This window comes from Ursus americanus, chromosome 10 (assembly GCF_024610735.1).
Source record: "Ursus americanus isolate L20-20 chromosome 10, mUrsAme1.1.p, whole genome shotgun sequence".
Lineage (NCBI taxonomy): Eukaryota > Metazoa > Chordata > Mammalia > Carnivora > Ursidae > Ursus > Ursus americanus.
The window spans coordinates 19,497,591-19,641,769 of NC_142136.1; the positions used below are offsets into that span (position 1 = coordinate 19,497,591).

Sequence of the window (144,179 nt, forward strand, 5' to 3'; positions counted from 1 at the left end):
ATGAACCAGAACTTCAGGCTGCCATCCAGACCATCCTTACTCTTCCAGCCAATCTTGTGTTTGGGGGATGACGGGCCATTTAAAACACGCAGTGCGTTCTTACCACAGAGCGTCAGCTTCTTTCTTCAAGTCATCCCCTGCCCGTTGCAAGTTTTGAATAGATTCCGGTGTTCTGAAAGTCAATTCTAACACTTTTTGCCAGCTCATTAATTACTGCTGGGGAGGAACAGAGCTCTAGAATTAGCATGCTTAACCCCTTACTCTTCTTCTCTACCTGAAAATATACTAAGTATGTGTTGATCTGTTTATTTATCGCATGCCTTAGCATCCAAAAATGAAGCACAAATGTAGTGATTTTATTTTGCTCATCATCTGGCCGTGGTAGTATAAATCATGCAGGCCCAGAAAAGAATAAAGCAGGACAGTAAACAACAGAAGATGACCATTAAAAATCTAACACTAAACTTGGAGTAGTAGTCCAGGGAGAGTATTCTTGTTAGGTTGTCACTCTCCTCTTTACTGCAGCCAAGTTTCCAAGCAGTTCTGCAATTCCCTGGGGACTTACTATTACGTCAGTTCAGGGAGAGGGGAAAAACAAGAGCCGTGGGAGGTAGACTACTACTTAAAGTCTTGTTCCCAGAGAAGTACACATCACTTGTGCCCCAACCTCATTTGGTTACATGTCTGCGAAATACAGTTCAAAAGCAGAGAGAACAGATTTTGGTGAGTTACAAGCAATTTATTCCGTGGAATAGTTAGAATTGGTTTCCTTCCTGGTCATTACTAAAGAATGGTGGTTAGTTTTCTTGGGAAGAGTAATTCACTTCTTAGGAAGTGAAATCCAGGAAGAGAAGGTGCATATGGTAAGGTCTGGAGACAGGTAAGAGTTTGGAATGTTTCATATCTGAAATATGGCATGCCCTAAAGGGAGAGTAGTGAACATGTTGGATAAGTATGCAAGGACTAGACCAAACAGGATATTTGTGCAATATTTTATATTATAATTATATATTTATATTGTATATCATATGTACAAAATTTTTAAAATTGTATTTGTGTTGCAATGTGAAGCTTCTTAATAGATATTAACCAAATGGAAAGTGAATTGATTTTACATATTTTAGGGATCACTAACTCTGTAAATGCAGAATTAGCATGAAGCTTAATATATTCATGATCAGTGAGGAAGCTTTGACTAACAGAATGGCAGTGAAGATAAAAATAAATATATTATGTTTAGAAGTAAAATCAATAGAAAATACTGATTTTAGAAATATTGACACAGACTTGCAATTTTTAGCCTGAAAAAAAAAATTGTTTCCAAATAATTGAAAAGGTATCATGTAGTAATGTTCTGTGTTACTATTTGAGGTCATTCTTTATACAGTACCTTCCATAGAATACATTCTTGATACGTACATTTTAAAGTAATGAGTGCTTTTTTAAAAAATATTTTATTTATTTGAGAGACAGAATGAGCAAGAGAGAGCACGAGTAGAGGGAGAGGCAGGGAGAGAGGGAGAAGCAGACCCTGTGCTGAGCAGGGAGCCAAATATGGTGCTAGATCCAAGGACCCTGAGATCATGACCTGAGCCGAAGGCAGACGCTTAACCAACTGAGCCACTCAGGCACTCCACGAGTGCTTTCAAAGACAGAAAAAGTACAACACTAGGGGCAGAAAAGAGAAGAATAGATGGTGCATATGGAAGACATTCAGCTCAATATAAAAAAGAATGGTCTGAAAATAAGAAAACGTTTTAATATGAAACCAGATGTTTTAAAGCCAATGGCCTTTTCATAAAAGGTGTTAGATTATCTGAGGTTAGACACGGAATCACAGAGAAATAACTACCCACTTAGTGGAAGACTGAAAAGCTCTGTTCAAACTTAATGGACAAGGAAACTTTGTGCTTAAATAAGTATTTGAAAACAATGTAGACAAAAAACAAAGTCCAAAAGGGAGACAAATCCTGGCGAGTCATCTTAGTACTAGCTAAAAAGATTGCATATGTCCTAGCAGGTAATGTGCCTGTGGCAAAGATAAAGAGCATTCAAACTTGCGTTCTATACATGTCATTCATAATTTTCCCTAATACTATAATAAATATGCATATTTTATTTAAAAGAGGCAGTGTTTAGATTCCTCTAATATGACTTAATTGATGAGCCAATGCATTTTATACTTTAAAATCATACTTTTTTGTGGTTAAATCAACCTGAAAATTGATACTTGGTATAAAAATGTATTTGTATTTTAATATTTTTTGAAAGAATTATTAGAGCCTTGATTGAACCTATTACCTACTGTGAAAATGAGAAGGATTTTTAATTAGTTTTATTGAAGCTGTGCAGATAGTGATAAATGATGAAAATCTTTTTTTATTATTGCTTGTTTTTGTTATTAATAATTGTATAATGGAATTCAGTATATAACCAGTTCACCTCAATTGTTTAATTTTCAAAGTACATTTTACTGAAATACGCTTCATTAGAAAAATTCAACTTTGGAAATGGAAAATCCCTTCAAATCCGAATGGCAGTTAAATAAAATAGTTCAGGTTGATCCTCTCCTCAAGGGAAAGAAAGAGTGGGTCTAAGTCAAAATACAATGGGAAAAGAGGGGATTTGACATAAAATGTTGCAGAATAATGTGACATGTGTTCATAGAAGTTTCATTAAAAACTCAAAAGAAAATTTCTTTAAATTGGCACTCAGATATGAGCATTTGTTCAAACAGCAGAATTCACATTGTAGTAGTTGCATAATCAGCAAAAATGTCAAACATTTTCTATGTTATTCCTTTTTCCCCTCTCTGTTGCAGTGACAGAAGTAAATTGAGTTTTTATGGACATCCTCTGTTGGGATCAATAGTGTATTTGACAACTATCAAATGGTAGAGTCCAGGGGTCTAATGTTTTACTAAAGAGAAGGATTGGCCAGCAAACTGTGACAAGGACCCTCAGAAATAGTGTTTTTGTATCTGCTGATACTGGATTTTAAGGAAAACTATTTTATTTTATTTACTTTTTTATAATAATTTTTATTATGTTATGTTAGTCACCATACAGTATATCCTTAGCTTTTGATGCAATGTTCCATGACTCATTATTTGCGTATAACACCCAGTGCACCATGCAATACGTGCCCTTCTTAATACCCATCACCAGCCTATCCCAATCCCCCACCCCCCTCCCCTCTAAAGCCCTCAGTTTGTTTCCCAGAGTCCACAGTCTCTCATGGTTCATTCCCCCTTCTGTTTGCCCCCCCTTCATTCTTCCCTTCCTTCTCCTACTGATCTTAAGGAAAACTATTTTAATCTAAGTCTGTAACTACAGTCAGCCACCACCATCATCTCCCTCCCAGTATGCTTTCCCTTATGTACAGGGAATTACAGACTTGCAAGGATTCTTCTCTCTGTAGAACATTTAGAGAAAAGGGATTTTGACTCACAGTGGTTTTTTGAGTCAGCCCATTGTAACAGTTAGTTCTTTATTTTCTGATTCTGGTCAATCTGCTTGGTCCACTTTTAACATTGTTGCCTAATGTGATCTGTATGTTATAGTTACTTTCCTCCATAGTTCTGATGCTTCCACCCATCTACCAGCCATGTGTTCTAGCTTCCCTAGAACACCACCACCTTTGGTCCACTCCAGGTAGTAGGCTTCCACAGAAAGGTTGAGCACAACAGATGATAATTTCAGCATCATCCAGAATGTGGTGCTCTCCTTTCCTAGTTTTTTGAATATGTCTAGCTCTGCCATCCTAGACTCTTGGCCTTCAATTGCATATCTCCAAAATGTTCCATTAACTTACTGAAACCTGAACAAGAAAATATGGAAATTTTGAATTACAGCTTTTCTGAGCTGCCAATGTCATCAACCTATTTGGTATACCCACTTTAACTCATAACCAGAGAAATTATATATTTTTATGTAATTAACTGTTCAAGCTTTGAGAATAATGGCTGTGGATTTTCCTGTTACTAGGATTACTATGCTTGGCCTTCATTCCCATTAATTCATTGAAATATATACCCTTTTCCTTCCTCTCAACCTTTGGGTGCCATTTTATTTTTAGGTGAATTTCTTGTAAATAGTAAAAATATACATTCAGCTTCACTCAATTTGATTCCCCAGCAAGGGTAATGAAGGCATTCATGTTTAAGGTGTTGACTAATATTTTCATTTTTATTACTGCTATCTCAAAAAATGGTTTATTCCTGCTAGCCATTTTATTTATTATTATATTTTATTTTTATAGTAATTACATCATATTATAATTATATTCTATTTTTAGATACCCTAAAGTTGTATATGGAGATATTTAAAATATACTTTTATCAATATCAAGACACAACCTTTTGATAGCCCAACTTTTGTCCTGGGGATCTGTTATAGTAACTTAATGAGTTAAAGATCCTCATTAGATAGTGAATCTCTTAGAACTAGAACTTTGCACTATTTCTATCTCATTTCCCAGTGTCAGAACAATTTATGAGATAGGAATCCATCAAAATCCTAGAGGAGAACACAGGCAGTGAACTCTTTGACCTCAGCTGCAGCAACTTCTTGCTAGACACGTCTCCAAAGGCAAAGGAAATAAAGGAAAAAATGAACTATTGGGACTTCATCAAGATAAAAAGTTTTTGCACAGCAAAGTAAACAATCAACAAAACCAAATGATGCCCGACAGAATGGGAGAAGATATTTGCAAATGTCTTATCAGATAAAGGGCTAGTATCCAAAATCTATAAAGAACTTATCAAACTCAACACCAAAAAACCAAATAATCCAGTCAAGAAACGGGGAAAAGATATGAACAGACATTTCTCCAAAGAAGACATACAAATGGCCAACAGACACATGAAAAAATGCTCCACATCACTTGGCATCAGGGAAATACAAATCAAAACAACAATGAGATACCACCTCACACCAGTCAGAATGGCTAAAATTAAGAAGTCAGTAAATGACAGATGTTGGTGGGGATGTAGAGAAAGGGGAACCCTCTTATGCTGTTGGTGGGAATGCAGGCTGGTGCAGCCACTATGGAAAACAATAAGGAGCTTCCTCAAAAAGTTGAAATAGAGCCACACTATGACCCAGCAATTGCACTAGTAGGTATTTACCCCAAAAATACAAATGTAGTGATCCAAAGGGGCACCTGCACCCCAATGTTTATAACAGCAATGTCCACAATAGCCAAACCATGGAATGAGCCCAGATGTCCATGGACAGATGAATGGATAAAGAAGAGGTGATACACACACACACACACACACACACACACACACACACACACACTAGAATACTACTCAGCCATCAAGAAAATGAAATCTTGCCATTTGCAATGACATGAATGGAACTAGAGGGTATTATGCTAAGCAAAATAAGTCAGTCAGAGAGACAATTATATGATGTCACTCATATGCGAAATTTAAGAAACAAAGCAGAATAATAGGGGAAGGGAAGGAAAAATAAAACAAGACAAAATCAGAGAGGGAGACAAACCACAAGAGACTCAATCATAGGAAACAAACTGAGGGTTGCTGGAGGGGAAGGGGGTAGAAGGGTGGGGTAACTGGGTGATGGATATTAAGGTAGACATTTAATGTAATGAGCACTGGGTATTATATAAGACTGATAAATCACTGAACTCTACTTTTGAAACTAATAATACACTATATGTTAATTAATTAAATTTAAAAAAATTAAAAAAGTAAAAACGTACTTATGGACAAAGTGCCAAAAAAAAAACCCCCCAAAAAAAAAAAAAACCTTCATGCCATACAGACTGAACTCAAGGAAATAAGAATAAAAAGATTATCCCCTAGATCCTATTGCAATGATCTTCAACTCTCCTTAACGGTCATATCTTCTTCAGTACCCATCTTTTATTCAGCAATGCAAGCCTCTCCATTTTAGTTGATCATGCTAGGAAATAAATCTACACAATTGTTCATTTCTTCCTCAAGTTGTCTTCATTGTTTCTATAATATTTCCCTATTCCAGCATATATTTGAATTACACTCTGCCTTTCATTTAGTTTGTGGCTGGATTCTGTTTACCCATGGTCTAACTACTACCTTCCTTTTTCAAATCTCTCTCAGTCCATGTCTCTTCAGAATTTAATTAATGGTTAATTTTCTATTCCATGCATATGCATATGTTCAAAATGAACATTTTAAAACTACATTCAGTAATTATCAATACTTGCTACTAAGTAATAAGAATACAGAAAGTATGAACAATGGTTTTATTTGCAAAGAACATTCAAAGTTTAGAATTACCTGTATTGAAACTAAACATATTCTTGGGCTATTATAAAAATGTATTTTCACATTGAACAAAGTTAATTAAAATATAATATCCATTCAAAGGATATAAGGTCTCACCTGACCCAGGATTAAATTGTATAGCTTCAGTTGTTTGTTTATTTATGAGAACTGAATCCTAGAGGATCATTGATAAATTCAAGCATCCAGAGGCATGTGTTCTCAGAAATAATTGAAGAAACTGGTAATGTTTAATCTGGAAAAAAGAAATATTGTAGGGCCTGTAATAATTATACTCAAGTGTTTGAATAAATTTCCTTGAAAAATTAGACCACCTTACCTCAATGAGAGGAACTCATAACATAATTGAAGGAGATAGAAATTAATTCATTATGTGAAAGGACTATTAGATGTCAATAAGTGAAATTGGCCAGCTTGGAAATTTTTATATCTCCAGTGAGTGGAAACATTCAGAGGCTGGATAGCCATTTATTGAGATACTTCAAGAAAAAAGGGGTGGTGAGTGACTATGTGATTGATTGATCACCTCAGATCTGTTCCAATCCTAAATTATTGAGTCTGTGAAATAGCTTTAGTCTCCTCCTCTTGTTCCTAGCATCCTCATTTTTACTTTTAAAATGTTTATAGATTTATAATAGTATTATAGCAGTCTAATGGGATTATTTCCTCAGAAAACAAATGAGTAAACTGAAGGCAGCAATACAAAGTGATTTCTATAAAGACCCATAAGGAGTTCCAAAAATGGAAAATATGGTAGGTTGGAAACTTAAACCTACCCTAGAATGATTAAATTTATTGCAGGTACAAACCTAAATATAAATATGATATAGTTATTTATTTCACTGAATAAGTAGAAATTTCAATTTATGGAAAAGAAGATAATTACTGCAGGAGAGAATATTTGCTATTATTTAAGGAGCTAACTAAGGGACCACCATTCCTTGGCACATTGTGAGATTCTATTTATAGATTAGTTTGTTGCTGTTTTTAAAAAAAGTAGGGTTAAGGTTAGGTTTAGAGTTATTTGTAAATTGATAAGTCAAATAATTAAGTGGATAACCAGTTTTTGATATCCCATTCTAAGTATGACATTGGTAACATGGTCCATTGTTTATTTTAATAATGCACTGAGGAAAGAATTATTATCCTTCTGATATAGGTAAAACTTTTATCCATCAAGAATGGTCCATGATGGGGCGCCTGGGTGGCACAGCGGTTAAGCGTCTGCCTTCAGCTCAGGGCGTGATCCCGGAGTTATGGGATCGGGCCCCACATCAGGCTCCTCCGCTGTGAGCCTGCTTCTTCCTCTCCCACTCCCCCTGCTTGTGGTCCCTCTCTCGCTGGCTGTCTCTATCTCTGTCGAATAAAAATAATAAAATCTTTAAAAAAAAAAAAAAAAGAAAGAAATGGTCCATGAATGTTTTTATGAGGAAAACAATACATGAAAGAACATATGATACATATGATACAGGAAAATAGGACGATAGGAGAAAAATTGCCTTCGAGTCACTTAGATCAGACAGCAAGTAGGGAAGAACTTAATCTCAATATTTGGACAGTCATATGAAATGGGAAGCTAAAGGAAGTGGTAAAGGAGAGAGAGACATAACTGAAAGCAGCACATGGATAGGAGAGATCAGAGCATGATGAATACTTTCAAAATTGTAGAATTTGGGAAGGAGATAAAGTCTGGAGAGGAATTCTAAGAAGCTTTCTGAGTAATGAGCTCAGAACACCCATGAAGGTCTTTTTAGGGAAGATTCAATTAAAAAAATATATTCTTTGGGGCACCTGGGTGGCTCAGTCAGTTGAGCGTCTGACTCTTGGTTTCAGCTCAGTTCATGAACTCAGGATCATGAGATCCAGGCCTGCGTCTGGCTCCACACTCAGTGGGAGTCTGCTTGAGATTCTGTCTCTGCCCCCCCAACCATGCTTTTGCTCTCTCTCTCTCTAATAAATAAATAACTCTTTAAAAAATAAAAAAAATAAATATCATTCTTTATTGTTTCTGGAGTCAGATTTGTGTTTGTATTAAATTATATTAAGTGTAAATAAATTTGTGTAATATAACAACATGTAGAAACTGAGCCAAAGAGGAATCTAATGTTTTATAAATTATTTTCTTCATATATAATTCTAATTTCAAAATCCAAGTTATTACCAAAGACTTTATTTTATAATTTATTTTCACCTGGATGTTTCCATACAAAATTGTTCCAAATAATTATCTTCAGAAATTGATTGGGCATTTTGTACCTTTGGGCCAGCTTAAGCATAGGTTGTACTCTATAACACAAGAGAAATGCATAATGATTAATTATACTTGGTCACCAGATAAAATAATTAAAAATCCATTATAATAAGCACTAAAATGTAACTAAGTTAAGAATCATGACCTATTATTTAAACTTAAAAAGCAACATAACTTGAAGCAATTACAGGTAATCAAACTCTATTTGAGAATTGTCCCCTTCCTCACACAAAAAATTTGTTCAGAGTTGAAAATAGCATCTTTGTTTTTTGGTAGTTTACTGACTCCCCGCTGTATATCTTCACCTAAAGTAGCATTTTAGAACAATTAGTGACTGTAGAGATGATTATAATGTCACAAATGTGGGATTATGACTTTAGCTAAAGAATAAACAGCAGGAGGAGAAAGTCTATTAAGGAGTAAATATCCTCTTTCCAGAGAAGTATGGTTTGCAATTAGAAAGAAATGGGAACAAGAGAGAACAAAAAGACTCAGTTATAAGCACTTATAAATTTTATATTGTTGTTAGTTTTTATCAGGAAAATATTCCTATTAAGTAAACAATCCACTGATAATAAAAAAATTAGAACATTATAATTTTGAGATGTTATTCTTTCTCTAGGGAAAGAGAATGAAATGTTTTTAGAATGGCAAAAATGATGGAGTAAAACATAACTAAAAAGTTTGAAAAATACCAAGTATATATGTAACTATTAACTTTAAATGGCTAAACAGGGGCTCCTGGGTGGCACAGTCGTTAAGCTTCTGCTTTCAGCTCAGGGCGTGATCCTGACGTTAGGGGATCGAGCCCCACATCAGGCTGCTCCGCTGGGAGCCTGCTTCTCCCTCTCTCACTGGCTGTCTCTCCCTCTGTAAAATAAATAAATAAAATCTTAAAAAAATAAAATAAATGGCTAAACATACTTAATTTAATAAGTTGAATGAAAAGCTCTGCTAAAGTACAAGGAAAGCAAGTAGACATCAACAATTTGAAATAGTCACCTCATCCATATCATAATATAAACCAGATTAAACAAAAAATGGATAGATTCAAGGTCCAGTCTGTGCAAATATTTATTTCTTAACTTAGATCAGTATTATTTTTCAAATAATGTTGAAAAAAAAGAGAATATAGAATGATAGATACGTAGATAGATAAATAGACGATAGACACAAAACGATGGTGGGAGTCAATTGAGGTCATAGATCATGTTTTTGAGGAAACTTCTTCCAAATGTAATTTCCTTCTAAAATCTTTTATCTTCAATTCCCTAAGTAAAATATATATTTACAGTGATTGAAAGAAAAATATTAATATATCTGAAGGACAGGTAGAATTTTTAATTAAAAAAAAGCAAAAGGAAATCTTAAACTCCTAACTTCATGTTGTAATAAGTAAATTCCACATGAAATAAGATTTTTGGCTGACAGTTTTTAGGAAAAAAAATTGGAATTCTAAAAGAGATAGAGAAACATGATACAATAATGACCAAATAAGGAACCTGAATACTAGAGGGAAAAAAAGCAATGAGTTCTCATTCAAGAATGTTAAATCCAAGTTAGTTGTCCCTACAGTAGACTGGGTAATGGAGAGAGTAGTAGGAAATGAGGTTGGAGAGAGGACACAGCTAGATCATTTTATTAGGGTTCTCCAGAGAAATAGAACCAATAGGATATGCATGTATGTGTATATGCATATACTTACAGATACACGTACAAACACACACGTACACACACAAAGAGACTGATTTTAACGAACTGGCTCATGCAGTTGTGGAAGCTGGCAGGGTTAAATCTGTATGGCAGGTCAGCAGGCTAGAAATTCAGGAGTTGATGCTATAAATGTGAGGCAGACTTTCTTCTCCAGGAAATCTCAGTTTTTGCTTCTATGGATTTTTAACTAATTGGATGAGGTCCATCTACATAAATGATGGTAATACCTTTACTTAATGCCAACTTATTGTAGATGTTAACCATCTAGGTTAACCACAATACCTACATTAGTGTTTGGTTAAATAACTAGGTACTATATCATAGGTAAGTTGACATAAAACTAACCATCACAATTAAGTAGAGACTTTGGGACTGTGTCAAAAGATTGGCATTTAGTCTAAATGCCGTGAGAGGCTTTGATGGGTAGTGGGCAGATGGAAGGAAATGTCCAGACTGTAAACCTGGGGCCTAACAGCAAGATATTTATATTATCTGCTTATTTATAACAGTGGTTTGGAACAGTAATAGACATATTTCAAGGATGGTGATCAAGTGGATTGATTATGAACTCATTTACTTAAGAAAACTTCCCAAGCATCTCAAGAAAATTCTCCCAAGCAAGGCTTGGAGCAAGGCTCCCAAGAAAGATAAAGAGTTCATTTCTACAAGTGTTTATAGAGATAATTTATCAAAATACTCAAGGAAAACTACAAAGATATTTCCTTAGACTGAATTTTTGCTTTGTTTGCTTTTCAAATTTCCAAATGTTCTTTTAAAAAAAAAAAAAGAAATTCAGATAAATACAGTATATTCCAATTAAAAAAAGATAAATTTGCATTGATTTTTTTCAGTATAAACAGATTTATTTTACTATCTAATCAGTGAGAAGATGCTGCATATATATTTTTAATAGCTAAAACAAAAATTGAAGATGGATCATCGACAGTGGGAAATTGGACTTAACAATTATGGAACACAGGGATAGAATAACAATGTAGGTGCATTAAAACATATTATGCTTTTATGACTTTCCTATCCTATATTGTTTTTCTTAGCCTAAAAATATTATCTCCAAGTCTTTTCTAATAAGCATAATTAATTTTTTTCTCCATTTCCTAGGTATGCTAAAATTATGTACTATCACCACTATTTTAAAACTCATAAACTATTATTTAATTCATAGAAATTGTTTTCTTAATATGAGTTATCTAGCTTATAAAAATTATAACTCTGCATTCATATTGAACTCTTTCTTTAAGGACTCAAATAACTTTAGTCATTAGCTAATTGAACCACCAAATAATTACATCCTTGTAATTTATAAAGCATTTAATGGTTTCCTTCCTTTCCTTCTTGGATATTAATCTTTATTTGGATTAAAAATATGATACTTTGATAACATCTATTATCATTCCATTATTTGGAATGGCTTAGGTGAAAGTAACTCAATTCTTAACAATTGTAAAAATAGCAAAAAATTTTTATAAAGAAAATATAGGGCTTGTTTCTATATTTAGGCAGTCTATTCAATACTAGAATTTCATTTTATTCACAATCATGATTCAATGGTAGGCAAGTTCATAGACTGGAAAGACACATGGAAATGTACAGTACAGAGTATATAGAAGGTAAAGTGTATGTTGTAAGTTCATCATAACTAGCATACTGTCTTTTGGAATAGATTGGTAACTATAGAAATGGACTTAATCATTTTGAGGAACTCATACTTGACTACTTTAACAAGAACATACATCACTGCTGAAGTTGCAGGGGAACTTGGTTTGTATGGATAGTTGTTTGACATTAACACTGTACTCCAACCTGACCCAGAGAGTCTATCTTCAAACACGACTCCCGTGGTACATTTCAACTCATCCTGTGTGGTTGGTTCCCTATTGAGTTCATCTATAGCTTCTATCTTTGCTTTTGGAGACCTTTGACTTCAGAAGTTATTCTGAAGAAAAAATCACAAAGGTTCTAAGAGTTATAGATGCCTCATAACCTCTACTTAAAAAAAAAAGTTCTTGTGATAGTATTACTAAGGTAGGACTCATTAGTAGTATAGACTAAAGTAAGAAAAGTCTACCCAGAATGTCACAATAAATAATAATGCAATCGATAAAATTCTGTTATTTTTATATAAATTTTATATTTATATTCTGTTATATTCTGTTTTTATATTTATATTCTGTTATATTTTATATTTTTCAAAATATAATTTTAGATCAAGTTGTAAAAATGTGTAAGAGTAACCTAACTTACAAATTATTCTTGCACTTAGTATAATATTAAAGGATTATTTAGAAGCCACAATATTGTAAATATTGCTCACAAAATCCATAGTAAACTATTTTAATCTTTTTATTTTCATTTTTTTGGGACAATGCCATTTTTTCAATGTTATAGAAATGATACCTTCCTAATTAATAAAGAGATTTACAATAAGAAGTTAAGGAAACTTTGTAGATTTTTTGTTTTCATAAAATAGCAGAGGCAGACTTATCTACTCACTCATGCATTTAACAAATACTATGAGATATCCTACTGTGTGCCAGGAATACTGCTAGATACTGGGAATGAAACTGTTGAACCAAAAGAAATACAGTCCCCACTGCTATGGAACTTTGGTCTAATGGATGCACCAGCCTTGGGGAAAACAATAAATACACTGCTACAGATTGAGATATGTTCTAAAGGGAGGCAAAGGAGTTCTGTGAAAAATAAGTTAGAAAAATATCGTGATTTTGAATGGGGTGTGGGGGTGAGGAAAAGCATCTGAGGGAAATTTATAGCTGCCTTAAATTCTGATGTTTGAGTGAAGTTAGAAAGCATAATGTTAGGTATCAAAGATTTGGCTTAAAGGAAGGACTAGTGCAGAAAGGAGGGAAACAATTTAAAGAACCTGTGGTTCAAGAAAACATGGAATGTTGGTGGAATTGATGCAGGGTCAGTGTGACCTGAGCAGATGCAACCAAGAGCAGATTCAGATTCATAATCAATCAGGATAGAGAGGTAGGCGGTTATCACATCACTGAGCCTTTAAACCTTTTGAAGGAATGATTTCTTTATCCAAATAGCAATGGAAAGCTGATGGAAATGCTAAAAAAAAGTGAGTTAAATCATCAGTTTAAAAATGTTTTTGGCTTTCATGTGTAAGACCAGAGTATATGTACAGAGACCAGCATGAGGAACACAAAAGGTCAGCCATTGAGATGGCAAAGAAAATCTGACTTTGGACTTTGTACATTGACTATCGTTTGTGAGAAAGAGGAAGAGGAATGGATGAAGGACTTCACATTGTCTGGCTTGTACTTCACTTATTTCCAGTATTTTGGGGGAGCTGGTACTTTCATAGGATAATTGGAATTTAGTTTTAGAAATCATTTGAGATGTCGAGACATTCAAATGGATGTGTATCTGGTAGCTAGTCAGGTGTACGAGTTGGTAGCCTAGGAAGAGGTATTGGCAAGTATATAAATGTGGATATTATCCACTGATAAGAACCACGGAAGCTCTAGGGATAAGTGATTTTCCTAAAAGGAAAGCAGAAGACAATTTGATAAGAGAGCCTGAGATGATACCATTAAAAAAAGGGATAGGCTCATTAATTCCACTTTTAGGGTTTAATATTAATAGAAAAATATTTTTCTCAACACGCTCATTCTTGGAACCCCTCCCATGTTCTTACTCAGTTTTATTTTACTCTTAGTATTCTTCGCCCTTTAACATACAGTATAATTTGCTTATTTATAATAATCAACTTTCTATTTTCTCTGACAGCAATGCAAACTCCAAAAAGGAAAATTTATCTTTACTGTTTTTTCTTTGACAATACCTTGCACACAGTTGGTGCTCCATGAATATCTACTGAGTGAATGAATAAGTGAATGAATACTCATTCAATTGTAGAACAGTGATATGTTTGAAATCATTGAGGGTACATGATAGTGGAATTCTTTGTTGGAAAAGAGGCTGGAAATGATGTCTGTGTTCAGGTTATCATAGGACCTTGAAGACTCTGTATTTCAGAACTTTATCATTTAGGTGATTTTAACCTACTAAAAAATTTTATAAAAGAAATGACACAATAAGACTGGTATTCTAGAATGGTATTTCTTGTGACAATATGAAAACTATTGGATTATACTAAAACATTTATAAATATGACTTAGAGATCTGTCCAATTCCACAGAAACTTGGAAACGTTAATAGCAGTTTTGGCAAGAATGTGTGTAAGTTTTATCATTGCAATCTTGATAAAGCAAGTGATGAATGAACAGCAAACCTAGAATTAGGAAGCAATTTAGTACAATGGACAACCTAGGGTGCGGTGTGTTTGTGTGTGTATGTGTTAAAATGTGTCACAGAGAGGAGACTTAGGATTTACAATCTGTTGTTCATTTTTTTTTTTTTTGGTATGGATTTTGTGTGCAAAATTCTAGCCATTCCTAACTAGCCTAGGTCTCAACTGTCTCTCAAAACTTAGCTGGTTGAGTGCGGGACATCCTTGTTTCATGCCCTTATGTATTGTATGGGTATATAACCAATTACTGTCAACTTCTGTCCCCTGCTCAGTCTGGGTATTTCCAGCCTGTAAGCTGACACTCAGAACATCTGGATCCTTGTGTTATGTTGAGTCCACTTTCCATTTTCGTATTGAGAAGTCAGGAAAGAGAGGAAAGAAATTGTGCTCCCTTTCTTTAACCACTAACCACTTTAATCACTATAATAGTGATTTGGGCATTTACCTGTTTTCATAGGAAAGCATAACCACATTCACTGGGGAATAGTTCTTATAATCATTTAAAATTTTCTTCCTGAGTTCTGAATTATAATGTGTCCCCACCCACTACCCTGACAGAGATAGTATGGCTGATTCATCAGTGTATTGAGCTCTGAGTATGTAATAGGAGAAGGGAAAGAACAATATAAATTTCTATCCACAGTTAACTAGGGGATTAGTGATAAAATAATGCTAATAAACCAGGCACTGAAAATTGGAAAACAGCTATTGTATGAATAATACACTTTCTTATGTCAAGGACAAATAAAACCTCTGAGATACCCTAGGTGAAACTGAGTGATGATGTTTCCACGCTACCACTCTAGTCCCCTCCCCACCCTTTCACCAGCTCTGGAATCCAAGTTAGCAAGTAACACGCAAAAGTAAATTTGATTGCTGTAATTTGGCATATCTACTGTTCATGTGTCTCATCATATATTTATTTGATAATTTCTAGAGCACTAAACGAACACCAATGATTGTGTAGGATTTTTTTTTTTTAAGTTAGCAAGGCCATTCCCTTCTGTCACAATCCCCATGCACATTTTCCGTATGTTGCACCTTAACTTATGGCAATGTTGCAGACCTCTATGTAGATACACGGTGAGGGTTTGGAGTTACAATGAGTGTATTTCAACCCTATCCCAATCACTTTTTATACACCTCAGTTTTCTCACTGAAAATAAAGATATCATCTATTGAGTAGAGTGCTTTTGAGGAGTCAGTGACATAATCCACGTAGGGCACATAAACATGATGCCTAATTTGGAGAAAGCCTTCAAAATGACATATTACTGTGGCCATTAGCATAGCCAGTGATCATTATCAAGAGTACTACATCACAAATGTATCACTAAACAGGAGTAAATGTGTAATCAACAAGTGTGATTCAGTCAGAGAAGCGTTCAGATGACATTTTTTGTTGTTGTTTATTTTTGGAAAATCTGTGCTGTCACATGTGGCATGTATCTATGTATATTTATGTCTTGCCATAATATATATTCTGCATTTGCTTTTCCATGTTTTCTGACATTCTTACCACTCTTTAGGTATATACATTTTCTCCAGGAACTTCTTTTTTTTTTTTTTTTAAAGATTTTATTTATTTATTTGACAGAGATAGAGACAGCCAGCAAGAGAGGGAACACAAGCAGGGGGAGTGGGAGAGGAAGAAGCAGGCTCATAGTGGAGAAGCCTGATGTGGGGTTCGATCCCATAACGCCGGGATCACGCCCTGAGCCGAAGGCAGACGCTTAACCGCTGTGCCACCCAGGCGCCCCACTCTCCAGGAACTTCTGAAAGTACAATTGCAATACATTCTATGTAATAGAAACAAGATATGAAAAATAATTTTGTTAATTGATTTCTTAGCAAAAATTAGGGAACTAAGGGAGTGAGGGACAGGAATAATCAGCTTTACTGTAAGGAAGGGAGCAATAAGAGGAAGATGACCTTGAGCAGTGACTTGTAGGAAAATACGGTAATTGGAACCATAGTCATAGAGCACAAAGACGCTACAAATAAAAGTATGAAGAACAAACTCAGAGCCCCACAGATTAGCCCTAGACCAGAACATCCATCTGTCTGTCTATAGTGCCAGATTCATTGACAGTAAATAAAAACAAATAGCATTTAGAGTAGAAATACAGACTATATCTTTATTAATATTTCATAACTCATTTTAACTATAAATGAGGGTTTTAATAATTCTTGAATGATTGCGAAATGGTTTCTGTTATGAAATATTGGCAGATTATCATGCATGCAACAAAGGTTTATTTTGATAATTATTTATATTATTACATGTAGAATTATTGACAAAAAAATCTGTTTGAATCGCTTCATTTAAGGAAGTGTTTATAAGTAAGGAATACATAGTTTTATCTCTAGGGAGGACAAAATTTAATGAAGAGTAAATTCATTGTATATCCAAGTATGAGAATTATAATATTTTTTCTCTATTTACTTGGGTAAAAGAAAGACAGACTTTATAACATGTATATTATTAATCTGTTGCCAGTCAAAAATAGTTCATTATAAAAAAAACAACATTAAGAAGACAGAGAATCTGAAGAGTACTGAATGCAAACTTTTGTTTTACATATAAACAACGTGAAGTACAAATATGTGTGTCATGTGGTTCAGATCATCCAGAAATAGATATGTTCATATTTACATTTTAATTTGTTTATATCTGTATTTGTATTCATATTATTAGTACTATTAATATTAATTTATGATATTAACTTCTAAACATTGCTTCACACATTTTAATGCATAGTAGTCAGTATAATATTGTTTTATTTTTAAAATATTCTTTTTTTAAAGATTTTGTTTATTTGAGAGAGAAAGAGAGCACTAGATAGAGCAAACACGAGTTGAGGGCAGAGGGAAAGGAAGAAGCAGGCTCCCCACTGAGCAGGAGCCCAAGGAAATCCTCAATCCCAGGACCCTAAGATCAAGACCTGAGCTAAAGGCAGATGCTTAACCAACTGAGCCACCCAGGCACCCCTCAAAATATCCTTCAAAAGATTCTAATTCTTTTGCTTTCTTTTTATTCCATGTTATCACTTTTTTCTCAACAGCTTTTATATCATATTGCTTCTTTCTATATTTTCTATATTTCTATATTCACTTTTCCTAAAAAATGTTTTACTCTCTGCCTCATGATTAATTTCTTCAACTATAGATTAAAAGAGGAATGTAACACTAGTATTAAAGGTGCAGAACTATTCATCCAAGTGACTGTAACATCAGTTCTTCTGGAAAAATCTCCACTAACTACTTATATTATTTTGGGTTAGTTCATTAATTTACATAATACTAATACTTACAAACTAGGTGAATTGCTTTAGTCTCTTTTTTACTACAAGATATTTATATTTTGCTTATCAGCTTGAAAAGCTATCAGCTGCAAGTAACAATAATCTAATTAAGAGAGGCTTAAACTATACAGAGCTTTATTATCCCACTTAACAAGACTGCTAGATGGAGGTGGTTGCTGGCATCAATTTTTCTGCTCAACAAAATCATCCAGGATCTGCTCTTTTCCTTTTATATTCCTCTATAATCCCAGCCTTTGGGTTTTTTTTTTTCTTTTTCTTTTTCCCTTCCTTTTATCGCCTCATGGTTACAGTAGGACTGCCACAATCTTTTGCATCAAATCTATACTTCAGGTCGGATGAAATAAATGGTAAAGGTAGCAACATAAAGCTCCTGTCTTGCACTTTCACAAGAAAGTAAAAGTTTTGCCAGAAGTTTCCCAGCCAACTTGCCTTTTTGTTTCACTAGCTGAAGTTGGGCATATTGTCTCTTTGAACAAAGTGGAGAAAGGGGAGTTGTAAACCTGTGTTGGCCAAATAATGGACTGTGCCTGCCATGGTATCTTCTATGGATACTTTGCTATTTCTAGCTCCTGGACTCTGTGAGGACGTTAGCACTGTAACCAACTTATCTTTATGTGATTGTGCCTAGTACTATTGAATTGTTTATAAATTGGAACATTTTTTTCTGTTCTTTATCTTAAAAATCACCCTCCTGTTCTGGTCTCAGGCATTAACAATGATTGATTTAAAACAAAGGAAGAGGGAGACCCATGTCATCAGTCCTTCTTAGCAGTGGTTCTGAATCGTTTATTGAGTTAAACGATATCTAACAATCTGCTCTCTATTTGTCAGGTTTCTCTTCCAAATGTAGACACTGATAGCAAAGTTCTTTTTTTTTTTTCATTTTTACCAGTGAATTCATAAAAGTTTTTAATATTGACAAAGACCCTAAATAAAGCTCCAAATTTTTGCCATTGTTAAAAAAGGTGTTAAAAGTGATGAAGTGCATTAAACCAACTTCTTTTACAAATACAATAATTATAGCACATCTGGCATCATTTCTGCTGGCCCTGCCCTGCTGTTTTTCCTCAGTGGGGACGTGGGCTGCAGATGTTGCCGATGCAGCTGGATAGTCACCCACATTCTATCACCCTAAGGCACAAGAGCCAGAGCCAAAACCAACTCAAAATTCCTGCTGCCAAAAACCTTCAGAACAGCAGAAGTGCCTTGAAAACAAATAGGTCCTGAATCATCAAAACTCAGCTTCATAGAAATTATTTTATTTATAAAAATAGGCCAAGAAGTATAAATTGTTTCATTTTTCCTATAAAATATTTATAAAATTTTGTTATGAAATTCTCTAATCATTATAAACCACATTATAAATATTATCTATTTTATCCTCTGGATCCAACAGAAAATGATTTTATTTAGAAGAGGATTTAGTGTCTATTCTCCTGATGCATGTGTATATCTAGAAAGTAAGAGTGCTTAAGATATTGTGAAAAAGATGTTTTCCTCTGAATTGAGAGTTATATTTTAAGAAATAAAATACGTGTAAAAGTATTAATATATATGTTATATATTAATATATGTGATGGGAATGAAGCTACTTTCACTGTATTGTGCTCCCTCTTCTCTGACAGCTAAAGAAAATTTAATAAATAATTTCTTCTAGAAAAGCCAAGGTTTAGGTTTGCTAGTAGTCCTTTCTTTGTCTCATCAAAACATCATTATAAGATACTTCCCCATTTTCTTTTGGTAAAATCAGATCTTGAAGTACTATACTTCCCTTTCACTCACTTTCTTCTAGATTTTTAAACTTTCCTGCTAATTAGTTTCCATAGTATTAGTGATAAAAATAAATTAATGCAATGATTAATTCAATTACTTACTTGCCATAATGAAAGGGTATGATTAAAAGTGAAACAATTTTCTAACATGTTTATGTATAATAATTAATTTCATATTTAATCCACTCACAACTTCTGTATTATTTTCCCATTGCTGCTGTGACAAATTACCACAAACGTAGTGACTCAAACTAACACAAGTTTATTATTTCACTGTTCTGCAGGTCAGAAGTCTTAAAATCAGTTAGTCAACAACATAGCTGTGTTTCTTTTGGAGGCTCTGGGGGAGAATCTAATTCCTTGACTTTTCCAGCTTCTGGATGTTTCCTCCTTTCCTTGGTTCATGGCCCTTCCTTCATCTTCAAAGCCAGCAATATCTTCAGCCTTCTCTCCTTCTCTTCCTCTTATACTTCCATCATCATATCTTCTCTGACTCTAACCTCTTGCCTGTTTCCCTTTTTTAAGGACCGTTGTGACTACATCGGACTCACTCAGACAATCCATAATCTCCCCACTTCAAGATTATTAACTCAGTTACATTTGGATTCCTTTATTAAGAAAAGGTGCATATTTACTGATTTGGGGAATTAGCATGTAGACATCCTTTGGCTTCCATTATTCTACCTACCCAACCTTCCCTTGCAATTATCACATAAAATTTTACATAAAAAGGGCTGCCTCACATAACTACCTATCACTAGTTCACTATCTAGATGGGAATGATCTAGAAGTGAGCTGAAAACAAACGTAGAGGAAAAAATAAAGTACATGTCATTAATTTTACATTCTTTATTCATGGAAGAATGTATTGATCCTACTTTGTTAATAATTTGTCATGGCTTGATTTCCTTAACCACAGAGATTTAGATGGAGAACATTATTTGGAGAAGAAAGTGCTGATGTAAAAGCAGTTGTAAGTAGAGACCAAGAGCCTGATAGTCTTCCTTGGGCCAAGGATCAAATTCCAAAGAGTCAGTAAACTCAGGTTGTATATAAAATTCGAGTATGCATGTAGAAACGCTAAAGTATTTTACCATATTCATGAAGATATGGATTCCCCAAACAAACAGTACTACTGTGAAAGAAAGAAAGAAAGAAAGAAAGATAAAGTTATGATAACAGTTCAAAATTATCCCATCTAAGAAACTCAGCAGGATGATTTACATTTGGGAAATATTTCTAAAGAAGATTCTTCAAGTAATTAAAATTATTTTGTTTGGAACAGGAAGCACTTGCTATCTGAAATATTTACTTACAGAAAATATAGTACTAGTGATACAAAATGCTTGCTGTTTTTCTTACCAAACAGACAACTTTCTTTTGGAGTCATTGATCATTTCGCTAATAATTTCATAATGTTATTCCTAAAAGAACAATTATATAGACTATAAGCATTATGGAAAAACACATTCAAAATATGTTCATATGGTGAATCTTCAACTTTGAAGCCTGAATGGGGTTTCTGGTTATACATTAGGCTGAAGTGAATCCTTTATTTGGGCACACATTTGACTAATGCACACATTTGACTAAGACAATACAGAAATTCTATTGTGCTAATCAACGAGTTATCTTTCTTGTCTCAAAATATGTGAATATGCTTTAATTAAGCCTCTAATTGCATGCTGATTTTAATGTGTGTAGAAACAAATTAAGAATAATGAGATATTAAATAAAATGGTAAGTTTTCTTCAGCTCTAGAATTTGTAGAACTTCCTTCTCTTGATAAATCTAGAGATAGTTGTGAACATTACTTTAACCCTTGACTTCATTTTATGTTTGTACAGCACCAAGTATAATTTTTCTATTTGCTCTTTCATGGATCTCTAGTTATCTTTATTTACTTTTGTTATGAAAAATTTAATTTGACCACATGTTTTTCTTTCTTAGAAATTTGGGATATAAGCAATCAATCTTTACACTCCATCGTATTACCATGAATTAAATTAGTTGTCAAGTGAAAGGACTATCAGTTCAAATGCTTCATTATGCAATATGCACATTATAATAGAAGAATTACCTTACTTGCTATCTATCATTTTCAAGCAGTCTTTAAAAAAGACATAAGCAGATGTCAGACATCTGAAAGTTTCTGGTGACAGGTCATTTTGAAAGAAATAATTTAAACTTTGAAGATAAAAATGGAAATATGTAGTTGCCTTATGCTGTCATGGAATTCTAAAAAAAATATAAAATAATCTCCCTTCTTAAGGTTTTTGTATGTTTTGAATATACAGCTCTATGTTTTATAGGTTTTACATCCATGACAGGGAGAGGGAATGAATGAGAGAGAAAAGGAGGGCGAACTATATGAGTTTTACCATGTATAATATCCTCAATGATTTAAAAAAATATTTTAAAGTGTTTACTTAAATTCCAGTTAGTTAGCATACAGTGTACTGTTAGTTTCAGGTGTACAATATAGTGATTCAACACTTCCATACAACATTCGGTGCTCATCACAACAAGTGCACTCCTTAATCCTCATAATCTAAAATTCCCCGAGACTAGATTAATAGATCAGAATGCATTGATTTTGTTTGGAAGGAAAAAATCGCACATAAGAAATTGGGATATTTCTCTTTTAAATGCTAAGTGAGGATAACAAGCATGTTTGGAGTAAGAGGTCACAAAGATAGGATAAAGTAATATGAGCTAACATTTATTAACTAAACCAAATGCTTTATATAAACTGAGTTGAGTGGTTTATCTTTAAAATCTTTTTTCCAGCCCTCTGATACTAAGCTTTAGAATTAACTAAATTTCAGACATAACAGTGACTAGGCCTATACATGTTAAATACCATGTAAACAGTAATATAGCTAGTAAGTTCTTAAGATTTGGGATTTGAATACATTCATTCACTCAACAAATGAGTTAAGCGGGTGCCAGAACACTGAGGATGCAAAGTCCTACCCTCATTGATTCTACATTCTACATTCTACAGGAAGAATCATACAGTAAATGGGTAAAAATTTAGTAGATCAAGTGATGATAGATAACAAGAAGAAAAAAGTAAACAGGAGATAAGAAATTAAGTGAACAAACCTTACAAATATGTGGGGGAAGAACATTCCCTGCAGAGAACTAGCAAGTATAAGGCATGTGGGTCAAGAAAATAAAAATGCAAGAAGCCAGTATTAAGACTCTGCGGTGACTTATTAGGTGGGACACCAGATAATGTGTGGCCTAGTTTTACAGATCATAGTAGGGACTTGAAGTGTAGTCTGATATAGGAAGACATTAGACAATTTTGATCAGAGAAAGGACATGCCATAGCTTACATTTTAAAAGGATCACTACTGGCTATTGGTGGGATTGGGTTGGAAGAAGGAGTGAGATAAGTACAGAGGCCAGACAGGGGCTAACTAATTGTCTGGGAGACAAAATATATTTGCATGTACAAAAATAGTAGTGATGAAAGTGTTTAAAACTTTGCAACCATTTAAAAAATAATCTCTATAAATTTTAGACATTGATGAGAGATACCAAATAAGTTTATGTCGAAGTCTGGAGGACTGCAACATAAAAATTTTGATAAAGGTAGAGATTTTAATTGGAAAGACCTCAGCCCTGGGTTTGGATGAGAAGGCCTGGGGAAAGATCATAGTTATAGAATAGAGCCAATGACAAAACTTTATAGAATTGTTAGAGAATGATTTAGTATCAAGCTGAAAAGGAGGACATTGGAAAAGGAAGTTAAGGTTAAGTGGGCAGTGAGTTCAAATGGAAGCAAGTAGAAAGTGTTAACCTAAAATGAAAGAAATATGATTTCTTCTTAATTGGCTAGGAGTAGGAAGTAGTAGGAAGTGCTATCTTTAAAAATCAAAGAAAGTCGATTTCCTCTTAATTGGCTAAGTAATTTGACATGTTAGTTTATGTTAGTTGAGTATCATGAAATAAATGGTGGATTTTGTTGACCGTAACAGTAAGAGTATCAACAGAAAAGTGGGGGACATAAGCCAGTTTGAGGTGAGTTAAAGAGTGGAAATTAAAAACCGTCTTTAAATAAAAATTACATCAACAAGACTGACGCAACAGTAAACTACCAGTTTTCATACCAAATGGCTGGCATTTAATAAAATAATCACTAAACCTCCAGGAAGACCAAATGACAAGAAAGAAAGAAAGAAAGAAAGAAAGAAAGAAAGAAAGAAAGAAAGAAAGAAAGAAAGAGTGAATGCAAATATATTACAGAGGCAGTAACTGATGTGGGGTATGTGAGTGAGTTTATTTGTTGATGTTGGCTTTCTGTGGGGGGATGGTTATTTTTATACAGAATATTGTGAGTGGGGAACTAATTCTCAGTAAAATAGTGATTGGTGTTATAAGGAAAGTGAGAGTAATTTAAGGAGTAATGCTCTTCTGAAACTTGAAGGAAATGGAGATTCAAAGAACAGAACACAAGTAGAGTGGATTTTTTTTTTTTTTTTGATAAATGAAGGGACTTTTTTTTTTCTATTGTAATAGAAGAGAAGAAAGAGAATGGGTGAACATGTAGGTAGGATTATATGTATGGTAGGATGAATGATGTCCCCACTAAATTTCTATGTGCCAATATCTGAAACCTGTAAATATGTTATCTGCCGTATCAAAAGGAATTTTGAAGACGTGATTAAGTTAAAATTCTTGAGATGAGGTGATTAACCTGGATGATCCTGGTGGGCCAAAATGTCATCAAGGGTCTTTGGAGGCAGAAGGGTCAGGATAAAGAGGGAAATACGAAGATGTAAGCAGAGATCAGAGTAATGCCATTGTTGGAAGAGGCCCATGAACCAGGGAATGCAAGCAACCTCTAGAAGCTTAAAACCAATTCTCTCCCAGCGCCTCCAGAAAGAATGTAGAGCTGCTGGCACTTTAATTTCAGTCCCTTAAGACACACTTTTGGAATGCTGACCTTGAGAACTGTAAGAGAGTAAACTTGTGTTCTTTCAATCCACCTACCAGGAATTTGTTAGCAATAGGAAACTATTACATTAGGTTTGATTGTGGAAAGATAAGGAGATTGCAACTAAGCATTTCTTTCTTATAGAAGAATGTACCTCCTGAGATGCACATAGAGCATTCGAGAGTAGGAGGTAATAGGACAGAAGAGCATGCATAAAAATTTTGTACAGAAGATGAAAAATTTAGCCAAAAAAGGAGAAGCAATGGAGTTTCTCAGGAAATGAAAGAGAAAACAGTCTCATCATGTGTATAGGTTTTACTAACCAATATTCATGGTCTTGGATGCAGAATAGAGACATTTCTTATGACTAATCTAGAATTGTTTTCAATGTGGTAAAATGGAGTGAGGGATGCACAAGTGATTTGAGAACATTGGCTGGAGAGTGAGTTTTAGGATGAGCAATGAATCACGACAAGAAGTTCTGAAGCCAGAAAAGGGTTGATGAATAGTGCTCCAAAAGGTAAAGTCAAATGGTTTAGAACTGAATAGGTTGATGGTTTGTACCAGGTGTGGGGGGGAATTGGATGCATAATTATAGAATACAGTAATCAGAGTGGGTAGCAGTGAGAGACAGAGTCCAGGATTTTGGATGATTTATCATGTTCACTTTACTTAGTGTAAAATCACTAATAAAGGTACAGAATAATAATTTAAAAAAAGAAACAGGTTTAAGTTAAGAACAAAAGTCTTCATTCAAGGAGAGCAAATCACCAAGAAGACAAGTGGCAGCAAGAAAGAGGTAGTGGAGAAGATGGTGCAAATGGCATTTTCTAGATGGAGATGACATTTTTCTACAGGAGTAATTTTTCAGAAAGGAGGAATTAATATTTGGAAATTCACAATGAGAAACAAGGATGATATTATTGCAATCTATGTAGTTGAGAATACACGTGTAGATTTGAGAAATGTGTACAAAACCAGTTGTTAAAAATAATCATTCGTGAGGTAATGAATGATTTTAAAAACCTCTTTTCATAAACAGGACATACCACAACAATAACGCACAACAATGTATCATCACTGAGATTTCCTTACTTCACCAATAATTTATTTTTACTAGAAATTTCTAAAGAGAGATATAATAAGAAAATTATTCTTCCTAATAATCTGACAAGGATCTGCTTTAACCTATTATAAATATGTAAAAATTTCTTAAGGTATGACTGCAAATAGATGCCATCGGTTGATCATCTGTTTTGATCTATATAATATCTCACAAGGGACCTCTGCGTGCTTCTACTAATCGCAGCACAGAAATTGATACTAGAGTAATAAAAACACTGTGGGAAACCAATCCAAGCCTGCAGTGGAGTTGTATTTTTGTTTTTTCATCATACCCTTAGGTACAGCAGCTTTGGACAGATATGGACCCCAAAGAATTAAAGGAATCTTCAGACAGCAGGGCCACCAACAAAGAAATTCATTTCTATTAAATTTTGGCAACCCAGGATTTGAAACTTGGGGATTTTTAGTAGACCATAAAACTCTCAATTAATCACATTAATTAAAGCATTTTAATTAAAGCAATCATTAATCCTTGATTAAACATAAATCAATACCTCATTTCTAAACTCGGCTTATTTACAATAAGAAAGGGGATAAAGTTCATCAAGTAAAAATGAGACAAATTTTAACATTAGCTCTGATTTTGTTCTATAGCTGAAATGGAGCTGCTGGAAGTGCTGCGACTTCTGTAATCGTGTCAGTAGGCGTTGTTTCATGATTCATATAACTAAGCATTTTTTTTCCTACCATGTTGTCACTTTAGTCTCCACGGGAAATTAGTTATGTTATAATCATTCTGTTTAAATTGCATATTTATTTCTGAAAATATATAGTGGATTACCTTGATGCCATGTCAGGAAAGACAATTTCCAAAGTAATTTTCAAAATGACATATTAAAATGGATTTCTTCCAATTTAAGAGGTAGTTGTTAAGTTGGTTACAAATTTTATTTAATACTTTTATGGAAAAAATGGCTCAAGGACAATTTATTCTTCTGAGGGGCATATGTTTATTTAGCAGAAATACTATCGTCTTTATTTGGAGTTTGGTTAAGCAGAGACATTATTGTGAAATTATAAATAAAAATGCAAAATCTATAAGAAATTCAAAACAAAATTAACCGGATAATAGATTTGCAAGACTAGTTGAAGAGAACAAAATGGCAGCAAGACTCAAGTGTATCCACTTAAGTGTTACTTTATTCACTTCTCTAATCAGATTAGTCTCTCTGCAATTTCCCTGAAGCCTTTTAACATCACTTTACATATGAGTTAATTCCAAAGCTGTATAAGGATAAAATGAAGGTCAGTGTGAGGCTCTGTATGACTCATCACCTGATCTCTCCGAACTTTATGTATAAAATTCTAAGATTAAAAAGTCACATTTTTCTTGGTTTGGCTACCGGCATTCCACACGTCTCTGAATCATTCTTCTTACAGAATATTGACAAAGGAACCAAGGGTTGGGTTTTTTGTTTGATTGTTTTTTACATTGGCTGCCTTTCAACAATCAAGGGGATGACTGCATACTCCAGCAACTGGCAGAAAGACATCAAAGGAGGGCTTATTCATGACATTTCTATGCGTTTGGGGACAGGATCCCATTGGTTGCTATTTTACCTGTTTTGATTTTGAAATTTTTACTTTTTTAACTGAAGAACTGTGATTTTTGGTTGGTATGACATTATGTTACCTGTAAATTTCCCTTTCTCTTCACAATCTTATCTTGACTTAAAGCAGTTTTTTTGCTGCAGTCAACTCAAAAAGAGACTCCCCAAATCCCTAGCTCTAAAGCTCCTGCAGCTGTGGAGGGTACGGCCTCCAGGGCCTCCTCTCTCCTATAAACATGTCATCTTCTCTAAGGCCCGTACCACTGGCTGTGCAGTCTTCTCGGGGTCACTATTGAGATTCTGGCTCCTCACCCCCTACTTTCTTGTATGGACAATTTCAGCTGCTCTATTCAAAATCCTTCTGTGGCTTCCTATTATATCTTGAACAATACCTGAACTCCAGTGCTGGTATATCAACCCTCTGCCTACCTTTGCAAGCTTATTCTGAACTTCCTCTTGATCACCAAGCATTCAACATACAGGTTGTTTTCCAGAATCTCAAATAAGCCCATTTCATCCCACTTCTGGTTTGTAATGCACACTTTTTCTTCTCATCAGAGGCAAGATGCTTCTCTTTCTTTAGAACTCAATCTAAATGTCTTTCTCTCAGAATCAAGGTGTAAAGGAGTCCATTTGTTCACTACAATAAGACTACCCTCTCCGTAATACTAAAATAATTTCACTAACACTGAGAAGTTAGGGGATCTTCACTTCTCGCAGGAAAGCTGAGCTTCTGTTATGAAGGAAGTCCAGTACAAAATGCACCAGTATCCAATTACTTATAGCCAATCTACTTAAACCATACTATATTCAAAAGAATTTTATGTGTTGTTTGTTGCAAAATATATCTAATCTCAACATATGTGTTTTCTCCTAAGTGTTGGTTCATAGTCAAAAAATTGACTGAAGCCTTACCACAGTAGAAAAGATCCATTTGATTTTTAAGAGACAGTCTACCAGGACTCTAAGCCATTGGCAACTTTGAAACAACATTTAAGTACTATTGTCAGGCCCAGAAACTGTTCATCAATCTCTTTCTTCTATTTGCCTTCAGGAGTGAGAGTCCTCTACGGCTGTATGTTGAACCACATTTTAAGCTCTCCTCCCCTTCCCTGACACTGCACTTTCCAAGAATGTTGCTAGTTTCTGATGTATTATAGATAGCCTCTAGAGGAGAAGCAGTGCTGGTACAATCACAAATCACACAGTGGGAATCCAAGAACCAGGTGATTTTTACCTTCGAAGCTAAGCATATTTGATATACACCTCATTTTTACCTCAATACAATGTCGAAAATGTATATTTAGACACATACTTGAATCGTAAATATTATTCAAATTCATCCTATATTAGGCACTTTTGGCTTTTGTCCAAAACAAAGCCTCGAACAGTGCTAGTCATACACAGGTACTAGTGCAGGGGTATAGAAACACTTACCCACCACCAAGACAATTAAACTGATCTAAAAGAAGGCTTTAAAAATTTCTTCAGATCTAGCAGGTTTAAAGCGTGGTCCAGATCAAGTTAGCATTAATCTCTGCTTCCATGAAGAATTCTAGGGTTTTGATTTAATTTGACATGTAGCCAGTAACCACACCTTAGTTCAAGTGAACCATGATGAGCTAAGGGAATTTATAACCCGATATAAACCGGGCCCAGAAATACAAAGTAAAATTAAATTGAATACCATACAATTTCACAGTGTCTGAGAGTCCAGAGTTTGGGAGAATTCTTAAGGATCATCTCTATTTTCCCTGGCCTTAAGCACATCTTTCCATTGTGCTGTCTGATATCCTTACCATTCTTCAGAATTTCAAAAGTGTCTGTCTTTCCCCATGCCTGGTAGTTCTATACATATCCAACCTTTCGAAGTTTCATCTTGTATCCCAAGTAATTTAATAATTATTTTCCCCCAATCAGAACTATTTTACTCCCTAAAGAGCAATTTAGTATCACCTTTTTACATAATAAAATGTCTCCTGCTTATCTTTTAATATAATGAGCTATATTTAAAATCACAGACCATTTATTAGTTTATTATTGTGACAGGACTAGATCTTTTGAGTAAGTCATATGTTATCAGATTTGACTAATCACTCAATTTGTTACCATGTTTAATTTAGTAGCATCTTATTTAGGATATTAACATATTTATTTGTGAGATAGGTTCATGACTGTAAGATTGTGTTTAAATGTGCTTTCCATTCCTGCTTTTTATAAGCACATGGCCCCTTATCAGAGCAAGAAGCAAGAAAGGAAACATGTTTTCTCCCTTTCTCTTTCAGTCTCCACAAATGTCTCCCATAGCAGACCTTAACTAGAAACTAACTGTAGAATATGGAAAGATGAATGTGAATCCGAGCAAGGGAGAAATATGGATAGCTAATACTGCCCTTGTTTCTTTATCTTGTCACTAGACTGTAGTTAAAATGAGCTAAAACCTTCCTCCATTACTCTTTACACATTTATTTTTTCAGTTCTTATATTCCTTTTGTCCTCAGCTATTCTGGTTAATTACCTCAATGCAGCTTGGGTGGTCAGTGTTTTATCATTTGTAGCATGGCTCAAATCTTCATTCTGCGGTACTTTTAGACTTCAGCAGCCTTGCTTGTGTGAGGTTGCTATAGTTTTTCATTAACATTGTGACTGGAATGGTAGTTCTATGAGGCAGAGCGGAATACACCACAGGTTCCTGGCAAAATCTTCCTCATATGAATAATGTAGCAAATTTGAATAAGAAAAATAACCATACTTCTCTTTTTTGCCTATTAGTCTTATGGTCTGATAAGAGTATCACGGCAAACAGCCAATCTAGGCTTCTATATCAGTGGAAGCATTGTTGAATATCCTGTCAAAGCAAAAATTGTACTCAACAAAGTTAAAAAGCAAGGGAGACTTTATTCGAAACTATTGCAATAGGGGAGAGAAACAGAATTCAGCCTGAGCTTAACTCCACTAAACTAAAAATAAGATAAAATTAAATTAAATTAAAAAGGTCAAAGAGATTTTAAGAGCTGGAGTAGGAGAAATCATAAGCCATTTGCATTTGCTAACTGGCTTTACTCAAAGGTAATGTAAATTCTCTGCTACTTTCATGACAGGAGAGAGTATTACAACTTGGCCTGTCATAGTTAGGCCTCTACATTCCCACAGAAACTGGGATACAAGGGGCCCTATCTCCCTTGATAACTGCATTTCAAAGAGATTGTTCCCAGGGCCTTGAGAAAGACATTCCTGGATTATAAATCTGGCAAGAGTCTTTAAAAAGTCTTTATATTGCAGAGAGACAGTTTAAGAATGCACAATTACAAATTTTCTTTTTTTTTTTTTAAAGATTTTATTTATTTATTTGACAGAGAGAGACAGCCAGCGAGAGAGGGAACTCAAGCAGGGGGAGTGGGAGAGGAAGAAGCAGGCTCATAGCGGAGGAGCCTGATGTGGGGCTCGATCCCATAACGCCGGGATCACGCCCTGAGCCGAAGGCAGACGCTTAACCGCTGTACCACCCAGGCGCCCCAATTACAAATTTTCTAAAGTAAATGCTCTAAAAAAATTAAAAAAGGAAAAATTACAAATTTTCTAAAGTAAATGCTCTAAAAAAATAAAAATAAAAAGGGAGTTTAGAGCCTAGAGTCAGGAAAAAGCCTGTGTAAAGTTCTGTCTATCTAAGAGTAAGTTAAGGCCAAATAATTGGTCAGTCCTGATGGAATTATTTCTACATTGCATACTAACACCTATAAATAGGAAACAAAATTTTTGTGCCTCTCCTACATCTACTCTTTGATACCTGAACTAAATAAACATCACTGGTATGGAAGAAACAGAATTATTTGTCTGTGACTGGTTTAGAACAAATGCTGCATTCTAGACCACGACCCACGTTCAGTGACTCTCACTGCACCTTGCTGTCTGTTCCAGTACCGGTGACAACTGGCCGATAATGTGTAAAAGCTGGACTTTATCATTCCCACTGAGGACTCAGGGCGACTTCAGTGGCCTCAACTGCTCACCTGAACTAAGGGATTCCAAAGTACATCCTTTTGTGCTCTTTTCAGGGATGTTGGCCCTCTCCTTACAAATAAATTGCCCAGTATTGGCACACACCCCTGGGCCCTGTCGGGGGTCTTATTAATAGTTGGTTCATCAGACATACATGACAAAATGACTTCGACACCACCACCTCACTAACTCTTTTGAGTCTTTCTTCTAGAAATATAATATCAATTATATATTTAGTGTTAACCACATATATAATTTTAAATTTTGTAGTAGCCATATTAAAATAAACATTTAAAATATTTTAATAATGTATTTTATTTAATTCACTATAGTCAAACAATTATTACTTCAACATGTAACCAATAGAACATCTATTAATGATATTTTACTTCTGTTTTGCACTAAATCCTCAAAATCTGATGTGTATTTTAAACTTAAGCCACATCTTGATTTGGACGAGACACCGTTGCTTGATAAACACATTTAGGTAGTAGATACTGTAACGGATACAACATTATTTGACTGTACCCAGAAATTCCTGATAATTTAATCTCATGTTGAGTATACTACCCCTAAATCTGTTTCAGAGATCTAGCTGAAAGAGAGAGAGAGAGGGAGACATTGCTACATAACACATTTTTCCTCCCCTCTTAGTTTAGCAAACTTTTTCACAAATTACCCATGGTTTGATGATATGAAATTGAAAACCATGAACACTTTTGACATCTCAGGTTCAACTTCTTAACTGGCACCCTGGGATAGGCTGGCATCTGAATATAATTATAGATCAAGACTCATTGCTGAGTAGTGGGAATGAAGAAAATTGACAGGCACTCCAAAAGATAAGTATCTAAATTAAGGTCTTAATGGACTTCCAATTAATACAAGACAGATTTCATCAGACAGTGGAAGGGGAACTATCTTTGCTGACTAGAAAGGTTCAGTGAAATGTGGAGTTTGTGGTCCTTGGAATTACTTAAGTGTCATCATTCCAACTTTCAGGGGCCTTTGTTTGCTTGGTTGGTTTGTTTCGTTTTATTTTTTTCAATGAGTAACTTTACCAAAGAACTCTGGGAAGTCTGTGAATTCAATCTGCATAACAATTTATCATGCACTGATAACAAATTCATTGTATGGTTTTTGGCAATCTGATATATTTTTATGAGAGTCATAGAAACTTACTGATTTTCTTTCTGTACCTTGAGCATTGAATTAAAAAAAGCCTGTTGTCTTCTTTTTTGGTTTTTCAGTACTGTGAGAAGCAAGGGCTTCAGAACCCTTGTCTTTTGCATGCCCAGTACAAGTGTTCTGTTAGCCAGTGCTTGGTCTTCTATAGCTGTTCCTTCCCTTCTGTAGGCATTTTATTCTAGGCAAACCACAGGTAATGATTTAAGTGACAGTTTCGACATTATGTGCCCGAGGTTACTACATTCCCATTCTCTGATGTCAGTCTCATCCTCATTGCCTTCAAGCCTACAGTAGGTCAGAGAACCCTCAACCTGAAATCTTATCCTTGAGGGTTAGCTGTCTGCCACGATGTTTGGTACTGATTACGGAGTCACTCATGTTTCAGCTGCAATTCAGTGCATTTTTCATGAAAAAGAAATTTAATACAATGCAATGTTCAAAACAACAACACAGAAACCCCAAAGAAATTGGAACCTAATCTATTTGAGCTACTCAAGAGAGAACATACAGCATAGTACAATTGTGAGAAAAGTAGATTTCCACTGATATTTAATGTTTTTCTTATTTTATTATAAGTGATACATTTTTATTGTAAATTAATGTAATGATATTTATTGGGCATTTTCAGTGTGCCATGAATCTTGAAATTGATTATTGCATTGATCATAGAGGAACCATACAAGATTAGTACTGGTACAATAACTTCTTTTCCAATAAAAACGTGAGGCATATGGTAGTAAAGCAACCCAGCCAAGGTCACACAACTGTTAGGGCCAGAACCAGGTCTTGAAGTTGAGTCTCCCTTTCCAACTGAAAACCCCATATTTTCAACTATTATGTAATACAGCATCTCAAAATTTAAAATTATCAGCAGTATCCCAGAGGTCACTAAATTTTGATAGAATAGCTGGCACTTGCCAAGTTGATATAAATAGATATTTAATGTTTGTCTCTTCTGGTGACATACATAGGTTAATCTAGGAAGAAAAATGAAGTTCAGAACACTGTATGAGTATTTTAGAGCCTACTCATTATTTCACTGTTACCATTGCAGATAACATTTAAAGGAAATTTCTAATGTCTGTTCCTTTACTTGCAGGGTACACAACAGCCATAGAATATGATTTTCTTGGTTGTATTCTTTCTTGTAAGGAGAGAAATGAACAAAGTGACCATATGTGTTCTTTCTGGATGCTTTGAATTTATTTCTGATTAATATTTTAAAATCTTGAAACCCACATACAGAAAAGTGCAGGTAGCATAAGCATACCTTTCAATGCATTTTTGTAAATCGACCCTTCATAAACTTCATCCAGATCCTGAATCTGAATATTACCTGCACCTCAGAAACCTCCCTCAGGTCACCTCCCAACACCACTTCCATTTTTTCCAAGGTAACCTTTCACTGACTTCTAATTCCATAATGCATTTTGCGTGATTTAAAACTGCATATAAAGGAATTGTAAAATGTGTGTTCTTTTGATTTTGGCTTCATTGATTAAGCATTATCTTATTTATGTTGTTTACATCTGTAGTTAGCTGATTTACTTTGATATGGAGTATTCTACAGGACAAATACCACTATTTACCCATTCTACCATTGGTGAAAATTTGGGTTATTTTACATTTCTGGTAATTATTAATAATGTTTTAATTAGAATTCTCATTCATAATTTTGATGAATGTTTACATACATTCCCATTGATTGGAAACATGTTCAACTTAACCATAATATTCCTAAGAGATTTACCAACTGGGAGATTTTGACTCCCATCGACAGCGTTTGAGTGTTCCTGTAGATCCCTATCTTCACGAATACTTGGCTTTGCCAGTCTTTTCCTTATAACTACTTAAGTGAGTGTGTAGCTGTGTCTCAGTGCTCTTTTTGAACATGTGTTTGCACGACTGTTAATATAGTTGAGCACCTTTTTACATACATTTTTGGCTAAGTATCTCTTGAAGTCTCCTGTCCATTTTTCATTTAGGTTGTCTTTCTTGATTTACACAATCGTCATATATATTTTGGATATTAGCCTTTTATCGGTTATGTTTTTCAAATATTATCTCACATTTAGTGGCTTGCATTTCCATTCTTGTAATTGTGTATTTCGAAGAAAGAAATTCTAATAACATTTGGAGTTATATTATCCTAGTGAGAGTGTAAATGTGGTTTCTAAAGAGTAGTTTTCATGAATGACTTGCCTAATAAGTATTCTGAATTTGACATTTCTGTTTCATATAAGAAAATTATCTACTAACTGCCCAAAGTGGTTCAGTTTCCTGACTGTAATTGATAAGTCTCAAGGCTTTAAGTTGCAACACTTATAAAATCCAAACTGAAAAGAAATTCCTTCAAATGAATACCTATATCTACTAATTCTCCTTCCCTTTGAAAATTATAGTTGTTCATGTATTAGTAGTTCAAGTTGAATTTTTGTTAAAAAAAAAAAAGTCTCTCACACCCAAGAGGAATTTGTTCCCATAGCAATAGCATAATATATTTTGTTTATTCTTCTAGGCTGATAGCACTGCAGACTTTAGGTTTTGACTGATATTGATCTATTTTATTCTTCTTTGTAAGCTGAGGAATATGCTTGCTCAATTTCACAGGAGACTAGACCCTATCAATTTTCACTATTTTCAAAATTTCTAACACTTCCATGTGATATTTTGAAAAGTGTGTCCCATTTCAGACTACTTCTGAGGAGTTGAGACTTTCTATTTTCTTATAGACTGAACATCTTTGTGGTCGTGGTCTTGTGAAATATATTTCATTTAATTCTTTCCTCTGCAGAAAACAAGTGAAAAGCAACTTCTTGGTCTCTTAATCCACTCTAGTGCAGGTCCTACTAATATGGATTTTATGCTTTTCCTGAGCACAGTATTTTATCTTTTTAAATTTAATGTTGTAAGGAGATGTGTGTGTATGTGTGTGTGTGTGTGCATGTGTGAATAAGAAGCTACTTCTAAGGCTATTCAGTGACACCAGAAGTGAAAAGACATTTCACAGTTTTTTAGGGTGACATCAGATAATCTGAACACATTACAGAATTTCCTCATAGGAAGGATTTCCTTTCAATTCAGTCACTTGAAACAGACAATATTATAACAATAATTAACCAGAATCATAATAGGGGAGACAGAAACACAATACAAAGCAAGTATCAATCATGGCATAGTTACTTCATTCCCTGCCAGAGATCTCGGTTTCTGAAATGGTAAATCAATCATAGATGTTTGAAGTGAATTATGAAGGAGGAAGAAGATTATTGAAGTGTATTGCATGTTTTGACAGCAATTCCACTGTTAATCCTTAATTTTACAAATAAGCCTCACTTCAATGAGATCGTTGTACAGTGTTACACAATACATAAGATGAGGATTTAGAATTCAGACACAGTCTTGTAAGACAACAGATCCCACACATGCTGTCATCAGTCCCCCATAGGCCTTTGGAGGTGATCTTGAAAATGGTGGTATTTGACCAGTTTCCAAGGTTCCAAGCTCTCACCTCTCAAATCCACAGGTAGGATGCAGGCAGTATATGTTCTTATTCCTACTGCAACAACTTACCACAAGCTTAGTGGCTTAAAACAACACTTTTTTTTTTTTTAACCTTACACTTGGGGGTATCAGAAACTCTAAAGTCAAGGTGTGGTGTAGGAGCAAGATGGAGTCACTCATGTTAAGCAGTGACTTAAGCAGCCAATGGCATTGCAGCTAAGACCAGATATCCCCAAAACCAGCAAAGACTGGCAGTACTAAGGGTTGATAACAGGTAAGACCACAGGAACCTGGAAGAACCAGGAGCTGCTAATCATTAGAACCAGAAGAGGCCTGAGAGACCCAAGACTGACTAAACTCCTTTAAAAAGGGAGGACTTCTGTAGCCAACTATCAGACTCTCCAGACGCCCACTCTTTCGAATCTGACTGCATTAGAGAGGCAACTGCCATCGAAAGTTCTGCCTGACTGATCTCCAAACATAATAGAAATCCTCTACTGTGTGAACATAATAAGCAGTAAGTGCGACAGCTGGCCTAGACTGGACCGAATCCTTATCTGAACTGTAGACTCAGAGACTAACTTTAAATTTGGTTTGTTAACTGCTTACCCTTTGTTGTATCTTGTTTGTTGTGTGACTTTGTATTGGACTTTGTTTTGTGTTATGTGTATGAAGCCAAGTTAAATGTGTAGTGAAATATTGAGTTTGGAATCCCGAACATGCTTTACAAGTGTGGCAACCTTGCTTTATGATTGAAAAAGCTGACCATGTGGAAAGACACAGCTCGTATACATGCGTTCATAGGGTGCTCGTGACAGGTAGATAAGGCTATTCTTTTCTTTCTTTTTCTTTTTTTTTTTTAATTCTTATTTTGTTATATTAGTCACCGTACAGTACATCCCCAGTTTTTGATGCAATGTTCCATGATTCATTATTTGCGCATAACACCCAGCGCACCATGCAATATGTGCCCTCCTTAATACCCATCACCGGCCTATCCCAATCCCCCACCCCCCTCCCCTCTGAAGCCCTCAGTTTGTTTCCCAGACTCCACAGTCTCTCATGGTTCATGAAAGGCTATTCTTTTTCTGAAGGCTCTAAGGGTTAATCCGATCCCCCAAATTTTCAGTCTAGAAACCACCTACACTCCTTAGCCTGGGGCTCCTTCCTCTCTCTTCAAAGTCAGCAGTGCAACATCCTCAAATGACACTTTGTCTCTGACCTTTGCTTCTGAGATCACACTACCTTCTCTCTCTGACCCTCTTGCCGCTTTTATATAAGGACTCCTCTGATTCCATTGCGCCCAGCTGGATTATCCAGGATAATCTTCCCAACAAAAAACCTTTAACAATCAAATTTGCAGAGTCCCTTTTTCCATGTAACCTAACATATTCAGTTTCCAGGGATTAAAACATGAACATATTTTGTGAGTGGGAGAAATTATTCAACCTATAACAATACACCTTCTGGCCTTTAAAGATTCACATCCATCCGCATACAAAGTAAATTCAACCCATCTCAATATTCTTCAAATTCTCAACCCATCACACCATCATTCAATTCAAGGTCCCAATCTCATCTAAATCCCATCAGCTCCAAAGTCTCAAATTTCATTATCTAAACAAATTAATCCTGATTTACAGAAAGTTCTGAATCTAATCCATCCTGAGGCACAATTCCTCCATATCTGTTGACCTGTGAATCCAGAAAAGAAGTCATTAACTTTAAAAATACAATGTTGAAGCAGGCATAAGACATAATTATAGAAATACCCATTTAAAATTGGAGAAAACTGAAGGAAAAAAAGAGACATGGGTCCTAAGCAAATTTGAAACCCAACCTGGTAAAATCTATTAGGACTCTTTTATTTATTTATTTAATCTTTATTGAGGTATGATTGACAAATAAAATTCTTGCGGTGAGATCCCAGAATAGAGCAGCCTGGTGACAACTGGACTGTAACCCTGTGCGATCCTAAGCAAAGTACTCAGCGAAGCTCACCAGAATTCTGATTTAAAGGACTGCTAGATTCTGGAGAATTTTTGTTGGTAGACATATAGTGATTTTTAGTAAGAATCTTTTTTTTTTTGTAAGTACTTACAATCATCTATTTAATAATCTCTCTCAGAGTTTAATTAGGTTTACCATTTATAGCTTGCAGAGTATGTTTTCTTATTTCTGAAATGAAATTTTGAAAGAACTCTTAAGTTTGTCTGATTTTATTCTTCCCTCCATTCCCCTGTGATCCTCTGTCTTGTTTCTTAACTTCCAGATATAAGTGGAATCATATGATAATTGTCTTTCTCTGATTGACTTATTTTGCTTAGCATAACACCCTCTAGTTCTAGCCATATTGCTGCAAATCGTAAGATTTCATCTTTTGATGGCTGAATAATATTCCACTGTATATTTACACCACCTCTTCTTTATCCATTCATCTGTCCATGGACATCTGGGCTCTTTCTAGGGTTTGGCTATTGTGGTCATTGCTGCTTTAAACATTGGGGTGCAGGTGCCCCTTTGGATCACTACATTTGTGTTTTTGGGGTAAATACCTATTAGTGCAATTGCTGGGTCTTAGGGTAGCTCTATTTTTATTTTTATTTATTTATTTATTTATTTATTTATTTATTTATTTATTTATTTATTTATTTATTTTTTAAAAGATTTTATTTATTTATGTGACAGAGAGACAGCCAGCGAGAGAGGGAACACAGCAGGGGAGTGGGAGAGGATGAAGCAGGCTCCCAGCGGAGGAGCCTGATGTGGGACTCGATCCCGGAACGCCGGGATCACGCCCTGAGTCGAAGGCAGACGCTTTAACGACTGCGCTAGGGTAGCTCTATTTTTAACTTTTTGAGAAACCTACATTTTTTCCAGAGTGGCTGTACCAACCTGCATTCCCACCAGCAGTGTAAGAGGATTCCCCTTCCTCTGCATCCTCACCAACACTTATTGTTCCCTGACTTGTTAATTTTAGCTATTCTGACTGGTGTGAGGTGGTATCTCATTGTGGTTTTGATTCGTATTTCTCTCACGTCAAATACTGTTGAGCATTTTTTCATGTGTTTGTTGGCCATTTGTATGTCTTCTTTGGTGAAATGTCTTTTCATGTCTTCTGCTCATTTCTTGACTGGATTATTTGTTTTTTTGGTGTTAAGTTTGATAAGTTCTTTATAGATTTTGGATACTAGCCCTTTATCTGATAAGACATTTGCAAATATCTTCTCCCATTCTGTTGGTTGTCTTTTGGTTTTGTTGACTGTTGCCTTTACTGTGCAGAAGCTTTTTATTTTGATGGAGTCCTAATAGTTCATTTTTGCCTTTGTTTCCCTTGCCTTTGGAGACATGTCTAGCAAAAGTTGCTGAGGCTGAGGTGAGGTTTCTGCCTGTGTTCTTCTCTAGGATTTTGATGGATTCCTGTCTCATATTGAGGTCTCTCATCCATTTTGAGTTTATTTTTGTATATGGTGCAAGAAAATGGTCCAGTTTTATTCTTCTGCGTGTGGCTGTCCAATTTTCCCAACACCATTTGCTGAAGAGACTGTCTTTTTTCCATTGGATATGCTTTCCTGATTTGTCAAAGATTAGTTGACCACAAACCATAAGGAGACTCTTAACTCTAGGAAACAAACTGAGGGTTGCTGGAGGAGAGGTAGGTAGAGGGATGGGGTAATTGGGTGATGGGCATTAAGAGGGCAATTGATGTAATGAGCACTGGATATTATATGCAACTGATGAATCACTAAACTCTACCTCTGAAACACTTAATAATACACTATATGTTAATTAATTAAGTTTAAATTAAAAACCCCTTCTGTCTCTATGATTAAAGTTGTTATTTGGAAAACAACAACAACAACAACGAACTGTTAGGAAATAAAAGAGTGTTAAGAAAAAGAAAAGAGTGTTGTTTTAGACCACTTAGTCTGTGCTAATTTTGTTAGCAGAAATTGAAAACTAGTATATGGGCAATAAACCACATGATTAATGACATCAAGACTGCCAGGGTCTTATAGCATCCGCTTTGGGTATTCTTCTCATGGAACACAAAGTATCTTTTTGTAAATCATAATAGAGTTTGTAAAGTCCCTTCAAAGTTTGGTCTTAAAAAATTTGGGGGTATTTTTGATTTAGTATCTGGGACTGTTTGTAAATGTATGATCAGTTTCTTGTCCATTGCTGTGGTGAGAGGCAGCATATAAAATGTCATTGAAGAAGAAAACAAATATTCAATATCAGTGGCATAGATACTGGTCATTCCTGGAAGACTTACACTCACCCTCCATTATAAAATGATAATTTAATTATGGAGTTTTGAATGAATTACTACTTAATAAAAGCCAAGAGAGAAAGTCAGCTCAAGGTATTAAAAAAAATAATTCTGTCATCCTTGCTTGGAGAGTTAATTCTCATGACCATTAAAGAGAGGTGCAAGAAATATTGGAGAATGATATATTGGTATAACTCAATCAATATTAATGACAATTGTGTTTTGTGTAAAAATGATGTTCGAGACAAGATGTTGGGTATTAGTAATCATGCACCAAACTTAAGGAATAATTTTAAATTTCTCCAAATACAGTTTAATAAAATGTAATCAAAATCCAAGAATTAACCTTAACTTCTATTTTTAAAAAATGTGTGTTTAAGATATTTGAAGAAATTCAGTGCTTGAGTGAGAATTTAGCATAGCTAAAAGATTCTGAAAACCCACTGAGATTCACATTACTCAGGCTCTTTTTTACATGTAAGAAATTTCTGATCTTAACCAGTGGTGAGGTTTTATTATTTTTGTTTGAAATCTACTAGGAGTATACAGATTTTTTTTTAATTATTTACTGTTTTCAGGAAGTTATTAAAATAATCTAACAATCTTTGGAATATAACATCTCACACTGCTAAGTATGTTAAACTGTTGAGTTTTAAAGAGATATTAATAAATAGTTTATAGTAGATTAAATAAAGTTTTAAGAAGTTATTAAAAGTAAATTTTTCTGTTCTTTAATCATCCTGGTTTTACAATAAAATATGAATTAGAGTTACTTCCTGAGAAAAAGGCTAATAATGTAACCTCCAAATACTAAACTTAATACAGTGAAATTGGAGAGATGCAATTAATGGATTAAAGGGATTTGAATAAATTAGCAATTTGTCAATAAAATCAACAAATATCCACTTACATTAGATCATTTAAGTATTAGACTAATCATGTTCCTGCCTGTTATCTTTAAAAATAGATCTCAGGTTAAACCAGAAAAGTAACATGCTAATGTGTTACAGTGTATGAAAAATTGTTTTGTGATCAAACTCTGCTTCAGACCTATTGACAGTGATGTACATTTATACACTTCTGACAGGATTGACTATGTTACACAGTGAAACACATGACTGATTGGACTTTATTCAAGGTAATGTACAGAATCAATAGTATATTTAAAGGACCTGGAAGAATATGTGATTCTTAACAGCTTTAAATATTAAATTTGTTAAGTTTTCTTTCTTAAAAAATAAAAAAAAATCATTGTTTTCTTTTTTATTATGGACGATCCAGTTAGGTAATTCATCTTTGGATAAAATAAGCACATTTTCAAACCACTTCTCTCTCATCTCTGTATCTATCTCTATGTCTATCTGTCACTGTCTCTCTTTTCTCTTCTTGTTCTTAAAAGTGACAAAAACTCTTTTTTAATTTCAAAAATCAATCCTAGTAAGCTGGTAGTAATTATAATAACTTATGATAATGGGAAGTTCCTATGAGAAATAATAGCAATAAATTATCATTGTTTATATACCAATCAAGTACAAAATACTCTTATTGGCACAAGAGTATTTTCTATACACAAAATTTTATCATGTTCAATAATTAATTAAATTATGCCATGCTGATCTAATTAAAACTGTGAGATTTTACATATATATGATAAATGCATGCCAAAAATTTAAGTGTTAAAAGAAAAAAAGCAAATTAATCTTTCATGAAAACAAAAGTGTTTCATATGTTATATAATAATAATGGAATATATTAATATAAAAGACATGCATATTATTTCCTATAATGAAATTATTAGCTTTCATTAAATAACTCGTTTACTATAAATTGTTTAAGGTAATGGATTATATTATTTCCACTGAGAATGTAGTGTGAGTTTCACTATTACTTCTCACCTCAACTTCAAGGAGAAAAACTATTTGCTTACCTTGAATTAGAATATATTAACCTGAAGCATTGTGGTTTGGAAGAGAATAGAAAATAACTTTCATATATAAATTTATTTTATAAGTATATTGAAACTGATGGCATTAAATTTTAATCTTATATTATGCTTATAAAATGGAAATGACTTAAGTGTTTGTTCCAGGTAAAGAATTTTTCTCACTTAACTCATTTTTACCTAGATCTTCCATCATATGGTGGAAGGAAGAAGCATTATAGCCTAATAAATATAGGCACCAAGTTCCAGTCAGAAATTACCTGAGTGCAAATCTCACCTCTTCCACTTAGTGGCTGCGTGATCTGAGACGGTTCTTAATATCTCTACAGAGGGGTCTCTTTAAACCTCTGCTGTTGCTGTCTTGAAATTCTTAACATGTTTAAACAAAGAGATTCGCATTTCTATTTGGTGGTGGATTCCACAAATTTTGTTGCTGATTATGGTCATAAGTTAATATGTATGAAAAATCATCCTTAGAAAATGCCTGGTATGAAGTGGTATTAATTCAACTCTTAAATTCCTGAAGTTCTGAATATATTTACCAGGAAGTCAGTTACATGTATTGCTATTTTTCCCCATTTATCTTTTTTAAAACTTTTTATTATGTTATGCTACTCACCATACAGTTCATCAGTTTTTGATGTAGTGTTCCATGATTCATTGTTTGCGTATAACACCCAGTGCACCATATAATACATGCCCCCCCTTAATACCCATCACCAGGATAGCCCATCCTCACAACCCTCCCCTCTGCAACCCTCAGTTTGTTTCCCAGAGTCCATAATCTCTTGTGGTTCATTCCCTTTTCTGTTTACCCCCGCTTCATTCTTGCCTTCCTCTCCTACCCTTCTCCTGCTATTCCTTATGTTCCACAAATGAGTGAAACCATATGATAATTGTCTTTCTCTGCTTGACTTATTTCACTTAGCATAATCTCCTCCAGTCTCATCCATGTTGCTGCAAATATTAGGTAATCGTTCTTTCTGATGGCTGAGTAATATTCCATTGTATACATGGACCACATCTTCTTTATCCATTTGTCTGTTGAAGGACATCTCGGCTCCTTCCAGAGGTTAGCTATTGTGGACAGTGCTGCTATGAACATTGGGGTGCATATGGCCCTTCTCTTCACTATGTCTGTATCTTTGGGGTAAATACCCAGTAGTGCAATTGCTGGATCATAGGGTAGCTCAATTTTTAACTTTTTGAGGGACCTCCACACTGTTTTCCAAAGTGGCTGTACCAACTTGCATTCCCACCAACACTGTAAGAGGGTTCCCCTTTCTCCACATCCTCTCCAACATTTGTTGTTTCTTGCCTTGTCAATTTTTGCCATTCTAACTGGCATAAGGTGGTATTTCAATGTGGTTTTGATTTGAATTTCCTTGATGGCTAATGATGTGAAACATTTTTTCATATGTCTATTAGCCATTTGTATGTCTTCATTGGAAAAGTGTCTGTTCATATCTTCTGCCCATTTTTTGATTTGATTATTTGTTTCTCGTGTATTGAGTTTGAGAAGTTCTTTATAGATCTTGGATACCAGCCTTTTATTTGTAGTTTCATTTGCAGATATCTTCTCCCATTCTGTGGGTTGCCTCTTAGTTTTTTTGACTGTTTCCTTTGCTGTGCAGAAACTTTTTATCTTGATGAAGTCCCAAAAGTTTGGGTTTTTTTTGTTTGTTTCTCTTGCCTTTGGAGATGTGTCATGAAAGAAGTTGCTGTGGCTTATGTCGAAGAGGTTACAGCCTATGTTCTCCTCTATGACTTTGATAAATTCTTGTCTCACATTGAGGTCTTTCATTCATTTGGAGTTTATCTTTGTCTATGGTGTGAGAGAGTGGTCAAGTTTCATTCTTTTGCATATGGCTGTCCAATTTTCCCAGCACCTTTTATTGAAGAGCCTCTCTTTTTTCCACTGGATGTTTTTTCCTGCTTTGTCAAAGATTACTTGACCATAAAGTCGAGGGTCCATTTCTGGAGTCTCTATTCTGTTGCATTGGTTTATGTGTCTGTTTTTGTGCCAGTACCATGCTGTCTTGGTGATCACAGCTTTGTAGTATAGCTTGAAATCAGGCAACGTGATGCCCCCAGCTTTGTTTTTCTTTTTCAACATTTCCTTGGCGATTCTGGGTCTTTTCTGGTTCCACACAAATTTTAGGATTGTTTGTTCCAGCTCTTTGAAAAATGTCGTTGGTATTTTGATTGGGATGGCGTTGAAAGTGTAGATTGCTCTGGGTAGCATAGACATTTTAACTATGCTTATCCTTCTGATCCATAAGCATGGAATGTTTTTCCATCTTTTTGGTGTCTTCTTCAATGTTTTTCATCAGAGTTCTGTAGTTTCTAGAATATAGATCATTTACCTCTCTGGTTAAATTTATTCCAAGATATCTTATGGTTTTTGGTGCTTACATATATTTCTTTTATGAGGTATTTTTTATTCTCAAGTACAATGTATATCCAGTCTCCTGTGTTGTTAACACATTGTTGCCCATCAGCATCCTCTTTCAGTAGCTACTGTGTTCATGCAAGTAATCAATATGTTAATGTGGATAATTTTGGATTACAACAAACAAATTTTAACTTAATTTTTTATTTGTTTAACCAGACCAAACAGTACCCCTCACCTAAATATTCTTGTTGTGGTTTTTTTGTTGTTGTTGTTTTGTTTTGTTTTTCTTCTTGTTTTTAACTTAAGGGCAAAGAAAATCCAGGACAGTAATTTGAGTTGCTAGCCTGCAAGGTCTTTCCCAGTGAATGATGAAAATGTTAGTGTACCATTATTAGGATTCTTACTTGACCTCTTAACATTTTAATCGACTTTAGATTCTTAAACTAATATTTCTGGGAATTTTTTTGTTATGACCATAGAGGAAAAATGAACTTAGTGTCTCTCATTTCTGTGTATAATTGTTAATTTTTCTTTCTAAATTTAAGGTCCATAAGAAGAAGAAACATGTTAATTTTGCCATTGCTAAAATATTTATTTTTATTTCTTTAAAAATATTAATAGATCAAAACCTATTTTTGAATGAATAAATTGATGTATTGAAAATAAAATGTGGATTGTCTACTAGCCAGACCAAGTCTTCTGGATGGCAATCCTCCAAACACATATACCCACCTTTAATTTGGCACATAGCAAACCTTTTCAAGCTCCAAACATTGACTTTTCTTCAGTACAGAAATATTTTCTTTTTTCCATTACATCAGTGGTCATTTCTTTTAACACATTTGTTCTAAATTTCCATCAGAAATTCCCATTATTTAAAGGTTTCATCTTTATTTATTATGGGAAATTGGTTACATGAATGTTGGAAGAAAATGTGTCTTAGTGGAGCCAAAAGAGAAAGGGGATTATGAGAGACTAGAATGGAGGAGGAGCTCCTTCTGTACCTTGGCTCAAACATATGACTTGTGTTCCTGATATTCTGGATACTGAGCCACTTTCAATGGTTGGGTTGGAATAGCACTGCTGTTGAGTAAGAAACCAATAGCCTGATTACACTGAAGACCACTGCAGCCTCTGCCTACTACTATAGCTCCTGGAAGATCAATCAGAAGCAGAAATTGAAAAGAAATTAAATGTAACGATGTCTTCTTTCTTTGATTAAGAAAAAAAAATACTTCTTTGTTCTGTACCTGCTAATCTGTCATTTTCTCTCTCCTTACATTCACATATTCTCCTTCAGTTCACAGAATGCTTTTTACTTAGGGTTCTGTAAGTGTCTCCCATGTTTTATTAATAATTAGGCACCTTTCACGTAATAATCATATCTCTAGTCTTTGGGAATATAGATTGCATTAAAGATCATTCCTGCCATCTTATGAAGTCTCTTTGTATGCCATTAGAGAAGTCATCAAATAATCAAATATAAAGTAGAGGAGAAAAATATCTTGTAGTAGTAAGAGCTATATGGAGAACTTAAATGATGGTACAATACCTAGTGACGTCAGCTATTCTAAATGAGGCAGAGAGGAAAGCCTCTCTGAGAAGCTAATATTATATCTATGGTTTGGGTGACAGGAAGGACCCAGACATCTGAAAATAAGAGGCAGAGATTATCTTAGGACAAGAAAAGAACTAATGGAAATATCATAAAGCAAGAAAAAAAATGGCATTCTCAGGTAACTGAAAGAAGGTAAGGTTTGGATGACCTTAGGATTTGAACCAGTCTAAAAAAAAATCACATTTTAATTTAAGTATGATGACAAGTCATTGTATTATTTTAAGCAGAGGAGTGACTTAATAAAAAAAAAAGACATATGTTTCTACTCATTTAGAATACAGTAGAGGTTATAAAAAGACTGTGGCTTTTTCTTGTAAGCTCTCTCTCTTTTGCTTTTAGGAAAGATGTCTGTCATGTTGTGAGCTGTCCTCTGCAAAGTCCTACATTGCATGGGATAGAGAGAGCTCACTGGTCACTAGTGATGAATTGAGGAGAGGCCCTCAGTACAACAACCTGAACTGAATTCTAACAATAATTATGTAAATGATCTTGGAATTGAGTTCAACTGAGCCTTAGATTGGAACTCAGTTAATTTCCCCTGTTAAGACTTCAGATGAGACTGCAGTTCTGTCTGAAAGCTTGCCTGTCATATCATGAGACATCCTGATCCAGAGGAACAAAACTAAGCCAAACCTGAGATCCTGATTCATAGAAACTAAGATACAGTATATTTTCTTAAATCACAATGCTTTGATTTAATTACTCCATTAGTTAAATCCTGCATACCAATAGTGTGTATGTGCCAAGATTTTAGATTTAATATAGTATAATATTGGGATAAAACATATAAGGCATATATAAATATATTGTGTCTAAATTTCTTAAACTATGTGTAAAAATATGAGTGCAATATCACTAGCTATAGTTAAGTCAAACAAGGTTACCACAATTCTCATGAAATCTTCATTTATTGAGTGGTCAGGAACTTCTGATGTCCCCCTAGTTAGAAGACATTGCTGTATCAGTCATTTTCAAGTTTCTTTTCCAGATACTTGAAATTAAAAAAAAAAAAAAGTTTTTGAAAATTGGCAATGAGCTTAGATGTTAAGGTAAAAAGAAAGATTATGATTTTATTTATGCATGAAAATATAATGAGAGGAATGCTATGTGAATGCAGAAACCAAAAGGGAGAGGAAAACTTTGAAGATGGAGACAAGTTATAGCAGCAGTGTGACAAAGAAGCGGACAGATAGCAGTGGGCAGAATCATATTAATAGTGGAACATTAGGAGAAAGATTTATTAACTGCTGCAGTTACTTATTGGGTTAGAACAGTTTTAAATCTTCCAGGGCCCATGACTTGTATGTACTGTCTGTGGACTTTGAAAATGTTATCCCCTAAAGGAAATTATGAACTGAAATACAATGTAAGTCATGTATATAATTTAATTTTTAATAGCCACATTAAATAAAGTAAATGGAAATATTTATTTAATATATTTTATTTAACTTATTTATCCAAAATCTTATATCAATATGTAATCAACATAAAATTTACTAATTGAGATATTTTACATTCCTTTTCCCCCAAAAAACTAGCGTGTATTACTTATAGCACACCTCAATTCAGACTAGCCATATTTGAAGTACTTAATATTTACATGTGGCTAGTGGCTACCACAGCTTAGCCCTTATACCATTCCACATTTATTCTTTTAATAAAATCACACAACCATCATTTATTATGATTGGGGTTTGTTGCTTGAAATCAAAAGATCCTAGCTAAAATATAAATTAATTATAGCTAGTTGAATTCATGTGCATTATTAAAAAATAGTTAATGTGAAGGAAAATCACAATGTCCATGGTCATATTTTAGGACCATGTTTTTCAATATTTTTGTAAATTACTTGATTAAAGATGAAGCATGATGGACTGATAATAAAATTTTCCCTGAAAATGACAATGTGAGGATGCTTCAGAACCAGAATTCCTAAGGGCTCAGCAAGACTACATCTACCAAGTCCATATTTGATAGAAACAACTATAAACCTCCAAATTAATGTTTAAACTGAGCTTTACCATGCAAGACAGGAAAGGCACAGCTTATGAACATCATTTCGAGCAAACTTAGAATTGTTAGTTGATGTAAAATTATGATAATCCCGCAGTTTTATAGTTACAGTTCCCTTGGTAACAGTAAGAATAGCTGGAGAGAAATCATCATGATACCTCTGGCTGATGTAGACAGACCATATATGGAAGGAGGAGCTCAGTTTTCACTGAGAGACATTAAGAAAGATTTGAAAGCCGGGTAGTGGAATAACTAGTCTAAACTAGGACTCAAACCACATCCAGAGATAAACGAATACAGAGATTACAGATGTTCTACCCGAAAAAGAGTAGACAGCGTGTGTGTGCTTTGGGTGAGGCTAGAAAGGGGGGCCCGGCAGTCTGGGAATGAACTGGAAAGAGATTCTGCTCTCTTTAGATAGTTGAAAGAATTATGTTGGAAAGAAGGAATAAATGTACTACAACTCAGAAGAGATAACTGGGACCATTGGTACAAATACCTGCAAGACTTTGGCCATATTTATCTTAAAGCTACTCCCATAAAGAATTAGGTCTTTCAAAGCAGTGATTATCTGAGTGCCGTAACTGTTTTAGCAACAAATAGATGATTCTTGGCTAGACTTACAAAAGATTCCTTTTATTTCTGAAAATCTTGCCTTCGTGTTATTCTTTGAAATGCATATATTTTGGCCTTCTGATAATTAACAATAAGAGGAGAAATTTAAACAAAACAATTTAAGTATTTATAAAGTAAACATTCAATACCCAGAAATAAAACTTGACATGATTTTGGTGTCTAAGTATTCATTTCTAGTGTTATTTTTATACATTTAAAAATGGATGTTAACGTGAGTGTATTTGCATGCAATCTCTTATTAGAAAAGAGAATTATACTATAGGTATTTCTTATGTTACCCTTTTTAGTTTGACAAGATTTTTTACTCCTTTCCAGATCAGTTACTAAAGGTCTAACACATTTTAACAGTTAAGTAATATTCCAAAGTATAAAAGTGCCACAATATACTTAATCATTTCACTATCAATAGATATTTATACTTACTCAGTTTTCATAAGCTATAAGTGAACATCTTTTTCTATACCTGAGAAAGATTGCTATAAGTGGAATTGACCTGTCAAAAATTAAAATTTCAGTATTATTGATATAATGTATTTACTTGAAAATGCAAAATAATGCATCCACCGAATGGTTTTCATATAGGGAACACATCCATAAAAAAGGAACATATAAGCAACATATAAATCTTAAACTGTTAGATTTCAAAGGACCTAAATTTTGTTAATATTTCTTTTTGTCAGTTGAAAGATTATGGCTTACCATACACACACAAACACACAAACTCTTACATCTTAATTTCAAACAAAAAATATTCATGGATATCTTGAACATTTATACAAAATTAAAACTCTGTCTTAAACATGTTGGTTTATGCTATTACATTTCTTTTTACTGAAAAATTCAGGTTTATAAAAATAGTTTCAGAAGAAAAATTTCTCTTTAAAACATGTCTTTAACTTTTTCTGACTGTAAAATACAATATCACTTTAGATTGACCATGAATACACTGAATGTTACAACTTAAAATAAAACATAAAATTGGATATTTCCCAGAGTCCACAGTCTCTCATGGTTCATTCCCCCTTCTGTTTACCCTCCCCCCCCCCATTCTTCCCTTCCTTCTCCTAGCAATCTTCGTATTTCTTATGTTCCATAAAGGAAACAAACTGAGGCCTTCAGAGGGGAGGGCAGTGGGGGATTGGGATAGGCCGGTGATGGGTATTAAGCAGGGCACATATTGCATGGTGCACTGGATGTTATATGTTAATAATGAATCATGGAACATTGCATCAAAAACTGGGGATGTACTGTATGGTGACTAATATAACAAAAAAAATTATAAAAAATTAAAAAACAAAAAACAAAAAAACCCCATAAAATTGGATAAATATTTTCCCCTGACATACATTTAATAAACAAATCATTTAATAGGATTTGAAATCAATTTTTAAATGTCTTTTTTCAAGTATCTTATATTCATGCTATGCTTATTTTTATTTTTATGACCTTATAAGTTGCTTTTCAATATCAAAAAAATTGCTGTTCTCCTATGTTTCATTCTATGCAGATTTTAGTACAAGTCAATTCCAATCAGGATTGCTCCATAATCCCTTAGCTCCCATACACTATTGAATTATCTTTCTAAGTAGTCTCTGCTGCCTCATTCAGAAGCATTTTAAATTATGTAAGACCTGTTTCAATTACTCAGAACATTTTACAAGTGATTTCTGGACCCAATTTTATGATATTATTAAAATGTAATGCATTTCTATTTGAACAGTTTAAATTCTATATCTGCATGTTGAAATACTGAACATACATGTTAATCGACGAAATTTTGATATACAAAACTGACAAACTTTTGAATATGCAGCTTAATTTGTCAAGTCAAAAAATAAGTGTATCTGGATAGTCTGCAAAGATTGTGCTTGAACTTGTTTGAGCACAGTTCATATACAGAGTTTGGCATAAATTTCATCTTTATTTTTTTTATTTTTTTAATAAAAATGTATTATTATGTTATGTTAGTCATCATACAGTACATCTCATGTTTTTGATGTAAAGTTCCATGATTCATTACTTGCATATAACACCTAGTACACCATGAAATACATGCCCTCCTTAATACCCATCACCAGCCTATCCCGTTTTCCCACCCCTCCCCTCTGAAGCCCTCAGTTTGTTTCCCAGAGTCCATAGTCTCTCATGGTTCATTCTCCCTTCTTTTTACCCCCTCTTCCTTCTTCCCTTTCTTCTCCTACCAATCTTCCTACTTCTTATGTTCCATAAATGAGTGAAACCATATGATAATTGTCTTTCTCTGCTTGACTTATTTCACTTAGCATTATCTCCTCCAGTCCCGTCCATTGTTGCTGCAAATGTTGTGAAATCGTTCTTTTTGATAGCTGAGTAATATTCCATTGTATACATGGACCACATCTTCTTAATCCAGTCATCTGTTGAAGGGCATCTTGGCTCCTTCCACAACTTGGCTATTGTGGACAATGCTGCTATGAACATTGGGGTGCATATGGCCCTTCTTTTCACTACGTCTGTATCTTTGGGGTAAATACCCAGTAGTGCAATTGCTGGATCATAGGGTAGCTCAATTTTTAACTTTTTGAGGGACCTCCATACTGTTTTCCAAAGTGGCTGTACCAACTTGCATTCCCACCAACACTGTAAGAGTGTTCCCCTTTCTCCACATCCTCTCCAACATTTGTTGTTTCTTGCCTTGTCAATTTTTGCCATTCTAACTGGCATAAGGTGGTATTTCAATGTGGTTTTGATTTGAATTTCCTTGATGGCTAATGATGTTAAACATTTTTTCATGCATCGTTAAAATATAAGTAATATATATCTAAATTATCCAGAAAATTTTGACATCCTCCATTCATATAATTATTTATTTATTTAAATGTTTCTGTAATCTGTGCTATTCCTAGGAAAATTATTGTTACAAAAACAAGGTCTTAAGGATATAAGTTTATATAATTAAAGTATGTCTCTTAAGACTTAACAAGAAACAATAAGAAAACAATCCAATTAAAAAACAGGCAAAAAATGTGAATAGACATCTTACCAATGAATATATACAGAGGCCAAAAAGTATATGAAAAGATGTTCAACATCCTTTATCAGGAGTTACAAATTAAAGCAATGAGATACCACTATGTCCCCAGAATGATTAAAATTCAAAAAAAACCTGGTAACTCTAAATGGTGGCAAGGATTGGAGTAACAGAAACTGCCAATCACTGCTGATGGGAATACAGTAGCTACTTTGCTGTGCAGTCTGGTCATTTTTACAAAACTAAACTTAGCCTTACCATATGATACACCAGTTACCTCCCTAGATGTTTCTAGGAATTGCTAACAAATGAGTTAGAAAGTTATGTCCACACAAGACCTCTACATGCATGTTATGTCGGCTTTATTCATAACTGCCCCAAACTGTAAGCAACAAACAGGTGAATGGATAAACAAACTGTAATGCATTCATTCAATGGAATATTACTCAGCAATAAAAAGAAATGAGCTATCAAGCCACAAAAACACATGAAACAACAGTACGTACATAGTGCTTAGTGAAAGAATCCACTATGAAAAGGTTACATACTGTATGATTTCAACTACATGGCATTCTAGATAAAGTTAAATTAGGAAGACAATAAAAAAATCATTGGTTGTCAGAATTTTGGGGGGAAGGCAAAAGTGATAAACAGGTGGAAGACAGGACATATTCAGGGAAGTGAAACAATTTTGTATGATGCCGTAAGAGTGAATGAATGACATTATGCTCTTGTCATAACCCAAAGAAAATAACACACAGTGTAAACTCTAATGTAAACATATAGACTTTAGTTAATAACAATGTATCAATATTGTGTCGTCAATTTTAACAAATATACCACACTAATGCAAGATGTTAAAAATAACTATTTGAGGGGGATACAGAGGGAGATGTTATATGGGTACTCTGTGCTTTCTGCTCATTATTTCTACAAAACTGTTCTGAAAAATAAAGTGTATTAACTTTTTTAAATGTTATGCACCATAATATAGATTTGACCATGTACTGTGGATTTTCACAGGAGAGGAGATGAAATTTACTAATTTACTTACAGAAAAGAATTTTCTTTTCTCTCTCTCTCTCTTTTTTTTTAAATAACTTTCTTATTTAAAAATGAAAAAATGAGTAAAGGATAATATTTCACATCAGGTTTTGTGATCTCTTCTGAAAAATACATGAGAGTGAAAAATAGGAAAATCCTGAACAAGATTACCTTTTAGATTAGGAAAAGGTTTTTGGAAAAAATCTCATTATCATGCTCTTTGCTGATACCTCACAAAAATTGTAGGAAACCGGGGATAGTCAATCAGCCAAATTAGTGAAATATTTTTATTTCTTTTTATCTTAGGAATAATCTTAATGACTCCTAGAATCATGGCTGCCTCATCTTCTCTGAAGCAGACTGTATTTTATCTGCCATAACATAGGAAAAATTAGAAATTTCAGAATACCCAGAAATAGAAGTCAAGAATATATTTTCATATGCTCTTTATAATCTATCAAATGTTCAAACCACATGCAGTATAAAGTCCAGCCACAATGTTCAGTGCTTTGCCTGTGTTGCTCTCTGGGTGCCTGGGAGTGTTGGGAGATGCATCTCTCTGCAGACTAATTGCCACTTTAGGGAGTGCAGGACAAGAGATCTTCAGATGCTTTTATGTCTTTCCTTGGATGACATGGTAAAACAATGACAACCTCCCTTTTCTTTACCTGGGATAAAATAGGCATGTTTCTTCCTAAACTATGAAAATGATAAAGCAGCTAGTGGGATTCTTGCCAAACAAGGGAAGGGTAGAGGTTTTAAGCAATGGATTTGTAAATTCAACTTATTCTTTCAGAGTACAGATAAATGAACTTCACAAAGACCTTTGACTAACTGCTTAAAAACACTCGTGTCTACCTTGAAGAAGAAAAAATTATGTGGGTATGTCATATCATTTCATGACATTAGTGGTTGTACCCAAAATACATGAAAATGAAGAAGTATGCATTCACCTTCATTATGATGCTGAGTAAATTAGGAAAAATACATAAGTATTAATAATTTCACCATGCAAAGCTAAAATATCCAAAAGTATCCACTAAAGAAGATGAATGCATTACATTTATAATAGAAAAATAGAAAATATACTAAACATACATAGTCCCTTTTTTTGGCCTACTATATGGCTTTATTTTTTTAATTTGTGGGTTTTTTTTTTATATTTAAGAAAATAATATCATTGGAAATAGGACAGAATAGGAGTATTTTGTTGCTTTCCAGAATGGCAGAAAAATAACTATTTAATCATTGATCAATTTTCATTTTTACACCACTAAATTAACATAATTTAATCCAAAATTTGGGGATCAAAATGGAATAATTATAATCTAGATTAAAGTGTTGGTTAGGCTCTTTGATTTTCACATAAGGATATGGATTTTACGAATTAATTGAGCAATAAAAAGTCTATCCGTTCTTGATTGTCTGGGATTAATTATTCAATAATGACATGAGAAACTTTTTACTCAGATCAAATTATCTTGAGGTACCAAAGAATTGCTTTAAGAAATGATTTGAGGAGGTTCAGTTAGTTAAGCCTGTGTGCATGCACACGTGTTCTCTTTGTTCTCTTTGTCTCTCTCACAAATAAATAAATAAAATCTTTTAAAAATTTTTTAAAAAGGAACTGATTCGAGGCCATTTTCTTAGAGCTCGTTGATGTAACTTACTGTAAGAAATAACTTTCTGAAAACTACTTTGCTTTTTACTATAGAGATACATTGCCAATATCAATTCTTTTTTCTAAATTTAAATTCAATTAGCCAACATATAGCACATCATTGGTTTCAGATGTAGAGTTCAGTAATTCATCAGTTGCATATAACACCCAGTGCTCATCACATCACATGCCCTTCTTAATGCCTGTCGCCCAGTTACTCCATCCCCCCCCCACATCTCCCCTTCAGCAATCCTCAGTTTCTTTCCCATAGTTAAGAGTCTCTCACAGTTTCTGATACTCTATAAACTCAGTATGAAGGTCTGCTCAAGAAATCATTTACACAACTAAAGATCAGTATAACTGTATTTCCTTTAAGGTGAAATGACACATGTTGTCAATTGTTGATGGTTAACTTGTGAGCAAAGTGTCAGCAGCTTACAGGATATGGAGCAAATTAGATAGAAATATATATTTTTAAAAATTTCATGGTGTTATCCAACAAAGAGAGTGTTTTGTGTAACTCTCTCTGTGAAAGAAGTATCCTGAATTTTGAAGTTACCTTTTTGCTTGCTGACTTAAAATGATTGAAAGAAAATCTCCTGAATATTCCACATAAAGTTTTTCTTGTTAACATAACTTTTTTGGGTGGAATCCAAATATTATGATATTCTCTCCTTCTCTCCCATGATTACTGTGAAGAGACTGGTTGGTCCAGGACAGACAGAGGTCCTTTGATGGCTTAGGGCTAATAGAAATTAGTTTTCGCACTTAGACAGACAAGATGCAATTTGCAAGCTGAGCTGTCCTGGAATGTCGAGGTCAAAAAGCTAATGATTCAGAGTGGAATATTTAAAACTGAGAGATGATTGTTTCCTTTGCTGTGCAGAAGCTTTTTAACTTGATGTGGTCCCTCTTGTCTATTTTTGCTTTTGTTATCTGTGCTTTTTGTGTCATATCCAAGAAATCATTGGCAAGACTGATGTCAAGAAGCTTTTCTTCTGTGTTTTGTTCTAGTGGTTTTATAGTTTCATGTCTTAGGTTTGAGTTTTTGATCTGTCTTGAACTGATTTTTGTGTATAGTAGAAGACAGGGGGCCAATTTCATCTTTTTCCACATGTATATGCAGTTTTCCCAACATAGTCTGTTGAAAAGACTCTTTTTGACCTTGTGTATTCTTGACATCCTTGTTAAAGATCAGTTGACTATATATATTATCAAACATACATGCACGCATGTTTACTTCTGAGCTCCCTAGTCTGTTCCATTGGTCTACATGTTTATCTTTATGCCAGTGCCATACTGTTTTAATTACTATAGCTTTATAAACACATATTGAAATCGAGAAGTGTGCTATCTGCAGCTTTGTTCTTTCTTAAGATCACTTTGCCAATTTGGAGTCTTTTGTATTCTATGTGAATATTAAGATTTTTTTCCCTCTTTCCTCATAAAATGTCATTTTATGACATTATAACATTAAATCTGTAGATCACTTTGGGTAGTAGGGACATTTTAATAATATTAAGTTTTCTGATCCATGAACACCGGGTGTCTTTCCAGTGATCTGTGTCTTCTTTCATCAATATTTTGTAGTGTTCAGTGTACAAGTTTTCACCTTTTTGGTTAAGCTTATTTCTATGTATTTTATTGTATTTTATACTGTTATAAATGGTATTGTTTTCATAACTTGTTTTTGGGTGGTTTATTGTTAGTATATAGAAATGCAACAGATTTTATATATATATATAACCTGCTACTTCACTAAATATTAGTCCTAACAGTTTTTTTGTGGAGTCTTTAAGGACTTTATGATATCATAAGATATCATGTCATCTGCAATAGAGATAGTTTTACATCTTAATTTCTGATTTGGATGCCTTTTATTTCTTTTTCTTCCCTAATTGCTCTGGCTAGAACCTTCAGTACCATGTTTAATAGAAATGGCAAGATTGGGCAACCTTGCCTTTTTCCTGATGTTAGAGAAAAAGTTTTCAGTTTTCATCAAGTACTATGTTAGTTGTAGGTTTTTTACATATGTCCTTTATTATATTGAGGTACATTCCTTTTATAACTAATTTGTTGAGCGTTTTTACCATAAAAGTGTGTTGAATTCTGTTAAATGCTTTTCTGTATCTTTTGCAATAATCATGTGATTTTAGTAAACAAACAACAGAATAAAAGACGACCTACATAATAGGAGAAAATATTTGCAAATCATATATCCGGTAAGTGATTAATGTCCAAAATATATAAGAAATTCCTGCAACTCAATAACAAAAAATTAAATAACCTGATTTAAAAAAAATAGACCAAGGACCTGATTAGATACTTCTCTAAAGAAGATATAAAAATGGCCAACAGGTAAAAAGAAAGTGCTCAAAATCACTAATTATAAGGGAAAATGTAAAACAAAACTATGAGCTGTCACCTAACACCTGTTAGGTTGGCTATTATTAAAAAAAAAAAAAAGAACAAATGCTGGTGAGGACCTGGAAAAATTGAAACCTTGTACCCCATTGGTGGGTATGTAAAATAGGAAACAGCAGTATGGAGATACCTCAAAATATTAAAAATATAACTCTTATATGATCCAGCAATTCCACTTCTGGGTATATATCCAAAAAACTAAAATCAGGATCTTGAAAAAGATATGCACACTTCCATATTCATTGCAACATTAGTCACAATAGCCAAGATATAGGGAAAAAATCAGTTTTCATTGCTTATGAAAGGATTTTAAAAATCTGATATGTTCCTACAATGGTATATTATTCAGCCAAGAAGAAGAAGGAGGAGAAGGAGAAAAGGAAGGAAGGAAAGAAGGAAAGAAGAAGGAAGGAAGGAAAGAAAGAAAGAGAGAAGAGAAGAAGGAAGGAAATACTGCTATTTGTGACAACATAGATGAACTCAGAGCACATTAAACTAAGCAAAATAGGCCAATCACAGAAGGTCATATCCTGCATAATTCTACTTCTATATCTAAAATAGTCAAATTTATAGAAACTGTGCAGGATGTTTGCCTGGGGCAGGGGGTGAAGAGAATGAGGAGCTGTTGTTCAGTGGGTATAATGTTTCAGTCATGGAAGATGAATAAGTTCTAGAGATCTATTGTATAAACATATACCTATAGTTAATGCTGTGCTCTCAAAATTTGTTAAGAGGGTAGATCTCATGTTAGGTGCTCTTGCCACAAAACATAACAACAAAACAAAATGAAATAAATGAAATTTAAAAACCCCCAAAACAAAGGGACACAAGGACAATTTTGAAAGTGATGTGTATGTATGTGTATTACCTTGATTTTGGTTATGGTTTCACAAGTGTGTGTGTATATATCCTAACTCATTAAATTAAATACATTAAATATGTAGTTTTTTGTATATCAATTATACCTCCATAAAACTGTTTTTAAAGGTTTAAAAAAAACTGAGGGAGATGATAATCATGGAATGAAGTGATTGTGCCAAACTAGGAATTCCAAGGAGAATCAAATAGGACAAGTTGAGAGTAAGAGAAGTTATGGATAAGAATTCTTTGCTTTTGGTCTAGCGGTGATCAACATGGCACCCTACCTTGGTCTTGTTTTGCTTTAGTCAGAAGTTTGATTTGATTTAGTCTATGCAAAATATTCTTGTCTTAGATTTTTGAAAATGCATTGATTTGTTTCTTAATATCAGTGCTTTTAAGAAGGCCATATACTCCCTTTTAGCAGAGCCCTTAAGCATATTCCATGCACCATACAACACTTTCACACATTTAACTGATCTGCATGGATCTTAGAAGCATCTGAAGATTTACCTGGTGACCCAGGACTTGAATTAACATTTTGGGGGGAGGCAGATGGCCATGATGTTTTAACATGAATTAAAGGTTGAATCGTGTTAGAGTACTCTTTTTTGAAGGCTCTAAATCAACTAAGCCTAGTAAATATTCAGTCTTTCAAATGCTGTGGTCACCTACGTACCTTTTATACCAGTGACATTTACCACCTGTAGCAGCTTCCACTACGGCTTGCTACCCAACATAAATAGAGATTGTTCCCAGCCAGAGAGGAGCCAAGTCAACTCTCTGTAGTTTTTGAACAAATATTTTTTTTAAGTATGTACATTTTATAAAATTGTATGTAATATATACTGTATATAATAAATGTGTATACATTAAATTCATGATTCAGGGGCAGGAGAGTACCATCTTGACAATATTCCATTTGGAAGGGAAAGATAATCATTTTTTTATAATAACTTTTATTATGTTATATTAGTGAAAGATAATCATTTTTAAAATAAACACTATTGTCTTCCAGTCTGCATACCTATGGGAACTACCATTCCAGTCACTCATTTAGTCAATCAGTTGCTGGTGATTGCATAATATTTATTGAACATCTTGTGTATAACAACATCTGTTAATAGAGGACAGAATGCTGAATAAAATACAGTTTCTGTCTTTAAGGAGTTTAAACATAGGATGATAGTCATATAAATAAATTAATTAGTTAAACCATTTTATAGATATGGATATATATTTATTTACATTTATATATAATATAAATTAAATTATAAAAACATTGATTTATTACATATGTAAAACTAGAAGTATACGCAAAATATAAAATGGGTGTATTGAAGTGCAAACTGTAACAACAAAGCTCTACAGAAAACATCATTTCTGAGCTAAGATTAGAACTTAAATGGAAGGTCCTTGAGTTCAAAAAAGTAAGAGGGCTTCTGGTTAAGTTGCAAAAATAAGTGTATATACAGAAAGATAATGAAATGTCAGAATGCCTTTGAGAAAGTTTAACAATCTGATAATCTAAGAATGCAAGTATATGCAAGTAAGGATAGGTGGAAGGTGGTAAAAAGCAGCAAAATAACAAGCCAGATAATAGGCAGAGGCCACACCATGGTTATTCCATCCCACATTTTTTCAAATCAGACATAATTGTTTTAGACAATAAAGGCACAATGAACTCTGGTCATTCGGCCATTGCTTCTTTTTAAAAAAACTACAGGAATAACTTGACCTTCACCCTAACTCTTTGCAGACTTTCCAGATCTACTCTCAAACAGGACTCCTACCCAATACATGAACACAAATTATATAGTTCAGTCAGAGAGTCTTTTTACATGTATTAAATAAAGTAGATTAAAGGAAAAAAGAAAGAAGAGAAATGGAACTGGTAAATGTGGGGGGGGGGAAACATTTTAGTTACATATCCTATAAGCACAAAATATTTTATATTTCTTGCTGGGTTCACAAAAAGTAATATGAATCATTAGAAGGAATAATTTTTAAAAATGGATCATAAGTGTCTTATTCTCTTTTGCTTAGAATGATCCCTGCCAGAATGCCAACCAGGAAGTAGAACTGGGGTCAGGACTAGGGTGATGATTGCTTGAGCATTATAGACAAGTGAGGACCTGACACCAATCTGGCTTCTTAGTCAAAATAAAAGCAAAGGAAGAGGTGTTACACTAGGATCCAGGTCAAATGCATGCGATTTTGTGCACAGGTGACTATGGAAAGTAATTGGATGTTAAAGCTATCAGAAAGGAATTATAAAATACAGTAAAAGGTAGGACAAGGTTATAGATTAGTTTTCATGTTTGAAAAACACCAGTATACTCTTCTTTCATGCTGGTTGTTGTATGGGGCAGATTTAAAGATCAATTATTGCCAGGTAGATTTAAGAGGCATTGGGGAAGTACATATTCATTGAATTATAAGTTCCATAGGCAGGGATTCTGCTTTATCATTTTAATTATCTTTGTATCATGATGTCTAATATGACTATTTGCACATGGTAACAATATATATTAAATAATTAGATTATCAGTAAAGCAGTGCATTTGAAGCCTAGAAATATAAGTAATAGATTTTCCATCAAATACAAACAACAATTTCTATAAGGTTCAAACAACTTCCAATAGGAGAAAATAGAGAAGATATATCCAAACCTATGGATAATAACCTATGGTAATTATTCTCACAAATGGGAATTTTATCACATAAAATGAGTTACTTAAGTGGTATATGGCACCTTATCTTCTAGAGGAAGCCTTTTCTTATCTAGCCAAAGATCTACTCACCTGCCAAATGTGATGTATCACATGTATTCATTTTAATTTAAGGGTCTTGGCCTTGAACTAAAATGAATGCTCTTTGAGGAACCACTTATAATGGGCATGCATATTAGAAGATTTGCCTGAGTACATTTTGGAACTCTGGAAAAATAGAAACTATTTTTATTTTCCAGGGTTGCATCTGACAACATCTCATGGTTGACAGGTCAATCCTAATAAAACTATATATCTGACAATCTAGATGGCAGGCAGAGGATAGAGATCTATCTCCACCTAGAAAAGTTGATGGAATATGTCATAAACTAAGAGGACACAATAATATCATGACCTTGTATTTAATAAGTAAATGATCCTTAAATTTAAGTAACTTGAATCAGTTCCATGATACTAACTATATTCTTCTGTTCGTTGGATGAAATTATATGGTAATATTTAAATGTACCAGAAAAAAAAAAAACCCAGAAAATATGAACATTCTGTTTCAAGGAAAAGAAAAACAGCAAAGGATTATTTATATCATATATGTTATACTTAATAAATGCAATTATAAAGGAGTCTCCAGAAATTTTTATGTCTTTTTAAAACTTCTTACACACCCAATAAATTAAGTGGTTATAGTTACATAAAATTAAAATTAAAACCATTTTCTGTGGAATTAAAATAACAATTTTGGTAGGTTTTATTTTTTTATTTTTATTTTTTGCTGTTGTTGCTTTGTTTTCAGGGAAGCCACATTTGTTGACCTCTTATTACAGAGTGTAGCTCAGCTAATTATTCCCTGGTAATAGTAGAAAACGGCCAATGCTTTTCCGTATCAACACTAATGCATTGTTTGCATTTGCCCCATCAGATGTCATTAAAATATTGATGCTGATCATCAAGTGATCGTATCTTGCCATCTGCGGTGCTTCATAGATTTAGTCAAGCTTCGCTGTAGTGTCTTCCATTTGAAAAATGAAGAAAGCTTGTATACAAACTAGGGAATCATAAAGCAAATGTTTTAATTGTTTATAAAAATACAATGGTTGCTATGTTTATAAATTTTGACTAGAAAATGATTGTTTAAAATTTCTATTTATATTATATAATGTTTTTCTATTATATAATGTTTTTCAAACTACCCTTCTTTTTCTCCTAAAAAAAAAATTTTTTTAAAGTAATCTCTATACTCAACATGGGGCTTGAACTCATGACCCTGAGATCAAGAATCGTGTGCTCTTTCTTTTTTTTTTTTCCTAAGAAATAATAGTATGAGTACGAAGCTTAGATTTAAGTCTGTTTTTCCAGGGTTTATGGGAATTTGCATTATTTGATTTTTTTTCAAAGAATTTATATTATGAAGATAAAATGAAATTTACATTTCAGGAAGGGTTTTTTATTCCAACAATGGCAGAGTAACTTACATTGAACTAATATTCTTTTAGATAACAATTAAAAACTTTTAGAGTAAAAAACATAAAAAAAAAAAAGCTATCTGAAGACCTTCCAGTGCAACAGGCAGAATCTAGTAGAGCTGAGAATTCACTCTTTTCTCACCTGTTAAAGAAACATCAGCAATGCCTGTGTAGTAGAAATAATAAACATTCACTTGCTATAGTAAAAGTAATGAGTAGAAGCTCTTTAAAACTTTACTTTTTTTAACCTTAAAATAGACTGTAAAGTGTTGTCTTATTAGCATGATGTTCAATCAGTACTTAAGAAGGTTAATTCTTGTTCAATCTCTAGAAACATTTTAAAATAGTCACATGAAGACAAAAGAGGTTTAAATAAAAATTGTATGTTATGTGGGTATTTAGCTGAACACCCAGCTAGGCAGAAGAACGGATTGATTTTGTTTTTTCCGACAAAATCTAAACACCACAGAGAAGTACTTGTCACTAGGCATTAATACCAAAGAAAGATAGCTGTGGGAAGTATCCTTTAGCGGAAATGAGAGAATCTGATAAGATATAATTTTCTATCCCTGAGACGTTAGGGAGTGTAATACTGAAATTACTTTATTGGTTTGCTTCTCACCCCCAAAATGAACCTAAGAGAATAAAAAAGAGAATAAAAAAAAATTTTTTTTTTGGTCTAAGAGAATAAAAAAAAATATTTGACATCTTAGATTTCAGGAGATCCCAAGGGGAAAACAAGTAAAGATTTTAGGAAGAAAAAAATTTAAATATCAATGACTATCAGAGTTAATTTCAGACATTTCAGGTAAAGCAGAGTTATGCCACCCATGATCAAAAACATTTTAAAAGATTATGTATTTAACTGCGTCTGATTCTGAAAGCTGAATTACTCACACTATGAGAAGATCTAGTGGGGAAAGAAGTGAATTTATACTATAGTGGTCATATCATGAGAGAATATAGGAATGTATCTAAAAAAATGAGGTAGCTATGATTAGCTTAGAATATCCAAGCCAAGAAAGAATGAACTATAATGAAAGACTACAATGTAGGCACATCTACGATATTTAATGTTGCATGAAAAAACAATTTGCGTGAATATTAAAAAGTTTATGCAAAGTTTGGAACAACCGAAGCTAGACATTATATTGTGTGGGGATGCATGCATGGGTGAGAAATGTATATAATATAAAAGAAGGTAATGATAAATACAAAATTCAGTATCGTGGCTGCCTCCTGAGTCAGGAGAAAGGACTGAATGAAGTGCAAACACATAATTAAATACCAGGGTTTCAATGATAAAATTTTTAAGCTGAGCCGTGGTTTCATTCATGACTGGTGGTTCCGTGGTTTCATTTTATTATTATGCTTCATAACATATACTTTTGTATGAATTTTGTACAATGCAAATATTTTTTAATGTGCAGTTTATTTATAATGTATAAGATTTTTATGATTTGGTTGGCAATGAAAAAAGTGAAAATATTCAATTGGTTAAAGGTTGTGAGCAATTTTATATGGATAGAATGCATGAAGATAATCAGACAATAAAAAGTAGATTGGTGTGCAGTTGTACATTTAGTTTTTGAAAAGAGCATAGAAAAAAATTTAGACATGCATTTTATGCAAATCATATTTCTGGCAGCAGTTGTCTCCTTCTTGCTACAATGAATGCACAGAATGTTGTCGTCTTCCCTGACATTCAAATTCAGTAGGAGCAAAGATATAAATTCTATTTTCTACCTTTACAAACTTTAAGTTTTAATGCTTAGCAAGGATAACTCTGGTAAATACTGTTTTACTTAGAAATCCTAAAATAGGTCTGATTATATCTAAGAGAAAACATATCTTTCAAAAAATAAAATTAATAAAGAGCACTATTCAAATAAACTTTCATTCATTTACTTTTCTTTACCTTTTCACATCTTAATGAATGCCAAAAGCAATCGATTTAGTAATGATTTTGATAGAACACTTTAAAATCTTTATTTCAACTTTTGATTTGATAGCAGCTTTTATCAATTTTAATTGAATTAGAGAAATAAAATTAAAGGAGGAGATTTGCTTAGCCATTGATATTTTATTACTACATTGTTGTTTACTTTTATTTATATATCTTGTCATTTACTCAGTGAAAAATGATAAATTCAATCCCTTTGCCTGGAATTGTAACAAAACTAGAACTGGGACAGAAAACTATTATGCTGCTTCCGGGTTGATTAAAAGCGCCAGGCGCAAGACAAATTAGTTTAAATTATGTTAGATTTCTGATAATTTGGCACCACAGAAAAGTATTTGATATTAAAAATATTTTTAAATATTTTCATCTAGATTTGAAGACAACAGCATTGTCCACTGTATTTTAATGCATGGCCCCCAAAAGACTGCTGAATGCATAGAACTAAAAAGAGGCCAAATATCAAAGGGATATCAACTAAGATGGCAGCTCTCTGCAATTGCTAACGATGACTTCCAAATCTTTTCAGCTCTAAAGCTTTAGAGATCAAAGAGCATCATAAAGCCTCCTGACATGTAAGTGTGATCTCTTTAAACATTATACTAATCCAGGCAAGAAATATATGTTGCTGTAGTCTGTTTTTATAGTCAGTGTTTTCAGTAGGTATGCCTGTTTATTTAAGTTGCATCGCTGTATAGTTGTCAAGTATTCACATCATTATTTAACTTATTTGTATCACGTTCTCTCAAGAAAAAAAATTACATGATAGTTTTCAAGCATCTTATATGGAAAATTACTTTCACATCTTTTTGTCCTTTGATCACATTTTGGTAAATATAATCTGGGGTTAATAATCACACTATTATTAATGGATTAATGTTAAACACGTATTAAATAATATTTTGTTATATAAATTAATTTTACTTCTAAATTTAAGAATTCGACTATAATTATGATTTACTACTGATAATAAAATAAAATACCATTTAGATAAATAATGTACCAAGGACAAAAGTATTTAAAGAATATTAGGCCATCTAGTTTAGGCTAAATAAGCTTTTGAAAAAGTTTTAGATTGTAAGCAGATGTCTATGCATTTCTATATGTGTGTATATTTACAATTAGAAAGTACATAAAGCATGCAAAAATATAAAGAGGAGAAAGAAATAGAGAAAGAATGAGATGAAGTTATTACAGAAACTGATCAAACAGACATCCTTATTTGTATTTATAATTCTGCAGTTGTACACTCTTCCCCATTAACTTTTTCATTTTGGGATTTTTCCACATATGTAAAATAATGAGATATTTTTATAAGGATCTTAAAAATCCCACCATGTTCTTTTTAGGTTCAACAATATTTGAATATTTTAGGGAATTTCAAAATGTTGATTCATACATTTTTAATATTATTAGTTATTAAACATGTTGAATGTCATTATATTAAAAATGTTTAAATTTGAATTTTATAGATAACATTCAATCATATGACTACACAACTTATTTAATCATTTGTTATTGTGTATATGTAACTCCCAAAGGCAAACAATGGAAATATTGAGTAATAAAATAAATAATGATAACACTGAATTATAACTCACAGAATGAAAAAAAATATGTGAATTTCTTTTGAGGAAATAAATAGATGATAAAATTATTGGGCAAAAGTTTGAGGAAAAGTAGAACAATAACATATGCTCAAATTATCTCCCCTCAAAATTGTTCTTTATCACAAAAGAAAAAAAGAATACCTTTAATGTGAAGAAGTCTTATGGGAGTCATCTTAACCAGTTGAACCAGTCATCTTAATGAGTTCAATGCCACCAATAATAAAAAGTACCAACATCATGTATTCCCTGGCATGATACACGGAGAAGAAACATTACTTCTGTGGTGTTCTTGCAAAAACATATAACCTCAATTAATTTAATTATGAGAAAACATCAGATAAACCCAAATTGAGGGTCATTCTACAAAATAAATAACTAAACAGCATTCTACAAAATAAATAACTAAACAGCAAGTGTCAGGGTCATGAAGTGTAAGGAACAACTGAGGACTGGCACAGATTGGAAGAGACTAAGAAACCACAAATTCAACTTTCAATCACACAAGCCATATTTCAACTGTTCAATACTTTAATATGGCTAGTGATTGTCATATTGAATGTCACAGATTATGTGATATTTCCATCAATGAAAAACATTCTATTAGAGCTACTCTGAATTATAAGAGCTTGTATAGTCTCCTGCATTATCTAAAAGTGAATTAAATGATTAAAGCAATTTCATAGAATATCAAGATTCTGTATCTAGTGATTTTTAATCTTTTAATTCCCCAGGTGAGCCCCCATAAAAATCTGACTTAAGTAAAATTATCTCCCCCTACTAGTTAAATAATGGAACGCGTCTACTTTAGCACCATTATGTATGTGTCATTTACCCAGTGTTTGACTATCTCAGAATAACTTTTAAATTAACTGGAAAACTATATTTTCAAAGTCAAGTTGAACAAGAGCAGCATACACTTAGGGAAGTATGTTTGTGTATGTGGGGGAGGTGTAAGGTTAAAGGTTATGGTAATAGGACTACTTAAATAACGTAACTGACAAGGAAGGGATAAATCAGTGGTGCCAACTCTCTTGTTCCTTTCGCTTGCTCTTGCCACGTGAAGCACTTGGATGAGCTTAATGATGAAATAGGGTTTTAACAGCTCCCTACATAATATGTTGGCTATATTAAGCCATTGAAGACTCCATCTCCAATTCAGAAGTGAAGTCAGAGAATGGATTTCAGGTATTTTCTGAAGAGGATAAATATAAGACAACCATTAACAGCCCTATTTTGTGATGATGCGTCAGGATGTGTATCATCTGCTTCCTCCAGACACATCAATGATGACTGGGGAAAATCCACACCGATCTCATTCTCTCAAGGCTATTACTTCAGAAGAAGGAGTTGTCAACTCGTTGTTTTCTCTTTCAAGGAATCACTTAGAGGATTGACACATAACTATTATCAGTTCAATTGGTTTTCTTTTTTTTGGGCAACTGAGTTAGTAGAAACTAATGAATTTAAAAAGGAAAAGTGCAAACAAGTATTGACCAGTAAAACCAGCATTTCTATTCACTCAAAATTACCAACTTTTAAATACTATTTTTTCTGCCCAATTCTCTCATTAGGCGATGAGACGTAATTTATGTAGGAAATTTTCCAGAAATAGGTTAACAGTTAGCTCTTATTGCTTCATCCTCTAAAATGAGATAATCACCAGCAGAAATTTTAAAGCCCCACATAAGCCAGCTAATTATATGTGCACTTTGTCAAATGAATGAATGAGAACATACTGATTCTAATTAGTTAGCAGTAGATGAATAAAGATGTATTTAAAATATATCTATATGCATTGTGCAAGAAAATGATTATTTTCTAGTTTTATTCATTTATATAATAGGAACTCAAACATTTTTTTACTAGAACTATAAGGCCATTTCATGTATGTAAATATATATTCCATTTGATTGTGTCATAATGTCTCGTTTACTCACAGGATATAATTACCTGGTGAGTCATATTGTCAATTTTGAAAAATTTATATAAAACTAGATGGAAACAGTCTGTGTTTCATTTGACAGTCATGTTTTAATTATTCAGAATATACCAGTTAGGTGTTTATTTTATTTTGCTTGAAATTATTTATTGTTCTACTTCAGGGTATAATTTAATCATTGCATCTGTATTTTTTCCATTTCTGATTACCTAAAAGGAAAAAGAGGATAAACTCTTCCATATTCCAGTCACAAGTCTTTGCTGACACGATCCATTTATGTTCAATAATTCACCTCTCTTGTGTCACTCAGACCAACTTGGTATTCATATCTCTGAGTTACTTGACATTCATCAGGGTCTTGTTCTTTTCTTGGTCAGAGATGGAGGAAAGAAAAATACATGAGGCTCTGGCATGAATACACAAAGAACACTATTCTTGGCAAAAATGCTCTGTGTCTGAAATGTCAGATACAAGGCTCTCATACAAAGCATGCAGAGAGAGTGAGCAAGCTAGCAAGCAAAAGATTGAAACTGTGCAATTCGGGGGTGAAAAATCGACCATCTCAAGTGGCTTAGACCAGGGACCAGTGACAAATGTGGCTCTGTGAAAGTGCTGTGCAACTAAGGGGTCGTTGTCCTTAGAGTCCTCCTATGACAATATCCTCCCTCGCTTCTCACTCTCAGGGACAGAACTGAAAACACAGTTTCTCTGTCATGTACAAAGATCCTCACATTTTCCTCCTTGGTCTAAGGTAAGGCCACAGTGACACAGGGAGTAGATACCTTTCATAATTTTATTCTCACTTCTAGAAGACATTTTTAAAAGGACAGTTAGGCTACCACAAGGTTAAAAAAGGAATATGATCTGTCACTTAACAATTATATATTCTAATAAGGTAAATTATCTCTAATAAGGTAAAGGAAGAATTGGGAAGATAAGGTTTAAGTGATCCTTATCATCAATAATACAAATGAAAACAATATCACCCATTAAAAATTATTTAGCCTTGTGAACCAGTTACTGAGATAAGAACTTTCACTATTTCCTTAAATCTTCAGGACACCCTTATGAATAAAATATTATTATTATTATACATTTTGGAGATAAGGAAACTGAAGCCCAAAGTAACATAGCTAATAAGGATAAAGGCAGCTTTCCATATATTTCTTTCTGATCTCACAACCCAATTTAATAATCCGATTGCACCACTGCTTTAATAGTCTTTTAAAATGATATCAGTATTTTTATTTCCTCTCCTAAGAACATAATAAAAATGAAAAAGAACCATCAGAACAAATTTCATGCCATGAATTACCTGAAAAGAATGTTTCATGTAATTCATGAAGTTTCAAAGTGTAATATATTCCATAATATGTTTTTCTGGAAGATTTCAATAGTTGATGGTTTGAACAAATTCAACGTAACTCATTAAGTCCATTATTAAATAGGGCAGGTTAATAACATGGGATCTAAATGATAAGCACTTTACAACATTGTGATATTCTTTGTTATAAGGAACATTTTTATTTGGGAGGGGAAAAGCCTAATATAGAGAAAAGATGGCATACTTGTTTGTGAAATACACTTTTAACAGCCAGTTTGCATTTTTAAATTCTGTATACCAAAATTGAATTTTAAATGTTATTTTCAAAATATTAGTCTCCCTTCTTCATATATCTCTTACGTTCCTAAGGTAAACTGGTTTTTAATGGGCCGAATTTTCAAAATTACATAGGTCATCTAAGTTTTCCTGTATTTTGATTATGTCATATTTTGCTTTCTCAGTGTAGACATTGGCATTATTTAACCTACTCTTCTGATCAGTTAATTTGCCATGACTTTTAATTGAGTTTTATGAGATACACAGGAGTAAACTGTGTAAGCTTATCCAGTGCCTTATCTTTAGCAATACAATACACACATACACATACCCACACACACCCACTCACCTACACACACACACACACACACACACACACAGAGCGAGACAGAGACAGAGAGATGTCTAATAACACTAACTTCAGATATGAAACAGGAAAAAAATTTGAGAATCTATTTTTATTTGCACAGAACATGCTTAAGGGAAGTGAAAGAGTATTAAAGAATAAAGAGTAAGTTGCATGCAAAAGAGAAAGAATCAATTTAGAAAAGTTCAAATTATGTAGTAAATTATTATGGTAGAAGATCCTAGTAAAAAAAAGAGATTAAGTAATATTTTCCATTAAAATGTACAAAATGTTTTCATATATTATTGAATTTCACAGTAAGTTGTTGAGGGTTGCAGAACACCCATCCTACTAGATAGCACTCCCAAAATATTCCTAATGTCCAGTTGAAATTTTATGGAGAGTGAAGGAATCAGAAGACCCTTATGGACTTCTTCAAAATGTAATTTACTAAAATCAGTGATTATGGTCATATTTCAGGAAGGAAGGAAGGAAGGAAGGAAGGAAGGAAGGAAGGAAGGAAGAAGGGACTCAAAGATACAATTTTATGTATTCAAACCCATGGAATTCAATAGCCAGTTTTCTCCTAAACCTAATGTGGACTTCACAGTTCATAAAAATGTACATGCAACAGTAGATTTAATGCCTGGTAGAAAATAATTTACTATAAAGAGACTTGCCTTGATTGTTTAAGCCCTCAATGTTACAGTTAATAAATTAAATAAAGGTTTACCAATATAATAAATTAATGTGAGCAATCTTTAAGGAAAGAAAGGGGTGAAGAAAAAACTAAACCACCAGGACTGTGTAGCAAAGTTGTTTATTAAGTCAATTAGTTACACACACATTAAGTATTGATTTGTTATGAGGTATTTGCTGTTTTTGTTTTTTAGATTCTCGATGCAGTTATATTTTTGGTTACATGGTTTATATATTCTGCAAAATCCATACTCTACTAAGAGGTAGACGTTTTAGGATGAATTACTTGACTTAATCCTACATATGTCCCCTAACATCTAATTTCCTTAATTATTAGGAATTTTAAAATTATTTTTTAAGATCATTGTGGCAGAGGACATTTACATATTTTTATCTGAAACTTGATTTTCAATATATTTTCATGCATTGTGGGTTTTTTTAATTATGAAGCCCATTCAGCATTAAATTTGTGAGAATCATGGAAGTTTGAGGGTAAAATGGCTGAAATTAAGCAGTGCAGTGAGAAACTTTTCTTTCAGAGGGAATGGAATGCCTGCATCTTCTGCATGATAATCAGTTCAGTGGCAGAGACTATTGATTATCTAATTGTGATACCTTTTAATTAAATCTGTATTCAAATACCTCAAAGGGAATGTGATCACTTGTGAAGTAATGCATTTTCCATGTTTCTCATAAAACTGTGCCTAATGCTTTAATTCTGTATTCTAAATAGTACTCCTAGAGATAGATTCAATGCTTTCCCAAAAAATATTGATTTATATCCTCATATTTGACAGCCTAACACATTTTCCAAATGGTCCCAAACCTTTCTTTACCATTTAGGATCTTAAAAAATAAAGTGTAGCTTTTACTTTATTTAGATCTTACCATAAGCCTAATAGAGACTTTCTTCAACTGTTATCTTCCCAATGAAAACTATCTTGCCACCCCTATTTAAAACCCAATGCCACCTAGATTTTAAAATCCCAGTTACTCTGTTCTGTATATTTCGTAGAATGTTTATCAACCATCTTAAGTTTTCTATATAATATGTTTATTTATTCTGTATATTGTTTATTGCCCATTGGCAGATACTTTTATCTATATTTTGTTATATATATATATATATATATATATAACAATACAAGTATATATATATATGTATATATATACATATATATATGTATATATATATTTGTATTAATTTTTGAGTTGGGCATGAATTTGAGAATATAATATTTAGTTAAAGTGATGTTATATTCTTTCCAGATAGTGATACTACATAAATGTCATAATGGCAGGAGATGGGGTTATGATTTTAAAGAAGATATAAATCAAATGAGAAATTTAATGTTCTCAAATTTAGGAACACTTCTTCCTTTGAGATTTTTGTTTTATTTTAGGATTGTGTATCTTCTAAAGTGTCACCCTCACAGCTGTGACTTAGGACCCCCATCAAAGCAAGGACCTTCTTAATTCATCTTAGTATTAGCACATTACTTATTCACTTTATGTCCCTAAATATTTGAGTTGGAAGAGGCTACATCATAAACTATTACAAATAAAGTGATTATCAGAAAATCTATTTTCTTTATGTTCTAAATAAAGTAAAGTTAATTGCCTGTTTTATAGCACGTATGTAGCAAGTATATAGCAAGCTTCTCCTCAACATCCTTTTGATTTATTATTTCCAATATGAAAATATCACCGTATCTGCCCTCATCTCCTACTTACACCTGAACTATAAAAATAAAATTTCAGGGGCGCCTGGGTGGCACAGCGGTTAAGCATCTGCCTTCAGCTCAGGACGTGATCCCGGCGTTGTGGGATCGAGCCCCACATCAGGCTCTTCTGCTATGAGCCTGCTTCGTCCTCTCCCACTCCCCCTGCTGTGTTCCCTCTCTCACTGGCTGTCTCGATCTCTGTCAGATAAATAAATAAAATCTTTAAAAATAAAATAAAATAAAATTTCATTTTGTCTTGCAGAAACAATCACCTTATCTCTCTAGCATCATCATCATCCACATCATCATCTATCATCTTTTTTCAGAATGTGGAAGTCATGTTATCCTTCTGTTCTTTTAATAAAAGGTAGGGAAGAGCCATAGACCTATTACAAGGCCATGTTACTCCATTCACAATATATGGTTGTGGTAGCAGTCACAAAAACATTATTTACATCATACACACACACACACACACACGCATATATGGTCTCTTGACCATATTTGAAATTCACAAAGTTATTAGAATCATAGCACTCAATTTAAAAAATAGTATACAAAAAAACACTAGGATTGAAATATACCAATAAGGACACATATTGCACTAAATGAGACATCACAATAAAAATGGGAGAGATTAAAAGAACTGTGATGTTACAAAAAATACTTGAGATTGAAAATATGGTATACATATGTGGGAAATTAGAGAATACTACAAATGCCACTCAGTGGCTGTATTAGTTTCCTAGGGCTGCCTAACAAAGCATCACACAGTGGGTGGCTTAAAACAATAGAAATTTATTCTTTCACAGTTTTGGAGGCTAGAAATCTATAATCAAGTTGTTGGTAGGACCATACTTTCATTAAAAGCTCTAGGGGAGTAACATCCTTACCACTTTCATCTTCTGGTGGTTGCCAGCAAACCTGGTCACTCCTTGGCTTGTAGATGGGTCACTCAATGTCTGCTCCACCTTCACATGGCTTTCTCATCTGTGTGTCTGTGTACAGATTTCCCTTTCATTATAAGGACAATAATCAGTGGAATAGGGCCTCCCCTAAACTGATATGACCTTATCTCAACTTGATTACATCTACAAAGATCCTATTTCCAAATAAGGTCCCAGTCACAGGTTCCTGGAATTAGAACTTCTACGTATTTTTTGGGAGAGACATAACTCAATGCATAACAGTGGCCTACACGAACCAGTGTCAGTAATTTCTTACATGAAAGAATTTTTAAATCTATTAATATTTTAGACCTAACTACTCTTAATATCCTCTCCAGTGCCCCGCTCTCTGTTTTCGAAGTCTGATTGTAATGGGGGCTAAAACAAGAAAGGGATGGGGAGAGAGGACTAGGACATTCAGGTTGCGGTTTGTTTCTATTTGTGGAATGTCAGGGCAAGGTTAGGTGGAGTTGTTATCCAGAGATGATACAAGATAACTAAATTTAAAGTTATATTTAAAGCAATGACCAAGGAATATTGCTAATGTTCAAAATCAATCTTTTCAGCTGTCCAATAATAGTACAGTGGAAGAAGGGAAATAAAGCCTCATGCTGTCAAGTGAGAAAAATGGGTATATTTTAGGAAATGGTGTACTTGTGTGAATTAAGTGGTTTTGTTTGCGACCTAGGGTATTACTCTCTTGCTTTTGGCAGATATTGTCTTATACAAGTGCTGGTCATCATGATCCTTCATTTAGGTAGATCAGGCTACTCTCAAATTACATCTTCAATCTGTGAATATTTTTACCTGACTGAGCACATTGGCATCTAAATACTAACATATACAAAGAATGTCACAACTATGACCTAAACATGAAAATCTTTGCTACATGACTTTTACATTTTTCAGTTAAAAATAAAACCACACCTTTTTTACACTCTTTTAATCCTTTATAAGTTATTCAATTATTTGGCTCCCTGTATGCCCTTTCTTTCTTTTTTCCTTTCCCATTGTCACCCTCCTAAATCAGCTTTTCTGCCTCTCACTTTGACTCTTGTAAAGGCTTGATAATTGGCTTGCCAACACTAGTTTTCTTCTGCTCTGATTCCCCCTTTGGAATTTCACTGAAGGGTTGATCTCCCTAAAACACATCTCTGTTCAAAATCCCGAGATTCAATTAAGAAAGAACAAACAAACAAAGAACACTCCAGTGTTTCAAAATGTGATTCAAACCACTTTCCATTCACAGAATCCACTCACTATTTATAACTTTTGTGAAAATAAACATGTTTCATGCTCTTGCTTCCTTATGCATTTTTCCTCCAATTACCTCTGTTTGAAATAATGTATCTTCTACATTTACATTTATCAAAATTCTTCCTGTTTTCCAGGGGTTGGCCAATGAATAACATTTTATATTTTATAGCTCACTGAAATGTAGAGGAAAATTCCATCAGAACCACCTATGTATTAATTTATCCTTTTAAATCAATCCAATTTATTTCTGCTACAGAAATCTATCTATGGTACTCTGCAAGTGTCATTTCACATGCAAGCTACATACACAGGGCTCTGTGGTCATGAACTTCTAATCTAGGGCTTGTGAACTCCTGTATATAACTCAATTTCCACTATTAGGTTTAATACAATGGGTTTTTCAAAGCATGTTTGCTAAGCATGGAAATTATGCCTTCTCACTATTAAATATGATGAAATTCCTCATGCTTAACCTCACAGAGGTAGTCCTCAGACAAAAAGGTGAGACATACTTCCTGATTTTACACGTTGAAATTAATGTGTCAAGATTTAGTTAGTATTTGGCAAGCCGCTCTCACATTTACGGAAGACATCCATCTACCTACGTAATGACAATGACAAGTGATAGAAGATAGTTTAGTGAGGGAGCATGAATCTCAAAGTAATATTCTTTTTGGAGTAATGGGAGCTATTAAAATTTAAAAGAGGATGGAACAATTTGGAATGATATTTGGAAGCAAGGAAATGCTGACCACACTTTTTCATCTTAAGAAGGATTAAAATTTAAGTCAATAAATAGGATTTACTTGACTGGTTGAGAGAAAGCCCGGGATGTAGACTGATTGTTCTTTGAAAAAATTCATGGGCTGAGAGTACAAATAAAAGGTTGCAGAGAGAATGGACATGTAGGACATTTGGTTGCAGATGAAGACATGCAGAAAATTTTTGAAATGAGAGTCTTGATAAGGAATGATTACTATGGAAGTTTTATCACATGATAATCAAGGAAAATAGGGATTCTGTCCTGAGTAAAATTATTAGATTCATAGGGTAGCAACATGGGCAGTATAATAGAAGTGAGTTTCCTGGATACTGAGAGAATACCTTTTAATCAGTGATAGAGAAGACACCCAAGGATCAGCCATCGGAGGATGTGTCCCCTCCCAACTCTTCACATCCTTTCAAATAATCCTCAATATTTATTTTGTATCACGGTGTTCCATATGGTCATACCAAGTGATAAATCTGAAAAATATTTAGCATTTCTTTATTCAGTGCTTGTGTCCTCACCTTTCCTCAAACCTGGTACTACACAAATCAGCAGGGAGATGTTATGAAAGGAAGGGAATACAAAGGAGCAAAATTCAGGCACAAGGCACATAAATAAATCAAATTGGATGAATCTAAATTGATTAAATATATGTATCTTAAAGAGTATTTTTCAAGTAGAAGACCTAGAAAATATGTCCTCTTTAAAAAAAAAAAAAAGCTCTTTTCAGCATTTTTTTTCATCCTCCACCAACATCACTGCCTTCTAATACTATGGATAAAATTTTTAGCTAACATGTTCCATATGAATATAGCCACAAAGGAGACAAAATAGCAATAATGTCATCATTACCACTAATTAAATTTTGGTTGCACAAAGTCTAGGAAATAATTCCTTCACTAAAACTCAGTCTCAATTTTAATTTGTTTAAAAAATTGTTTCAACAACTTAGAAAATATTTTGTGAGATAACCCAAAAGGAGAGAAAGAAGAATATTAAGAAAGTTTAAAATCACCTGTTCTTGGGTGCCAAGGTGACTCAGTTAGCTAAGTGTCTGCCTTCAGCTCAGGTCATGATCCTGGGGTCCTGGGCTGGAGCCCCATGTCAGGCTCCCTGCTCAGCAGGGAGTCTGCTTCTCACCCTGCCCCTCCCTCTACTCATTCTCTCTCTCTCTCTCAAATAAATAAATAAATAAAATTTTTAACAAAAATCACCTGTTCTTTAGTTTCTAGAAACAATACACAGACCAGGTACCCTGGATTGCCAGCTGACCCTTTCCAAAAAAAACCCCAAACCAACCTGTTGATCATTTACAGCTGTTATTTAAACCACTGCAGTAAGGAAGATATTAGAGGGAGAACATTAAGAGACTGAGTGCTTTTACAGCGGTACTGGAAGGTGGGCAACTGGTTAGTATTGGGTTGATGTTACAGCATGCTAGCTTTGGATTTGTAGAAACAAGAGGAGAGGGAGCTTTGGTGGGCAAGCTGTAATCTTGATGAAACATCTATTTCAGTTGGTTCACAGTCTTATCTTCCAAGAGCAGATACATTTTGGAGCTGACCACTTGTTCTCAGTTTTGCTTGTAAAAGGGCAGGACTTCATATCTCAGTTTGCAGTATTCAGAACAAATCAGAATTAAGAACTCAGTTATGTATTGCTTTTGGAAAATAATGGGCAATTTTCTTATATGCAAAATAAATGTAAGGCTATCTATCTAATGGGAAGTTGTAAAGAGTAAAAGAAGTAATATATGCAAAATTCCTGGAAAAATAGTTAGTGCTCATTATTATTCTATTACCCATGATAATCATTTAACAATTGCTTTGCAGTCCTCCATCTGCATCTGTATCTAAATTTATCTATAACTTATCCATATCAATATTTAAATATCCATAATGGTATTTAAATATTTTTTATATCTTTACCATCACTCTTTTTCTAGTAAATTTCTTTTTTTCTATTATACTATGTCTGAGATTCATTCAGGTTTATTATATAGCTCTATTCATTCATCATCACTGCTGATAAAAATTTAGGGTTTTTTTCTTTTTAAAAATACAAGCCCTGTTGCTCTATCATTTTGCTTTTGTTTTTGGTGTAGATTCTAGAAAATTTTAAAGATATCTGAGTTAAATTGAGTCATAGGTATGTATGTTGTTAATTTTGTAAAATTTGTCAAATTATCCAAAAGAATTATAGTTGTATACCTTCCCCAGCAGTGTATTAAACTCCCAGTTACTCCAAATCCTTGCCAAGGTATGGTGTGTTAGACTTTTTAATGTTTTCTCTTTCTGATGGAGATTAAATTATATTTCATTCCAGTTCATTGAATTTGATTGTTTCAAGTGAAGTTGAGCATCAATGAATATGTTTATTTTCCATTTGTGTTTTTATTCTATTGATTGCCTATTTTTAACTTTTGTCAATTTTTCTACTGAGTTATTAGTGTTTTGATACTGATTGGTAGAAGTTGTTTATACATTCTAGTCACTAATAAGTGTTGCTTATATGTGTGCAAATAGCTTCTCAGTCAATAGCTTATTTCTGTCTTTTATGGTGTCCTTAGATAAACAGAAGTTTTGTGTTTTAATATAAAAATGTCATTTTTTAAAGGTATGCTGCTTTTTGTGTTATTTAAGAAATGCATAACTAATCTGTCTGGTCATGCAGATACTCTCTTCTTTTTCCTGATAGTTCTAACTTTATGATTTTAACATTATTCTTTTCTCTAACTGAAGTTTTGTGTTTGCAGAAATTATTATATTGCTTCTTTTGAAAGTGGGTGACTATTTTTTCCAGCACTATTTCATGAAAATACCATGATTTTCCCAATGACCTACGATATATACGTGGACCTGTTTATAATGTCTCAAGTATGCTACATGGGTTTATTTATCTTTTCCTGCATCAATAGCACATTTCTTCCTGACTGCACTTTGATAATATGTCTAGTTCTCTGGTAAGGCAAATTCTGTAACCTTGTACTTCTTCAAAACACAATTAGTTATTCTTGTTCTTCTGCTTTTCCCAATACATTTTAGAATCAATATTTCAAGTTCTGTGAAAAACTCTCTCAGCATTTTGATTGAAATTTCCCTAATTTCCTAGATTATTTTGGGAAAGAAATGAAAACTTTCCCATATTGATTCTTCCTACCATAAACATGGTTATCATTTCACTAATTTATGTCTTCTCTATATTTTTCAAAAACTCTCTTCATGAATATTATGGCAGTACTTTGTTATTTTCACTTCATGACAATTTATATTTTTGATACTGCTTGCATAATATAATTTTATATGCTATATTCTGATGCTTTAAGACTGGAGCATAACAATGTAGTTTGAAACATGTATTCAAAACACAAAACTGCTTGCTGGGACTCTCTTTTTTATATCTACCACTTCTGACCCCTCTCCTGGGTTACCTAAGATGTTACTGTCCTGTTCTGCCAACTGAACCTGATCTGTGTACTTTTTAGGGTAAGAATTATAACATGTTTGGCAAACTATGTATCCCTACACTTCAGCATAATTAAATCTAATTCATCAAATGTCCCAAGAGGTCCACACAAAATGTTAGAGATGCCACTTCTAGGTGAGCTCAGTGGAATAGAAGGCATTTATTTCATTCATTGGAGATGTGTTCATTTTTCCCACTTCAAATCAGTGTATCTGTGCCCACTGCTTATTAAGAGATCTAAATTTTTATAGTAAGGTTTAGATTGTTATGGTGGTGGAAAATAAATTGAATTTAGAGGTCGTGGTCAATAATAATACAGTGTGGAGAGGTGCTTCATACATATTTATTTTTATGAAAACAAACTTCTCTGAGCTAGAGTTATTTTTTCTACTACATGGGAATCAATAGTCTCCTACAATTTCGAAAATTAGATACCAGAAATTTTTCTCTAGTAACCTATTCCAGCAACCTATAGAGACCAGGAATCCAGGGGTTGGAGACAGAAGGAGGTGGATGGTTGGAGGATTGTCATATGTCAATAGTGATTTTGCAGTAGGGAGAGTACACGCCACAGAATCATGCAGACCATTTGTTTTGTGTAACTTCTATCATCCTCTGTTTTCTCAATTATAAAATTGACATGTTTCTAAATATGCTTTATTATGAAGATTAAATAGTATAATATGGAGCTTACCTCAGAACCTGACACACAATAAGCACCCAGAGATGGCAGAAATGTAATACATTTGACAGGGCAGACAAACCTTACTGTGGACAATTCATTACTTGAACTAAAATCTGAGGAAAAAAAAATCGTTATGATTATCCCATAATGGCAGATTTGCAAGATCCTATGCAATTGAACTTGCTAAAAGTTAAAAGATACACAGAAAACATGTGAAATTACCTAATATTATTAATGTACTCATTTTGTAGGTTTCTCTTCACACTCCAGTCTTATCCACAACCTCTCTCTTTTTTGCTCACAAGACACTAGTCACCTGTTGGCCCCTTGAGCATGTTGACAACAGATGCAGTGCACATTTTGTCATACTTCAAATGCACATTTTAGATGCTTGTTTCCCTCCCTGTCATGTGGCTCAGTCCTTCTTACCTTTAGGCCTCAGTTATATATCATCTTCTCATTGAGGCCCTGCTTAATCGTGCTGGCTAACCTTCCCACCAACAGATTTTTCCATTACATCACTCTGTTTATTTATTTCCTTCATAACATTTATCACAATCTAAAAATTCTTCTTAACTTACTGATTATATTTTCTACCTCATTAAAGTATAAGCTCCTTAGAGTTATTAAGCTTTTCTGATTTATTCTCTATTTTCAGTACCTAAAACAGTGCTTGAAAATAGAAATTTAGGCAATTGTGCCATTAAGCAAATTTATCATTAGACTGACGAAATAGGAATTTGCTGGATCTCTACTAGTAGTTTTGATCTTGACTTCTTAGAGACTGATTAGTTCTTAAAATGAATGCACCAATCTATTTTAATATAGAAATAGGCAAAGATAGAAATACATATGTAAATAGATATTTCTGTATAGAAATAACATACACACACTTTACAAATTGTTTCTGGACAGTTTTTTCAGGATTATATTTGACTCCAAACAAGTAATGCTGAAAGTTAATTAAAAATAAAATTAAGAAAACATGCTGCCTAAAATATTCATATATTCTTGTCTATAATCATGTACACATAAGTTGTTAATTTGTGGACTTTTGTAATATTTGATATCTTAGATACAAAATTAAGCAACAGATTTTCAATGTGGGATGCATAGGGCAATCTGACTTCTTAAAAATGTCTACTGAGTTTGTTTAAACCATCTGGAATCAGACTGTTTATCTGGCACATAACTGCCTAAACATATTCATTTTAAAATGAGAATCTGACACCTTGCTGGAAATAAACAAGCAACAATAAAACTACATTAAATTACATTGTAGTTTCTCACTATGCAAAGTGAAGCAGTTGACTTTAAGAAGAAATATCTGAAAGTAATGAGAGACAGAAAGCAAAGCATGACAGGTAGCTTGAGAAAAATCGTGAAAGAAAGTAACTGCCAAACAGATAAATTAGTTAGTAGTTCATTATATAGAGATTATAAAATAATTAAAATGTTAAACTTAACATAACTACAGGATTCTTAGTAAAATTCAGTGTCTTCTCAAATGTAATACATGATATTATTTCTGATCGATTTCAAGGTAAATAATTTGAAAATCTAAAATGACATCCCAGTGGGTACCACCCCATCTATAAGGAAGCTCTTTATTATATCTAACCTGAATCTCACCTCCATGATTCGATCAATTCCTTTGTATTTTGTTGGTGAGAGAGCTGGATAACAGATCACTATCTTTCCATAAAATAATTGGATATGAAGTGAGATGTGATCTTAAGATCATTACAAAGTTGAGTGGTTGAAAGTAATGAAATTTTCGCTGACATATACAGAAGTTAGAGTTCCTGCATCAATATGGATTTATTTGAAAATATAACAACAGAGAAATAAGAAGTAAATGAAGGGGCAGCAGATGTCTGGTGCAGTGTAAAGACCTCTGAGAAACTCCTTCTGGTTAGCAAATTTTTCACCTCAAATATTAGTCTTTAAAACTCATAAGCAACTGAGTCCACAGTTTAATAATAAAAACTCTTTTGAAAGTAAAGTCTCCACATCTGATGCAGGAAGAGGGTCATTCTGGATTGTGTCTCTTTTTAATATTAACAAATATACAATTGGGCATTGATATGATATGATGATTTGCCAAAGAAAATTATATAACTGAACCCACCACTTTTTCAAGGCTGGCATTGTTATGTTCCATGTTTTAGGGTATCAAGAAAGGGCAAGATCTCAGTGCAGAGCTACTAATTTCATAGATTAATCTACTAATCCCATAAAACAATAGTGGTGTCTGTAGGATAATATGGTTGTCACATGTGGATTCTTAGATGTCAAGAAAAAAACATTTTCTTACTTTTTTTGAATTCTTTGTAACAAGAAATTTCTTTCAGCTAATGAGAGAAAGGGTCTTCCTTCTCTTTATTGCTAAATTGCTCCTCCCTGTGGAAGGAGGAACAAAATCACTGGGTTCTTTGATAGGTCATTCCCTTGCTGATATCGCTCAAAACCATATGTCATCAAGAGATTCATTCTCCCCTTCCTTTTGTTTCTAACCCCACTGGGCCTGGCCCAGCCCCGAAGAGGCAGATGTATAAATGTATAAAAGAGTGAGTAGGTTCATTTCCCTGGCTGTGGAGTAGGAAGGCTGCCCTGGCCCTGGGTCCAAAATGCACTTTCCAAACCAGCCTTAATAAAATAACATTGATCCTTCAACATAATATTTGTCTTGAAACCCTCATGATTTACAGAATGTTTTGTAGACAGCCTATGAGATGCCCTCCAGAATCTTTGTATCATCTCTCCTCATAAAGTTTGCTCCTAATCAGTAGAATATGGCAATGTTGAGAGACTATCATTCCCACGTTAGATTACAAAAGATTGACTTCCGTCTTCCTAGCCAACACTCTCTTGAGAACAATTTAAGTACTAATAATGGTTTCATATTGCAATTAGTTACTTGTAGAATGTGTAAGTTGTAAAGTAATATACAATATCTCAGACGATGTCCAGGTTTCTAGTTTGGGTCACTCGGTTGTTTGTGATTCCATTAGTAGAGACAGAGAATAAAGAAAGCAGATCAAATTTTGGGAAAACTTTAACAATTGTGGTTTTTAAAATTATTAAGTATGATGCGGCTGCAGGCATGTAAACGACTTATCCCGCAAACAGATGGATATTTGAGCTTAGATTACCAAAGTGTGAACATCAGAGCTAAAGATATGTACTTGTAAAATAAAATCATGTTGAAATGATAAGACTATGTGGACTCTCTATAGAAGAGTAAAAAGAGTGGGAAGCAGAAGAACTAACATGTAAGGGTCAGCTCTAGAGAACAGACTCATATAGGTACATTAAAATGCAGAGAAATAAAACAATGAAGAAAGACTAGTCCTTGGGTAGTCAAGAGAGTAAGGTGGCATGACTCAAGTTGTGATTAAAATGTAATATTATATGTATTTAAAACATATTTTTAGGGGCACCTGGGTGGCACAGTCGTTAAGTGTCTGCCTTCGGCTCAGGGCGTGATCCCAGCGTTCTGGGATCGAGCCCCACATCAGGCTCCTCCGCTATGAGCCTGCTTCTTCCTCTCCCACTCCCCCTGCTTGTGTTCTCTCTCTCTCGCTGGCTGTCTCTGTCAAATAAATAAATAAAATCTTTAAAAAACAAAAATAAAAACAAACAAACAAAAAACCCCATATTTTTAGAACCTCGATTGAGTTTGTGCATGCTATAATCCCCATCTTTATCCTTGATAAAGTTACCTAGATTTATTTCATAGATTTTTCTCTAATTTACTTGAACATGATACTTGGTGCACAATCTGAGTATTAACATCCTTTGAAACAGTATTTACTAGCCCAAGACTTCTAGTTTGGGAAAGAATGGACATACAAGATTGAACATGCAATATGCTCGATGGAACGAAGTGCCTAATAATAAAAGGATTAAATATGTTTACTAAATTTGGCAATATGAAAGATGTTAGCTTCCTCTAACCAAGCAGTTTCACCAAGAATTTAGATTATATAGAACCAAAGAGTTAATTGAAGTTAGTAAATAAGGACAAAGGGAAGAATTGAGCTCCAGAGTCTATGATTTAAAGAAAAGTATAAAGAGGGTTATCTGGGTGGCACAGTCAGTTGAGCGTTTGACTCTTGATTTTGGCTCAGGTCACAATCTCAGGGTCATGGGATCGAGACCCTCATTGGGCTCTGTGGAATCTGCTTAAGATTCTCTCTCCCTCTGCCCCTTTCCCCCCACTTGCTCTTGCACTCTATCTAAAAAAAGAAAGAAGGAGGGAAGGAAGGAAGGAAGGAAGGAAGGAAGGAAGGAAGGAAGGAAGGAATAAAGATATTATGGTAGAGGTAAATGAATGTTCATGTAGGGTTCTTATAAAATAGGAGACTTTAGTTGTTTATTCAGATGTGAAGAATCACAGAGAAAAGGAACAATACAAAATCAACAGAGAGAAAGACCCAAAAAGATCTAGAAAATATATCACAAAACAGATACAGTGAGATTCCATAAAATAATGGAAAGGATGTTTTCATGATCATTGGCAAAGAGGACTGATTTGACAAAGACTATCTTTCACTCATTGAAACTGAAGGAAAAATAGTAAGTACAGTTTGTGATGCTGGACAAAGGCAGATACACTCTTCTAAAACAGGGCAAATTCATGAACATGGTGAAATTAATTAAATTGATTGCAAACCAAATATACATATAGCATACTTTCAGTCATACAGCATACAGAGGATGGTAGCATCATAAGCAAAAATTAGATAAACAAGGGCTAAACGTTTAGGCAGAAGATTGAAAATTATTTTAAACTGTTAAATTCAAGAACCCATACAAGTAAAACCATTTTAAGTTTGTTTTCTCTGAGTTACAGTAGGAGGCACTTAGTAGCCTCTTTTTGTCAGTGTAGCAAAAAACAAACTGTGAATGGCCCTAATTGCCTGTCAATAGAGAGAAGAGGATATAAGGATAGGAATGAAAATGTAACTTTACATTCAACCTCAGGCTCTCCTGTTGACAAGAGGCTGTTGGCAATTATGTGATTTCAGTGGAAGCTGATTTGTCACTATTGATTCAAATTAGCCAACCCTATATTTGTAGTCAGGGTAGTATTCATCAAGAGCTAAATTTTTGCCAGCTTTCATATTAGCCATATGTTTATATATGTATTATCTATAGAATTTTTTGCAATATTAAAAGCAATAAATGCTTAAAGCAAAATTGTTGTTATTCCTTATTGATTTAGTAGAAAAACGAAAATCATGAAGATGCCTAACTTTGAGGGATTGATGTAAGCATTCAATAAACGTTAAAAGACTTCTGCTTCTGGCCAAGATTCAGAAGGACCACATGTAGTCTCCCATCTGATTCAAAGAAAAACATGGACAAAATAAAATAGTTTTGTTTTGCTTAGTTTAGGTATTGGACATCAGGCAACAATAAAAAATCATACCTGAAAAACAAGAGACAACTGAGATGAGCTCTTAAACAATACCAGCACACTGCCAGGGAAGAGTTTCTAGGCCATGGCTGAGGTATGAGAAAACTAACAGGAGTCCTATAGGCACTTGAATTTGAGGTATTGTACCCACTAAACCCTAAAACGTCCACCACCTAACAGAGTTACACAAATCAGTCAACAAAAGAAAAAATAGAATAATAAAATAGCAAAATTAGGGTGAAAGATTAAAAACTGTATTAATAATCATATTAACTGCAAATGACTAAAATACCTAATTAAACACAGAGATGTTCAGAAGTAGGAAAAAAAATTATCTAATTATGCATTGCCTACAGGAAATACATGTTAAATACAATGACATAGATTTCAAAGTAAAATAGTACTATAAGACATCATATTAACACTAGTCAAAATATAGCTATGTCAGACAAAATAGCTTCAATAACAAAGACTATTGGTAGAGATAAAAAATTACCATTTCTTGGGATGCCTGGGTGGCTGTCGGTTAAGTGTCTGACTTGATTTTGGCTCAGGTCATGATCTCAGGGTCGTGGGAACGAATCCTGCATCAGACTCTGTGCTCAGTGCAGTCTGCTTGTCCCTCTCCCTCTGCTTCTCTCCCACCTTCTCTCTCTCTCTAAAAAATAAATAAATAAAATCTTTAAAAAGAAAAAAGCTTAATCTTTAAAAAAAATAACCATTCCTTAAAAACAGAGGTGTCAATTAATAACATAATAATCCCAAACAATATGTATCTAATTAAGAGAGCTTAAAAATACATGATGCAAAACTGATAGAATTTTAAGGAGAAGAAATCCCAGGGTGTTTTGGAAATTTCAGCACTCCTCTATCAATAATTGATAGAACAAATAGAAAAATCTAAAAAATTTAATAGTTATTATTAATCACCAACATAATAATATTTATATAAACATTTTGCCCACTACCAGCAAAATACATATTATTTTCAAGGATATTTGAAACAGGTTTGCAGACAGACCACATCCTGGACCATAAATCAAGTCTTGATAAATTTAAAAGGATTTAAGCCATATAAATGATGTTGTCTGACCACAGTGAAATTAAATTAGAAACCAATAAGAGAAAATCCTCTGAAAAATCCCCCAAAATGTGGGAACTAAATAACCTACTCCTAAATAACTGATGGGTCAAAAGAGATCGAAAGGGAAATTAGAAAGTATGTTGAACCAAATGAAAATAAAAACATGACATATTAGAATGTGTGGAAGAGTGCTAAAACACTAAGTAGGAATTTTATATCTATAAATGTCTATATGAGAAATAAGGAAATATCTAAATCAATGACTTCAGCTTCCAACTTAAGACTGGTAACTGAAGAACAAAATATATATGTGTATAGTAATCAGAAGAAAATATATATGTAGTAATTAGATCAAGAGGAAATCAAAGAATTTGAAAAAAAATTAAAAAACAGAAAATGAATAAAACCAGAACATGGATCTTTGAGAAGACCAATAAAAATGACAAAAGATCACCAAAAACAAACAAAAAGAGCATACACAATTTACCAGGAATGAGAGAAAAATCATCCCTAGAAATTCTACAGATAGTAAAGAATAAAGAGATCATTATAAGCAACATTATTTCTAACAACTGTACAACTTAGATAAAGCAGATTCCTTGAAACAAAAGTACCAAAATCCACTAACAAAAAATATGTGGAAAAGACATAAAAATAATAAATGTTATTAATTAAATAAAATAATATTAATTAATGACTGATAATAATAATAACTAATCAAAAATAACCAAAATGATACAAACACACCCCAGACACTAAATATTTGTAAACCATATATCTGATAAGGGGCTTGACTAAATAATATATAAAAAACTCTTCGAATTGAAAGATAAGAAGATAAATATATCAATTTTTAAAATGCACAAGGAATTTCAACACTAAGGAAGATATGCAGATGGCCAGTAAGCGTAATAAATGCTCAATGTCATTAGTTATTAGAGAAGTACAAACCAAAACCACAATGAGAAATCACTTCACATTAACTAGAATGATTGTAATAAAAATAACAGACAATAATAGTATTTCTGAGGATGTGGAGAATTTGGAACTGTTGCATTGTTGGTAAGAATATAAAATGGTATACAGCAGCTTTGGAAAATCAGTTGGCCCATTTTGAAAAATGTTAAACATAGAGTACCGTATAACCCAGAAATTTCATCCCTATGTTTTTACCCAAGGGAAATAAAAACATACCCATATAAAAGTCTGTACATGAATCTTCACAGCAGCACTATTTGTAATATTCAAAAGTGGAAACAATCCAAATATCAATCAATTATTTAATGCATAAACAAAAAGGGGTATACGCATGCAATGAAATATTATTCAGCAATAAAAAAGAGCCAAGGACTCATGCATGTAAAACATGATGAACCTCACCCTATGTTAAATGAAAATGTTATACACAAAAGATCACGGGTCATTTGAATCCATTTTTATGAAATGTCTGAAAGGCAAATCTTCAGAGACAGAAGTGGATTAGTGGCTGGTTAGGGCCAGGGTTAGTGTTAAGAAATGGGATTATCTAATACTGAGAATAAGTTACTTTTTAGGGTCCTGGAATGTTCTGAAATTAAATTGGGATAATTGTCCAGCTCTGTAAATATGCTAAGACTGAACTAACTGTACATTTAAAATGGGAAACTTTGAAGATATGTAAATTACATTTCAGTAAAGCTGCTTTAAACAGAGAAACAGGTGAGAAGAATAGTCTAATAGCTATTATATAGATTACATTTATGGTTAAAAACATTTTCATATTCTGGGCTAAAATGGCTTCATTGATGAATTCTACCAAAGACTTAAGGAAAAAAAGAATACCAATTCCACACAACCTTGTCCAGGAAATTGAAGAGAGGGAAATACTTCTTAACTCATTTCATCATGTCAATATTACCCTGTTACCATAACTAAATAAAAACTATGCTGGGAGAGAAAAATATAATAAAAATCCCTGACAAACATAGATGCAAAGCCTCTAAACAAAATATTAGCAAATAGAATCCAATCATACATATAAAAAATAATTCATCATGAAAACATGAAGTTTGCCCCACAAATGCAATATTGATTTAACATGCAAAAACCAATGTAAATTACCATAATAACAGCAACATCATCAAGAGCAAAAACAAAACATGATTATCTCAATAGAAAAAAGCGTTGTACAGAAATGCAATATTGACTCCTGATGAAAACTATTAGCAAACTAGGAATAGAAGAGAAATTGCTAAACCTGATAAAGGTCATCTACAAAAACGTGCAGCTAACATTACACTTTTGCATTGATTTATAGACCCATGTAGGGAGAGTTTACATCATTACGATACTGAAATTTCCCAACTTTTCGCAAATTTTTCTAAATATTTCAATCTTCTGTGCTTTTTTAAGTAAAACTTTCTGTTCTTTCCATGATGATTTTGCATGTAGGTCTTTGGTTTTTTTCCTCATCCACTTCTACACACGTACATTTCATTTTACCTCTCTTTGTGTTTGTATTTTCTCTTACTTAACATAATGTTGAATTTTTTCATTGGCTTGACTTACTCTCTCCTCCAGTAGAAAGAAAGCATTAAGAATACAGATTTCGTTTGTTTTGATCACTGCTCTTCCCTAATGACTGGGAACAGTTCGAAGTAGTTGTTCAATAAATATTTACTATCTCCAGTGTTTTTTTTCCCTTTAATTGGTTAATATGATAAACTACTTCTTTGCCAAATTTAATGTTAAGCTATGTTTATCCATTCTTAGATTTTAATGCTAATATATTATTTTTAAGTATATTACTTTTTAAGATATCAATGCATTTCTATTGGTACCTAAAACTCTTTTATCTTCTATGAACGTTTTCAAGTATTATTTTTTTCCTCCTGCACATTTGTTAGAATTTGTCACTCTGGTGATTTCCTGGAAGTTTATTTAAAACACTGATTCAATTTATTTAATAATATTGATCAATTTTGTTTCTGTTTTTATTTTTTTTTATTTTTTTAAAGATTTTATTTATTTATTTGACAGAGTTAGAGACAGCCAGCGAGAGAGGGAACACAGCAGGGGGAGTGGGAGAGGAAGAAGCAGGCTCATAGCGGAGGAGCCTGATGTGGGGCTCGATCCCAGAACGCCGGGATCACGCCCTGAGCCAAAGGCAGACGCTTAACCGCTGTGCCACCCAGGCGCCCCTGTTTCTGTTTTTATTTTAAAGGAGAATTACCTATTTAATTCAAATTTTACAATGGATTGCCTTATTCTAATCATTCCTTTTGTCTTACATGCTATTGCTATGGAATTGCACTTTGATTCAACATTGATTTAGATTACCAAAATATTTTAAAATTTGTTTATTTTTCCCAGACGCATCATTCCTAGTGGGTTCAATTTACATCTTAGTGAAGTATGTAATTCATTAGTTATTTTATAACTCTACAAATGTAAACTCAGTCTTTTGTATCAAAAATTCCCTTCCTTAAGCCTTAGTCTTGAATGGATAATTATCTGGGTCAACGAATACTCATTGTAAGTTATTATCACACAATTCTTAGAAGGTAATATCCTGTGGCCTTTATTAATGCTATTGCAAAAAAAAAAGTTCTTTCTTTTTATGTAATCTCTCTTTTTCCCTAATTTAAAGATTTTTTTCTCTGTGTTCTATTTTTTTGAGGGGGGTGTGTGCTTTCATCGTTAATATAACTTCATTTGCATTTATTTTATCATCTCTTGGTATTATTTTCTGCTTCTTGCAGCATTGTTTTTATAATCCTCAGTCATTATAATTCTGAATAGTGCAATTTTTTTCTTTATTTTTTCTACCTGAAATTATTTGGGACATATTTTGAATATATCTTAATCTTGCATTCATAATTTGCAACTGAATCTTCATCGTTCCCAGCTGTACCTTTTGACATATTTCTAAATTATCTTTCAGTTTATAGATTCTTTATTTAGCTTTATTTAATCCCTGTTAATTTTTTTAATTTAACGTATTTTTTTACATCCAGAATTTCCATTTGTTCACTATTTTCAAATTTGACAAATTTTTTCATAAACCTTGATCTTTACCTTTGATGTTTTTATTTATATCTTTTATTATTGTAACCTTGTTTTTTGCTTTCTTTTTTAAATAAATTTTCTATTATCTATTATTATCTCAAGTAATTCAAGTGTGACTCATTCCACTAAAAATACTTGCTGATTGTCACTCATAGTTAATTATTTCCTCATGAATTCTAACTTTTCAATTCTGAGCTAATCTTCAGTGGATATATTTCTTAGGTCTGTATCTAGCCCATGCTGCCTGAGTTATGAGATAGTCTCTCCATAACATTTTGTGTTTTCTCCTTGGAAAAAGACCAATGTTTTCACACTAATTTCTCAAGTGACACACACCGCAGCATATACAACTTCAAACTGTAAGCAGATGCAAAGCACAGACTCAATATAATGCTATCTCGGGAGAGATATTTAGTCTTTCCCCAAAGTCCAAGCACAAGCAAACCTGCTTTCTTAAAAAAAAAAAATGTTTTATTTGAGTATAGTTGCCATGCAATGTTCCATTAGCTTCAGGTGTACAACATAATGATTCAACTTCTTTATACATTATGCTGTGCTCAACTCAAATATAGCTACCATCTGTCACCACACAATGCCATTACAGCATCATTGACTATACTCCCTACACTGTGCCTTTTATTCCCGTGACTTCTTCAATCCATAACTGGTAGCCTGAATTTCTCACTCCTTTTCACCTGTTTAAACAAGCCTGGTTTTCATATCACTGTTTGTAGCCAGAATCACTTCATTCTCCCTCTTATAGTCCCTGTAGAAAGTCTCAGTTCCATCTTCAAGCCTAATAGAATTTATAGGACTTAGTATTATTTCTGATTTCTTCATAAACACCCAAGACCCTCACCATTACAAAATCCAATGATTCTACTCCCAGTGCTGTTCCGACATTTGTTTATAGATTTATGACATTTTACTTCTCATCTGTGGGTTTCCCTTAGTTTCTTCAGTTATGCATTAATTCTTTCACCTTTATTATATTGGATATTTACTACTTTTTCATTAGGAAAAAAAAAACATATTCATGGTTATCCATTTTGCCACAACTCAAAGTAAAACTACTTCAAACTTCTCAGCATTTAGTTTTTGGACAGATAGCTTGTATTTGAAGTCTGCCATGCCATACCTCTGAGGACAGGCTTCCTTGTGTCTGTGCCTTGTGGGCACTGAGGTACCAGCTACCTCTGTCTCCTAATAGAATATTCAGTCCCCATGTTCCTTTTTTGCACATTTTTTGTATTCTTTTCCTAGCCTGTTATTTTTCTTCCAGGAATGACAGCTCAACATAACTGTAGCATTTGCTTAGAGAGTATTAATATATCAATTTTCAAAGATAATTTGAATAGAAATGTTTCCGCTCATGAAGATTCACATTGCATCTGTGTTCACCAGGTGTGGTTTTTCTCTTCCCCTTCTTCCAGCTGAGAAATATGCTTTGATTTTTTTTTTTTTACTCATGGCCTTTGTTATTCAAAAAAAGTAATTGAGCCAGATAATACCAAAATGAATGTATAAATCAGGTTATGAACCATGAGCTCCCCCATGCAGGAGTGAACAACTCCTAATAAGCTCCAGTAAGACAGTTTGCACTGAGCTTGTTTCATGAGACTAAAGTTTGACTGTTAATTGTCCAATGATATTTAGAGTAAAATTTTAAATTTTCCCTCCACTGTAAAGAATAACAAACTTTTAATAAAATATCTCCTTTTCTGGGGCGTATGTGATTTGGCTCTTAATGCTTAAGTGACTGTAGTCTAGAGAGAATGAGCAATTTACCAAACTCTCAAGACATCCCATGCCCCATTTACTTTCTGGTAGGTTGGACCAATTTTCAACCAATTTTAGTACAAGTGTGGATATACATTTGATGGCTGGATTCCCTTGGAATTGTCTCCTTTCCTATCAACATATAGAAAATGTTTTGAACTTCATTAAGGTCATGCTACTGGCAATGGTCCTGGGAAGCAGTCTGACAAGACTCGACTGCGTCTCCAGCTTCCAGGAAAGAAAATTACCTTCTCAAGTGTGATTTTTGTCAGTAGTTACTAGACTTGTTTTAATGGCTCAAAAGCACTCAAACTCTGCTTTCTACCTTCATATCTGTACCATAAAGATAGTGTTTGTTTGATCTCCAGCACTTTCCAAGTTCGTTTGGGCTCCAGGGCAATTGATCCATTGTTTTTCTTCACTAAAGCACCAAAGATGACACATCAATTTTATGGCGGTGCCTGAATAGAGTGAAAGTCCAAGATAATGTTGATCCCTAAGGAGTTTCAAGGACATTATTATAAAACAGAGATAGTTTTACTAATAAAAAACTGTCACCGTTTCTGTTTCCTCAGACTTTCTCCATGATTTTACCCTCTTATATAATTTTTATCCAGTCAAAGCTCCTGTGTTTCTTGCAAATGACAAAAACTAGCCTGGAAGCCTTAATTTCCAGGTAGAGATGCTTTTTTTTTTAAAGGTACAATCTGAATTAAGAGACTGTGGGATCTTATTTTCCACATGGAGGAGTGTAATGAATGAGATAGATCCATAAAGTGTCCTGTTCTTACGGACAGGTTTTGCGTAATTCAAAGCTTCCACTAGACCATCTAAAATTCTTTCAGTCAAGACAAGGATTAAGATTTTAAGCAAGCCATTCTATTGTTTTACTACCCTATAACTTAGAGAGTGAGTTAAAAGGTCACTGTCCTTTTGAGCTCAGTCTAGGACTGCCATGGCCCTAAACTGATTATTTAATTATGTGCAACAGGAAATCCTATTTACCTCAAAACAAAACCAAAAAAACCCAAACCACCACAAATAAGAGGTATTTTAAAAAACCACTTTTCTGAAATAAAACATGCTACAGTTTGAGGAATTACATGGAAAATTCACATTTGCATTTACTACAAAATGGAAGGGGCTTTTTATTGTACCTCCTGATGATGCCATAGGCAGAAATTTGTGCCCCAGTGTGAGGATCATTTTGACCAGCTTGATCAGACAAACTCAAAAGGGTTTGTTGTCATTTGTCATTTTTTGAAAAGCAGCCTTCCCCTACCTCATTCTGTTAGCAAATCTATTGCTATGCCAATTGTCATCCAGAAATAGCATGTCTTGTTAAGGCATGTACTTAATTATTATTTAAGTTCAATTATTTTTTCAGAGTATATTTTTATAGATATTTGGGGGAAAGAGGGAGAGAATAGGTTATAAATCAACTTCTACATGATTTGGAATTAAGTTTTTTTGGGGGGATTGATTATACTTATTTTAATGTAACATGATGTTTTAGTTACTGACATGCCAGTGACCAGAAACTTATCATTTAGTCGGTGATTCGCTGTGACCTAGAAAGCAGTGTTAGTAAGGACTGGGTTGTACATCCTAGTTTGCAGCTGTGATAATTCCTCCCTTCTCCCTTTGGTCTCATGGCAAGGTCAACAATAGGACACATGGCAGTAATCCTGCACCGTTTTCTTAAGGACAGGAAGTTTGATGAGCTACTGGTGAGGCATATATTACATTGCAAATGTGAGAATACAAATTGGGTCACAGTCTGTGGGGCCCAGTGTATCACCATGAAAGAGCTCCGACCTACTCTATAATTAGGACTCCACTTAATTAGACAGCTATTAATACATATAATGATGAAACTCCTGAAAGACCTAGCTTGATTCTTACTAAACTATTATTGTTTTGTTGTAGGGCTCTCATTACCATTTCTCACACTATGGAGACTCAGGGGTGACATTATAGTTTTTGTGATTCTTAGGAAAGTTAGTGCCCTTCTATATTTCACCAAAGAGAAATGAACTTAGCCCTGAGCAAAATTGTGAGTGCCATAGTTTTAGTAATTCTGTTAGCAAATCATTGTTGAGCACGAAGTCAACCTTCCTATACTATATTTACATATTCAACAGAAAGTATAGCCTTAATCCAGCTTTTTGGGTTTGATGTGGATTACTTTATCCCAGGGGAAGGCCCACTTTCTAACATCAGAGTGCGGAGCATAACTGAGTATAATTTGAAGTTTCCAGCTAGTGTGAAAAGGAGCATGTAAAAATACCACTCCCTAACACCTGTCTTCTCTATGAATATCATGGACTTGTTTCAACACTGCTTTCTTTAATGTGTTCCATGAACATGACAGCGGGTCATGTCAACATATTTCCTAAAATGTACCATTTATTTTAAAAGGTACCATGACCACGAACACGCTCACAATGAGCAACTGTCAGTCCTGGCCTGTTCTCCCTTAACTATGATTCTTCCCGTATTCTTTATTTCATTTAAAACAGTCAAGTCCGGGCAAGTATAAAGCTGGAATTATCTGTCCAAACTGTCTTTTGAATATGGCACAGCAGCAAGTACATTTTCTATTCTTCAATGTCCTTAAATTCACCCTGAATATTTTTAAATTTTTCCATTATTCGGATAATGATAAATGCCTGGAAATTTTTCTGTGGTCATAATAAATAAAATAAAACACATGTAGTGTTTTCTTATCTATTTTTACATTTTAACCCCTTAGTTTCTGAAGTCTAGGGAAATACTTTTTGACGTTATATAACTGAATACAACGCAATAGAATACAAGATTGGTACAGCTATGACACGACTTGGTAAATCTCCCTTGTTTTCCTTGAACCCTCTCTCTGTGACTGCAGCTATGCGCCCTGGGTAAGAGACAGCTTCACAAATTCTTTCGGGGTCCTAGATTAGGTTTGTGAGAGAGTAGAGTCCTTCAGAGGTGGTCCTGAACTCTAAACATCTATCATATCAACGGGAGCCAGACAGTTGTTCCCAGAAATTTTTTTTCCCCCAAAACTTGAGGCGTATTATTGTGTGGTGATTGCTGACTTTACTTGGACTAGAATTGCCACTATTCTCTGAATTCTCTTTGAGAGGAGAGCCCTGCTTTCTAAAGGAGCACTTAGTCTGCCTCCTGGGCATGGCTGAGGAGCCCAAGGCTAAGGAATACATTTCCGAGATACCTTTCTAAGGGACCTAAAGGGGCCAATTTATGTCACATAGGATATTACTTGCTAGTTCTATTATTCAGTAATAACAGTTTCATAAATTAACAGATATGGTTTTTGTTTCTGATAACTTCTTTCCTTCCTTTTTTTTTATATTATCGGTGGCATTCACTACTTCAAGAAAAGGAAGGATGATAAAGTAAGAGAAAGCAAAACAAAGAAATCATTTCATGTAATTTAAACTTCAAAATAATTATTTGAAACTTATGGCTGTGACAAAAATTTAGAAGAAAAATGTTCTATCCAAAACTTAGCTAAGCCTTAATATAGTCTATGACTAAGGTCTATACCTTAAAACTCTGGATGGAAGAATCCATGACAGATAAAACACAATCCCAACTCCAGCTGTTCTATCAAAAAGAAACCAGGAGGTGGGTGGCAGGAGGGGTGAAACAGATAAAGGGGATTAACCGTACACTTATCCTGATGAACACTGAGTAATGTACAGACTTGTTCAAACATTGTAATGTACATTTCAAACTAATATAACAGTGCATATTAATTAGACTTCAATCAAAAAAAAGAAGTCAAGTCAAATTTAAAGAAGTAAAGACAAAAAGTAAACCAGTAACTGTTGAGTGAGTCTTGGAAATAGGAGCTGGCCCTTCCTCCATTGGAGTCTAAATCCTGAGATGAAGAGGAAGTGGAGGAGGAGGCTTGAGAAATTGCAGAGGAATGTGTTCCTGATTTCTGGAGTGGACCCTGGGAAGTCAAGAATTACTGTTTGTGGGGGCGCCTGAGTAGCTCAGTGGTTAAGCGTCTGCCTTCGGCTCAGGGCGTGATCCCGGAGTTCTGGGATCGAGCCCCATGTCAGGCTCTTCTGCTGGGAGCCTGCTTCTTTCTCTCCCACTCCCCCTGCTTGTGTTCCCTCTCTCGCTGGCTGTCTCTCTCTCTCTCTCTCTGTTAAATAAATAAAATCTTTTAAAAAAAAAAAAGAGTTACTGTTTGTGAAGTCATCTTGGGCAACCGACCACAGAAACGAGTTTGTGTTATGTTCAGGTCGAAAAAGACCAATATAAGTTCACAAACATTCTTGTTGTCCCAGGGTGGTTTTTAAAAAATGCAGAATTTTTTCTGTGCTGAACAATGGTCCAGAAGGTGTTCAGGACAAATAAGAAGCCCTGAAAAATTACAGAGATGAGAAGAAAAAAGCATAGACCCAATAGGAATGAACTGCACTATTTAAACTGCCCAGAAATTTGTCCAAATTAAGAAGAGTCCAAAACGTCTTGTCCTGTGTCCCAGCCCTCTTTACATTGATACCATGTACTGTAGAGGCATCTGGAACTCCTGAGACCCAGAGAGAAAGAGAGAAGTGAAACAAGATTGACCAAAAAAACCTGAAGAAACTGACCTTGAGTTTCTGTTCATATCAGAAAGGAAATTTGGATGTAAGTTAGTTTCAGTTATAGAAATTATTTTTTGTGTATACCAAGAGCTATTTCTAAACAAATAATACACAACTTCGTAATTTTCACACATACCTATCTATATTTAAAATGCATTTCTACAGCTTTCTTAGATAATTGGTGGGGTTGGTGGAAGAATCACTACAAAGGTGTAGGGAAAGTAACAGGGAATAAAATTAATTAATTAAAAGAAAGGTTCCAAAGAATACATATTATACAATATTTTTCTTCATGAGCCTTTAGGAATTTGTATTCTTCCAACATACTTCCAGACTTAAACAATGTTGGCACGCTCACCATTCCCTGTAACTACTACAAGGTTGTATCAAAGCTCTATCACCCCAAATGAATGCGTGTAGTTGGACAGAGCAGGAATTACATTGGTCCATTGTATCAAATATAATTTTTAAAAACATGATTGTTAGCTGTTTTCATGAAATGATATACTTTGTTTTTAAGTTAAATTACTATGTCATAGAGTGGTACAAATCTTATTACGTAGTTCGAAAAAACCTTCATCTTTGTGGCTTTGGGTGAAAAACTCTAACTCTTATTTGTTTTACCTTAAGAAAAAATAAAAGCCTTTATTTTTACTGGCTTTAGTATAGCCTCTAACAATATGATTTAAGGTTTCAATTTTTATTTTTTATTTGTATGAAGTCTTCATGAAAGAAGCTAATGGAGTCAAAGATTTTTTTTAATTAAAAATATGCTGTTTCTAGGTTAATTTAAATCATCCCAGGTTTCTTAAATACTATTTTAATTGTTGTTTAACTATAATGTATTGTGCTGATCTAATATGAAATTAATCTCACCATTTTATACAGCAAATTTTGGCAGTTATATCGGTTCAATACTGGAGTCACATACGAATGAAGACAAATGTTTTCTTTGTTTTTGCTTTTATTTATTTATTTATTTATTTATTTATTTATTTATTTATTTATTTATTTATATTCAAGACACTCTTACTTGCTGGATACCATTTAAATAATAAATAAACCGTAGTAAGTCCACTCAACAATTTCATAATGTAGAGAGAAAGATAAACCAGTGAATGAAAATGAGGTTGAAAAATCTAGTAGGAACAAAGAGTAGGGAGTGAGAGATTGTAGCAATTATTGTATCCAAGAAGCTATAGCCAGAACCGTTTTTAAGACTTTCTAGTTCCTCAGAGCAGAGGTCATAAAATTTGCTGTCCTGCTGTTTCTAGAGTGTACTTAATTCTATTTTAATGTTCAGGTTTTTTATGTTAAGTAAAAAAAAATATTTGTATATGGAAACACATCAAATTACTACTATTAGTTATCTCAGGGTGGCAGAATTAAGTATAATTTTTATTTTCTTACTCAAAATCTTTTTTGATGGAAAGCAAAAATCCACTTTTCCTTAGAAAAATGTTGATTATGCAAATAAGTTAGTTTTTCTTGGTAAACACATTTGCTAGAAATGAATTCATGCCTTAATAAGGGAACTAGCATATACATAACTCCCTCTACAAAATGAAGAATATTAACAGGATTATGAGCAGGGATTTTCATCACAGTACGATTTATAAAAATGAAAAACTGAAAAATAAATTAGGATTTACTAAAACAAGACTAAGTAAATAAATAAATTTATAAAATGGAAAACTGACTATCCATTAAAATCATTTTTAATTACTACTTAACACCATGGAGAATATTCACAGTACAACATTAAGTTAAAATTTATAAGCAAGTAAAAATTCAGCCAACTATCATCACAGGACATCTTTCATTAGTGAGATTAAGTGTAAATTTGATTTTGTTGCTTAAATTTTATCTTTCAAAATCTCTAAATTTTTATGTGAGGAAAACCTTTTTCTAGTTGCAAAAAGTAATTGTTCAAATAATCCAGGTGACTTTCTGTTAACAAAAGTAACAAGCTTTTTTTTTTTTAGTTTTATTTTAATCTCCAGTGCTCATCAGGACAAGTGCAATCCTTAATCCTCATTACATATTGCTCCCATCTACCCACTCACCTCCCCTCTGGTAATGATCAACTTGTTCTCTTCTCTACAGTTAAGTCTGTCTCTTGGTTTGTCTTGCTCTTCCCCCCTCCCCCCCGCTCATTTGTTTTGTTTCTTAAGTTCCACCTATGAGTGATATTACACTGTATTTGTCTTTCTCTGACTGACTTATTTTGCTTAGTATAATATACTCTCTAGTTTCATCCATGTTGTTGCAAATGGGAAGATTTCATTACTTTTATGGCTGAATAATACTCCATTATATAAATACCATATCTTCTTTATCCATTCATCAATCAATGGACATTTGGGCTCTTTCCATCATTTGGCTGTTATAAATAATGCTGCTATAAACATCGGGGTGTATAAATCAATTTGAATTAATATTTTTGTATTCTTTGGATAAATACCTAGTAGTGCAACTGCTGGATCATAAGGTAGCTCTATTTTTAACATTTTGAGGAGCTTCCATACTGTTTTTCGAAGGGCTGCATCAGTTTGCATTCCCACCAACAGAGGAAGAGGGTTCGTTTTTCACCACATCCTTGCCAACACCTGTTGTTTCTTGTGTTGTTGATTTTAGCCATTCTGACAAGTGTGAGGTAATATCTTATCATAGTTTTGATTTGCATTTCCCTGATAATAAGTGATGATGGGCACCTTTCCATGTGTCTGTTGGCCATCTGTATGTTTTCTTTGGAGAAATGTCTTTCATGTCTTGTGCACATTTTTAATTGGATTATTTGCTTTTTGGATATTGAGTTTTGTAAGTTCTTTATATATTTTGGATACTAACTCTTTATCGGGTATGTCATTTGCAGTATATTCTCCTATTCCATAGGTTGCCTTTTAGTTTTGTAGATTGTTTCCTTAGTTGTGCAGAAGTTTTATCTTGATAAAGTCTAGTAGTTTATTTTTCCCCCAATAGTTTATTTTTGCTTTTGTTTCCCTTGCCTCAGGAGACCTATCTAGAAAAAAGTTGCCACGGTTGATGTCAAAGAAGTTTCTGTCTATTCTCTCTTCTAGCATTATGGTTTCAGATCTCACATTTAGGACTTTAATCCATTTTGAATTTTTTGTGTGTGTGTATGCTGTAAGAAAGTGGTCCAGTTTATTCTTTCCCATGTTGCTGTCCAAATTTCCGAACACCATTTGTTGAAGATACTGTTTTTTTCCCATTGGATATTCTTTCATGCTTGGTTGCAAATTAATTAACCATATTATTGGAGATTTATTTCTGTATTTTCTATTCTTTTCATTGATCTGTGTGTGTGTTTTTTGGGCCAGTACCATATTGTTTTGATTACTACAGCTTCGTAATGTAACTTGAAGTCTGAAATTACGCCTCCAGCTATGCTTTTCTTTTTCAAGATTACTTTGGCTATTCAGGGTCTTTTATGGATCTATACAAATTTTAGGATTGTTTGTTCTAGTTCTGTGAAAAATGCTGTTGATATTCTTTTTAAAGATTTATTTATTTATTCAAGAGAAACAGCATGTGCACAAGCAAGGGGAGAGGGGCAGAGGGAGAAGGAGAGAAGCAGACTCTCCACTGAGTGCAGATCCTGACAGGGGCTCCATCCCAGGAACCTTAGATCATGACCTAACCTGAAATCAAGAGTCGGACACTTAACCTACTGAGCAACCCAGGTGCCCAAATGCTGTCGGTATTTTGATGGGGATTGCATTAAATCTGTAGATTGCTTGGGTAGTCTAGACATTTTAACAGTTTTTGTTCTCTTGACCCATGAGCATGGAATGTCTCCATTTCTTTGTGTCATCTTCAATTTCTTTCATTAGTGTTTTATAGTTTGTAGAGTACAGGTCTTCATTTCTTTGGTTAGGTTTATTCCTGGGTATTTTACTACTTTGGTGCAATTGTAATGGGCTTGTTTTCTTAATTTCTCTTTCTGCTACTTTATGATTAGTGTATAGAAGTGCAACAGATTTCTGTACATTGATTTTGTATCCTGTGACTTTACTGACTGTTTATCAGTTCTAGCAACCCTGAGATCATGACCTGAGCTAAAATCAAGGGTCATCCACTTAACCAACTGAGCCACCCAGGTACCCCACGTGATGGTCTCTTATAATTGTTTGTATTTCTGTGGTGTTGGATGTTATTTCTCCTCTCTCATTTGTGATTTTTATTTGTTTGGGTCCATTCTCTTTTTTTCTTGATAAGTCTTGCTAGAGCTTTAACAATTTTATTTATTTATTTTTTCAAGAAACCAGCTCCTAGCTTTTGTGTTTTTCTTGTTTGTTTTTTTTTTTTTAAGTTTCTATATCATTTATTTCTGCTCTAATCTTGATTATTTCCTTCTGTCTGGTGGCTTTAGGGTTTGTTTGTTGTTCTTTTTCTAGCTCCTGTAGGTGTAAGGTTAGATTGTTTCATTTGAGATTTTCTTGCTTCTTGAGGTAGGCCTGTATTGCTACAAACTTTCCTCTTAGAACCACTTTTGCTGCATCCCAAAGGTATTAAACCATTGTGTTTTCATTTTCATTTGTTTCCATGTAGGTTTTTTTTTTTATTTCTTCTTTGATTTCCTGGTTTATCCATTTATTGTTTAGTATCATGTTGATTGATCTTCATGTATTTGTGGTCTTTCCAAATTTTTTCTTGTGGTTGACTTCTAGTTTCATAGCATTGTGTTCCAAAAAGGTGTATGGTATGATTTTATTCTTTTTGTATTTGTTGAGGACTGTTTTGTGACCTAAAATGTGATCTATTCTGGAGAATGTTTCATGTGCACTTGAAAAGAATGTGTATTCTGCTATTTCAGGATGGAATGCTCTGAATATATTTGTCAATTCCCTCTGGCCCAGCATGTCATTCAAAGCCATTGTTTCCTTGATGGTCTTCTGTTTAGATGACCTGTCTATTGATGTGACTGGGTTGGTAAAGTCCTCTACTATTATTGTGCTGTTATTGATTATTTCCTTCATCTTTGTTTTTAACTATTTTATGTATTTGGGTGATCCTATGTTGGGTGAATAAATATTTACAATTGTTATATCTTCTTGTTAGATTGTCTCCTTTGTTATTATATACTGTCCTTTATCTCCTGTTATTGTCTTTGTTTTAAAGGCTATTTTGTCCAATATAAGTATTGCTTCTCTTTCTTTTCTTTTTTTTAAGATTTTATTTATTTATTTGACAGAGAAAGAGCTAGCAAGAGAGGGAACACAAGCAGGGGGAGTGGGAGAGGAAGAAACAGGCTCCCAGTGGAACAGGGACCCCGATGTGGGGCTCGATACCAGGATCCTGGGATCAGGCCCTGGGCCCAAGGCAGCTGCTTAATGACTGAGCCACCCAGGTGCCCGCCCCTGCTTCTTTCTTTTGAAATCCATTTGAATGATAAATATTTCTCCAACCTCTCACTTTTAATCTTCAGGTGTCTTTGGGTCTAAAATGAGTCTCCTATCAGCAGCACATAGATGGGGTCTTGCTTTTTTATCCATTCTGTCATTCCATCTCTTGATTGGAGCATTTGGTCCATTTACATTCAAAATAATTGCTGACAGGTATGTATTTGTTGCCATTTTATTACTTGTTTTGTTGCTGTTTCTGGAGATTTTCTCTGATCCTTTTTTGTCTTTGTCATTTTTCATCTCTCCTTAGCACTCAGAGAGTCCCCTTTAATATTTCTTGCAGGGTTGGTCTAGTGGTCATGAACTCCTTCAGTTTTTGTTTGTCTGGGAAACTCTATCTCTCCTTCTATTCTGAATGATAGCTTTGCTGGATAGAATATTCATGGCTGTAGGTTTTTCCCCTTTCAGCACTTCAAATATATCATGCCATGCCTTTCTGACTTAGAAAGTTTCTGCTGAAAAATCTGCTGATAGTCTTGTGTAACTGTCTTCTTTTGTCTTGTAGCTTGTAATATCTTTTTCTGTATCTATGTATTTTCTGTTTTAATTACAATATGTCTTGGTGTGGATCTGCTTCTGTTGATTTTGTTGGGGTTCTCTTTGCCTCTTGGATCTGGATGTCTGTTTCCTTCCCAGGATTAGGGAAGTTTTCAGCTATTATTTCTTTAAATAAATTCTTTGGCCTCTTTTCACTCTCTTCTTCTGTGACTCCTATAATACAAATGTTATTACATTTGATGGAGTCACCAAGTTCCCTAAGTCTATTCTTGTTTTGCATAATTCTTTTATCTCTTTTGTTCAGCTTGATTACTTTCCATTACTCTGTCTTCTAGGTCATTAAATCGTTCCTCTGCTTTTTCTAAGCCTGATGTTCATTCCATCAATATGTTTCTCATTTCATTTATTGAGCCCCTTATCTCAGCTATGATATTCCTTATTTTCATGTTGAGTCTCACTGATGTTCTCCACACTTTTCTCGAATCCAGTAACTATCCTTGTGACCATTGTTTTAAATTCTCCATCAAGCAGCAGTTTTGCTTAGATCTGTGACTGTGGCCTTGTCCTCTTCTTTCATTTGGGACAGATCCCTCTGTCTTCTCATTTTGTCTAAGTCTTACATGCCTATTTCTCTGTTTTAGGAGAGTCAGCTCTGTCTCCTGTTCTTGAGAGGTCCTGTAGTGCCTGGCAGTGTAGTGTCCCCTATTCCCCAGGGCCTGGCCCTTCTGGGAGTGTCTCCAATGTGTGCTCTGCTGTTGTGTCCTGGCTGTTGTACCTTCAGGCCAGTTGTCTGCAGAGGCTCTGTTTACCTGTCAAAGGCAGTGAGTGTTTGGTCCTTGGCCTGAATGTGGTATATTTTAACTTGGTGTGCTCTGGTCTGCTTATGAAATGAGACCTGTTGCCACTGCCACTGGAACTGTGGTCTCAGGAAACTCCTGGGTAGGGAGATGAGTGTGGGCTGGGGTTTAGGCCCATCCTCTTGGGGAAAGGGCTTGCTGCACTAGGACTGAGGCAACCATGATTGGAAAAGGCATTTTCACCAGAGTGTGGGGGTTGGGGAGTCTTTTGTAGGCTACTTAGGTAGGGAGTCTTGACCCTGTGCCTTTCCCATAGACGGTTCTGTGTTTATGGTGAGAGGCAGAGGAGGGAAATGGCACATGCCAGTTCCTTTTGTCCAAGAGGGGTTTCTCCGTGAATGCTGCCTCTCTGGGACATGCTCCAAGATGAGCAACTAACCTCCTACTATGCGTCCAAGGCATTCTTCAGATCACTGTTCCCATACCATATGTCTACAAGCTGTTAGTCCTGTTTTTTCCCCAAGAGCAGCTCCAATGCCCCCTGAGCTTTCTGAGAGCCAAGCCTCTGATATTGAAAACTCCAGGGTTTAAACCCTGCTGGTTGCAAAAACTCATTAAATATGGGCCCTCCTACTTTCCAAGCCAATTGCTATGGGGATTCCTCTTTCCTGTGTAGGCTCCCCTGTGTGTTAGTCTCTCTTTTGACCTTCTCAGCAACCCTCACCACAAGGATGGCCATCGTCCATTTTACTCCCAAACCATGTATCTGCACTTCCTACCTTCAATGTGACCTCTTCTCTAGTTTTAGTGTGGAGTTTTTTCTGCCAGACTTCAGGTCGATTTCTGGGGTATTTAGGATGATTTGATAGTTATCTAGTTGTATTTGTGGGACAAGGCAAACCTAGGGACCTCCTACTCCATCGCCATTTTCTTTCCTATCCCCAAAGTAATGAGCTTTTCTTTCCCTTCCCTCTTCTCTTCCCCCCACTTTTTTTTTCTCAGTAATTTATTTGACTTAAAATTGGCCATACCATGTTATGTGGAATTATCAAGAATTACTGTAATAGAAATATTAAAAAGTGGGAGAAATCAGGTAGTCATATTACAAAATTTTAAGACACAAATATCAGAATTAGGTTTTAACAAGTAAGATGTGGTGATTTTAAATCAATTATGAGACTTGATGTTTGGAGAGAATATTTCTGTTCCCAGTGTGTCCTCAAGAATAAGTCACTGAATGATAAAATGCAGCCTCTGTCCTTGAAATGGAAAAATGTTATGGATAATATGTTACTATAAGTGAGTACCTTATTTTCCCTCACCATATCCTTTCTTCACACATATAAATAAACAAGAGAAACACCCTTTCTTAAGCATATTTGATGTTTTGCTGTCATCTTTGAGATTGGAGGAATTAACTATTGTCCCAATCCAATCCTCCTCTCTAAATTATTGATCTTTTCTATATTGAGAATTCAGTTCTTTTGCTATGAAACTCACTTTTACTCAATGTTATGCTTAATTTTTTTTAAATTGTTGCTCTTTGACCTTGCTTCAAATATTCTATAATCAAAACTTACATGATCATTATTTGTCATTAAATGACATTTTTACTTTCTAAAGCAAGACATAAATATATAAATCATATAACTGTCTTTACCACATAATTTTCCAGTCAGAAATGAAAACTATATTCTTACAGATTTGGGTGGAAAATTTCAATAAAATGGTTGAGATGGAGTGCACCATTAAGCAAATTAATCTGCTCTATTCTTCACAATATTTTAGCAATTCAGATTAAATGTTGCAAGTGTTTGCAGATATATGGCACACTTCACCAGCAAACCATCATTTCCCAGACAAGATGTTACTCTGTCATGGCAGTTTCTTCTGCAGATCTCACATTTATCACGATAATTCTTGTCTTCACAATGCTCTGGAAATCCCAATCACTATGTGATATGTCTTCCAAATGAAACCTACATAATCTCACTTATCAGAAAGAGGAAATTCAAAACAAATGTAGAAAAAGAATATGGAATCTAGTGTTTTTTCTTTACATTTGTTGACCTAGCCAACCTCTCCTGTGATGGTAGGATCAAATAAAAATCAAATCTTGATGAGGCGTTATGCCCACTTCGTTGGAGTGTAATTCTCTCTTTCCTCCCTCACCTCCTTGGCACTAACAAATTCCAATCTATGCAAAATAACACTAATCGCTTGTTCAACTGCTCTGTCAACAGCTATGAAAATTAGCAATCAAAGGAATTAGACATATCTACAACATATTCCTCTCAGGTCAACTTATGGAAACTGTGGCTATAACCTTGCAAAGGCAGTGTTCAATAAATACTCGGTACCTGTAATGTGCCAGGTACCATACCCTAGTACACTGAGGACTTGGGTCAATAACAGATATTCAGTTTCTGCTTTCCTGATGCTTATATAGTTTAAAAGAGAGGAATGGAAAGAGAGCAACCAAACAGGATGAGTAAAAGTTTTAATAAGCATTAGAAATTAAATAAACAGAGTGATAAGCAATGATTCACCTGAGATGAGGAGTGAAGTTCTGCTTTGAAAATGGTTGTTAGAGAAGCTTCTCTAAGCGACCTTTGCATTGAAATGTGAAGGATGATCAGGAAGCAGCTATGTAAATAGGGAAGAATATGTATTCTTTTTTTTTTAAGATTTATTTTTATTTGAGGAGGGGGGAAAAGGCAGAGGGAGAAGGAGAGAGAGAATCTCAGGCAGACTCCCCACTGAGCACAGAGCCTGATGCGGGCTGGATCTCACCTCCCTGAGATCATGACTTGAGCCAAAACCAAGAGTCAGATGCTTAACTGACTGCACCACCCAGGCACCCCAGAATATATGTTCTTATAATAAAATTAGAAATAATAGTAGTAATAGTAACAGCAACAACAGCATTTCAAGGATTTTTTGTATTTAATACGTTATCCTCCTACGTTATGATTGCAGAATGAGTTTGGAAAGCTTAATTTACTTTGGAAAGCCAGATAGTAGGTAAAAGGCACTTTTGGAAAAATGACCACAGATCATTTTCTTTTGAAAAACTGAACTTTTAATTGGTGGTTCTCAACCATGTATAGAAAGTAAAAACAGCCAGAAAACTTTAAAAAACTAAACAATATATTTGCTCCATCCCAGACAACTGAATCACAACCTCTCAAAGTGGGTCCAGATCAATATTATAAAATTTGTCTAAGAATTTTAATGCACAGTTAAAATTGAAAACCACTGCTTTACTTATTGCATTCTTCTGGCATTACATTTAAAATTAATATGAAATATGTATTGAGACTGAAGAAAGAGAAATTAGGGAATCCATCCCATTTACAATAGCACCAAAAACCATACGTTACCTTGGAATTAACTTAACCAGAGACGTAAAGGATCTATATTCTAGAAACTATAAATCACTCTTGAAAGACATTGAGGAAGACACAAAAAGATGGAAAAATATTCCATGCTCATGGATCGGAAGAATTAACATAGTTAAAATGTCCATGCTACCCAGAGCAATCTACACTTTCAATGCTATCCCAATCAAAATACCAATGACATTTTTCAAAGAACTGGAACAAATAGTCCTTTAATTTGTATGGAAACAGAAAAGGCCCTGAATCTCCAAGGAACTTTTGAAAAGGAAAAACAAACCTGGGGGCATCACAATGCCGGATTTCGAGCTGTACTACAAAGGTGTGATCACAAAGACAGCATGGTACTGGCACAAAAACAGACACATAGACCAATGGAACAGAATAGAGAGCCCAGAAATGGACCCTCGGCTCTTTGGGCAACTAATCTTTGATAAAGCAGGAAAAAACATCCGGTGGAAAAAAGACAGTCTCTTCAATAAATGGTGCTGGGAAAATTGGACAGCTACATGCAAAAGAATGAGACTTGACCACTCTCTCACACCATACACAAAGATAAACTCCAAATGGATGAAGGACCTCGATATGAGACAGGAATCCATCAAAATCCTAGAGGAGAACATAGGCAGCAACCTCTTTGACATTGGCCAAAGCAACCTTTTTCATGACACATCTCCAAAGGCAAGAGAAACAAAAGATAAAATGAACTTGTGGGACTGCATCAAGATAAAAAGCTTCTGCACAGCCAAGGAAACAGTCAAAAAAACTAAGAGGCAGCCCACGGAATGGGAGAAGATATTTGCAAATGATGCTACAGATAAAAGACTAGTATCCAAGATCTACAAAGAACTTCTCAAACTCAGTACCCTAGAAACAAATAAACAAATCATAAAATGGGCAGAAGATATGAACAGACACTTTTCCAATGAAGACATACAAATGGCTAACAGACACATGAAAAAATGTTCAAAATCATTAGCCATCAGGGAAATTCAAATCAAAACCACACTAAGATACCACCTTACAGCAGTTAGAATGGCAAAAATTAACAAGGCAGGAAACAGCAATTGCTGGAGAGGATGTGGAGAAAGGGGATCCCGCCTACATTGTTGGTGGGAATGCAGGTTGGTGCAGCCACTCTGGAAAACAGTGTAGAGGTCCCTTAAAAAGTTAAAAATTGAGCTATCCTATGATCCAGCCATTGCAATACTGGGTATTTACCCCAAAGACACAGACGTAGTGAAGAGAAGGGCCATATGCACCCCAATGTTCATAGCAGCATTGTCCACAATAGCTAAATCGTGGAAGGAACCGAGATGCCCTTCAACAGATGACTGGATTAAGAAGATGTGGTCCATATATACAATGAAATATTACTCAGCTATCAGAAAGAATGAGTTCTCAAAATTTGCTGCAACATGGACGGCACTGGAGGAGATAATGCTAAGTGAAATAAGTCAAGCAGAGAAAGACAACTATCATGATTTCTCTCATCTATGGAACATAAGAACTAGGAAGATCGGTAGGGGAAGAAAGGGATAAAGAAAGGGGGGTAATCAGAAGGGGGAATGAAGCATGAGAGACTATGGACTCTGAGAAACAAACTGAGGGCTTCAGAGGGGAGGTGGGTGGGGGAATGGGATAGGCTGGTGATGGGTAGTAAGGAGGGCACGTATTGCATGGTGCACTGGATGTTATACGCAACTAATGAATCATCAAACTTTACATCAGAAACCAGGGATGTACTGTATGGTGACTAACATAATATAATAAAAAAACATTAAGAAAAAGAAATATGTATGGAATTAATATGAAATATATATAATATGAAATATAAGTCACATGCATAATATAGCACTAGAACTTTAAAACTGACATAGAACTTATAACCTATTCATTCACGAACATTTATTAAGCATGGTCTATTTTCCAGTTCTTTTGGAGTCTGGAAGTAAATATATAAATAAGACATGGTTTTTGTCATGATTATTTCTCCATTTTAATGGTAACTCTTGCTCATAAGAATGAATCAGTGGTTCAATTTCAAATATTATAACTGATAATAATTTTGGTTACATGGATAAAAATTACATTCTCTCCCATCAATCACTTTTAGAAATGCAATCTGTAGGTCTATTATTCATGTATATGCACTTGCTTAAAATTAAGGAAGATGAGGTATGTTTTTAATAACTTTGATGATACTGTCTTCCTCATCAAAAATCTGATATAATGTTGTCCTATTTTGTCCTATTACAAGAATATCAACGAAAACTAAGTAGTCCTAAAAAAATGACTTTGAAGTTTACTGGAAGTCCCTCTAACCACTTAAGTCTATTATCTCTATATTGACAGTATTTTTATTAACAGGAGCCACAAAGCATACAACCTATGGGGGACATATTTCCCTCAGTCCTCCCACTTTAATTCCCACAGACACTATTTTCCTAGGTACTTATATGTAGATTCAAATATTATTGATTTTGTCAAACTTCCTTTTTGGGTTTCAAGTCATAATTTACTTTTTGTGTTTGGTGTTTCCAATTTAACACCTTCATGTCATATATGCATAGCAATGATCAGAAGGAAATACTCTCCCAACAACATTAACTTTCAAAGTGTACAAAAATTAATTAGGTTTTGGTTAAATAAATAACTACAAATGAAAAATCTCTTGAGCAATTATGAACCTCATACCATAAACAGTGACCTATTGATTGACCTTATATTCCTTGGGAAGAATTAAGAATTCATGACACAGGCTTTCTTTTTTCTTTTTTCTTTTTCTTTTTTTTTTTTTTTTCTAATTCATGACACAGGTTTTCAATTCTTGGGCTAAGTTAGGCATTGAGTATGAAATAGCCCAACATTTCTCTGACCAAGATCATATTTTCAAACTATATTTTGCATACCCTGGAGTATAACGAATTATTGTTGTAAAAATGTAACTTTATTATAAAATAAAAAGTGGACGTGAGAGCTTATAGGTCATGAGACCACAAAGGAAGGGTTTAAATATTTGATACTTATTAATAAATCATGACATAATATTAGGTCAACTAATATCTAGTTTTGCTTTCAGCGTATACGGAATTCTAAGTCTTATCTTCAGTGCTTCTTTGTGATTATTTAAAAGAAAATGTATTGTGTTACAGAAACCATTCAATCGTATTTTTATTTAGATCATTCTGGCTGCACATGACAGAAAGTAATCTCAAAATATTACAGAAAAGGAAAACAAGAATCAAATGAGGGTTTAAAAAACACAACCATGGAAAGAACTGGTGTTCACTTGGACTTGAAGAACATAGGAAGCAGCCCTTTCTCCATCTGTTCATCTCTGTTATGGTCTGTTGTTTGTTTGTTTGTTTGATCTTCCCTATAATGGTTTCATTTCCATTCCCTTTCTATTTGCATTTCAACCTGGCATCATTGCTTTTGTCTCTGGCCACCAAAGTGCAATTTCCTTCTAGCTCTTTCTGCCCAAAACTGGTAGAGGAACTTCTTGATCTAACATGTGTCAAGAAACAAAAACTTAGAGGACTACAATGGATCTCATATTTACACGTAAATCACACATTCAGTTTTGCCTGGAATAATTGATATCTATGTCTGTTTCACCATGGGATCATAAATAGCATCTCTGTTATTCTCAAAACCATCAGTTTTGAACAATAAAATATAAGATCACCCTTCATATTTATCATGTGCTCCAGAAGAAAGCTCTTGGAAAAGGTGTGTTGGACTGACAACTTCATGTATTCACTAGGCTATCTTGAAACAATAAGCAATTGCTAAGCACCTATTGTGTTCAGTGGTTTAAAAATTCCTTTTGACTTTCTCAATTGAGATGAATAACCTGTATTTTGCTTTGCAGGTTCTTTTAATTATGATTCTTCACCTTACCCCACTTTGCATATCACATGGCACTTCACAGAGTACTGAAAAAGTCAAATGTCAGGGAGTAGCAGAGCTTCTACATTGATTAATGAGAAGTACCAGATACCACAGCACTTTCTTCTTCTAATTTGTTGTCATTCTCTAACATAAATTAGGACAGGAAATGAAATAATCCGCCATAAATCCTGCTGCAGCTTATTGGGCTAAGGCCTAAAGAAAAAGTAAATAAAGGATAAAATTCCTATAAAAAGTATTTGCTAAAGTGAATAAGGAAAGCAAGATGTTCACAGCAAACATCATTTTAAAAGCATTTCAATGACAGACTTGCTCAGGAGTTCTTGAAGTATGGCTGGCTGAAGTTCCTTATTCTCCAGCTACAAAACACTTACCCTCATTTCCTCCCCATTTATAATTGCCATTCTTTTTACATCCCTAAGTGTCTCTGAGTGGCACGAATGTGCAGCCATGCAAGGGAAGACTTTTTAAAAGGGTCAGTAACTGTGGTTTATTTAACAATTCCGATGGCTGAAAGGGAAGCAGTGGAAGCCAAGCGGGCAATACTAGCACCCAGGTCAGGTGTCGTGCAGGAATGAACCTACATTGCAGTTTGGCTCAAGGGTAACTTCCGAAGTGTCTGAAGAGTAACCAGATAATGAGGAGTAATTGTGGATTAAAATTTCCAGTATCATTCTGCCATTATGAACATGTCAGCAAATAAAATATATAAAATATCTGCCCAGACAGCCGATAGAAAGCTGTTCATCCACGTTGCAGGTCCTGAGAGAATTTTTCTAGCCGGACGCAAGGATACTTTTCAACTTAACAAACTAAAATCCCATGGGAGAGTTACAGAATTGTGTGAGGAAGGGTGACCAGTAAGAGTGACTGGTTGCTTATGTCATGTCTAGGCCCTGTGAACCACTCTTAGATAAAGTGTCCTTAGAACTTCCTGTAACAAACAAAATATATCATTTATGATCAATTGTAAAATGGCCACAAATCCATCCCATTTTTTTTGCATCTTCTTTTGCATTGCAATTTTGCAGCTCCTCTGTTCGAGAGGTGGAGTCAATTGTCAAGCCTTTTGATTCTGATTTGGCTGATGGAACATTAGGATATGTAACATCAGCAGAGATTTGACATACCTTGTGCATTGAGGAGATCTCTTTTCCAGTGAGCCTGGAAGCTGAAGCCACCATCTGTGCACTGGCTAATGTGCTCCAAGATGAGAAGTGAGATGGAAGAGTCAAGCTCCCAAGACAGTAGCTTCCAACCACCAGACACGTAAGTGAGGCCACCCTAGATGAGATGAGAAAGTTTAGAAATATCAGAAAAATAAGTTGAATAATGATTGTTGTCTTAAGCCAAAGAACTGGAGGTATTTGTTAAATAACAAAAGTTAAGTTATACATCAGTGAGAACCACATGAAATTTTCATTATGGTGTAGATTCAGCCTTTTTAACTCAACCTTTTTTTTTTCTTTTTGCATTTGAAATTTAATGTCAAAAGATCTTTCAAGTATCTTCAAATGATACCATATTTATTTATATGTTTGTTGATTAACTCAAAATTAAAATCTAATCAAGTATTAGTTATGTATATTTTGGATGCTATTCAATAAAAGGTCTCCAAACCAGCAGGATCATTCATAGCACAGGCTGTTGTCTGATTCCCAGAGCACCTAATTAATTAATCAGATTAGAAGTGGGACTTATGAAATGGTTCCCTGGAAGAGCTTATACTTAAGGAAATATACGATCTTAAAGCAGCACATAATACATAAGAGTATTGTGTTACTGCTATGATTCCATTGAATTAAGTTTTTGTATTATTATCTGTTCTCCTTTTCTTCTTGGAAATTCAAATACAAGTAAGATTCTCAAGGGACTGGTATTGGAGATAAACTAATAAGTTACAGTGTTTTATCAAATATTTTCTTGAAATACATATTTCCAATTAAAATATTTGAATGACCCATGATAAAATTTTAGGGAACAAATGGAGGGAAAATTAAGTTGTACCGCCCATGATCTCAGGAGCTCAATAATAATAAAAATATTATTTTCAAAGGAAAGCTGAACTTTAAACCATACACACTTTGGATCAGAGTGGTAATACATCAAACCATCATAAACTTTAAGACTTACAGGCTCAAAAGACTTGACTATAACCTAATGTGAATGTATTAATATAATTTTTTCCTAAAAATCTCACTCAGAAAAGGGGCAGCTCTTCCACAGAAGAGGAAAAGGGAGCCACAGAGGGAAGTATCAAGAGTTTCCTTGCAGACATTCAAAGGGACGATTGTGCCTTGGCCTGAGAACGAAGACTTTTATGCTTCAGTGGCAGATGTGTTCATGTGGACAGGGACACGTGAGGCTGCTGTGGCCAGCTGTCAGAGAAGAGCATGGGACACTATTCTTAACACGACCGTTTTCATATCAAACCGAAACAGGTCTGACGATAATCTCATTTCCCACGTGGCACGTACTCAGCACGAGAGAGTACTCTCCACATGTTTGGAGCACCCAGCCTCTGGGGTAGCACTGTTTACCACTTAAATTAATAAATGGCTGTTATGATTATTACTGATCTTTAGATCCATATCTTCTGCTATTTATATGAAGGAATACCAACTTGAGTGGTTTATTTCTCATTACAAACATGTCTATTGATATTCTGACTTTATGCTTGCTGCCAATGAGCTTGATGGCTCTCAGTGATCCCCTGATTGATGAGTAAATGCTGAATTTGCAGCCACAAGTGTTTCTGACCGCTTGCGATCGTGGTCTTGATTCACCACAGTAATTACACGCTGAGGAGCCATGGCGGGGCTCTGCATCCTGCTCTAAGGAATATCCTATAGTCTGCTTCTGCCTTTTCCCTTCAAATTGCTATAGAAGTGAATGAAGATCATTCTGAACCTGGGATTTTAAGAGGTTTACTGTTTATTAGAGATAGTCTCTAAAGAACAACCTGGAGAGTCTCTCTGATTCAGAAGTAGGGCATGAGGGGTAGCTACATTTTTAAATGCTTCACAGATTGTTCTAATAGAATTCAATAGTAATAAGTATTGAATAAAGTAAATAAAAGCTATCAAAATTTTATCATTAATGTCTCACTTAAAATTTGCAAACTGATCTATACAGACAGGTGAATCCTCTGAAACCCTTAAGAGGATAACCTTCTGGAAATCAAATGCTGGCTTCAGGGCAGAGGGAAATGGCTTATGCTGATGCTTTTGGTTTCCTATAAGAGTTGCTTTCACAACATGTTTACCAAGATTCTGTATCCAATGCTGCAAGTGGTCGTATCTCTAGGGAGGCTTTCTCAGTATAAGAAATGTTAAATTTATCAGGATGCTGCATCTTTGTTCCCCTGAGAAGCAGCAGTAGCAAAGCTTGAAGTCTACTTAAAAAAAGAAATAGCTTTAGGGAAACCTGGAGGGAGAGGCGATCTTTGGGGGCAAAACAATTTTGTTGTTATAGCTTGATTTTTACCTTTGTTCTAATTTAAAATGCAAGCTTCTAAAAATGCAGCTGGAAATGTACCTAAACCTTTAGTACAGCTTCATTTTATTTTCTTTAAGAATCAGAGCTATGTCTCTTCTTTTAATTCAAACTTGAAAGGCCATAATCTTGACAAAATTATTTTTCCTACTAAGTTATAGAATTATTTTTACTTTTAGGTATTTAGAATATTAAAATCACAGCATAGAAAACCACTAGATACTGCTGAATAGAAACAAATAAACATCTTTTTTTACTATGCATGCAGGTTTGTAACTCAATAAATACAATGTGGTAAAGTGTGGAATGAGGATGTGTCCAGGAGCATGGTGGGGATCCATAGGGACTCACGGGTCTTATTGTAATGGACTGGGTAAAGATCTTAGGCTCTGAAGCCATCTGTGTGGGTTCACACCCTAAATTTCACATGTCTTGCTTGTGTGGCCTAGACTAATTTACTTAACCTCATTACCTTCATTTTCCTTACTTATGATTCAGAGATAATAGTATGCACCCCCATTGTGTTGCTGTGGGAATTAGATGAGGTAATTTATATAAAACACTAAGCTTAGTACATGGCACAAAGTATATTAGCCTCAATAAAGCATTATTGTTATTATTATTATTATTATCCTAACTGCAAGATTATATAGGAAACAGAAAAGTTACCTTATATAAGCGGAGATGGGTGAAAGAAGTTTTCTGTGTACCAAGCTTAGGCATTTGTACTTTGGGACGAAGGGAATGTACAACCATTTTTGCGTGGATTTGTGAGTGGGCTGATCAAATCTGTGAGATGGAAAGATCATTTTATTAGTTCTGGGTAAGATGACATGATGAGCTATGAGCATTGATGGGTCAATCGAAGACATTTACACATTCTTTTTTTTTTTAAAGATTTTATTTATTTATTTGACAGAGATAGAGACAGCCAGGGAGAGAGGGAACACAAGCAGTGGGAGTGGGAGAGGAAGAAGCAGGCTCATAGCGGAGGAGCCTGATGTGGGGCTCGATCCCAGAACTCCGGGATCATGCCCTGAGCCGAAGGCAGGCGCTTACCCGCTGTGCCACCCAGGTGCCCCGACATTTACACATTCTTAACATTCATATTTAGAATGATGAAGGGAATGTTGAATGTTGAATTAGGTAAATGTTTGAATCAACAGTGACAATAGGCACAGATCTTAGCATATGCTAGAGAAAACCTACTTAGAAAATACGGAAAGACTCAAATCGAAAGAAGGCAACACAGCAACACTCCCAAACACTGTTTTGTTTCAAAAGCGGGGGACCCAGGCAGGCACTATTGTAATCATGTGTGATTCAGCAGTAGGTTTAATAAGTACCATGATTTTTCAGTAGGAAAGAGCATAAAAATGTAACTGTCTTGTAATGACCATGACCAAAATATAATAGGAAATTATTATGATTTGTATTGGTGACAAAGTCACAGGCACTATTAATATTACTCCACTGTGTTGCTTACATTCATGGTTGAAGAAAATGCTACATTTTAGTTAGAGGTTGTTGAAAATTTTTTAAAAATGTAATAATTTTTCCCATTCAGGTGAATTGATCTACTGAATTTTATCCACAGACTCCTTCATGAGAGGCCGTTATTGGACTGTATAGAGCAAAGGGCATCCACCTAACACTCCTGACTCTGCAGTTCAACTGTGATGGTAAGAAACAGATTTTTATTTACAGAAGTCAATTAAATTTTAGAATTATTTCAGCAGTTTGTACATACCTAATGTATCCATCCATTACCTATTTTTTTCTCTTTCTGTAATAGATGTTACAAGGATAATAAGGGGAAAGTCATAGCGGTATTTGATTGCTTTTTTTTTTTTTAAGATTTGTTTGTTTATTTCTCAGAGAGACGGAGAGAGAGCACAAGCAGGGGGAGTGGCAGGCAGAGGGAGAAGCAGGCTCCCTGCTAAGCAAGGAGCCCCATGCGGGACTTGATCCCAGGACCCTGGGATCATGACCTGAGCCAAAGGCAGACACTTAACCGACTGAGCCACCCAGGTGTCCCAGATTGTTATTTTATGTATAAGATCTCTCTACTACATAGACATTTGAACAGAAACATGAAGGAAAAGAGGACCCGAAGTAAAGATATCCGGAGAATGTAATTCTAGTGAGATGGAATAGGATGTGCAAAGGGCCTGTGGCAAGAGTATAAGGTATATGTTTTAGGCATATCACAGATGCCAGACAGGCTATAGTATATGGTTCAGAGGAGAAATGGTAGAAGATAAAGGTATGAAAAATAGTGTGTGTGCGTGTGTGTGTGTCTGGGGTTGGTGGTGTTGGTGAACAATGTATATCAGAGCCTCACAGGTCGTGGAAATAAACACTATGAATAAAACCCTTAATTAATTGGGAAGCTCTATTAAGAAACTTGATACAGAGGAGCACTATACTTTGTTTCACATTTTAATCATTTTAGCTACTATATGGAAAACAGACTGTAGAAGAGAAAGAGGACAAGCGAGGAGAAAGAACGTTATAGAAACAGTTGAGATGAGCAATGGTAGCTTTAAGCCATGGTTGTGGTACAGTTGCAGCTGGAGTGATATAGTTTCCATTTATTGATGTAGAGACATCTGAAAGCAGAGTAGGGTCTCTGAAAACAGTTAAGTTTTGGACAATTAGTTTCAGATGCTATTGTGAATGAACAAAGATCATTTTCGTCACTCAAAATCATTAGATCGATCTTGGTGTACAGCATAACCTTCCAATAAAGTACGTGAAGGATGCAAGGCTAAATTCACTACAATATTTCCTTCAGGGAGTATGTTATAAAAAAAATTCTCGAGCAGGATTCTGCCACAGAAACAAAGATTTATAAGCAGATAAAAAAAAGGTTTCCAAAAATTTCAATTCAATTCTTTGGGGTTTGTTTTTGTTTTTGCTTTTCAGGACCTCCAACCTCACCTTGTATGGAATGTTTATTCAAGACAGATAGAAGAATATTCTAGATGCAAAATCCAGCGAAATTTCCAGTCGAAGGCAGGTGACTATTCTGTAATCAATTTTCAATAAAAAAAGACCATTTTAAAAACAAAGGCCTTATTATAATTTCCAAGAAAGAGTAAGAGAACCCTTATACTCTTATCCATGTATCTAGACAAAACACAAACGATGTGGAGATTTTATTAAAATATTTTAAAGAAGACATAAGCAGATTGTATGAATGAGAAAAATTTGGTATCATTATTTGTTCTTAGAAGACAATAGATTAACAACTTCAAATTTATAAGCGAAGATTAGTTTGAACCTGGATCATGACACAAACTATTAACCACTAACATTCAAGAGTAGAATTCAATATAATTTTTGGAATTCACTTACTCTGAATATTTAATACCCACAAACATTTTCTCAGCATTAGAAATGATAAAAAACAAAAGCAGCAAAATTGGTGATATTTGCAGATATGACTGTTTACCAAAATATTAAACAGAATCGCCTGGAGAATTTACAGTCAATAGTTAGAAGACCAAAATTCAGATTTAGAGTATTTAATGATGAAATTGCTTGTTTCATAATAGCACTACTATGTAAAAATTAGGAATAGGCCTAAAGAGAATTATGCAAGACCCGCATAACAAGAGCTAAAAATGTACTGGGAACTAAGAAAAGAGTCTTGAATAACATAAGATACTATGTTTCTGGAGGAGGAAATTCAATATTTCAAATATGTCAACTGTCCTCAATTTCATCTGGGAAAGAAGATGTGAAAGAATAGATGGAAAGCAATGCAGGAGGGAAGCGAGGTTTAGGCGAGGAGAGGGAGAGGAGTATTCGATATCAAACATCACTTTAACCTATGAGTACTTACAAGGTTTGGTTAAAAATTGATGACTTGATCAAAATTGGCCTGAAAATTTATTCTTAAAAAAGTATCATTTTAAATAAGAGACTGTAAATCCAATCTTCAGGCCCAAGTATTAACTCCGATTGTTGTATCATTTACAGGCACTGACCAGAAAACAAAATAAAAAATTCTATAAAGCATTAATGGGTTGGTAAGTATTACTTACTACTTCTTTCATTATTATTTTTCTTAGGTTTTGAAATTATTTACTATAAGCAGCAATAACATCACAAAATTCACATTCATTGAGGATTTCCTAGCTTCTATGCAATGTGGGAAGCATTTTACATGCATGTCATATATATCCCTCACAAAAATTACACAAGGTAGTTACTATTAATCTCCATTTACAGATGAGAATAGGTTTGAAATGGGTAAATACATTTCATTTTTGCAGGTAGTATAAAGTCTGGATTTGAACTCCACATAAATTACTTTTTTAAAAAAATCTATACTTTCATAAGCAGATAAAAGTTTTAAAACAAACAACACAAAATCTTTGTGGCAATACTATAGAGATGCTAAGGTGGAAATGAGGTTCCCTGTTAGGAAGATATTATAGTTTTCTAGGTGAGAAATAAAAGATTGAGCTGGGGCAGTGGAAGCCAATATGAAGTTAAATTTAAGAGCTATTTAGGAGGTAGGTAAATGGAACTGTTATCATTGTAGGTATTGCTTATTTACCGTTGAACAGGAGTCCCCTGACATTTCCACAATCACTGGTATAAGGCAGAAATAGCCTCACAGAATGATACACAACTAAAACTTTGTGAGCTGCAAGGATTTTTTAACATCTTGGGAGGGTACAGTACAACTTCAGAGGATTTATGTTTTGTGTTGATGTCTGGGTTTGGGGGAGGGAGCTTTTCTGTACTTATATAAGTTAGATTGGTATGGGAAATCCTTTTGATTTTCTTTTGCTTGAGGTGAAGTGTCGGTGCCTGCTTGAATACCAATACTATTTATTGGTAAGTAGCTGATTATTTTCTGTCTCTCTCTCTGTTTTGGTCTCTCTCTTTCTTTCTCTCTCTCTCTTTCACACACACACACACACACAGAGAGAGAGAGAGAGAGAGAGAGAGAGAGAGAGAACATATTCTATGGTACAGAATTTTTAAAAGATTTTTTAAAAAGATTTATTTATTTATTTTAGAGAGAGAGAGAGAGAGAGCGTGTGCACAAGAGCACACACACATGGGCGGCCAGGGCAGAGGGAGAGGGAGAGGGAGAGAGAGAATGGAATCTCAAGCTGACTCCCCGCTGAGCACCCAGCCAGAAGCAGGGCTTGATCTCATGACATTGAGATCATGACCTGAGCTGAAATCAAGACTTGGCCGCTTAACCAACTGAGCCACCCTCGTGCCCCCCCCCTTTTAAAGATTTCTTAACTTGCTAAGACTAGTTCTTAAGACTTATTTCTCAAGACAAATAGGCTGAATGTTAAATGAAATTGTCATTATTAGAAAATCAAAGAACGTATTTCAATTTATTTTCAATTTTCAGTTTTAAAATTTAATGTATCAATGTGGATTGGTTAACACCATAACTCTTGGTTTCCCACCTGTTTCTCTGGGTATAATGAAGACACTGTTCTCTGGCAGTTTCTAAGCTCTGTGAGGGCAGGTACCTCATCTCACTGCTTTAACAGATCTCCCTAGTATGTAGGATAATACTTAGCACATGGTTTATAAGCATTAATTTGTCAAAACCTATTAAATTAATGAACACTATATTTTTCTAGAACAATAGAAAGGAGAGAGAAAAGAAGGCAAGGGAAATAAAAGGAGAACAGAGAGAGAAGGAAGGAGAAGGAAAAAGAGAGGAAAGAGAGACACAGAAGAAGAGGAGCAATAGGAAGAGAACGTACAAAGGAAAGAGGAGAAATGGTAAAGATAGAGAAGAGGAGAGAGGAAGGAGCTAGAAATTAAGAAGAGAAGGGAGGGAAAAGAAAGGACTGTGTGATAAGAGTCCAAGAAGTCAATGGTCAACTCAACAACTTTAGAGGTAACCAAAAGCATAAGTCAACCTTCAAAATGATATAAATGAAATGCCTCATTTCACACATTTGTAAACAAGACAAAAGCATGAAAATAAACTATCTTACCCAGGTTGAGTCAAACTAGATATTGCCATAATGATGACTTAGGTCATTAAAAAAAAAATGACCTTCCTGCCTTTGGACTATGAAAGAGAAGCTCTTAGGAGTCATGGACCGCCTCTAGCTTGGAACAAAAATTTAACACTTTACTAACTCCCTCAATGCATTCAAGAATAATAGTTCTTACTATTAATAGTAATAGTGCTTACCAATAATAGTACTTACCAATAATAGTTCTTGGTCCACTCTGGGCCAACCTCTGTCTAGACCCTTGAAATGCATGAGTGAACAAGATATACAGATATGTCTATCTTCTGGAACCTTACATTTTAATAGGGTAGCCAATAAACATTAAGCATAATGAATATGGTAATTTATACAGTATTTGCAATAATGATAAGTGATATTAAATTTAGATGAATGTGAGGAAAATCACAAGAAGCAGTCCTTTCAACAGTAGATTGCAGAACTACTATAATGAGATGAATATTTACTTGTGGCCAACTAAACTTTTCTCTAAGGGCCATTGTTTCATTGTCTTCTCTTAATATGTAGATGTTAAATCATGAACTGGACTTATTTACAGCCCTTTCTAATCATCATTTTTTGTGCTTCATGATTTTGTGAAGTAAAGGATACCAGGCATTTAGTAGCAAAATCTTTGAAAAAGTCGAACAAGAAATTTTGGGGAAATTTAACTATTAAAATGAAAATAGTGGGAATTCCATGGTATAATGGTGAGCACTCCAGACTCTGAAAAGAATATTATTAATTAAGAAATTCAACATGGAAAATGAAGGTCAGACAAAATGGGACAGTCTTCTGCTTCTCATCCTTATGGAGTAACAGGCAGGATTCACTTTCCCCTGTTGAACCCACCCAAATAGACACAAAATGTATTTAAAAAAAAAAAAAAGAAAAGAATGGTCTTCAAGATATTGGGATTAGGCAAGGATGATCCCTGAGGGATGGAATACAAACCAGATGAGTTCTACAACTGACACAGTTCCTTCCTTTTAGAAGTTCCCAGACTATGGCAGAGGGAGTCAGGGCCCAGAGGATTTTCTGAATTAAGGGCACAAAGCCGAGGGTCTGGGAAGACCTGAAATGGTAAAATTTGTAGGACAGACTACAAGAGAGGAGAATGCAGCACAGGAGAGAATCCCCGCGATCTGCCAAGAGTCTCTAGTCAGTATTTAGCAGAGAATTGATCAATGCACGTGTATGAGGAAACTACTCGGGGAGGGAAAGGAACTATCTAGAACTCACTCAGGGCCAGGAATAGTATCAACTGCTACCACCAGATGGGGAAAACATCTCATTTCCAGGGCAATGAATGGGACTAAGGATGATTCGACCTTAGAAGTGAATAACTAATGTTTCACATGAACACTGATCTAGACCTGCCTAACAAAACCTACAACTAAGATTCAAATGGATGAAAATTTTTCTAAGTAACTTAACTGTTTCATAGAACAAAGCCGAAGATGATTTACAGGAATACCAAATTATCCAGCACCCAAAAACTAAACCTTACAAAGTCTGGTAACCCATCAAAAATAACCAAGCATACAAAGAAGCAGGAAACATAACATATAACAAAGTTGAGACTCAATAGAAATCTACACAAAAATCATACAGATACAGAACTAAAACTAGCAGAAAATGACATTAAAACATTGTTACACCTGTATTCCATATGTTCAAAAAATTAGGCACATGGAAGATTAAAAAAAATCAAGCTTCTAGAGATGAAAACTATAATGTTTGAGATTTAAAAATATATATTGGATTGGACTAATGGCAGATTAAATATTGCAGAAAGAAAGGTTCATGAACTTGAAATAGTAAATACACAGATAAAATGGAATTTATAAAACATATAAAAAGCATCCATGAGCTGTGAGAAAATTTTCCAGTCAGTTTAATACATAAAACTGGAGTGATCACAAAGGGCAATGAGGAGGGAGATATGCAAAAATATATGCATATTTAAAATAGTAATTTCTGGGGTGCCCGGATGGTTCAGTCAGTTAAGCATCTACCTTTGGCTCAGGTCATGATCCCCGAGTCCCAGGATCGAGCCCTGCATCGGGCTTCCTTTCTGTGGATTTGTAGGTCTTAAGTTCCCCAATCTACAAATTACGATTCCTTCATTCGAATTTTTCTATGTAATTTTTGATGTCTCCCAGTTTCACGAAATACAAACCTTATAATTCATTTCCTTTTACTCATTATTTCTTTGCATAGTTTTAAGGTAGTTTTCAATAGTCCTGATAATGCCACTTGTTGAATTTTCCCAATATCATCATTGCATTTAGTTAATATGGCCTTCAGTTTTATTTAATCCATTATTTTTAAAATAATGTTGACTCTGAAATTACTCTGTGTTCCACTAAATGTCACTCATAGTTTTACATTTGACAGTACTTGCCTCAATTATTAAAGCGATTTTTATTGATTTTGACTTTTCTAACTTTGTCATTGTTTCAATAGTTATTAACATTTTCTGTTATATATGTATGTAGTGTCATTGTGAAATCAGTCTAATTTTATTCAATATATTATACTCTCTTTAGTTATTACTCATTTTAATGCTCTCAATTGTTACAAATTGGCCAGTGAAATTCACCTCTACCTGTATTCTGTGTCTTTTTTTATGATCTTAGGTTTGTTAGTTCATTTCCTTATTTTTTGAACACAAGAAGTTTCAGGCTCATCTGAGACTTTCCCTACCGCAATGCTAGAATCAAACATTACTCCAAGCAACACTGGTTTTGTTTAATGAGGTATTTGGAAACCAAGACTTGGAGTTTTTGTACTCACTGATACAAAAATAGCTAAAAATATATATTTGTATATGTATATGTGTGTGTGTGTGTGTGTGTGAGTTTCTTTTGATACCTCTACATGTTAACTCAATAGTACAAAGTTCTTCCTTGCTTCTCCATCTGTCTCTCTTTTCACAGTGTTAGAACCTCGTCTCTCAACAATATCAAACATTTATTCATTTGCTACTGATACAATACTCATAAAGTTACAATATTGCTGAACCAATACCACTAGAAACAGCAAAACTCCAAGTTAGATTTTAAAATTTATTTGTGATTGTATTTATCTCTATCCTAAAAGTATGTAGTCAGCATAATGCCATATTCAAAATCTATTTGGATTAGTGTCCCTTTTTTGTTCTGTGCCATTATTTTATTGACTTGAAATGCAGGAAGGTTCATTTGATTCTGTTTGTTTTCAGAATATGAAGGTTATGTTTGATAATTTTAAGTCAAAATAAAGCATTAGGATGATGATCACTTAACATACACTTTGAAATGATGCCTTATATACACGTGCATAAATCTCATTATTATAAAACACATTTATATTCTACATGATACTAACACAATAAAATAAGAGAAAACTATTTTAGTTCAAGTTTCTAAGATTGGTTTTCATTGTTGTCCAGAATGAATGAATCATACAAATGATGCCCATATAATTTTAAATAATTTGGAGCAAACTGTCCTTAGTTGAGTGATTTGGATTCCTCTTATCTAGCCAGATGTGTGTGTGTGTGTATATACATATATACATATATATGCATATATATAATTTTTAATTTTAATTTTAAAGATAGAGTATTAATTTGAAAATTTGTTATTCCTTGATTTCAGGAAAAGGAAGTTTTTACATGTACAAAATTGATATTTTTTGCAATATTTTAATGTGTAAATTAAGACAAAGTGCTTCCTTATAGCTGAATAAGAACAGATGCATGTGACGAATATAACAGAAACAGATGGCATATCACATTTATAACATCTTAATTTATCCCTTTTATGTAACGCAATTACCGTAACAAGTATACTACATTTAACTGGTTTTCTTAGAATCTGCCAGTTCCCTAAAGAAGCAAAATGGCTCTTTAAAATGTACTACATACATACATACACACATGCAGTATTTTGCTGTTATTGTTATTGGGATGTAGAAACTTTCCCAATTAAAAACGCAAGCACACACATCCACATTATACTTGCTGAATTTGCATGAGGCAATGTAGTTACTGATCTTCCACTGATCAATTAAAGTTCTAAATAAAGTTTCATAGGACAAGATTTTTCTATCACCAGCAGAAAAGGAGACTTTGTTTCCCTATCATTCCAAAAGGCACATTTGTGTAAATCCTTTTGCTTTTCTACAATATACTTTCATGAACTTATTCTAAAAGTACTAATTTTACCATTTATCCCATGTCAGAGCACTTTGTTACTACATTTGAAGAACCAATTTTGATGCAAGATAAGTTCGGCTTTGAATATTAAGAAAAAGTTAAAAAAAGCATTAAGGCAATTATATGAAAAATACAGATGTCTAAAATCCTCTCAGCCTACTGAAAATCAAGAAGGATTTTGTCCTGGATTATGCAGAATCGACTAAATAATGCCTTAATTCTCTATTTGATTATTATTGTGTGATTACAGACTTGAATTAAATCAATGTTCATGACAAGTGGATAATTTGGGTTACCAAATCCTCTTTTCTTCCATAGACATTTTGTCAGTTTCTTCAAGTTGCTTACAATCTTTCTTGTTCTAAAGTATGAACACTTTGTAATACAGTCAAACAACATCTTCCAACACCATACGAAGTATGTGCAGCCTGGGGAACAGCTAAATTAGTTTCAACTTTTCATCAAGTTCAATGTCACATTATTGACTAGCATGTAGTCCCAACATTTAAGCCTTTAAGGAAAACTTATAAAATTAACCTGCCTGTGGCTAAACTTAAAGCCTACGGATACATTCAGTGGTCTCATGATTAGAGACTCAACACAGGAAATGTTGTGAACACATGCTCTTTGACTCCTCTCTGTGTATGTATTTGTAGATCTATGTATATAAGCTCATTAATTCTTCTTACTTCAAGTAGATGAACATATGTAAGTAATAGATAGATATAAGTATAGATAAACATAAAACAAACATAAGTAGAACATAGTAAATTAACATACAGAAAAAAATTTTTTAGTACAAAGTAGTTATTGCAATCCAGTTTCCTGAAAATATTATGGATTGGGTTCTTAATGAAAGAAAACAAAAACAGCAGTAAGATATTTTTTTACATGTATAGATGTACGAAACGATCCCAATTATAAAATAATATATTTTCAAGGCAAGGCTACATCCAATCGACATAAAATCTAATCTTGGCCAATTTTTTTTTCTGTTGTTAGACTTATTGCTTGGAAAATATATTGAGGTTTTTGGACATTTTAGAGTTCACCCCAAGAATGCAAATGATGATAAGCACTGAAGCAGAAGGCTGATGAGTCAGATTAAAAAGCAATCAAACTAATAATTAAATTATCTGCCTAATATTATCTCTTTGGCTATGAGTATTTCTTTAAATGTTCACTGCATAATGTTAATAGCTTTCCTACTAAGGTGACACTTGCAATTACAGATAAGGTAGGCAAACATATCTGTACTCTAGTAAGGTCTTTAACCAGAAAATAATGTTGTGCTAATATCATTTTGTTTAAGAATATGGGGTGTCATTAATTGGTGTTCATTTTAAGGTATAAAAGTGATTAATTAGTCATGACAACCTGGTATATGAAACATAATTATAAAGTCATCCAGCAAGCCAGTCTTTTTCATGTTTGTATAATGCTTTCCTAAATTAAAATATAATGGAGTTTGGAACATAATTAAGATAACACAAGGCAAATCACACACACACACACACACACACACACACACACACAAGAAACAATACCATTTGTAGATAAAGAATTCTGAATTTAGAAACTTACAGAATATAACTATGCTTATAGAAACAAGTTTTATTTAAGATAAAACGTTATGCCCATTATGCCTATCTATGCTTAAATAAATGATGCAATCATACAAATTCAAATCACATTATATTTTGTATTGAGAACTAACTAGTACCTGGGATTATGCTGGTGCTCTGATATATATTATCTAATTAAATGGGGGGATTCAGTCAGAGCCGGGAATATAAATAAGCATAACAGTGGGTAAGAAAATAATGATATTCATTCATTCATTCATCAAATATTGATTGGGCCCCACTAGGTGCAAGGCATTGAACTCCATACTTTGTATATTATGGTTAGATTCAGAGGTAATTAAAACCGAAACCTGTCACTGGGAAAGAATTTTATAGGTGACAAAAACGAGGAACATGTGGAGCACTTTGGGAAAAGAGAGGAGAAAAGTATAATTAAGGATTACAAAGGATGAAATGAAGGCAGAGGGGAAACAAGTAAGAAAATATGTATTAAGGTGACAGCATTTTTCTGCTTCTTTGAGAAGAGGAGGTAATGGTTTATACACGTGAAAATGGAGGACAAATGGGAATACATCCAAAAGAAAATATGGAAGTTAGGATACAGAGGCATAACAGCATGAAGTTTATGAAAGAAAAGAATGTATTGCACATTTTCTATTATTATTAAAATTTGTTTTTTCAAGTGTAAGACTTTTCCAAAGCTCGAAACATTACTTGGAATTAAAACTGTAAAGGGTGAGTCAAAGCTTGAATTCAGTTTCTGTATTGGACATATGCTATTTTCTTCCACCGAGAATGTACTTACCCTTCTTCTGGTTAAATAATACACGATGGACAGGGGCTTCATGGGCACAAGGTCAGTGCGGTAGCACAGGGCCCCATGCTTAGAAGGGCACCATGCTTGGTTTTATGCCCTATTGATGCTGTTTTGATATCCTTAATATTTTTTTTAACACAGAACCCTGCAATTTCATTTTGCACTTGGTCCCCCAAAAAGTGCAAATGTTCCAGACAGCACATCTAACCTCTGAGAGGAGGAATACAGCCTCCTCTCCTTAGACAGTAGAGCACAGTTATGAAAATTGCCATTTATCCATTCTTTTTGAATCAAAAAAAGGATGTAAAATTTTACAGGTGAAAAAGAATCTCTTTGAATTCTACCTTTCTTTAGATTTATAATACAGTTTATTTTCTAATCTGACAGAAATAGAGACTTTTTAAAAAATGTTTAATCATCCATGCGTTTTATCCCCTGTAAAATATTTATTATATCTCTGCCCCACTGACAGTCACTTACTAACAGACCAGCTGTAGGTACAGCACTCTACCAGTTTGGGCATCCATTTAATAATTATCTCTATAGACTAAATATAACTGATTTGTTGATTAATGTCATGAAAACATTTAAAAAAAGGCTTTACTACAATGGAGGAATAACATCCATCACTTTTTTAACATACGTTGTCTGTCATTCTTGAAAGGTAGGTTTTGTTGTTGTGTTGTTTTTTTTTTCACTTCCATGTCATGATGGTATTCATCATATTCTGCTTACATTTTTGGATATGACTAATGTAGTTAGGCAAAAATGGCCTGTACAAAACCTTAATGAGGCTGTGAAACTGGAAGCAGAAATTCTGTAATATACAATTTATATATCTTCAAATATATTGCCGTATTTTGTCCAAATCCTAAGATGCCATTGATTAGAAGATGCATCGTTATTTTATGTAACACGGAGAAATGAAGAAAATGCTGCCAAGTAACACTGAATCAATTGTAAGACTCATTAAATATGAAAACTATGCACGATAGAGACAAGAAAATATTATTAAAAATTGCAAATTGTTTTTCAGTAAATATTTCCACTAGCAATATATATAAGGGACCAGCTTCTGTTTGCCTGACCCAGTACTAGAAGTTGTCTGAATTTAATTTTTGCTATATTTAAATTGTTCTTCTTAGTGATGAATTACAACATATTTTCATGCATTTATTATCATTCGTGTTTCCTCTTTGCGTGGTGCATTATCTTCTGCATGTTTTTGCTGACATTTGCTTCTCTTCTTGTTTTGTTATAATTGCTAATGTATTCCAGATTATTTTTTATTTTTTTAATTTATGCATGTCATAATTATTGTTATCCAATTTTTAGTTGAACTGTTCAACCTTTCTTAACATAATATTTTTTAAGACTTTATTTTCTAAGGCAATTTTAGATTTACACAGCAAAATTCAGAGAACAAGACAGAGATTTCACATCTATTCCATGATCCCAGGCATACATACCCTCCTCGCCCATTATCACCACCAGAGAGGAACATTCGTCTACCAAGGATGAATTTACACTGACATATCACGATCACCCCAAATTCATTATTTACCTTAGCATTCACCCTTGGTGTTACATTTTACATTTACATCTATGCTCATTTTGAGTTAATTTTTGTGAAGGATGCAAAGGCTGTGTCTTGGTTCATGTTTTTGCACATTAATGTCCAGTTCTTCAGCATTTGTTGAAGAGACTATCTGCTCCAGTGTATTGCCTTTGTTCTTTGTCGACAATCAGCTGACTATATATACAGGGCTCCCTTTCTGGGTTCTCGATTCTGTTCCATTTGTCTACTTTCTACTTTCCAGTATCACACTATCTTGATTACTGTAGCTTCATAGTAAATCTTGAAGTCAAATAAGGTCAGTCCTCCAACTTTGTTTTTCTTTTTCAATATCGTGTTGGCTCTTCTCAGTCTACTGCCTCTCCGTATAAACTTGAGAATCGGTTTGTCAGTATCCACAAAATAACTTGCTGGGATTTTGATTGAGATTAGATTGAGAAACAGAAGTTCTTCATATTAATGCAGCCACATTTATTAGTCCTTTCCTTATAGTTTTACTTTTGTCTTCTATTTAAGAAATTCTTCCCTATGCTAAGGACATATCCATATTCTCTTAAATTAAAAAATATTTTAATGGTGTCTTTATATTTAAGTGATTAATCATCTTGGATCATTTTGTGTTTATATGTGTGTGATGTGAGGTGGGACTTGCCTTTTCATTTCTTTTCCCAAGTGGATAAATCAATCACCTAGTGATCATTGGTTGATTAATTCATCATCTTCATGATAAACCACCACTGCCATAGAGAACGTGTTTATATATGTTTGGATCTATTTGCTGTCTATTCTATTTCATTGTACTAATACGCATCCCCATATCAATCTATATTATTTTGTAGCTTTACAGTTAATCATAATATCTGTACAGCAAATTACATCATATAGATACATTTCAGAAACACATTTTGGCCCGTATTGGCTCTTTTTATTTCCTTATATATTTCAAGTTCCATGAAGACCAATTTTGGAAATTTTATTGAAATTTTTTTAAGTTAGCAGATCAATTTGGAGAGAATGATCATTTTTTTTAAGATAGTGAGTTTTCTTATACATCAATATTATATCTACATTGATTTAATGTCTTTTAATGAATTCCTTATCTCTCTAAAAATAAATTATTCATTGTTTGTAAAACTCAATACCTCATATCCCAAATGCTTTTTGTCTTTGTAAATTTTCAGTATCTGTAAAACAATTTTATAAGCAATTGTTTAAATAAGATATTGTATTGCCAATATGTAAAAATTCAATGGATTTATGAAATCATCCTATGTCCATCAACCTGCTGAACTCTATTAATTTTAATAATTCCTAAATTATTTTCTGTTCTTTATGCAGACAACCTTATTTCACAAGAAAAGGCATACAAGAATTATTATATCTTCAATATTTTATTTTTTAATTAATTAATTAATTAATTAATTAGACAGAGAGAGACCACAAGCAGGGGGAGCAGCAGAGGGAGAGGGAGAAGCAGGCTCCCCACTGAGCAGGGAGCCTGATGCGGGGCTCGATCCCAGGACCCTGGGACCATGACGCAAGCCAAAGCAGACGTCCAACCAACTGAGCCACCCAGCCGCCCCAATAGCTTCAATATTTTAAAACTAGCCGTAAACCCCAATTCTAGTCCCTATTCCAAATAGCCAGTGGGAAAATGCAATCTCTGCCATTCCTGTTATTCACAGACTCTCCCTCTAATTGCATAAAGTTTGGAGAGTTTATATGTTTTCCAGGAAAAAAAAAAAAAAGGAGTCTTGGGGTGGCTGAGTGGCGTAGTCAGTTAAGCATCTGCCTTCTCCCAGGTCATGATCCTGGAGTCCTGGGATTGAGCCCCATGTCTGGCTCCCATCTCGGCGGGGAGTCTCCTTCTTCCTCTACCTCTCCCCCTTCCCCCCCCCCCCCCGCTCATGTGCTCTCTCACTTGCTCACTCTCCCTCAAACAAATAAAATCTTTAAAAAATGTATTTTAAGGGGCGCCTGGGTGGCACAGCAGTTAAGCATCTGCCTTCGGCTCAGGGCGTGATCCCAGTGTTATGGGATCGAGCCCCACATCAGGCTCCTCCGCTATGAGCCTGTTTCTTCCTCTCCCACTCCCCCTGCTTGTGTTCCCTCTCTCTCTGGCTGTCTCTATCTCTGTCAAATAAATAAATAAAATCTTTAAAAAAAATGTATTTTAAAAAAGAGGAGTCTCAAGTCCCTAGTCCATTATAAGCCCCCCCTTTACAGCTCCAGCCCACATGGACCCTGAAAATTTCCTGTTTATGCTATATAATGGTTAGGAAACCGCTAAGCCTCAAAATTCTGGCACACTCCAGAGATATACCACCTAGCCTTTCCCCATGGGCAGTTGTTCCTTCCTCAAGATGTTTCAGAGAGCTGTGTGAATGCTCCCAACATTCTTGGACACTTTCCACAGCTGTTGGAACCCACCATCTCCTGTCTGCTGTCCTTGAGGCTCTATATTTTCTGCCCTGCACGGTACCCCCATTTCTGCGCATCATCTTAGCATAATCTCTTTAATGAATTTAGGTTTTGTGGAAGAATAAACAAAGCTGCTGATTTCAAGTAACTTCTGTTTTGTTTCTTTGTTTTTTGCTGAGGGAGAATGGTGTCATGGGGGAGAAAGGGCACGGGAGAAGACTTACTGCTGATCAATCAGAGGCGTTTGGTAGAACATAAATTCGTACCTTAAACTACATTACCACACTTGTGATGGAGAGCTGCTGCCGGGGAACAGGGCGACTGAGATATGAACTACTCCTCTCTCTTAGTTCTGTGCTCACTCTCACACATACGTATACATCTGCTATATTCATTTCCCATTGCTGTTGTAAGAAATTACCACAAACTTAGTGGTTCACCATTTATTACCTTATATTTTTATAGGTCAAAAGTACAAAATCAGCCTCACTGGACTAAAGTCAGGGTGTTGACAGAGCTATTCCTTCTGGAACAACTTTTAGAAGCTGTCTGAATTCTTTGACATGGCTCCTTCTTCACATCTCACCAGACTCCTACCTTGGTTGTCACATGTCTTACTCTTCACTCTGATCCGTCTAACTCCTTCTTAATAAGGACCCTTGTGATTGTATCAGGACTACTCAGATAATCCAGGATTATCTCCCCATCTTGAGACCTTTAACATAATCCCATCTCTAAAAAAAATTTTTTCTGTATAAATTAACATTCACTGGGGGTTAGGACACAGATTTTTTTTGGGGGGGATCGTTATTTGGCTCACCTCATCGGACTATTTAACTTTGCTATTTTCATGCCCCATAGGAATTTCAATTAGAAAAAATGCCATGTTTAATTTTAATATTCTTATGGAGTCTCCTATATATCTCACGTGATGGAAGCAACTTGCTCAAGAGCCTGCCTGGACGTCATCCCATATTCTCTTTTCCCCACATCCAATAATTTTCTAAATCAGTTATTAAATTTTTCTGGAATATTTCCTGAACTCACCCCTTCTTTTAATTCTCATTGAGTTTCATTTTTAATTGTTGTCACATCTCTTGCTCATTTACCATGAGAAATTTGGCAGTCTTCCTGCCTTCGGACTCACCGTCCCCCCGTCATTTAACCCTACACTCATCAGAGTGATTTATTCCAAAATGTAATCTGATCGTTCCACTTCTCTTCCCAACAGAAAATCTTAAGTTAGGAAGTTGAATTGTGCAATAGCTTCCTATTGTTTATTGGAGAAAAGTAAAATGCCTAGAATTTGTTGGCAAGGCCTTGCCTAGACTGCACAGACTGGAGTGACACTGTGATTGGACTTGAGGTTCCCCACTGGACTGAATGCTCCACCACCCAGACACCAGGACTCCTCCTGCTGCCTATGGAATTTCCAGTGACTGTCACTGTATGTGCTTCATGGGTTGGATAAAGGATTGAAGGGCTTTTAGAATCTGGTCTTTCCCTTTTAAGCTCTTCCTTTACCATTTCCGCCCCCCCCCCCCCCACACACAAATCCACAAAATCATGTTCTACTGAATTAATTGTTGTTTTGCAACAAATTTGCCATTGCTTTTCTGGTTCCTTTGTTTCTTTACCTCCTTGACTTAATGGGGGTTTCTAGTAATTTCAGTCTGAAGTGTCACTTTCTAATTAAAAATAAGATAAAAAATGAGTATTAAAATATGTGCATCTGTTGTCTCGAAATGAGTCTGTGCCATCTGCCAGCAACCTCCTATCTTGTTGAATAAATGAACAATTATATTTGAACCTACAGATTCCAAAGTAAACGTTTCTAGTTCACTGTGTGTGTGTGTGTGTGTGTGTGTGTGATACTTAAGAATGCATGGCCAAGGGGCTCAAATAGTTTCCAGGGAGTTAAATGTAGGACTTTGGGACTTGTATTTTATTTCCACTGCTGCCATTAAAAACTTACAACAAACTTAGTGGCTTCAAACAACACGAATGCATTGTCTCATAATTCTGTAGGCAGACTCGTGAGTTGGCATAACTGATTTCTCTCCTGTGGGTTTCAGAAGCCAGAATCAAGGTAGCAGCTGGCTGTGCTCCTGCCGTAAGATGCAGGACAGGATCTGTCCCCCGGGCTCATTCAGGCTGGTGACAGGATGGCTGTGCTCTTATAGGACCGAGGTTTCCACGCCCACAGATGCGTGCTTCAAAAGGCCGCCTGCTTTTTCTTCCCAGGCTTCCCCGCGTGCCCCCTTCCCCAGCAGTTTCCTATCCAGTGTCCTCTCTCTTGACTTCGGTGGTTGCATCTCGAGCTGACTCCTCTGGGCTCCTGCCCGCCTGTTAACAGCACTTGTGACTATAGTAGGTCCACCCAGATTATTGAAAATAATCTCCCTATTTTGTTGTCAGCTGACTCGAAGCCATAATTCCATCTGCAAAGTTCCTTCCCTTCCCGGCAGGACCTATGAGTGTTTGCATAACAAAGGCAAAGCAATCTTGTGGGGGAGAGGAAGAGCTTTAGAATTCGGCCTGCACAGTACTGAAGAGGGAGAAAGAGATTGGAGGCTATTATTATAGAGTGGCATCAAGAAATATTTGAAACCTTCAAGACACTGTCTATAAAAGTGAGGCAGGGACTAGAGGCTACAGAAAGAAACAATGAGAGTTTTCTTAGATATTAGGGACCTTTAAAATCTCCCTTTGTATCTCTTATATTTTAACCTCGTTTATTTTTGCTTCTTTCCCCATCTGCTCTTGAGAATTAATAGTAAACTGGTTTAAACTAAAATAGTCTCTTTGTTATCTTTATGAACTAATAAAAAATAGACAAGCCGAGGACGCAGATTCTCATCTGCCCCTGGCTCAAACAGGAGGCCAGGTGGGAGCGGTACGTGTCTCGGGCTGCGGAGGAGAGCCACAGACTGTTTGCCTGAGGCCTGCAGGAACAAAGGGAAGGCTGAGCTGGCAGACAAGCCACGGAAGAATGATTCAAAATTAGGAGACACAGCTTGTTTTTAAGACTTAATTACTCCAAACCAAGCATTTAAAGTGGTTATTGCGGTTCTTTAATATTTTTGGTGTTCTGGTTTGTTTCCTCACAAGTCCAACTGTATAGATGATCCAAAGAAATAATGTAGAGTGCTTGATTTTCATAAAGACGAATGCATTTGGATAGCAATATGGCATATAACATTATTTTTAAAACGTAGCCTGAAATTTGATATTTATATGTGAAAAGAGTACAAACGTTCTTTAGTTTCTTTTTACACTCTGTTGAGATTTCTGAATTTTGTAAGTATTTACTGTAATAGGTGTGACAAGGAATACATACTATTTTAAGTTAGGATTTAAGTAACTGCTAAAAAGTTGGGGTTTTTTTGCATTATTGGTAACATCTACTTTTAGTTTTCTTCTTCCTATTTCCTTTTATACTTCAGTCTTTCATCCAATGAAAAGTATACCCAGAGGCTCTAAAATTTGCCACACGCTGCAGCATAAAAATGAATGAGGCAGTCCCAGGCTTGGAGACAATCAGCGTGTTGCAAAAAAAAAAAAAAAAAAAAAAAAAAAAAAAGCAATTCACTGAGTATAGAAAATGTTACAAATGGGGAAATTTGTGAAGGTCAGCATGAACACGTAACTGTTTTAGTATGTGAAGTAATCACCTCATATCAGAACTAGCTTGTGGAAAGGGTTTCTTCTGTAGATCACCTCTTGAAGGGTAGTTTAATCTACATATTTTGGGGGTTGAATTTTGACACATTCTACCTGGAGAGATGCATTCTGATATCAGCTTCTTCATTTCTGCAACAATAAGGTATGTTTGCACTGGAAGAAGAAAGGGAGACTCCTTGATGCAGGTTACTTATCCCACTGATGAGGAGAATCCAATTGTCTAAGGGATACCTTTTCATAGCGTCTATTCTATTTTTCTTCTCATGATAAGGAGAGCCAAAAAATAGATTAACACCGTACCTGTCATCTACCTGAGTCTACACTCTTCCAAATATATAATATAAATAAAAGTGTTCTGATTTTTGTGCAAACATGGATTTATATAAAAGAGGTGTTGTTCTCTCCCCACCATGACACTCCAACATGTGCAGTCCAAATTGAAATAATGCTTTCATGCAAACCACTTCCCTGGGCCTTCTGCCCCTTTTAATCATATTCTCTTCCATTAGAGAAATTCTGGATTAGCCACAACAATTATGGAAGACTAGACAATGTTGCCAGGCCTAGGCGGAATGACCCTGAGTTTATTATCAGTGAGGACACCTCAGTTTGGGGTTATACTGACATACAAAGTGCCAAATTGTTAATGCTCTTATACATTATTTTACTCTTCTTAAATGGGGCAGGAGGAGGATGCAGTAAAATACTACAAAGAAAATTGTAATTTTACAAGAATCAAAAAGCATGCTCCTAGTTATAACTATAGTGATGATTAACCATGATGCAGGTATAGTCATTCTCCAGTTACAGAGCAGGTGATAGTTAAATAACTCCCATTAGAACATGATACGCATAGGACTGTTTGTAGGTGCAGATGCATTCTTTTCTACCTGCAGTAATTCCAAATTCTCATTGCGTTTCCTAGTCATTTTTGAGGGTTCCTTTCAATTTCATATGACAAAAATATTTCTTACATTACTAATTATGTGAAAGTTGTTTGAAATTACTATTGTAAATTGCAACCATAAAATAACTATTAAACCATAAAAAGAACTAGAATTATATTTTGCACACATAAAATAAAGATCATAGGATATACTTAGGTAAAATTTTGCAAAAGAAATAATGAACACACTCAAAATATATTGATTATTTCACCTTTCCTTTCAATGCAAAATGAAATGTATACAATCAATCCTAAAGTGTCAATGATCATCTTAGAAAATTCCCAACCTGAAAACTGGACAGCTATATACAAAAGAATGAAACTGGACCACTCTCTCACACCATACACAAAGATAAACTCCAAATGGATGAAAGACCTCGATGTGAGACAGGAATCCATCAAACTCATAGAGGAGAACATAGGCTGTAACCTCTTTGACATCGGCCACAGCAACTTCTTTCATGACACGTCTCCAAAGGCAAGGGAAACAAAAGAAAAAAATGAACTTTTGGGACTTCATCAAGATAAAAAGTTTCTGCACAGTAAAGGAAACAGGCATCAAAACAAAGAGGCAACCCACAGAATGAGAGAAGATATTTGCAAATGAAACTACAGATAAAAAGCTGGTATCCAAGATCTATAAAGAACTTCTCAAACTCAATACACGAGAAACAAATAATCAAATCAAAAAATGGGCAGAAGATATGAACAGACACTTTTCCAATGAAGACATACAAATGGCTAATAGACACATGAAAAAATGTTCAAAATCATTAGTCATCAGGGAAATTCAAATCAAAACCACACTGAGATACCACCTTACGCCAGATAGAATGGCAAAAACTGACAAGGCAAGAAACAACAAATGTTGGAGAGAATGTGGAGAAAGGCGAACACTCTTACAGTGTTGGTGGGAATGCAAGTTGGTACAGCCACTTTGGAAAACAGTGTGGAGGTCCCTCAAAAAGTTAAAAATTGAGCTACCCTATGATCCAGCAATTGCAGTACTGGGTATTTACCCCAAAGATACAGACGTAGTGAAGAGAAGGGCCATATGCACCCCAATGTTCATAGCAGCACTGTCCACAATAGCTAACCTCTGGGAGAAGCCGAGATGTCCTTTAACAGACAAATGGATAAAGAAGATGTGGTCCATGTATACAATGGAATATTACTCAGCCATCAGAAAGAACAATTATGCAATATTTGCAGCAACATGGACGGGACTGGAGGAGATTATTCTATGTGAAATAAGTCAAGCAGAGAAAGACAATTATCATATGGTTTCACTCCTTTATGGAACATAAGGAATAGCAGGGAGATCGGTAGGAGAAGGAAGGGAAAAATGAAGGGGGGTAAACAGATGGGGGAATGAACCACGAGAGACTGTGGACTCTGGGAAACAAACTGAGGGTTTCAGAGGGGAGGGGAATGGGGGATTAGGCTATCCCAGTGATGGGTATTAAGGAGGGCACGTACTACATGGAGCACTGGGTGTTATATGCAAACAATGAATCATGGAACACTACATCAAAAACTAAGGATGTCCTGTATGCTGACTAACATAACATAATAAAAAATTTTAAAAAAAAAGAAGAAAGAAAGAAAAAAAGAAAATTCCCAACCTGGGGCAAAATCATGAAATATCATGGGAAGTTTCATCCATCAACTGCTTTTGAAACATGCATCTATTATCAAAATCATCAAGTTGGACCAATCATTCAAAGTGAGATTCCTGAATAAAATCATTTTTGAGTGATATTACTCTAAGAACACTGAGGTTCTTAACGCTGAACGCTTTGAAAATGACTAGAAAACACAATGAGAATTAGTTCTGTGATAATTTACGAAACAAATTCTGTCATTTAAATGATACTACCACTGAGTCAAATGAATTGTTCCATCATGAACTGAAGGGAATTTTATCATAAAAATACAAAATGAACACGTTTACCAAAGACAAACCCGAACCAAAACCAGTCAATGCATATGAATAAGTACCATTATTTTCTAAGGAAAAAAATATATTTCTAAGAAAAAATATATATAAGAGAAGTGAATTTGTAATATTCTTTTGAGGTTAATGACAGTGGGAAGAGACATTTTGCAAGCAAATCCATGTTTGCATAGGTGGCATTTTCAGTTTTATTTTTCTCACATCTGTTTATTCAGATGGATTATTTTAAAAGCAATATAAATTTTTAAAAAAGTAATACAAATAAAGTTTTGCAGAATGGTTTCTTAGACCAGTTTTTCTAAGTAAAAATAATTATTAAGCCATTCAGGAACAAATTAAGAGACATATCATTTTTTTCCTCCTTATCAATATGGCAATGAGATATGAAAGGGAAGGGGTATTTAGATTATAAGAGATATTTAAAAACCTGAAACCTGAAACAGAATTTCTGTGAAATATGGAGGGGACTGAAAGAAAATACATCTGACCTTCTCTCTTGTTCTGTGTCTGAGCCTGTGATTGAAAGCATTTTTTTACTTGCCTGAGGGCAGAAGGGCCCTGGTCTACACCTTCCCCTTGCATCCTTTCTACATGGGGTTTATTGTAACAACTGCACTCACGATGCTTTGAGAGGGGATAGAAGAAAATTCTCCACCTCTCACATACTTTCATGGGTGAGTGGTAGGTATTGTGAGGAATATATACTAGCACTTGGAATATCAAACCAGCTATTCCAGAAGTCCAGAAACAACTGGAAACTTAATGAATGTTATAGTCAGAGAGTTCATGTCACAATTTGTTAGTTTGGAGGGTACCAAGCAGGAATGATTTTGAGAAAATATAAATTGTTACAAAAAATGACACAACTGTTTTGAGCGCTTTGTTTCTCTGAATCACGTTAAAGGTGGAACTCAGGCTGTCGTCCTGTACCAGCAGGTATTCAAGGCTCAGTAAAAGATCCCATTTTTTTCTGACTCTCAAAGGCATAATTGTTTGTCTCTGCTCTGTGGATAGAATCTAAGGGTACAACCCTAGCGTGGCTTCTTCAACAGCAGGCAAAAGTAGGTGGTGATCTGTAAATATTTTAAGGGGATTTTACTGTGTACATTAAGATACATACCTTTATATTTTAATTTGCAACAGTAGAAGTATAAAATAACATATGTGATGTATCAGATGGCTAAAGGAAAGAAAACAGTCTAGCATTTTAGGTAGGAAGGGATTTCATCTAGGGTGTTTACAAAATAGATGAGAGAAGGGAAAAACATGCTCTATTCTGAGGCTCCTGCAAGAACATCACAGAAGAGAGTGAACCATACTGCACCTCAGTTTGCTGACATGGGGCTAAACCAGAAGCAGAAAATAATTGCTGCTGCCATAGCTGCTCTTCACACCCAGCAGACAGAACTAGAGTGGAAGGATGTCCCAGGGATGGCTCATACTTCCAAATCCTTGCTTGCCACCAGCATCAGTGAGGTACTGCAGTAAAGTGACCTGTAAGTAATTTTTGCTTCCAAGTCTCAAAAAAGTACACGAAATGTTTAATTGAAATTCCTAGATGCAGGAGTTTGGGCAATATAGTTCCTAATCTTCCAGCATTCTCAACTACATGAGATCGAACATGAAATTGTGTGGAGCCCGTGCAAAAAATCCAGCACTTGCATCCTATGACCTAGTAAACAGTAATGCACTCAAATAATCCCATTCGAAAAAAGTGATGTAATGTTTCTGTCAGCAGTGCAGATTCGATTTATTTGAATCTTGCAAATTTTTAAGAAGTCATAAATTGTTTTGATATTGCTGTTTCAAAATCATATTATCAAGTACTATTCAGATATCCTAGTATAACTGATTATAGATCTATAGACATTTAAATTTTATAAATTTCTTAGCTGTCTGCAGTATCTCTTAAACACAAGTAGATTTAAATAATCAAATGTCTCATGATTTGGTGTTAGTTACTAAACTATCCGAGCCTCCTTTTACTCTTCTGTGAAGCAGAGATAGTAAGAATTGAATGCGCAGAAGTTTAAACAAAATAATTGATTACAAAGCTTAGGAAGTTCTATATGGTAAGTATATTCAAATGTTAGCTATAATGTTGAAAAGATGGCCACGATTATGATTGATGGTATAGGAATCAGAGAAGACTCTCACTGAAATACCTCCAACATTTGTGATGAAAAGAAGTGTTTTCATGCAATTTTGTATATGATAATATATTGATTCAGTAAATATTTAATAGTAATATGCTTAAGACATTACCATCATCACAGAGATAATTTATCTTTATATTTCCTTGGTTGTTGGAAATTCAAACATGTTATCAGGTTACATGTTTTGTATTTATTTCCTTAATTTTGTCAGGTGCTAAATGAGCATTTTTTCCTCCAATGCCTGAGATCTAGCTTGAGTTTATTACTATATATCTACCCAAGTAGATAGTATATAATACTACTATACATACTCTTTCTCTCTCTCTCTCTCTCTCTCTCTCTCTCTCTATATATATATATATATAAAATCTGTGTATGTTTTCTACATATGATTATATTATTATAATTATTGTATTATATAATACAGCTATACAATTATTATATCATGTTATATATACATATATAATATATATCACTGGATATACTATCTAATCATTTTATATTCTCTTTAATTTTATTTATCTCTATTTTTTCTCCATCTTGTGATATTTTGAAATACACTTTTTCTTTAAGAATAGTTTAAAGATATTTTACAAAGTTAGCACAGAATTCTTGTATATCCTATACCCAGGTTCCTCTCTTTTTAAGATTTTACATTACTATGATATGTTCAATACAACTAACAAAAAAATGTTGATGTACTATTATTAGAGTTCATACTTTATTCCTATATCCTTAATTTTAACTTATTTTTTTTTATTTTCTAGAATCCCATCCAGAATACCATATTACCTTTAGTTATCCTACAAAATAATACAGATCACCTTAGTTTTAATTTTGACATATTCTCAGACTTTCTTTGTTTTAAAGAACCTTTGACAGTTTGATGAGTACCAGTCAGGTATTTTGTGTTATTTCCCTTAATTCAAGTGTGTCTGAGGTCTTTCTAATAGACTGCGGTTTGGGGTTTTTATGGGGAAGACACAGAGTAAAAGAACCATTCTCATCGAATACTATCCAGAGTACATACATACTGTGGAAATGACCTATGACTATTGATGTTGACCTTGGCCACCTAGCTGAGGTAGTATTTGTCAGGATGTCTACTGTAAAGTTACTCATCATCCACCCTTTCCATCCAATGCTCTTTCGGAGGAAGTCACCATGTGCTTCGCTCCCATAGTAAGTGGGGAGCTATGTTCTACTTTCTTAAGAGGAAAGTATGTATATAAATTATTTGGAATTCTGAACGGAGTTTTGTCTATCCTTCATTTTTAACTTATTAATCATTTATATCAGAATGGACTTGTAAATACTAATTTTGGTTTTAATTTATAATTCAGTATTACTTTATTTATTATGCCACTTAAATTCTTGCTTTGGCCTTCGGAAGCTCTTTTAATTGGACCCTGTGCTCCTTTGACGTATTTATACCAGTTTGATTTTTTTAGCACATCCCTACTTTCAGGCATACAGGATACCCTAGGTGCAGGAGTTTGGGCAATATAGTTCCTAATCTTCCAGCATTCTCAACTACATGAGATCGGACATGAAATTGTGTGGAGCCCATGCAAAAAAACCCAGCACCTGCATCCTATGACCTAGTAAACAGTAATGCACAAGCACAAACTTGTATATTTCCTGGCCCAATCTTAGAATCTGTAATTTCCCCAGGGATCCCTGGTTCCTTTTATTGGACAACAGTATTTGAAAACAAGATCTGAGTATCTGAGTGTTAGGTGTACTTGTTCCTCGAGTGTCATTGCTTCTAGGCTCTCAGCAAACAGCAGTTGGAAATGTGTATGTGTGTGTATAACTCAGTTCCATAATTATTTATCTGTATCTATACTGAGCTAATTATGAGTTCATACTCATGTGTCCAACTCCAGTCCACCAACACATGGTTCATTCTAGCCTCCCCAACCCTGCTTATCCATAACTTTCACTCCAACAGTGAGAAAGCTAGCTCTCACCATCCACCATCCACTTACTTATTTGTTCAATCCCAGTACACAAGCGTAGTGGTCTCAGAATTGTTAACCTGCTCCATTAAGAAACAACTTGGCTAACTAGAGTACACTGTCTAAGTGATTTTGTCTTTAGTCTTACAGTTTCCACTCAATTCCAAAATTTCTTAGGTCAGTAACATTTCCCCGAGCCCCTTTCATGAAATTGTTTAATACTTAAAATATGGTTTTGTGGGTTTTATTTATTTTTTCTATGTCTGTATCCCATTGTGAGACCACTCATCTTCCTAATTCGTTTGCTTGTTTTTTTTTTTTTTTAATTTCTATACACTAAGGTTTACTCATTTTGTTGCAAATTCCTATGGGTTTTGACTAATGTATGGTGTCATGTTCTCACCATTACAGTATCATACAAAATAGCTTCATAGCCCTAAAATACATTCTGTTTCACCATTCAGAGTTACAACTATCTGGGGAGGGTGTTTTGGAGGATGCCCACCGCCATTCTGATTTCTTCAGTAGATATTAGGCTGCTGGCTTTCACAGTTACCTCACTGTAAAGCTAACTGTTGGTTTTCAAAGCTCCCCCAAAGCTGCGGAAAGTTAATGGTAATAGTGCAAGTTAAAATGCCAGAAACGTGCCATTCGTACTGACATTCAGATATATTTCTTAAATAACTTCTCAGATTTTTGTAAGCCTTTCATTAATTTCCAGAATTTAAGAAAACTCTTTATTTTGACAATTTTTTTCCAGGATTCATGTTGCTTTTATGGAAGATCAGATTTTCTGAGATCCTTACTTCACCATCAAGGAAGTGGTTACTTTCCACTTACCTTGAGATAGACACTTAAGTTGTTTCCCATGACTTATAATATGATAAGGACACACCGGATACTATTTTTTTTTACACACATATAGGCATGTTAGTAATTTATTTGAAATGGAATATTGGCTCAAAAAGATTAAATATTATTTGTACATAAAACAGAATGAAGTGCTGATACATACAACATTGATAAACTTTAAAAATATTCTAAGTGAAAAAAATAACACAAAAGCACATATTACCTGATTCCATTTATATGAGATAGCCCAGATAGACAGATACATAGACAGAATGTAAATTAGTAGTATTTGATGAAAAGAGAATATATCAAGTAGCTGGAGAATAATAAAACAGGAAAGAATGGGATAGATTAGGTTGAAGGAAAGGAAGGGCCCAGATCATGCAGTTCCTTAATAGTGTTGGTGAGGAGCAATGGGAAAGCCATTAATGATGTTAAGAGAGAATTGACTTACATTAAGTGTGGTGAACTGGGGGTTTGGACACAGAAGAGTCTGTGCAGCAAATCAGAAGAGTATTATAGTTGAGGCTAGAGATGAAAGGGACTTGGGGTATATTAGTATTAGTAAAGACGAAGATAAACAAATGCATTTGAGATATGATTTGGAACTAAAAATGTCAAGATTTGCTTATGTGCAAGTTTCAGCACAAGATAAATAAAAGTCAGGATCACTGGACTGTGAAACTTGTTAAGTACTAATAACTTTATCTGAGAAAAGTCTACTAACAGATACGGGAGGTAGAGGTAGTAATCAAATACCCATTTGAACTTAGGCTTGAAATGTCTACGCAGAATCTAAATGGAGATGTCAAAAATATATTGAATAAAGACCCAGGACTGAATCTTGAACCCGCCAAAACCTAAAGGGGTTGACAGTAGGGGGATCCATTAAGGAAAAAGAATAGAAATAATTCAATAGAGCATCCAATGACTTCAGAGCGAAATCAGAAACTATTTCAAAACACAATAAGGAATCAAGTATGTTGACAGCAAGTGAGTAGACCAACAAAATGATCTAAGAAAATGTCCTGGATATTGAAAATATAGTGATAAGCATGGAAAGAAAAAAATCAATAGCATGATGAAGATAGAAAACACAAATGGACTTAATGGGACATTTTAAATTATAGTATTTTTAAATAAAGAATACCATTAAATTTAGATTAAATTCAGTAAGTATAATCAGAGGAACACAAATCAATCCAAAAAAACCCATTCTATATTAAATTTATAGACAAAGAGCAATTGCTTGAAATTAAATATCAAATATTGATACTCAAATAAGAGGTTCTGAAATACTTGAAGGTGCTTGAGTACTATGCTTCCCTTAAGGAGTAATAAAGATTTCTCCTTAAATCTTCAATCAATTAATTGTTCAGAATCACATACACACTTAAGATAAATTATGAAGGTTAATAACATACAGCAATTTAAAGTTACAAAGCCAAAGAATAACAAAATAAATTGCTCCTACGAAAATTAAGGAGTCTTAAATTTTTCTACCTCAAACCTCAACAAATACCATAGAAAAAGGTATCAATTATTCTTTGTGTTATTTCTTCTCAAAAAAGATATTTGTAATGTGAAAAATTGACTGTTTATCTTCCCATTTAGTCGTCTACTACTACATTATTATTATTATTATTATTATTATTATTATTATTATATCTTTTTAAACCACAGATACAGAGAATTAATCATAATCTATATATGGTACAATATAGCACTGGTCTTCGCAACCCCCTCCTTTATTTTATTTATGTATTTATTTATTCCCTTTTAAATCCAGCTGCTACTTTCATTCCCTACTTGCAGCATAAGAAAACATTCTAATGTATTTGATGAGAATCATTTTACTTGTGTGTGTTCTTGTAAGATGTGTCATTTTGTTTTACGGTTTTAGATTTTAATATGCAAAATAAAATGATACAGTGATATAGACTTTATTCTCTTTCTAGTTCATTAGGAGTCATGATTTTAAGCTCTACTCATGTTTACAACTGCTTACCTTCTATGTTGCTACTAAATGCCATATCATTCAAGAGTGTGTATCTACCAAAGGCTACTTACTCATGCCACTACCGATGAGTATCTCCATTGCCTCTACAACCACCCAACCAACAAACAGAACAATAGTGAGCATTCTAGTAAATTTGCCTTTAGAGACTTATGTTAAGACTTATTTTGGATATTTACCTGGAAGGAAAGCTGGGGTATATAATGAATATATTTAGTTTTACTTCTTACCACCATTCTTCTCTCCAGAATATCTGCATCAGTCTACATTCATTTCAGCAAGCAATGGGGAATCTGTATCGTATATTTTTATCAAAATTATTTACATTATGAAATTTCACTTTTTACCATTCTGGTGTGTATTAAAGCTTCTATAATTTTTTTAAAAGATTTTATTTATTTATTCAACAGAGACAGAGACAGCCAGTGAGAGAGGGAACACAAGCAGGGGGAGTGGGAGAGGAAGAAGCAGGCTCAT

The 144,179-nt window shown here is 34.4% G+C and overlaps 1 long non-coding RNA gene across 1 annotated transcript; it reads left to right on the forward strand.

Moving 5' to 3' along the window:
- Positions 1-492: 492 nt before the first annotated feature.
- LOC123801071 (uncharacterized) lies at positions 493-116,531 on the forward strand. Its single transcript, XR_006782099.2, has 5 exons — positions 493-723; positions 64,374-64,574; positions 111,179-111,288; positions 115,112-115,196; positions 116,443-116,531. It is a non-coding gene; the product is annotated as an uncharacterized LOC123801071 (long non-coding RNA).
- The last annotated feature ends 27,648 nt before the right edge of the window (positions 116,532-144,179 follow it).